Genomic DNA, 144,179 nt, shown 5'->3' with positions numbered 1-144,179 from the left:
CTGCTACTGCTAGCCGTGAGCTCACGCCTGTAATGCCAGCACTTTGGGAGGCTGAGGGGGCGCACATTGCTTGTGCCCAGGAGTTCGAGACTGCCCTGGACAACATAGCAAGACCCTGTCTCTACAAAAAAAAAATACAAAAATTAGCTGGGCATGGTGGCATATGCCTGTAGTCCCATCTACTCAGGAAGCTGAGGTGGGAGGATAGTTTGAGCCCAGGAAGTCAAGGCTGCAGCAAGCCATGATCATGCCACTGAGCTCCAGCCTGGGCAACAGAGTGAGGCCCTGTCTCAAAGAAGGAAAAAAAAAAAAAAACCATGCTACTAAACACAAATTCCAATCCGTTGTTCTTATACTGTAAAGTATAATATACACAAAAAGAGAATATATAATATACATACATAGCTAAAATAATATTAAAAACACCTGTCCCTCCTGTTTGACTTAGGAAATGGAACCTCACCAATAACTTTAAACCCCATATGTGTTCCTACAATATTGCATTCTTCCCTAACTCAAAGGAACCATTATGCTGAATTTCATTTTAATCAAATTTTTTTGCTCTTCTTTGTAATTTTACCACACATGTATATATTTGTAAACAATACATTGTTCAGTTTTACCAGCTTTTGAACTTTACATAAATGGTGCCATACTATATTTATTCTGTGACTTGCATTGTTTTTACTAATGTTAGGCTTTTAAGGCTTATCCACATTGAAATGTGTATGAAAATCTACTTTTTTCATTGATATAGGGAATTGCATTATATGAAAATCCTGTAATTTATTTACCCATTCTTTTTTGGGTGGATTTCTGGTTGATTCTCAGATTGGGTGTTGTGAACAATGACAGGTTGGCTGACTTCATATGTGTCTCCTGCTAAAGCTGCACCATGGATCCTGTAGCTTAGATACTTAAAGGCAGACTTGCTGGGCATATATTTTACTCATGCTCAACTTTAGTAGATAATGCAAAATAATTCCCATCATAGGCTTTGCCAGTTTACACTCCACCAGCTCTATGAGAATTCCCCAAGCTTTGTAGTTTCACCAGTACCTGATATTATTGAGTAGTTTAATTTCTGCTGGTATAGAGGATGTAAAATAATATGTTATTGTTTGAAATAATGCACACAAAGGTTGCACATTATTTCAAATATTTATAAGCCATCCTGTGTAGTAAAATGCTTAATCATTTGTCCATTTTTTTAAAGTGGATTGCTAGTCATTTTCTTGTAATTCTTACATATTCGAAATACTAAGCTTTTCTTGAATATATGAGTTGAAAATATCTTCTCCCTTTTACTTATCTTTTCTGGTGTATTTCACGAAATACAACTTCTGTGGTCAATTTTATTTTATTTTTTATGGATGGCGTTTTTGTCTTTTACAGAAAAAAAATGATACAGGAGAATATCTTTGTGACCCACTAGTAGATAATAATTTGTTAAAGTTTTAAAGCTTTGGATTTCACATTTAAATTCTGCATCTATTAGAATTTATTTTGTGACATGTTTTGAAGTTGTTTTTAATCTTTTATTACTACCACATTAAAAGATGATGTTTAGAACCACTCTTTGAGAAGTTTATCCTTCTTCAATGCCCTGTCCTGGCTCTACATTGCTAAAAATCATGCATGTAAGTAAGCATTTAGAAGAGTTCTTGGTACATGTGGAGAACACTGTAAGAGACATTTATCCATTCATTTAATCCTTGTATCATTTTTTTGAGGTAGGTGTTGTTATTGTTCTCATTTTACAGATGCAGAAACCGAGGCACAGCAAGGTTAAGTAATTTTGCCAAGGTTACACACCTAGAACGCAGTGATCCTGGCTGGAGAATAGACACTCTTAACCTTTATACCCTCTTAATGTGCACTACCCAGTACAGTGGCTGCTAGCCACATGTGGTCATTGAGCCCTTGAAATGTGACCAGCATGACAGAGGGGCTGGAATGAAATGTGCTATCAGTGTAAAATATATACTAGATTTCAAAAAGTTTGTCCTACAATAATGTAAAATCTCTCATTAATAATTCTATATAAATAGCATAATATTCTTCTTATAGTAAGTTAAATAAAACATATCATTAAAATTTAAGTTCATCTGCTTTTTAAAGTTTTGTTAATGTGATTACTAAAAAGTTTCAAATTACATATGTGGCTTATATCACATTTCTAGAAGGTCAGTTCTTCTTTATACTACTGCTCTCAGATTTTAATGTCAGTGGGGCTTATTTTGGGGCTTAATAAATTTATTTAAGTAATTAAGATAGTATATTGTTGACACTATCTTATTGACAACAATATGTTGCAATAAGAATTATTTCCAACCTAGAATTATAGACCTAACTGACATGTCCAGATAAACAAAGGTTTCAAATTTTACCCTCTATTTATTCTTTCTTAAGATGTTACTGGCCGGGCACAGTGGCTCATGCCTGTAATCCCAGCACTTTGGGAGGCCGAGGCAGGTGGATCACCTGAGGTCAGGAGTTCGAGACCAGCCTGGCCAACCTGGTGAAACCCCGTCTCTACTAAAAATACAAAAATTAGCTGGGCAGTGGTGGTGGTCACCTGTAATCCCAGCTATCTGGGAGGCTGAGGCAGGTGAATCACTTGGACCCAGGAGGCGGAGGTTGCAGTGAGCTGAGATTGCACCACTGCACTCCAGCCGGGGCGACAGAGCGAGACTCTGCCTCAAAAAAAAAAAAAAAAAAAAAAAAAAAAAAAAAAAAAAAAAAGCTGTTGCTGAATACATGATCACAAAAATTAGGGAGTCAACTGATAAATCTATATCTAAGAAATGTGGGACCCAATACAAGACAGTGGTGAAGGGAAACAGAGGAAGACGGGAGAAGGAAGTCCCAGAGAAAGAACTCTACAGCAGGCCTTGCTGAGCCTGGGGCAGGACCCAGGACTCCAGAATAAAAATGGAATTGGCAGATTATCAGATGCATTTGCTCACATGGAAGATAGTATTAAGAGATGTTTTAGAGAGTGGAAAAAATAATAAATATCTAAAAACTCAAGACGCAGAAAAAAAGACATGAGAAATGGCTATATACTCTAGAACGCAAAAAGGTATACAAGAAAGGAGCCACAATCACAGTCCACTACTTGGATCACTGATGAACAATATTCATGTAGTTATAATAATGTAACACTGCTCATAATTTAATAAAAAATAATTATAATTAAAGTGGTGGAATGGGGAGGGATGGTGCATATAAAAGAGCTAAGATCTCACCCAACATAACAGGCATTTAAAAATGAATGCCTAAAATTGATACATTGATGGTATTTACAGCAACAGAGAGACATTGCTAAGAATTAAACTTGCTTGCCTTTGGTAAGTGGGATGATACTGAGCTGGGGCAAGATAGGGGACGGTCATTTTATTATATATCATGTTGTGCTATTTGCCTTCATAAACTATATCTGTGTTGCTTTCATAGAAATAAATATTAATTTTTAAAAAGCAAGGATATAGACTGGAACATCAATAGTGCTCAAAAAATCTAAGCTGTCGTTCGTGACCAGCCTGACCAACATGGAGAAACCCCGTCTCTACTAAAAATACAAAATTAGCCAGGTGTGGTGGCGCATGCCTATCATCCCAGCTACTTGGGAGGCTGAGGCAGGAGAATCGCTTGAACCCTGGAGGCAGAGGTTGCAGTGAGCTGAGATTGTGCCGTTGCACTCCAGCCTGGGTGACAAGAGCGAGACTCCATCTCAAAAAAAAAAACACAAAAAACAAAATCTAAGCTGTCTACTCATACTCATCTTAAAATGTTGCCCTACATCTGAAACATGTTAATTACCCTAACTTTGAATCCTCCAAAATGCAAAGCCTAAAACAAGAACTTGCATGCAAGTGGTTTATTTTGAGGAAGTGACCCCAGAGTACAGAAGAGAAGAACCTGGGAGGATAAAACTGGAAAAGAAGAAAAGCTAATCCAAGGATGGGTTTCTGTTTAGGTTTAGGTTTCTGTGGGCAACTACAGCTAAGCCCTCCTGAAGATCCCCTGGAGAACTATGTGCTTCAGGATTGCCTGAAACCACAAAAGATGAGTATTTATCCCCTAGCTCTGGTCCTTCACTGGTCAAGATTGCCCCAGAAAATGTTACCTTCTGAGCACTTTAGACTGTCTTAGCAGGCTCACCCCAGGATTCCCATACCACAGGACGGAAGCTTGCGGCAGAAGGCGGGAGATAAGTGAGGTACTGGGGGGAATCATGGTCAGGCCACATCTGCACACAGCTGTTCGCTGAAGCAATGGCCAAAGCAGAAACATAGGCTAAGAGGATGTGAGCTGGAGAATAAAAGCTGACCAACACACGTCTATTCCAAGCCACTGCTTGTTTGTCCCCCAGATTGGTACCATAGTCCCACTCTCTGCTATACTCCCCAAACCTACAAAAGCCCTTCATGAATATAAATGCTTTTACATTCTACCATGGCCCATTAAACCCTGTCCTTAGATGTCCACCCATCTCTAACACCATCTGGATCTGGGCTGTACTGAAGATATTAGGACCCACATCTGCCTTTGCTTTCTGGTCCAGCATCCACCGGAGGATGGGATGAGAATTACACAACAAAACGTTTATGCTGGGAACATGGAGGAGGTAATGGTGACCTAGACGGGAGCACACTAATCTGCAGGTTAATCTAATCTAATCCAATCCAATCTAATCTGTTCTAATTTAATCCAATCATCTTTGGCACTGCTTCATCCATCCTGATGTGTATATACAAACAGGCTTCTCTCTGCGTCATCATTTTCACCAGTCATCCCCGAAAAAGTGTTTGGAGGGAGGAGACTTACTACCATCTGTTGCTCTGAATTTCCTAGACTGTCCCTGTCCCTGGAACCACATATAGTAGATTTGGCCACACAGGGTGACTGATAGGAATCAAAGCTCTTGCACAGCAAAAAGGTTCTCAGGGATGCATGGATGGGAAGACTATGGTAGCCTTCCTCTCTCTGTTTTGCAGCATGAGTGCACAGAAGGTGCCTGAGAGAATTACATCATCAATCTCTTTCCTCCCACAGGTAAAATGATAATCAGATTATAAACTTTTCAAAGATAGGAATTACTAATATCACCTTAGGGATGAAGGATCTGAATGAATGTCTAATCTAGGGTTTCCCAAAGTGTAGTGTTTGGACCAGCAGCATGAGCTTCATGTGGAAATCTTCAGAAGTACAGAATCCTAGGCCCACCCAGATTTACTGAACCAGAAATTCTGGGGGTAGAACCCAGTAATCTGAGTTTTAACAAGCCTTCCAAGTGATTATATTACATATTAAAATTTGAGAACCACTAATCTAAAGCTATTCTGCTCTTTCAGATGAGAAACCCAAAGGCAGAAAAGAGGAGCAACACAGTCAAGGCTACACAGCTGGGAAATAGTGAGTTCCATAAGTACAGCACAGTTTTGTGAGTCCCAGGTCAGTGTTTACTTCCACATCTGCCACGATGGCAGCTGTGCCTAGAACAACCAGCTTTTATGTAATTAGTTGGGCCAATTCCTTAGTGAAGGATATTAACGAACCAAGGTCATGAATTTGATCCCCATTGGAAACTGTTTTCATTTTCCATCCCATCTCACAAAGGCATTCCCTCCTGCAAAGGCATTCCCTTGGTCAACAGGAAAAATAGATGTGAAATTATGGAAGGCTTAGTAAAAATTCCATTGCTTCTACTGGGAAGTAATACAAAGCATACCCCAGGTGTTGGTTCTGTGACACCATCTTTGTATAAGAAGAGCCACATGGTGCATGTCCCGAAAGTAGAACAATGTAAGCCAGGGGTAACCCAGTATAACCCGAGTAAGCCAAGAGAACATCACACCAGTGACCCAGTTCTGGTGTCTTCAGCCAGAAATGTTTTATCCTTTGCCAGCCTACTTCTGATTCATGCTTTAAGCCAGAGGTTCCTAAACTTTTGAGGTTTCATGGATCAGTAACATTTCTAACAATTTTAGAGGACTGATGCATGATTTCCCCCTCTTAGATCTTATCAAATGAAGATACGGATACAAAGACAGCAACTTTTACCATTATTGTCCTTACCACCTCATATCACCATCATTTTATATAAGACACCAATGTTTGGGAATCACTTTTCCTCTATGCACAACTGCCTTCTGCACAGTCTGGCTTAGGCCACCCCTCATGGGCTCCTACAGCATCTTGTGTATATTTCAATAATTGCAATTTTATATTCATTTATAGTTTCTCACACTCTGTTTTTCACAAGTATGTTTTTCACACTCTGATCTAAGTTCTAAGAGCAAGAATTGAGACTAATGGAATATTTTATTTTGTTTCTTCAGCATCTATCTGGCATACGAGAGCTAGGCAATAAGTAATTGTGGAAAGAGGGAGGAAAGGAAGGAAGGAAGGAAGGGAGGGAGGGAGGGAGGGAAAATGGAAAGGAGGGAGGAAGGGAGGGAGGGGTGGAAAAAGAAACTGGATTTTGCCACAGACAAGATACGCCTAATATCCAGATATTTCTGGCTTTCTTAGAAGGGAAAGGGACCCTTAGAGTCAACAACCTGAGCCAAACAACCTCAACCAGCTAAGGAAGCCGCACCTGGAACCAAGTCAACTGCGCACTGTCAACCTCCATCAGATATCAAGCATGGCTTTTCTCTGGCTGCTCACTCTCTAGAGATGAACTTATGTCAGAACCGTGGCTTCCAGGAGGAAAACAGGGGCAGCAGAAGGCTGGGGGAAGAGAAGTTGCTAAAGAAGATCTCACAGGAGGTGGTCTGAAGAAAGTTATAATTCATTAGAGCTACCAGTCAGGACAGGCAATGGTTTAGACATTGAGCCCAGAGGGCTGTGGGTTGAAGGGATTCCTCATTTGTACTGCATATGAAAGGTCACGTCGGCACTACACAGTTAGGAGTGTGTCTCTGGAACAGAAAATTCTGGAGAATTTAAGAAGCAGTTATGGTTTCTTTGTTCCTGGCTTGAACAAGCTGTTGGTTGGCACCATGACGCAATGGGGTTTGATATTTCAGAAAGGGCCAAAGACAGGACAAAACCACCTCTGTGCCAGGAATGAAGATGGGAGGAAGGGTAGGCAGGCCACGTGATAAAAACCAGAAGGCGAGGCTGTTTTTAGGTTAACATAATCACAGCCAATATGGCAGGAAGGTGTGCCCCCCACCCATCCTTCAATGACGGGACCAGTGACACCATCTCCTCTTACCCCACCCACTTCCTTCCCTCAGTGCCCAGGAAATGGCATCATGGAAGACAGACCAATGCCCTCATGTCTGCATCCCTGGGACTTTCCTAAAGGGAGAAAGAATTCCTGTTTAGGGAATTCTAAAAAATCTTTGTGTTGGATGTCTTCCCCAGGCCCAACTTCCAAGCTGGAGCACACAGTGAATGAATGTTAGAACTTGCTGGAAATTGGGGAATGGATTAAATGACCCCTACAAGACCTCATCAGCAGAAGAACTCAGAAAAGAGAATAAACAGAGACAAAGGAGGCCACAGAAACAAGAGGCACTGAGTAGCAGAAGCCAGGAGTCGAGGGTTGGGTCTGATCTGAAAGTTCATGCAGAGACATTTGAAAGAAGTGGAAAGTGATTATCTGATCCAAGTGATTAACTTACTTATTCATTAAGCAAATATTTATGGAAGTCTTCCTACCTGCCAGGAATCATGCTGAGCCCCTGCCCTCAAGGAGTTTGCCATCTACTGGGGGAGAGAAACAAGTACATAGACACCTGCAATTCTATCTAATGTTTATGTAGGATCTGCCAATGCCAGGCATGCTTTCTAAGCATAATATGGTTTGGCTCTGTGTCCCCACCCAAATCTCATCTCAAACTGTAATCCCCAAGTGTAGAGGGAGGGACCTGGTGGGAGGTGATTGGATCATAGGAGTGGTTTCCCCCATTCTATTCTCATGATAGTGAATGAGTTCTCACATGATTTGATGGTTTTATAAGTGGCCGTTTCCCCCTGCTCACCTTTCTGTCACCTGCCGCCATGTAAGACGTACCTGCTTCCCCTTCTGCCATGATTGTAAGTTTCCTGAGGCTTCCCCAACCATGCAGAACTGTGAGTCAATTAAACCTCTCTTCTTTAAAAAGTACCCAGTCTCGGGCAGTCCTTTATTGCTGTGTGTGAACAGATTAATACAAAGCACTATATATTTAATCCTCCAAACAACCTAGGAGGTAGATCCTATCATTAGTATCACATTTTACAAATGATGCAAATAAAGCACCAGGTGGTTAAGTGACATGCCGTATATTATCCAGGTATAAGTGGCAGAGCTGGGGTGAAAAGCCTGTGCTCTTAACATATTGTGCTAAGAGGCAGTATTGACCTTGAAAACAGAGGACAAGTTCACAGGAGAAAGGAAAAGCAAGGACAGGGTGGTAAGATGACAGAGGAGGAGGCTCAGAAACCCTTTCCTCATATCAAACAAAGCTCTGAAGGATAGTGGACAAAGCATGAAAGAAAACTATTAAGGCTTGAGCTGACTAAGGGAGAGAGAAAAAGAATCAAGAAATTTAAACTAAGAAGTATAGAAATGGATTAGGAGTTAGGATTTGGCACTTCAAAATCAGGAAGATGCAAAAATTCAGCTTGAACAGATGTATTAATCCGTTCTCATGCTGCTATAAGGTCATACCCAAGACTGGGCAATTTATAAAATAAAGAGGTTTAATTGACTCACAGTTCTGCGGGGCTGGGGTGGCCTCAGGAAACTTACAATCATGGTGGAAGGAGAAGCAAACACATCCTTCTTTACAAGGTGGCAGGAAGAGAAGAATGAGCAAAAGGGGAAAAAGCCCTTGTAAAACCGTAAGATCTCATGACAACTCACTCACTATCACGAGAACAGCATGAAGGTAACTGCCCCCATGATTCAATTACCTTCCACAACACAGGGAGATTATGGGAACTACAATTCAGGATGAGATTTGCATGGGGACACAGCCAAACCATATTACCAGACAAAATGTACTGGCCTTGTCTTTCTCTCCAAAAGGTCTCTCCCTACCAACACCTACATCTCTGCCTTTCAATTTCTGCCTTAAAAAGAAAGGGCTGCTTGCCACATGACTCTTCAGACCCTACCTCAAGCCCAGCCTTGTTTAGGACCCAAACTAAGGGGAGGCTGTAAAATAAATTAAAATAAAGGAGGAGATGGTCAAAAGAAATTGGGCATTGGGGCTACAAAAAAAGTCTTATTTAGGTCAAGCCTTGAAAATTTAGGCTACTAGGAACAGAAAAAGCAAAGAAAGAAAAAATGAATTAGACATTTCTTTAGGTTGGTACTTCTCAATAGAATTAACTGAAATAATCAAAATGTTCTGGGCTATCCAATACAATATCTACTAGTCACATGTGGCTACTAAAATTCAATTTTTTAAAATTAAAGAACGTTTCAAATTATTTCCTCAGCAAGCTACATTTCAAGTTCTGAGTACCACAAGGGGCTAGTGGCTACTGTATTGGACATCACCATTCTAGATTACAAAATTTTGTTGAGGTATAGTATAATTGAAATACATAGAAGGAAATATTTTTTTTGAGACAAGTTCTTGTTCTGTTGCCCAGGCTGGAGGGCAGTAGCACAATCATAGCTCACTGCAGTCTTGAAATGCAATCCTCCTACCTCACCCTCCCAAGTGACTGGAACTACAGGCATGCCCCCCACACCCAGATAATTTTCATATTTTTTGTAGAGGGCAATCTCACTATGTTGCCCAGGCTGGTCTTGAACCCCTGGATTCAAGCATTCCTCTTGCCTCAGCCTCCCAAAGGGTTGGGATTATAGATGTGACTCACCCTGCCCAGTCTTAAAAGGAAAATTTGAGAGATCCAAATTTGGGATGTAGTTTACTAGTTACACGATACATAGGCTTCTTTTAGGAGACAAAAAATTTTTTTCTAATGAAACAAATAAGACATGGAGGAAATGAGAACATTACTTGGCTAATTAGTCCCTTGATAAGTGTGTACATTAGATATTCCTTGTCTGATAGGGAAACTCTGCACCATGAGTTAGAAGACCTGACTTCTAGTTTCTCCTCCTCACCTGGTATTTACTTGTTGGGGGAGCTCACTCAAATGATTTCTTCTTTCTGATCTTCCCTCTCTTCTCTAATGAAGATTTGATCTTGATGGTAGATGGCATATACACAGCAAACATACCACCACTTCCATGCCTGTTCCCATCACAGACATGAGTATTCAAATACAACACTCCTCCCCTCTGAGCTGAGTTCACCCACAGCTCCTTCACATTTAGTACACAAAGTAGTCATCAACAATTGAAAAGAACTGTCATAGGAAACAAAATGTCTTTGCTACCTCAGTTTGAGCTAATCACTAAATTAACTTGTGATTGTTTGATAAATTAGATGACAAAAAAAAATCTAAAGAATGAACTAACACTGGAAAGAACATTACCTGGACAATCATCTTGATGAGCACTGGCCACATCTATCCAACAACGTTTTACAGGCATTAGGTTGTTTGTTGTATTGTTTAAAACACTTTGACGGAATTTAATCCAAGACGGCTACCCTACTGTCATGGTTAGTTTTTAATGTATCAGCTTGGGTAAGTTTTGGTGCCCAGTGTTTGTTCAAACACTATTCTAGATGTTACTAGAGAAGTATTTTTAGATGTAATATTTAAATCAGTAGACTTTTGAAGTAAATTACCCTTCATGTGTGGGTAGATCTCATGTAATCAGTTAAAGGTCTTAAGAGGAAAGAGGAAAGAATTCTACCCTTATACTGCATTTGAACTCAAGGCTGCAGCATCAACTCTTCCCTGAGTCTCTAGTCTCTTGGCCTTCCTTGCAGATTTTGGACTTGCCAGCCATCACAACTGCATGAACCTATTTTTAAAAATAAACTTCTCTCTCTCTCTCTCTCTCTCTCTCCATATGCACATATAAACACACAGACACATCCTGTTGGTTCTGTTTCTTTGGAGAACCCTGACTAATACACCTGTCAAGAACACAACACAATACATATTCTACAATCCCATGAGGGCACGAACTGCACGACCAATACTATTTTTTAAAAGTGCAATTTTTTTGACATAAATGTTAACGTGTTTGTCAGTGGAGGGCTTTGGGGAAGCCCTAAGCCCTCTTCTCAACCTTGCCTTCACCTAGAAACTTCAGGTTTCATAATCTAAGAAACCCAGTTACCAGTGTCCTTTTCTGACCCTGTGTGCAAGGGAGAGAGAGGGCAGAAGAAATCCACCCCCTCGAAAACCCAGGAGCAGCCAATGCACATGTGCCCACTGCTCTTGTGTTGACTTGGTCTTTGTGACTAATTTTCCAAGGAGATAATTATCCGGTTAATTGCTCTGGTGCAAACAAGGCTCTTACACTGAAGCAGGAAAACGGTGTCAATGTGGGCACAAACAGGGAGGGGCAACTTCCAGAGATTGGCTCATCTCATTCCTTCCTTTCTTCAACCAGTCAACAAACACATCTTCAGGAATTTGCCAATGTATAAGAAAGAAACAGGAATGTTTTTCACCAAGAGATGAGTTTTATTTGGCCAGCATGCCCTTTTTAAAACTTGGGAAATTTCTACTTAAAATCCAGATTCTAGCTTCTCTTTGCAAAAAAGAGCACCAAACCATTCTGCCTGCGTTTTTGTGTGGTATAGTGTAGTAACGAGCTGGAGATAAGGAGATGAAGCAGGGCTTAAATTCTGCCGATCTCCACTGTTCCCTATGATCTCACAGCAGGCACTTCCATCATCTACTGTGTATCTAGGTATCTGAGGTGGAACCCCTTCAGCTATGCTGCCCTGGAGCTTCTGGAAGGCAGACCTTGCTTATTCACCTGGGGATTCCCTGCAGGGCTCTGCACAGTGACCAGCACACACAAAACTCTCAAGGGAATCTCCTACATGAGTGAAGCGCAGGATTCAGCTAGATCACAGGACCTAGCTGAGGTCACAACCTGACTTCTCTAGTGGCAGGCAGTGCCAGTATCTGCCAGAAAGAAGGGAGTGGAGGCTGCTCCACAGAGATAAATAATACAGTCTGGGAGTGAGAGAAGGGTGGGTGTGTCGGGGCCAAGAATGCTGTCTGGGCAATTTCAGACAACAGCTTGGGCGCCTGGAGACAGGGCAGGGTGGATGTGTCGTTGTGTCCTAGGACATGTTGAAAGTCACACAGGCTTAGCAGAAAATGCCTAATGCACCATCAGCCCCCAGGGACTACTCTGCTGGCTGGTGGAAGGAAGGGAGATGGATCTAACTATTTATATTACAGCCAGCTCAGAAGAGACGTACAGTGTACACTTGATGGAAGCGAAACAGATATTAGATATTAGACATCTCTCACCCTCACCTTTGGTTACTTTTGGGTTTCCTGCTACCTCCCTTGTTCTTGGAGGAAAATTTCTTAAGTGGGTTTCTAGAAGAGGTTTCAGAAGAGTCACATAACATGATGTGCCCCTCCCTCAAATGGGCCTCTTCTCCTATCTGTCTTCATTGTGTCTCTGACCCCTGGCTGTCTCCCCATCTCTGCCCATCCATAGCCTTCCCTATCCTCCAGACCCATCTCAAATCCTGCCTGCCCCTGGAGCCCTCCTCCATACCCTCAGCCGAAAGCAGACCTTCTTTTCATGCTACCATCCTCACAGAAGGCCACGGTGTTTCAAACCATGGAATGTCCTTCTAAGAGTGTGTTTGGACACAGCCATGTGACCCCAGTTGAGCTCAGGCAAGCAGATGCATCCATTCTCAGAGCCAAAGAGGACGTAGGACACATCAGTTCCACACTCTACTTTCATACATGAGCCACCTGAGGCCAAAAGTGGAGAAATGACCAAGGCCACAGAGCCGACCGGTGGTAGAGGCAGAATTGGAATCTGGTCTTGGGAGTTTGGGTGATATGTGGTGTGCTTGTTAAAGCTCAGCTCTGGAGTCAGGCGGGCCATTCACAAATCCTGTCCCAGCACCAACTAGCTGAGCAACTTTGGGCAAACAATTTAGTCTCCCTGCGTCTCCCCTTCCTCTTCTTTCCTGTAGAATGTGGATGATAACAGTATCTCCGTTCAAGGGTTTTGTTGTTGTTGTTGTTGTTGATTAAAAGAAAGAATCTATTTATGGAGTTCTTTACCTGTGCCAGAAAACCGAGCTCTCTGTAAAAAGAACTGAGTAGGCTGGGCACAGTGGCTCACAGCTGTAATCCCAGCACTTTGGGAGGCTGAGGTGGGAAGATCACTTGAGTTCAGGAGTTCAAGACCAGCCTGGTCAACATGGTGAACGCTTGTCTCTACTAAAAATACAAAAATTAGCCAGCCATGTTGGCACAACCTGTAATCCCAGTTACTTGGGATGCTGAGACATGAGAATCACTTGAACCTGGGAGGTGGAGGTTGCAGTGAGCCAAGATCGCACCACTGTACTCCAAAAAAAAAAAACAAAGAAAGAAAGAAAAGAGAAAGAGAGAGAGAGAAAGAAAGAAGAGGAAGAAGAGGAAGAAAAGAAAGGAAGGAAGGAACTGAGTAAAGAGTTTTGTAAAATGTTATTTCAATTAACGGGTTACTACTATTCCCCAAGTTCCCCTAATGTTTTAGAATTGCCCAGTATGGCACCCACCAGCCACGTGTGGCTATTTAAATTTAAATGACTCAGAATTAAATGAACAATTGAGTTCTTCAGTGGCACTAACCCCATTATAAGTATCCAGTAGCTGCCTGCAGCTAGTGGCTTCTTATTGGACAATGCAGATACAGGACATTTTCCACCACTGCAGAGCCTCCTGTTGGATAGTACAGGTTTAGAATCTAGGAGTCCGGAGGAGTCCTGAAAAAGTAGAAGCAGCTTATCTTTGGGCTCCTTTAAACAAACCCTTTTCTTTTCCTTCTCTTCAGCGCTGCCTCTGGCTTCTTGATTTGGATTGAAAACATGTACATTCCTGGAGGAAAGGCCTGGAGACTGTGCTGGCTGCACCTGCTCCTGTGGGATGGGGCTCTAGGAAGGAGGACAGACAGAGCAGGAGAGGCTTGAGTCTCAGTAAGAGGGTCTGGGACCACCCTTAATGCTGTCATCACCCTGGCCAGTCTCCTAGAGAAGCAAGGCTTCTAAAGAGGAGAGAAGATAAACAACCTAGCACATTCAACCAATCTGCCCAGACAGCATCCTGGCGTTTTCAGCAGCAGGAAAGGAATGGGCGAGGACCCAGGAATTGCCACACTCCCTTCCAAATAGTAAGGGGGATGGAGAGTGCAGGGGGAAGAACCATCTGTGACCTGGAAAGTAGCCCTGGGGCACTGGAGTTTTCACCTTGGCCTTCTCTAGGCAGAAATTGATCCACTGGCAGACCTTGGCCTCTGCTCCAAGCTAACAGTATTGTTTTCAACACAGCAAGGGCAATGGGTGTTAAGCTGAGGTTTTCACTAAGTGCAGAAAGGGACTCCTTAAACCCGTGGCTCTCTGGCTAGGGATACGTTGTGCCAAGAAACAGACCCCTTTGGCCCTCCTATTAACACTGTGGCTACCTTAAGGGTCCTACCTCTAACTTGGGCCCCTCCCTTTCCTAGGGATAGCCAGAAGGACTTTCTTTTTCAAACTCTGCAATGGCTAAAACAAAATAAAGAAAAGGGAGTGGCAGAGAGAATATGGGGAGCGAAAGGGGGAAGGGAGCCAGGAAGACGAAGGAAAGAAGAAAGGGAAGCAGGCTGGATGATGAAGGGACAGGGGGAGGAGAGGGAGAGCAGGGAACTTTGGGAACAGAACGTCCCAAATTGCAGAGAGTAACATGGCTGGCTGACACGCCCCTCCCAGCCCAGCCTCACACCATCTGCTGGGCTGACTAGCCCCTGGTGGCAGCTGGTCAGTGGGACCCAGCATGGACTTACCGAGAAAGCTGGGGGAAGAGGTCGAGGGGGTAGCTTTCCTTCCTCCCTGTGCTCTTGGAATGTTCATCCCATCCCTTCCTGCCAGAACTTGAGGTTCTGAGATGCAGTGGTCTCCCAGACCAGACAGAACAGGCGCCGGGAGGACTGGTGCTCTGCTCAGCCAGCCCCTCGCACCATCAGAGCTGCTTCAACACACTCTCTAGAAATCCCAACACAGCGTCAAGCAAGCAGGGAAGGGGGATGCTGACAGAGAGGGGAGCAGTTGGACAGAGAATTGGAGAAATGTGCTCTGGGGTCCCAGCTCTTTCGTAGCCTATTGAGAATGAAAAGATGACCTTGGAACCCATGTATCTGAGCCTACCCAACCTCTTTCATGCTGCCTGTGTTTACTGGTGGTTTTTCCAAAACAAAACGCAGTGGCTTCTCTGGTCACCTTGCCAATGCCTCACAGCCTTCTTGGCTGCTGAGATCTTTCTGTGCCTCAGCAGACAGTCAGGTTATGTACAGGAAGGCTGCTTCTCCAACCTTTCTCAGCTCTCTCGACCTCTCGCAGAATTCAGTTTTGTTCTTTTACAAATTTAATTAAAAAAAAAAAAAAAGGCTGAGACCCAGAAAAGGAAGATGACCAGGTGAGGAACACAAAGTTCGGGGTACCAGGCCAGGGAACCTGGGAGTCTGCATTCCAGTCTGGCACTTCCTCCTCCATGCCACCCATTCCCCACTAAATGAGAAACAAATGAAGTTAACAAGTCCCACACTCTACCGTGTAACCCAACAGGGTCTCAGACCTCCACCGTCTCTTCTTAGATGCCTTTATCTTTTCTGTTACAGCTAGACATTTCCTCTTTATCTCTAAATGACCCAAAGCGGGTCTTGCCGGCTGATTGGTGTAATCATTTGAGATCCCTGCCTCCCAGGGCTATTGAGAAGCTAAGGATAGATTAGGGGGTGAAGGTTTCACAGACTATCCGTCATGGCCCCTGGGAGGTACAGTCCTATGAGTACAAGGTCCAGGGACTGCCAGTGGCTCCCATTCATTCACCACCCCCAGCAGAGACCTGCTGATGAAAATCATTACGCAGGGCCCTCGAAGTTTCCTGGAAATGGCTGAGGCCGCAGGCCTGCTTAATGGGAAGACACCATTTCCAATTTCCAAACAAATGAATTCACAGCTCAATTGCACTGCCTGGATGGTTCCAAATTCCTCCTGCTGAGCCTGATTTCCCTCCTACTTTTTTTTTTTTAATTATTAAAAATACAGGCCATCTGCCATCCACGTAGGAGGAAGGAGACGGCTGGAGGGCCAAAAACAGATCCTACATGATGCCAGGCCCATAATGCTCACCTCTGCCAAGCAGCCTCAACTATCCAATCCCAGAAAATGCCTGGAAGAGTCAGACTATTTCTTCCCAAAGGGGCTTTCTGTGTTTTTCTCAGAAGGAAATGAGTTTAGAAGGGCAAATGCAAAGTGCACGCAGCTAGGAGGAGGGGTCAGGATGTGGGATTAGGAGAGATGGGAGGCCTAGACAGGAATCCCACATCAGCTTTTTCTTATGAAAGTCTGGACTTTGCATGGCTTCTTGACCCTGCTGACTCAGAGAAGAAAACTCAGATCTCTGATTTCCACATTAAGGTGCTTAGTGCTGCCACACACACCCACTGGATCTCAAACAAAACTGTTGGACTTTACAACAACCACCCAGGTTTGCAGTAACAAAGCTACAATGTAACTCAGAATTCTTTTTGCTTAATTTGCATATGAGTCCTAGGACACCATGGGAAATGAATAGGTATGCCCAGTCACCCTGACTTTAATAGTTAGCTGAAGAAAAGGATTTTTTGTTAGCTCAGAAACCTACAAATTCACAAAAAGAACATTTGGTTTCCTACAGAAAGTCAGTTAACTCAGTATTGTTGATGATAGACTTGAGAGCCCCCAGCTAACAGCAGTAAACCTCAGGGCTCTTGAGTGTTACAGGGACAATTACTAGTTTTAGCAGTTTATTCCAGCCCCATGGCATCAGGACCCAGGCTGCTTGAGTCTGAATACTGGTTCTTCATTTTGCAGCAGTATGAGCCCAGGCAAGTTGCTTAACCTCTTTGTGTCTGAGTTTCTTCTTTTATAAAATGGGCACAAATGTGGTACTTAAACATAGGGCTGCTGAAAATATTTAGCAAGTTAGTACATGTAACTTTAGAATAAGGCCTAGTACATAAGTAGCGGCTATCATATTTGCTGTTGAGCTTAGTTAGATACCACTTCTGGGGGTGGGTCCCTGTTCTTTGTTACATCCATGTGGTCCGTGGTCCCTGACATTCTGTCCCGTGTCTCTAAACCAGAACACCTGTCTCATGTTCCAGAATATGGCATCCTATTTCTGGAGGCCCAGCTCAAGACAAGAACTGCAACACCAGGAGCTAAATGGCCATAACATCTAGCAGTAGGTGGAACAGTTGAGGCTCATATCCTGCAGCCTCTCATAGAGAAGAAAAGACCCCCAAATTCACATCTGCCATGTGAAAAAGTCACTTGACTGGAAAGGATCTCTCATTGATTAAAACTGCCACAATTGAGCAGGAAGGTCTAGTTCTCCTCCCTTGAATCTGGACTGGCCTTAAAGACTTACTTGGCCAATAGAATGTGGCTAAGTGACACTCCAGGGCTTTGGAGACCAGGTCCTTAGAAGCCATGCAGCTTCTTCCTGCGTCACCTGAAACACTCTTAGAGCCGTGAGCCACCATATAAGAAATCTGACTAACCTGCTGCAGACACCACACGGCAAGGCCTGAGACTACATGGAGAGGAAGAGGGGCCCAGGTGAGCCCAGACATCCAGCCAGTCCCACCAAGGCACCAGACTTGTGAGTGGAGCTATCTTGGACCTGCCAAACCAACCCATCTGCCAGCTGTGTGCCAATGAGTGACTCTAGTTGCCACCATGAAGAGTGAAAGAACCATCCAGCTGAGCCCTGCTCAATTCCCAACCATGAAATCATAATACATAAGAAATATGATAAAATATAACAAAATACTTGTTGTAAACCATTAAGTTTTGGGATAGTTGGTCATACAGCAATGGACAATAGTATCTGCACTAGATGTAATTAGAACTAAGAGCAGCACAATAGTATCTGTACTAGATGTAATTAGAACTAAGAGCAGCAAAGTCAGATGAGACTAAAACATCTCATGAGTTAGTTCAGAGGACTTTTTTTTTTTTTAATCTGCTCTGAACCTTTTTCTTTGGGACTCATCTTCATTCTCTGATAACATTGCCCAGCATTATGACTTGTGGCAGAAATGGCTAGCCATTTAACAAACCTGTGTCCTTTCCTGCCAAGCTCACAGTTAGACTGCATTCCCAGACAGCATTACAATCTGTTCGTGTGACTGAGTTCTGGCCAATGGAAATGTTAGACCTAGTCCCTGAAAGAACTCCATGCATGATGGTCCAGTTTCTCTTCCCCTATTAGGGGGCTGGATACTGATGCTTTTGGTGACCTTGGAAGCCACTTGTTAAAGATGGCAGGACCTCCCTCACCCTGTGTTCTTAAGAAGGTTCTCCCAATATGACTGTGTAAATAACTAAAAGGTAAACTTTGCTAGTCCCTTGTGGCTAGTGACTCTGCCCTTGGCAATCAGAAAATCCCCTCTCCCTGGCCACTGAGATTGTGCCTGTGATGGATATGAGACCCAGGCTGGACTGACAGAGCCACTTCCTGAAATGTGCTATGTACTGTCTTTCTCTAGAACCCATGGGGGCATCTTGCTTCCACAAAGAAAGGGAGAGGGAGTTTCAATGACGCCAATGAACTCCTGGGTCCAGCTATACCTGAAGCTAGACCACTCCTTAGAATCCCCAGTAGCATGAGTCATCAGATCTCCTCTGGGCAAAAAGTTATTGCCAGTGTATTTATATTCTTCCCATAGAAAGGGATCTAACCAACACTAGAGGATTATTTTGGATTTAAGAAGAGTCCTTGGAGACCAGTACATCCTAAGTTCATCATCGATGGTGAATGAGGCACTCAGAGCACCCTATCACACAAGGTCCTGCTGGTAAGTCAGTGGGTGCTTGTATTTTACATTAAGGCCATTTTACTGTATTCCTTACACACCAGCTAGGCAGGTAGCTCTGATCTAGGAAATGAATCCAGGATTAGAGACAAGAATCAGCTCTGCCCCTGGGTAAAACAGCATATTTGCCCCAAAATGGTGTCCTTTTAAGAATTTTGAATAATTTTGGAAGTATCTCAATTCCAAAGCATGGTCATATGTAAAAACTTAGGGATGGTGTCTGGGAGGTGGAAGGAGGCAGATAGAAACACATGGTGGGGCAAAGAGGAGGCATCAAGGACTAGACTGAAGGTATAAATAATAGTTTAACATTCCACGTTCAAGGGAAATGCCTGAGCATTGATCTGCCACACACTCATCCTTTGCATTTGCTTTTATTCACATCTTTTTATCACCTATACTTTGCATATATTCCCATAGTAGTGGTTTGAATTGTGTCCCCCGAAAATACATGTTCAACTCCTAACCCCCAATACTTATAAACGTGATTTTATTTAGAAATAGGGTTTTTGCAAATGGCCATCAATGATAGACTGGATAAAGAAAATATGGTACATACACGCTATGGAATACTATGCAGCCATAAAAAGGAATGAGATCATGTCCTTTGCAGGGACATGGATGGAGCTGGAAGCCATTATCCTCAGCAAACTAGCACAGGAACAGAAAACCAAACACCACGTGTTCTCACTTACAAGTGGGACCTGAACAATGAGAACACATGGACACAGGGAGGGGAACAACACACACTGGGGCCTGTCAGGGGTTGTGGGGGGAGGGAAAGCATGAGGATAAATAGCTGATGCATGCAGGGCTTAATACCTAGGTGATGGGTTGATAGGTGCAGCAAACCAACATGGCACATGTTTACCTACGTAACAAACCTGCACGTCCTCCACACATATCCCAGAACTTAAAATAAAATAAAAGTTAATAAATAAATAAAAGAAATAGGGTTTTTTGCAGATGTAATCTAGTTAAAATAAAGTCATTCTGGATTAGGGTAGGCCCTAAATCCAATGACTGGTTTAAAAAAAAGAGAAGAAAATTGGAATACAGAGACAGAGAGGAGACACAAGGAAGTAGTCCATGTGACGACAAAGGCAGAGATTGGAGTGATGCAGCTTCAAACCAAGGGATGTCAAAGATGCTCAAAAAGCCATTGAAAGCCAGGAAGAAGCAAGTAAGGACTCTTCCCTAGAACCCTCACAGGTAGTGTGGTCCTGCCGACACTTTGGATTTCAGATTTTTGGCCTCCAGAACTGTGAGAGAATATATTCATGTTGTTTGTTGTCTTAAACAACTAATTTTGTGATAACTTGTTATGGCAGCCCAGGAAACTAATACATCCATGTTTCTCATATATGCATGATATGGTTTGGCTCTGTGTCCCCACCCAAATCTCACCTTGAATTGTAATAATCCCCATGTGTCAAGGGTGGGACCAGGTAGAAGTTTTTGAATCACGGGGGCAGTTTCCCCCATGCTGTTCTCTTGATAATGAGTGAGTCTCACGAGATCTGATGGTTTTAGAAGCTTCTGGCATTTCCCCTGCTGGCTCCCATTTTGTCTCCTGCTGCCCTGTGAAGTGGTGTCTTCCACCATATAAGTTTCCTGAGGCCTCCCTGGCCATGTGGAACTGTGAGTAAATTAAACCTCTTTTCCTTTATAAATTACCCAGTCTCGGCAGTTCTTTATAGCGACATGAGAACAGACTAATACAATGCATAAATGCAAACAGAAAAGAGGCACATGAAGCAGTCAGTTCATTCATGAGCTAAAAGAAAACAAGTCCACCCAACTGGCTAAATGCAGCATATTCCAAAACAAGTGCTTGGAAGAAAGGATATGTTCTTATTTCTTGTTCTGTGTCTCTCTGCCTGTGCCCATATGCAGACAGATTCAGAATTACTCTCTAAGGATGATATTAAGTTTAGGCTGTGCCAACCTACTATAGCCCTGTGCCCAGCAGTGGAATGAGCCAAGCCTGGGAAGACCGCTCCCCCAAATTTTACCACTAAGGAGAGTGGAGTGGTTAAGGGTACAAGTGTGAGAACCAGACTTCTCTACTGTGTGACCTTGAGCAAGTTCTGTAAGTTCTCTGAGCCTCACTTTCCTTGCCTGTGAAATGGGCATAATTGCAAGGGCTACCTCCTGAGGTTATGGCAAAGAGTAAATGATCCAATACCTATAAGGCACATAACACAGGACTGGCATACAGAAAGGCCTCAAGGGTTGGCTGTGATTAGCAATTTCAATGGAGACAGACCCTGGCAGATCAGTACAATGGAAAATCTTAGGCAAAATAGCCTTGTCTGGGCCCTCATTCCCCATCTCTCTTTTTCAGTTTCCTTTTCTTTCTCTGTCCTGTTTCTCTCTCATACATTTACATTTTCATGGGTTCTCCCTGCCCCCTCTCAGTCTCTAATTGCACATCTATCTCTTCCTCTTGTCCTTGTCCCCAAATGTTCTACCTGCTTGTCTGTCGGCCTCTCCCACCCTCACACATGGCTTCATGAGGACCTCCTCTGCATCACATCATCTCCCATGACCACCTGCTCCATCAGTACATGACATTATTTATTAGGGATCTGGCTGACTTCATTTAAGGGACAAAACTCCCAGCCCCTCACCCTCCTCCTGCTTCTTCATTTTGAGGTGGAGACATCTGGAAACCGGTTTAATAAGGTGGCTGACAGGCAGCTGGTTCCTGAACTTCTCAGGGAGGCTCCAGGGAGCCATTCCGCAGAGGAAGCCGGAAGCCAATCCGGTGATGGACTGCCGGTCTCAGGGAGAATCAGGTCAGATGCTCCAGGCAGAGAGAGGGCTACCTCCCACCTGCACTCACAGGAGGGGTCCACATCTGTAAAGAGGAAGGGACAAAGGGGTGGAGGCAGTTACAGAGGAAAATGTTCTGTCCCTCCTGCAGTGCCCCCCACTAGCTGTGTAACCTTGGGCAAGACACTAGACCTAGAGGAGTCTCCTCCATTCACACATGGATTTGACCAGATGAGTCTCAGATCCCTTCCTGCCTTAACATTCTAGAATCCTGGGGTGCGGCAAAGCCACCTGGTCAGAAATAAGACGGGAAGAAAGAGCAGTAAAAGGCCAGCCACAGTTTATTGAACTTGACAGAGACACTAGGCTGGGTGTGCTGTGGGACATCAAGATAAATAAAGGAATTTTGCAGGTTAAAAGTAGAGATGAAACATGGATCCCAATAATTCTCAGTGTTCCACATCAGAGCGCCCAAGAGTAGGAGCTTTTCCCAATGCTTTAGTCAGTTCATAACCAGGTGGGAGAGAAAAAACTTTCATGCACAGAAAAAACAGACTAGCAAGGGCTGAGTGTAATTCATGTGACCGAGTACTGACTGGTATTGGTCAGGCACAGCCCCTATAGAAATTGAGGACAGGCAGTTACCCAGAGAGCAGAGAGGAGTCAGGGAAAGCTTTCTGAAGGAGGTAGGACTTCAGCTGAACCTTGAAATATTTGTACTCATGGAAAGGAGAGAATAGGGGTTACCTGGGCCCAGTGAACAATGGAAATGCAAGGCCCCTTGTTCAAAAATGCCAGGACAGTGACAGCAGAGCATTAAACCAAATGCAAGCCCTTTTGAGCATCAGAGAGATCACACTGCCATGAACCAGGCCCTAACACTGGGGTACCTGTCAGGGTGCTGGAAGCATGCTGCTTTTTCATCTGGATGATGGTTTCATGAGCACATGCCTATGTAAATATCCTCCAAGCTGTACGGTTAAGATTAGTGCACTTTATGCACTTCTACTGTATGTATGCTTTGCCTCAAGGAAAAAGGCTAACACATACAAAAATTAAAAGCAGGACAAGAAACCAAAGGCTGCTCTCACACACGGCCTGGTTAGCCTGTCCCCCTTCCTCCAACTCTGCACACTGCCCAGAGTCTTTAGCGGCATTTATCACTCATAAGCTCCTTTGAAAGGAGCTGTGGTTTGGGGATTGCCACTGTCACATCATACTGCTACCCTTGGTACTCACATTGTTTTCTCCCCACCCCAACCACCATGCTCCCGGCTGAGAGTTTGTTTAAGCTGCTGCTTCTGCAGGGATTTTGCCTTCTCCTGCTGTCTGGGAGGCAGCCACCATCCTCTGTCTCAAGTTAACTAGGGGGGCATGCTGGTATGAATAGTGTCCCCACCAAAATTCATGTCCATTCAGAACATCAGAATGTGACCGTATTTGGAAACAGGGTCTTTGTAGATGTCATTAATGAAATGAGGTCACACTACAGTAGGGAGGGCCTGAAATCCAAACTGATGTTTATTCACTTGAGACGGTGTGGCTCTGCTGAAGTCTTCCCATCCTCCCCTAACCAGGTCTGTATTAGGTCCTCTTAAAATCAACAGAGATGGAGCAATGACCTAAATATAAAAGCTGAAACAAAAGCTGTCAGAAGAAAACATAAGGGTAAATCTTCATGACCTTGAATTTGACAGGGGATTCTTAGATTTAACGCCAAAAGTACAAGCAATGAAAAAAAATATATAAATTGGACTTCAGAAAAATAAAAATTTCGGTGCAACAAAAGATGTTACCCACACAACGGGGGAGGTTTCATTGTTTAGCAGGTGACAGCCCAATGGCCACAGCCAGGGAGGATTTAGGAGGGAATTTTATTACTTGCAACAAGTAAGGAGAACATAGCAGGTAGCTCTCGAAGCAGTGTCCCCCTTAGCTGGGATTTGAGTCAGGTTTTATAAGGATAGGGTAAGGTGGAAGGATCTGATTGGATCTTGGAATGAAGTGATGCCGGGAAGCAGGATCTGACTAGATCCTGCTATGTATGGTTTCCGTTTCTTAATTCTATTCCCATTCCTTGGTCCAAGCACTTAGATTCCCTTTGTGGTTGCACACTTGGTTCATCTGGGCATGCTCAGGTTACATGACCTTCAACCTGGGGGGTCCATGGCAACTGAGAAACAATTCACAACTTTGCTACGTAAAAGTTAAACCACATTCATCTGATGCAATTACAAGGGCATTAGCAAGAAAGTAAAAAGACTACCTATAGAATGGGAAAAAATATTTGCAAATTATATATCTGATAAGGCTCTAACATCCAGAATATTCAAAGAATTCTTCCAACAGAGCAATAAAAAGATACACAACCCAATTAAAGTATTTAAATGGATATTTCTCCAAAAAAGATATACAAATAAGCAAAAAGCTAATGAAGAGATGTTTTGAGATTTTTTTGTTTGTTTGTCTGTTTTTAGAGCCAGAGTCTTGCTGTGTCACCAGACTGGAGTGCAGTGGCACAATCATGGCTCAATACAGCCTCAAACTCAAGGGCTCAAGCAATCCTATGCCTTGGCCTCCCAAGGATTATAGGCATGAGCCACTATGCCCAGCCAATGAAGAGAGGTTTAACATAACTGGTCATTAACGGGATGGAAATCAAAACTGCAATGAGATAACACTTCAAATCCACGGGGATATCTATTAACATATTAAAAGACAAAAACAACATCAAAAAACAAAAAATAACAAGTGTTGGTAATGATGTGGAGAAATATGAGCTAGGCAGGTGAACCCCAAAACTGGGGCTTAGCCTGAGAAGTTTCTTGACTTCACTTAGGAAAGAATTCAAGAGTGAGACGGTGGCAGAAGAAAACAGCTTTATTGAGGAGGCAGTGTGACAACTCCATGACTGCTCCTGCAGAGCAAGCTACCCCACGGGCAATGTGCTGAAAGTAGCAGCTCAGGGGCAGTTCTGCAGTCATATTTAATTACCCACTTCTAATTATATGCAAACTAAGGGGCAGGTTATTCAGATATTTTTAGAAAAGGAGTGGTAACCTCCAGGCCATTGCCATGGAAAGGGGCAGTAATTTCCAAGTGTTGCCATGGAAATGCTAAACTGTCATGGTGCTGGTGCCTCTTCCCTGTTTCAGTCAGTCTTCAGTCCAGTCCAGAGTCAAATCCTACCTCCTACCTCATTGGGAATGTAAAATGGTGCAGCCACTACGGAAAACAGTTCGGCAGTTCCTCAAAAAGTTAAACATTGAGTACTTTGTGACCCAGCAATTCCACTCCTAGGTATGTACTCAAAAGAATTGAAAATAGATACTCAAACAAGTATTTGTTCATGCATGTTTATATCAGCCCTATTCGCAACAGCCAAAAGGTAGAAACAACCCAAATATTCATCAACAGATAAATGGATAAATGAAATGTAGTATATCCACACAATGGAACATTATTCAGTCACAAAAAAGAACAAAGTATTGATTCATTCTACAACTTAGATGAACCTTTAAAACAAGTTAAATGAAAGAAGCCAGACACAAAAAGTCACATATTATATGATTCTTTTTATATAAAATATTCAGAGAAGCCAAATCACTAGAGACGAAGCAGATTACATTGCCAGTAGGGGGAAGAAGGGACTAGGGAGGGATTACTTAATGGATATGTAATATTCTCCTGGGGTTATTAAAAAAAAAAAAAGATTGAAACTCAAGAGAAGTGGTGCTTGTACAACATTGTGAATGCACTAAGTGGCACTGAATTGCATACTTTTTGTTTTAATTTTTCTGTAGAGAGAGTGTCTCACTATTTGCCCAGGCTAGTCTCTAACTCCTGACCTCAAGTTACCCTCCTGCCTCAGCCTCCCAAAATGCTCAGATTACAGGCATGAACCAATGCACCTAGCCTGAATTGTATTCTTTTAAATGTTTGATTTTATATGATGTGAGTTTCACCTCAATAAAAATAATGAGTAAATAAATAAATAAATAAATAAATACATGATTTTTGTAAAAAAGGTAATAGAGAAAGAATAGTGAATTGATTCAGACTCCTAGGAAACACTGATATTGCTATCTCGTGGAACGCTGTAGCATATCATCACAGGTGTACATGTTAGCAGCATGGCTCTGGTGCCGATGACCTGGGTTGGTAACCTAACTCTGCCTCTTGCTAGCTGAATAATCTTGGGCAACTGACTTAGCTCCTGTGCCTCAGTTGTCTCATCTGCAAATGGAAATAATACTATTATTATAAGATGACTGTGAGAACTGAATCAACTAATACATGCGAGCAGGCCTGGTTTGCGTTAAGTGCCCAGTAGACCTGAGCCATTCTCATTTCTAAAAGTTTAGGAATCTCAGTCTAACTTTGTCACCTTCTGCCACACCTACCTCCTCAGTGGCCTGCCATGTTTATGTTTAAGCTCAGGGTATATTTATGAGGTAGGTAAGTGGGGCCACATCCAACCTGGGGGTATTTAAACCCCATAGAAGGATTGCTTACCAAGCAAGAGCATTTTATGACAACCACTAGTTCTAGGTACAGAGTTGGCAGTGAAAAGAATATAGGACAAAGGAATAGCAAGGGGAGAAAAAGCAGAACAAGCTCTCGGGAATATCTAAGTGAGCCTCCCACCCTGTTTGGTAACATTAAATTAAAGGTTTTCTCCCTTCCACCTCCCTCACCCTCACAGCTGTGGCCACAGATGTTACAAGAAACATTAGAACTAACCAACATTAGGAATTTGCATATGGTTTCTATATAGCTATTTAGTTAATACTTTTATTTAAATGGACTTCCTTTTTTCCTTCAATAAAGTTATTTATAGGAAATTTTGTTATTACTCTAAGTAACAATGTGCCAGCCAAATTCAGACATCCACCTGTTTTTTCAAAGAAAGTTTTATTGTAACACAGCAACGCCCATTCGTTTTGTATTGTCAATGGCTGCCTTTGTGCTACAACCACAGAGCTAAGCAGTTGCAACCAAGCCCTTGAGACTTGCAAAGCCAAAAGTATTTACTAAGTGGCTCTCTGAAGAAGAAAGTTTGTCCCTTCTCTAAGTGAAAACCAGTGCCACTTACCTTAACTAGAAAGAAAAAGTGAAAATATTCAGTAAACAAAATATTTCAAATATTTTAAAAATTAAAAATATTTAAAATATTGAATTCTTAGATTCTCTTATTTCCACTCAAAAAATATTTGTCCATCCTATTCATTCTGTCATTCTCTATCTGGTACTTACTTAAGACACGCTGCAAGGTCCTGGGATGAGGAGATGAACAAAGTAGAGAGACCCCTGCTTTCACAGGATTCATGTTCCAGTGGGAAGAGACAGAGACTGAAAACCTAAGTATCCAAGGTTACCTTTAATTTTTGTTGCAACAGAAAATCACCAACAACACAGCGCATAGTGGGGTGACTGTGTGTTGAGGAGAGGATCATTTTGATTGGCAGTCTAGGAAGACTTGCCTGAGAAGGTGAACTGGGCACAAACTCTAGCATTCCTAAAAGAGAACATAAAGTGCAAAGGCCCTGAGGCCTGAGGCTAGTAGGGGCTTGATAGATTTCTTTTTCTAGGCAACTGGATGCCATAGCAGCCATCACTGATGTCGTCCCCCACACACTCTGGTGGCTATGGATTTGACTTGGTCAGAATGGGTTTTTGGAGGGCCGCACATCGGCTTTACTGGTTTTGGGGAAGGACTGGACTTACAGCAAGATTCTGAACCACCCCTAGGGAGAACTGTGAAGTAAGCGTTCTCTGAAAGCAGATGCTGAGATGAACTTTGGATGCATGATGTTTATTAGGGATCACTACTTGTGGGAGGGGATAGAATGAGGATTCGGGGAGGGAAAGATTAAATGCGATGCAGCCTGACAAGGTCTTGGCCAAGCTGGTGGGAAGCTCTGAAGTGAATATTGCTGGTCATCCCATCCTGGGTCAAGCAGAAATGGCCAGGCCTGTGTACTCCATCTTGCCCAGTCACTGGAGGTGGGCTGCCCTGAGAAGGGTGTGACCTTGAGCAAGTTTGTTCTCTGAAGCTGAGGTCAACCCCAAGGGACCTGACAGCTGGAAACCATCTGCTGACCACACCCCCATAGCTGGGCAAGAAGTCCTGCCCTGAACGGGGGTCTGGGCAGCACGCCTGCCGGTCGTCCACATAGAGGAAAGGCCCTGCTGTTGTGCCCTGAACACCTCTCCCATTCTTCCCCAGAACCTCATAGCCAGCTGCCCAGAAGGGTTTGAAAATGACCTGAAAAGTGAAGCCTCGCTAAGGCGTCAGCTGGAACAACTTACTGCGCAAGTTTTTTCTCTCAGGACTCAAAGACGGGAAGCCATCAGGACCTAATAAATAAACAAATTTATTCATTCATGCATCTAATAAGAAATGATGAGTCATATTACTATGCATCGCAGTGAAAAACTCAGGGGGGATCTGACACTCTGCTAGATTGGGGGTTATGACCATTTTACAGTGCTCCTTGCAGAGCATGAAATAGACGCCCACTTCCTGAAGTGACTTACGGTTCAGCCTATGGTACTACCCAGGACTGTTCAGTCCCCAGCACAGTGAGCCACCAGAGAAAGGGGGAGAGAGCTGTAATTTAGTTACTCACCGAAAACCACTGGACCAGGTCAGCTCAGAAGACACCCTGGAAATTCCCCTGAGGACCCCAGGAATGCCTGGAAGTGAGACAGCGAGTAAGTGTGGCCAGGGCTCCTCCTCAGAACGGGCTCCTCTGGGGGATGGCCCAGCAGTGGAAACCTCTGTTCACAGAAAACCATTTGGGAACCCTCAATTTAAGCCAGTCATCTTGGTGAAAATACATGATGTTTTGTGTAACCAGTGCCTGTTTAGACTCCAGTCTCTGATATGTCCCCCAGGCAAGCAGAGGCCCATGGAAGGGAGGTACCATGCGGAAGGACACACAGCCAGCTCCTGCAGGCCAGGAGGACAGCCCCAGTCCTGGCCCCTTCAGTCCTGTTTTCTTTATCGCTGTCCACTTGGTGTCACACCCTTCCCATGGCTGGTCCTCCCAGCTGCTTGGCTCCCCCATGGACTCGGTGCTGGGTGCCAGCTCCCCTCCACCCTGAGCCCAGCTGGCCTTCTGCACACTGGCAATGCCATGTCTCCCACAATCTGCAGCAGGCTGTTGCCATCTTAGCATCACCTAGCAATGCCTTCATCCACATGCTTCCCTGTACACATCAAAACAGGGGGAGCTTCTCCACACCCACCACTGCCCTGGAAAGCCCTGAGGGGGACAAGCATGGCAGCACACAGCATCCAGAGAGAGCAGCTGTGCAAGCGCAGTGTCTGCTAGAAAGGGAGATGCTGCCCAGAGGGATGAGTTTACATAGGAAGTTGAGAGTGGCCCTCAACATCCCTAGAACCTCTCTACTGGCCTCGAGGAAAGGTGCCGATGGCTCTCACTGCCTCTGTGCCCAGAGGGGCCTCCAAGCCATGTTGGGGGCTCCACGTTGGAACATGGTCTCCTGCTCCCACCCACTTTGAGAACTCTGGCTTTATTCTCCAGAAAGCTTCAGAAGCTGCTGTTTGAGGAGCCTGAGCCCCAAACTGAGTCCTTTGGAAAATACAAAGTGAATTTACAAAGGTAAACACAGGGAGCTAAGCGCCCCCTTAGTAGGATTCAGCAAGAGGAAGATCTAGAGTTTGGTGAAAGAGGGTCAAGAGTCAAACAATCTAGGTGAGTGTCTTTTCACCAGGACTTCCTCCTCAGAACCCCTTGGCCGTGTGTTTAAGGTCTAGGTTCATCAGGCCCACTGAAGGGGAGCACATTAGGAGGTCTGAAGAGGAGCACATTAGGAGGTCTGAAGATGAGCACATTAGGAGGTCTGAAGGGGAGCTCATTAGGAGGTCTGGAGAGACCACACTTGACTCCACTTCTTGGGTTGCTCTGAGCATCGTGAGCCATGAGAACCACTGACCAGATAGAGCCTGGTCTTGTGTCCACCATAGGACTGGCAAGCTTCTGGGGACCTTGGTTTTCTATATAAATGGATTGCAGAATTTCTTTTACTTTGGGAGGGGTTTTTTTTTTTTTTTTTTGAGACGGAGTCTTGCTCTGTCGCCCAGCCTGGAGTGCAGTGGCATGATCTGGGCTCACTGCAAGCTCCGCCTCTCGGGTTCACGCCATTCTCCTGCCTCAGCCTCCCCAGTAGCTGGGACTACAGGCGCCTGCCGCCACGCCCAGCTAATTTTTTTTTTTTTTTTTTGTATTTTTAGTAGAGACAGGGTTTCACCATGTTAGCCAGGATGGTCTCAAATCTCCTGACCTCGTGATCCGCCAGCCTCAGCCTCCCAAAGTGCTGGGATTACAGGTGTGAGCCATTGTGCCCGGCCTACTTTTGGAGATTTTACAGTTTACAACACACTTCATGTATATGGTCTTGTTTGGTTCTCACAGCACCCTAGGATGTGGAAAGGGACTGTCACTGTCAGGAAAGGCAGGCCAAGCCAAGGAAAGGGGGTGGGGCAGCAAGTGGGGTAGGAGAGGCAGTCAGAGGATGTGGGCACTTGACTGGCTGAAGGGGACTCCCAAGAGCATGTACCCCCCACCCAACCCCACAACCAAATCATTCCAGCAAGAGGAAGAAAGAGTGAGAAGATCTTAAGAGGGGTGGAACTGCACCCAGCAAGAGGGGAGGGGAAAGTCACATTAAGGCACTGGAAGCCAATAGGACTGAGTGGGGTGCATGCAAGGAGAGGAGGGTGCTTGGAGGTTGGTGGAGGGGGAAAGAGCTGGGAGAGAAGACGCCCAGTATTGGAGGGTGTCAGGACCAGGCCTGGTGGCCTTGGGAGAGCCCTAAGAAGAGCTGTTCTCTGCAGAGGCCTGGAAGGGAGTGGCTGCCCCAGGATGGGTGTGAAGATGTCACAGTTCCTGAAGGAGACATCTGTCAGTCTGCATCTGTTTCCAGCCAAGCAGAGCAGGAAAGGCTTTGGGATGGCTGTGAGCCCAGGATCCGAGATGGGAAGTGATGACGGCATGAATCACCGGGGAAGGAGAGAGAGAAGAAGATGACCAAGGCATGATCCTTTCTTCTTCCACTCCACCCCTGCTCATCTCCATTCCTGTACCTCTCTCTACTCTGTCCCAGTGGCTCAGAGCCAAGGGTGGCTCCTCCCCTTACCTGGCAGGATCCTCCTGAAGGCTGACTGCCAGTCCACCCCCGAACTTAATCATCTTCGAGGACAGTGGCAAAACTGCCTTTGACCTTATTTTTTTTTTTAAGGCTAAGGAACATGATGTGAAATTAAGAAATAAAGAATGGATTAACATGAATGCCTTAAAGCACGATTTCAATATTGCATGGTAGAGAAACTTTGTATGTAGAAAACAAGGAGGCCCCTCAGAGGCCATCAAATCTGGACAGGATCCTCTTAAAAGCTATAATCTTTCAGTCTCCCAGCTTCCACCTGGCTGTCCCATCTTCCCCCTCGTCTGTCTTCTCTGGGCATGAAGAATACCTAATTCCTGGCCTTAGCATGATAACGCTCACCCCGTCTTAGGAAGGAGGGTCACAGTTTCATTGCACTCGTCCATCTTGCTCTCTTCCCCTCTCCCAGGACTTTCAGAGCAACAGCCTGGCTCTGAAGCTGACCAGTGATTCCAGGAAGTGTGGAAAGAAAAATAAAAAGACCCCAAACCAAGGTTTTAAATGACTGTGCCAGGCCAGAAATGCCAAAAGCCAGGACAGGTAGGAGAGCTCAGCCCCCTGTGCAGTTTGCAGTGGGCCCTGGGGACCTGTGGGCATTGCCACTCTTAGGCCAGACACTCTGAGCCACAGCTTGGCAAGCGATGCAAACACATATTTATACCTTCAACTCTCTAGTCCCCACAAACAAGCGCATTTGGGGGTACCTAATTTATTTTGCTCCCCTCTTTCCTTCTGCATCCAAGACTTGATTGAGAAGTGAATCAGTCTCAAAAAGCAGAAAGAAGGGGAGTGGGAGCACATCCAGACCCTTGCAGGAGATGATGTCTGTGCCAGCCCCTCTTCCCTTCTTCCTCCCTGAAGGTCACCCACAGCCACTCCAACAGCTTCCTACCTCAGCCACCATCATCTCTCTGCCCTGGGGCTTTCTCTGGCCTCAGGAATATGATCTACTTACACATGGGGCAGGTTGAGAGCACAGAGGTCAGCGTCTCAGAAGCAACCCATGAGGAATGGGAGTTGGTAAATAAACACCCAGTTTCCTCCTAGAGGGAGTGCCTCTCCAAATATCCCCATCCAGACTGAGCCCAGGTGCCCGCACAAACAACCCACTCATTAACACATCTGCTTCCCACATCCCACTTTCCCTATTTTTTTTAAGATGGAATATCGCTCTGTCACGCAGGCTGGAGTGCAGTGGTGCGATCTCAGCTCACTGCAACCTCCACTTCCCAGGTTCAGGCAATTCTCCCATCCCAGCCTCCTGAGTAGCTGAGAGTACAGGCGCACGCCACCATGCCCAACTAATTTTTATACTTTTAGTAGAGACAGGGTTTCACCATATTGGCCAGGCTGGTCTCGAACTCCTGACCTCAGGTGATCTACCCATCTCGGCCTCCCAGAGTGCTGGGATTACAGGCATGAGCCACCACATCAGGCCCAACATTCCCTATTTTCTACCATGCTTCCTGGAATCACCTCATGAATAAATCACTGCACCGAAATTCTCTCTTCAAGGTACACTCTGAGGGAACCCAAAATGAATTTAGGATGGGGCTTAAGGAATCTAATATGGGGATCATCCACACTCCTGCATGGAGTGTGTCCCTATACGCCACTATTGGGTCTGCCTGGGTGACAGTCAACCATCTGAGAACCGCAGGCAAGAAGAAAGAAGAAACTGGGCCCCTCACTCCACAGACACTGCCCAGCTCTGAAACTGTTCACTGGAAGCTGGGTCGGGCTGCAGAACTCCCAGGTCCACAGGCAAGTCCTTTCATCTACTTCAAGCCACTTTAACCTGGCATGGAAGGCAGTGGGATTTTGTGTGAGGCAAGTGAGACATACTCTGAAAAGTTGAGGTGACCCCAAGGCATGATTTCTGCTCAGAAGTGCCCGTCCTGGTGAGTTCCAAATTGTCTGTCCCAGCCCCTGCAAAGATGCAGGCGCAATCTCCAGGAAACCCTGGCAACCCGGAAAACACAAATCAGTGAGTACAGATCAAGAGAATTTCATATGGCTTGGAAAGAAAGAAAACATCTTAAACTACTTTCCGAAGAGCCCCAGAGCTGAAGCCAGCATGTAGCCGCCAGCACGGGTCCCTCCCGCACACAGCACGTGGCCCCTCTCCTGAGCACTTGGGCCGACAACTCCCGGGCCTCTCTTCCCTGTGTCATTCATTTCTCTCAGCAGTTGACCTTTCATCTCTCAGCCCACCCCTGCCACTTGGCCACTAAACCACAGGAGAGGAGGAATTCCAGGGAGAAGCTGAGAGCAGTCTGGGTGGCCAGAAAGGGAGCAGCCCCATCAGTGAGCCCAGGAGGGGAGGCAAGATCCTAACTCCTGAGCCCAGAGCCAAGGAGGTGGGCAGGGCTGGCGGTAGGGGTGACTCCCCTTGATTCCAAAACCCTTGTGTATTTTCAGGGAAATTGTATCCATATGTTTCTGATTCATTAACACTTAACTCATCAACATGTTACGTGATGAGAGTTATTTGAAGTCCAACACGCCTGTTTAATGAGACTAAAGAGCTTTATTACTCTTTTATTTTTTGAGAAAGGATGGGATTTTTATTTTCCTCTTTTCTCTCCAGAAAAGCAAGCAGTCATATCCTGTACAGTGATTCAGGCCTACGAAACTGACATCTTTGGAAAGACTACAAGACAAAAAGGCAAAAGTCCATGTATTGGACTTAGATCTGCCTTGACCGAGGTGATCTTCTCTTGACCACTTATCTTCTTGAGCTTCTGCACACATCCAAACTCCTCAAGTGACATAGAAAGATGCTTACAGCCAAAGGATTCGCATGGCATCAAAGTTCCTGAAGTCCCTAACTTATCTGTTTATCGTTGTCACCTCCTCATCATCTATGCCTTGCCCAGACTTTAGTTACATAAATTCTGTTCTTAATGAAAACCTTCAAGATGAAGTCTGAGGAAGTATGAGTGTGGCAGGGGCCAAAAGCAATTCTTTAATGGCTGTGAAGGTTTAGTCTCCAGAATCAGCTGAACCTCAGACAGAATAAGGTTGCTTGGACAAAAACAGGGAACCATTGGATGAAAAGAGAAGCAGGAAGAACTGAGCATCCAGGACATGAGGTACCAGATTATTAACTAAGGAAACTGTAGAATCTTCCTTTCTGTACATCCCAAATTAAAGGGTGATCAGACTCACCTTCTTCTCATTGCATCTTTGACCTACTAAGTTGCTAATTAGCCACCCTTCCCAGAGGCAGAAGAATGGGTAAGATGACCTTCGGGGACCCTTGCTCCCCCAGGGCTTTTACCATTCTCTCCATCGGCCCAGCTTAACTCAGCAGAGCCCACTAAGAACAGAGGGCCATTATGTCATTCTTCTCTTAAGACCACGGACTCCTAGGGATGAAAAGGTCAGATGCCTCCAGTGCCCTCTGGGGCAGCCCATAGTTGCTGGTGCTTTGTCATGCTGGGTGAGGACAAAGCCAGAAAAGTAACCATGGGCTCTCCCAGCTGGTGAATCTAGCCTCCAGTCATCCTCTCTCATTCAGCCAGGGCAGAGACTTGGCTGCATGGATTATTCTGGCTCGTGAGCACAGAGTTGAGGTACCATGCATGAAGATGGCAGTTTAGATGCTGGAATGATTTCACACACTGAGAATGGGGGTGGGAAAGAGAAACCATCTGTGTGCAAGTGAGTGTTGATGTCCATAGAATCCCAGATGCAGAGAATGTTGCTTACTGAATACCTCAGTCCAGTTATGCCCACTGCAGAGATGACATCTAGTCCTACATGGCTTTTTCCTCCGATACCAAGGCTACAACTTATGGATGGAATAATTCCTGTGTCAATCAACACACCTTTATTAAATACCTGGGACAGAGGGAGAGAGAGAGAGAGAGTGAGAGGAGGCACCAAAGACAGAAGCCTCAGTCTTTTTACAACCTAACCTTAGAAGTGATATTCTATTGCTTCTGCTGTATTCTCTCCACTAGAAGCAAGTCTAGTGTAAGTAAGACTGACTTACTCTAAGTCCAGCTCATGCTCAACGTGAAGGGGTTCCACAAGGGTGTGACTACCTGGAGGCAGGGATCACTGGGGGCCATCTCGGAGGCTGCCTTCCACATACAACCAGGGTGGAAGTCAGAAGATGTGCATTCAACCTGGCTCAGTCTTTGCCACTTTCTGGGCATAAGCCTCATGCCTCTGGGATTTCCATTCTATCAGCAAAGCAAATGAGTTAAGATTTTTTTTCTGTTGGTAAGAGCCATGACATAGTGCCCTTGGAGAGTAGGTGGCAGACCCCTCAGGTGGCTAAATGCCTTGAAAAGTCAACCATCCCTGCCTTTTTTACAGAAAACCTTCTTCCTGGGCCATACACATGAGCCTCTTATTGTCATAGCCCTCCCGGGGAGGACACCTCTTTCCTATTGGGAATGCTTCCTGGCATCTAAGCTTCCATTTGTTCCACCGAAGCTTTGCCCATTTTTTTTTTTTTTTTTTTTTGAGATGGAGTCTTGCTCCATCACACAGGCTGGAGTGAAGTGGCACAATCTCAGCTCACTGCAACCTCTGCCTCCTAGGTACAAGTGATTCTTCTGCCTGAGCCTCCTGAGTAGCTGGAACTGCAGGTGTGCGCCACCATACCCGGCTAATTTTGTATTTTTAGTAGAGATGGGGTTTCACTATGTTGGCCAGGATTGTCTCGAACTCCTGACCTCGTGATCCACCCACCTCCGCCTCCCAAAGTGCTGGGATTACAGGCGTGAGCCACCGCACCCAGCCACCTTGCCCCTTCTCATCCGTGCCTGTTCTCGTTGGTGCCAGAGACACTTTTGCAGGTTTATCTCTCTAATAAACTTTACATAATTTAAACATGGAGCACCTGGCCCCCTGGGTGTCTGGATGACAGATGACTTCCCACCAATAAGCCAGATCACCAGTGCAGGCACTAATTCAGACAGGAGGAGATTGTGTTCAGCTGCCCTTTTCCACATGGCTCATTCTGGTATTGACTTGTTCTATGGCCCTTTCTTGACCAGGCACCATCAAGTCAGAAAAACACTGAAGAGACAGAGAAAACTACATGAATTAAGGAAAGAAAGGAAGAAGAAGAGGTTATCTGAAATTGAACTTACCAAGACTTAGCACTTGACTGGGAATCTCATTGTCTCTTCCCACAAGATATTTGTGAAGGTCATTATCTTTGTGGTCAGGAGGAAGAGACTTGAGCTTTGTGTGCACAGCCAGTTTGTCAAGATCAGGCCCATATCTGTTTTCACATTAAGCTGTGAACCATTCTTAAACTTTGTTTCACAGTACCTTAGAGTAGTTTTGAGTAAAGCAAATCCTTTCTTTAACCTAGGATTAAATCCTATCAGACTTCAATGAACAAGAGCCACCAGAATTGACTTTCTTTATCCTAGCCCATGGAGAGTTACCTTCCCAATGTCTTGTGTGTACCACTGGTTCTCTTCAGGGAGCCAGACTGTATTAAAACTGTGGATATCATCAGGAAAATATCACAGGTGAACCTCTAGGTCCCAAAGAGTGCTGGGACTCAGGACCCCATCCAGAGAGTGGATGAATTCTAGCCCTAGCCCTCCTCACCCAGGACCATGTGCTGGAGAAGAATGTGGTTCAGGCCATTGGAGGTAGGCCCGAGTGCTGCACAGGTAGGCTATCAGCCTCACCCTCCACTTCTCTCCTGGCCTCCCTCTCAGAGCCTCCCAGGACTGGGAGGAGAAGGTGCCCCTCCAGGTGCTGATGCTGAGTTCTTTCTGGAGCATGTACAGCCTGACTAAAAAGGACCAGCTGTGTGAAATGGGAGGCAAAGCTCATAAATGACCTATGAATTTTACTCACTGCCATAAACACATCAGAATCATAAGAACTTGATAGTCCTTCACAACCTCCCCAGATGTCTCCCCCTCTGCATTGAGAAGAGAGCCTGAGAACCATGACCAGGGCCAATTTTGCCTGAGGCTCAGGCACATGCACCTCCTTCTAAGGGGATCTCCTGATGCCCATTAGTGACTCACTGATGAGAGCAGCAGCCCCAGAGTGACTGCAGAATTCTTCCTCCTCCTTCTACATTGACCCAATGCCCAAACCCTGCCTGCCTGCTGAAGTGCACAGAATGGGTTTATGCATCATCCCTGAAGCCGTGGCCCCTTTCAGTGATCAAAGGACTGTAAGTACCAAAAGTCCAATGTGTTCACTACGATCACAAAGCACTCACCACTGTGGGCACTGTATTCTGCCTGTGATAAGAATCATCGCATTTAATCCTCAAAATAGCCCTATAAGGATGTTTGCAAATGAGCATGAGGGAGGTTAAGAAAGAACGTTACCAAAGGTCACACGGCTAGAATGGTTGAGCTAGGATTTGGACCTAGGCAACCTGACTTAACTGCCACTCCATGAGGCCCCATGATATTTCACAGCTCTCAATAAATGTAGCTGGAGGTAGCTTTTGTCTGTTTGGAAAGACAAAACCATGATTTACACATCATATGTTTTTAAGAACAAGCTCTCCCTAGGGAGATTGTGTTTTCCCAAGATCAGGCATCTAATTGGTCTGAGGGCCTAGGAGACGGGGGCCTCTTTGTCACCCCTCTTTTTGGGTAGCACTGCTAGAGAACAGCCTTATACTGAGAAGTCAGCAATCCTCCCCCACAGCCCATGCCCTACCTTCTGGGAGCCCCAGGTTTTACACACTAGGCAGGGTAACATGAAGGACAAAGGGTAAGGACTAGGAAATGGGAGTCTGGCCTCCCCATGTGTCCTTGGGCTCTCCTCAGACCTGGTGCTTAGAGATTGTGATTTGGGAACCAGAAGGAAGGGCAGGGACAGGCATCTGTCATCTTGGCTGTAAAGCTACTATCTCTCATATTAGGCGTCTGGTACGCACAACCTCTAAGGCGCTATCCAGATGTGCCCGATCACCTCACTGCAGAAGCTACATAACCACCACCAACATAGCAAGGGGCAGAATGATCCCTGAAATTAATTTGTGGATGCAGACTTTTGAGTTGTCAGGGGCCTTAGGAATCACCCACTATAGCTCTGCCATTTTACAGATGAGGCAAATGAATTCTAGACAATAGCTTTTGAATTCCTTTGTTAGGATAAATCCAGTCATGAGTAACTGAGTTCACACGTGTTCACTAGAGCTCCCACCACCTGCATCCAGGAACTCATCAGAACTTCTGTGAAGCTTTGAGCCGGCAGTCACAGGAGTAACTCTTTGGCCCAGGAATATGTATGTTCAAAGAAGCAGCATTCTAGAAAATGAGACAATCCTAAATTATGAGACCATATGATTTATTTTCCAAACTGGCATGCTTTTCAGAGGGTTAGAGTAGGGCAAATCAAAAGAAACGGGGACATACAGTCCCAAAACCATAAGAAATCTTAGAGTCCTTCTTGGTGGAGAAGGAAGCATTGTATAAGCATTGACTTAGGATGTAGAGGCCTGAGCTGGCTTATTCGTCAATAGACTCTTCCTGGACCCCAGAGCACCAATGAGACAGCTAAGGGCCTGCACACTCACAGCCTAGATTTTGGTGGTTCAGCTCCTGTTACAATTAGATGTGTCTTTCACAAGCCATTGCCCCTCTCTGGGCCTCATTTTCATCTTCAGAAAATAAAAGCATTGAACCACATCACCTCTCAGGCCCCTCCCTTCAAGCTGTAGCGTCTGGGAATCTATAGGAACCCTGGCTGAGAGAGGGGGTCCCAGCACAGCAGCCTCCCACTTTGTCAGCCCAATGCACTAACAGCAGAACACATGGCCTGGCCCCTCAGGCTCCCCAGGCCCTGCCCTCACCCAGTCTGCCCCAGCTCCCCCCTACAACCTGTTGTTGCTCTTCCTGTTTGATAGATGGGAACATCCCTATGCTGGGGGACCCTGGGAAGGAACTGCAACACATGTGCACGGGCATTCACAAGCACACATAAGAACTGGGATAAACATTAAAAGCCACAACATTCAAACAAGTGCAGAGGCCATGCCAAGAATCCTCTGGCACTGCCTCTGTGGAGCACCTGGTCATGTTTAACCCAAGCTGCAAATATGATTTCCAAGTGGGGACTCCCAGCAGGGATGGTGGGAGGCAGACTGGACGTCCTCAGCATGAGCCAGGCTAGTCTGAGTCACCCCATTTTCTCCTAAGGGACAGGTTCCACCCCTGCCAAGCAACATCTGACAAAGAGGGAGAGTGCAATCCCTCCAGGTCTTCACCATGTCCTCACTTTGGATGTGCTCTTTTACCTAAGCTCTGCCACCACCTCCCTGGGAGCCAGCAGATGGGGAAACAGAAGGGAGATGGCTGGTAGGGCCCACTGGCTTCCCTCGGAGCACCTCAGCCTAATAGAAGTTGTCATGTGTCAGCTCAGGACATGAGCAGAGCCCTCCCGGGCAGCAGCTGCTCCAGCAGCTTACAGCCAAAATGGTGCTGATGTGAGGGAGGCCCAGCTCCGAGGCCGGACAGAGGAAGGAGCACAGGACCCGTGGCACAAAAACAACCAAACAACAGGTGAAGGGGAAACGGACTGTGCATACAAAGTTGACCTCCTGCCTTTAGCTGGCTTGGACCTCAGTGTTAAGGATGCCACCTTTCAGATGTGGTGAGCAACAGAAAAGCAGGAAGGGCCAGATAATTTGGAACAAACTGCTAAGCTTTGTTCAACTTTTCCCAAAAATCCCAGATCTTCGAGTTACAGATCCAGAGGGATCATGGTATCTGATGCTCTCATTCTGCAGATGAGCACCCACACTTATGTAGGTTCCAAGGACCCATCCCATGTGGTTCAGCTAGCAGAGCCTGAGTCATCCAGCCCAGCATTTTGCTTTGTACTATGTTCTCATCCCTACTCCTTACCAATAAGATAATATAAACATCATAATGGGGTCAACTATGGATTTATTCATTTACTCTCTATTCAAAGTGTCATAATTCTTTGGTTTTGAATCTTTACAGATCTCAAAATATCACATTTTTGCAAGTAACAGTACTAAATTTTGTAAAGTGGGCTATTCCAAAACAATTTTTTAATAGCTAAAGAAAGTTTAGAAGTCCGTTTAAAAACTTAAATTTTAAGGAAACTATAGCATTTTATCAAATGCTGAATTTTCTTTATAACTAGCCAAGACATACTAATTGTTTCTGACCCTCCAGTTCCCCTTAATGAAGCATTTGAATTTAGAGAACATGGGTCTATTTGTGTTTTACATATTCCTCATTCAAGATGTCTTGTGTTCCAGTGAGCTCTTCTGTTGAGAATAATCAGAAAAGGTGGTAAGTCTTTGCAAGAAATAGGTAAAAGAGGTAAAATTGTTAAGAAAAAGTTGAAAGTTTTGCAAAGAAGTCATGAAAGAGAGAAGAGCACCAGTAATCACTATTATAGGAGGAAGGGAATTGATGGGTGCAGGGGTACTGGCTAAGACTTCCAGAGGGCTAAGCCTTTGAAATCACATGTGTTGAGAAGGAGGCTTGAGAAAGGCCCATGCAGTTCTCCAAGCAAGTTCAATAAAAGTTAACCGAAGCATTCAAACATTCCAACTTACCAGAGCCCACTGTGTTTCCACAGACTGCCTTAGCATCCCAGTTGTAAAATCACATTGGCCATTGTGTGGCGAGCAGATGCAGAAAACATGCCTTTTAACTCACTCATTATAGGAAGCAAAGCAAAATGACCATCTAGCCTGTCATTAAAACAGCAGGAGAGTGAAAGCTTGAAAAGTTCTAGCAAACGGGGAAATAAATGGAAATTAAATGGATAATAGTGGATATACTGTACCAAGAAGATGTGTATCATGTCTTTTAAAAAGGCAGAGCACTAAGGGTGCCATATTTTTAGTGAATATATTTATTCCTTATCTAGTCCCATATGAATTTTCATGTTCCCTCAGAATCCCCCTTTTTTTGGAATTTTTAAGTTTGTTAATAGTAAACTGGTAAATTTTCTTACTCTGTATGTTTTTTTTTTGTTTTGTTTTGTTTTTTTTTAAGAAAACTTGCCTTCCTCTTAAGGGAAACACACACACATATACACACACACACAATTAGGAAAAATCAGGAGTATGACTGATGAGTAACACACCTGAATAATTAGGGAATGACAAAGCCTTCATGTGGGGGTTCACATATGCCCACAGTGCAAAGGGAGATGTCTGGGTGACATGGTGACCAGGCAGCTGGTCTAAGGGCTGGTAATTGTTTTAACTAGCTCTCTGGTTTGAAAGACAGCACACTGGAGATACAGACCTGAAATTGATTCTCCTTTCTACACCTCCTTAGCTTTGGAACTTTGGATAAGCTATTTACATTCTGTGAGCTTTCATTCCTTCACTTATAAAGCTAAGAAAATAATGCCTACTTCACAGCACTGTGGTGAGGATTACATGAAGTGATGTTTATAGAAAGCAGCTTGTGTGCTATAAATTGCTTTGCGATTTATAATTGCAATGGCTAAAACTCCAAATCTATGTCAGTTTGGAATCTGAAAAGTGATTTAAAAAAAAAAAAAACTTTCTATTAGAAAACAAGAGGACGTGTGCAGCGGCTCATGCCTATAATCCCAATACTTTGTGAGGACAAGGTGAGAGGATAGCTTGAGGCCAGGAATTTGAGACCAGCCTGGGTAACACAGTAAGACCCTGTCTCTACAAAAAAAAAAAAATTAACTAGTTGGATGTAGTGGCATGTACCTGTAGTCCCGGGTACTCAGGAGGCTCAGGCGGGAGAGTAGCTTGGGCCCAGGAGTTAGAGGCTATGGCAATCTATGATCACGCCACTGTGCTCCTGCCTGGGTGTCAGAGGGAGACTCTTTCTCAAAACAAAATAAAAGAACACAAGAGAATTCAAATTGGACATCAGAAAGCCCAATCTACCCCCCATGAGGCCTGCTGAAAACTAGAAACAAGTTGATAGAAGTTAATCAAGACTCCTTCTGAGGAGTTTTCTTTGCACGAGGTTGTTCCACTTCTAAGGAGGATAAAGAATGCTATTTCTTCCTTTTTTTTTTTTTTTGCTTTGTTCTTTGCATTTTAAAAATTTGTATAAATTCAAGGGGTCCAAGGGCCATTCTGTTACATGGATATATTGCATAGTGGTGAAGCCTGAGGTTTTAGTGTACTCAGTGCCTGAATAATGTGCGTTGTACCCATGAAGCAATTTCACATCCCTAAGCCCCCCACCTTCCCACCCTTTTGAGTTTCCAAAGTCTGTCATTCTGTACTCTATGTCCACGTGTACACATTATTTAGCTTCCACTTATAAGTGGGAACATGCAGTATTTGACTTCCTGTTTCTGTGTTGTTCCACTTAAGATAGTGGCCTCCAGTTCCATCCACATTGCTGCAAAAGACATGTTTTTATTCTTTTTTATGGCTGAATAGTATTCCACTGTCTCTATATACCACATTTTCTTGATCCATTCATCAGCTGATGGACACTTAGGTTCCTTCTATTTGGAAAGAAGGTTGACAAAGTGGAAACTTTTCAATTAAGGGCATCTTCAGAAACACCACTGGTCTTATTTATTATCTACTTCAATACCTATGGTGATCTTAATGATCATTACAGTAATAGCTTTCAGCTATTGAGAACTTACTGCATTGAACATACCAACAGCAAGCTTATATGTACTTAGCTGTATTCCTCACAATCCCCATCCCACCCATGCAAGGCAAGAGTTATGTTTTTCTGTTTACAGATGAGAAAACTGTTCAGCCATCTTAAATAATTCATCAGTGGTGACACAGCTAGTAGTAGAGCTAGGAATTTGGCCTCGATGTATTTAAGTCCAAAGTTTTCTTTTTCTAATTATGCCAAACACCTGTATTGGTTTTCCATTTGCTCCATAAACAATTACAACAAACTATGCAGCTTAAGAAAACACATATTTATTATCTCATGGCTTCTGTGGGTCAGGATTCTGGGCGCAGCTTATCTGGGTACTCTGCTCAAGGTCTCACCAGACTGCAGGAAAGATATTGGCCAGGCTGCATTCTCATCTGAGGCTTGACTAGAGGATTTTATCAACTCAGCAAGGAGAATCTCTTACCTTAGCTGGGGCCTAGTCTCTCTTTGAAGAGCTTTTACCTGATTAAGTAATACCCACATAGGATAATTTCCCTTTAGATTAACTTAAAATTAACTGACTTCAGGACCTTCCTTATATCTGCTATGATTATATTGGCTAGAAGAAACTTTCATGTCCCACCTACGCTCACGGGAGGGAATTATGCAGTATGTGACCACCAGGGGACAGGAATCATGAGGGCAACCTGAGAATTCTGCCTGCCACATTGTCTCCCTTAAGTTGTGGTTGCAGGAGATGCAATCACAAAGAACACAAACCTGAAGTAGAAAGGGAATTGCCAGTTCTGTTCTGCCTTGACAGTTTCCTGTGGAATTGTGGTTAGTCCAATGCTAAAATGCTAGTTTGTCCTTAATGTCAGCAGCAATAAAATAGTCTAGAATTTGGTCTGGAAGAACAGAGGCTGTCAACCCTGGCTGCTATTAGAATCACCTGGGGGAGGTTTTGAAACATAAGCATGCTCCCGCAGAGATCCTGATTTAGTTGGTGTGGGGTGGTGCCTGAGCATCTTTTGTTGCTTTTGCTTTTAACTTCCTGAGTCCCTAATGTGCAGTCAAATTGAGAATATCTGGAGCAGTGATGGCCAAGGTGGGATGTGTTTATTCCAAGAGTATGTACAAGACAGTCTCCTGGGATGTGAGAATGAAATCTTCACATTTCTAGAAAAAATGTATTTTTAGGTTTAAAAATAAAAGAGAAAAATAGACTTCTACTTTCTAGTCTGACACATAAAGAGCTTGAAAGTCATCACTCCCATCCTCACAACAAGAGCAAAGCAGAACAAACTGAATATCAACAACTTGTTTTAGATTCCCCAAGGAATTGAGTCACAGGGAAAACCACTGCTCCAGCTCTGAAGAGACAGGTGCATACATAAAGTCATGGCTTACTGGAAGCAGAAGCCCAGAAGGAGAAGTCAAAGCTGTCAGCTGCAGCCAATATCAATAAGAATGCTTTAAATTATAATCAATGATTTGCTGGAGGCTCTGTGTAGATTTGCTTGAGAGTTAACATCTCTGAGGGGGCCCAGTCTTAGAAAGGGCCCCATGCTTTTCCTGAGTTTTACCTCACACCACCAGGTTGTCATTGTAAAGGTGAGACAAAAATATCCCCCGGGAGACAGTGAGATGGGGCAGTAACCATTATGAAATATATTAATAGGCAGAACTTTCTATTCTCCTTAACAAGGCTTACCCTCACCCTCAAGGGAAACAGTGTTACTTAAGCCTAACCAACTGGGGCTTTACCAAAGTCTGACCAACCAGAGGAAAACAATATATATCTGACTTTGACTCATGAAAAGACTGAGACCCACCAGAGTGCTATAGACTGTTTCCCTTCCTCCCACATTTTACCATATCAATAATGCATGTTATAATAACAGAGTATTGCAGTTCAAAGAAATGTATGTTTCAAACCCTACTTAAGGGATTTCTAGGAAAACCTAAAGACAACAGGAAAGACAAAAATAAGAATACTAGAGAAAATTTTGGCCTTTGACACCCAGGAAAGAATCAGTGAACTTGAACAAATGTCAATAAAAACTTTTAAAATTGAAATGCAGGGGAAAAAAAAGAACAAAAAAATACAATAATATATTCAGGAACTGTGGGACAATTATAAAAGATATATACACAATGAGAATACCAGTAAAGAAAAAAGAAAAAAAGGAAGAAATGAAATATTTCAAGTAATAATGGCTGAGAATTTTTCAAAATTAATGACAGACAGCAAGCCACAGACCCGGGAAGCTCCCCCACCAAAAAAAAAACACTAAGCAGAATAAATACAAAAAAATATATATAATAGGCATATCATATGTGAACTGCAAAAAATCAAAGACAAAGAGAAAATCTTGAAAGAAGCCAGAGGGGGCAATACAATCTTAACCTACAGGGGAACAGAATAGGAATTAGATTGGACTTCTCTTCAGAAGCTATGCAAGCAAGAAAGTAATGGAGTGAAATATTTAAAGTGTTGAAATAAGAAACCACTGTAAAACCAAAGAAAATGACTGAAGCTAATCTCAGTCAATTTAGAGATTTATATTGTCAAGGTTGAGGATGTGCCTGGGAAAAAAGAACACAAAATCACATGAACATCTGTGATCTGTGCTTTGTCCAAAGAGGGTTTGGGGACTTCAATATTTCTAGTAGAAAGAATGAGCAGTAGGGGGGAAAGGAAAGGGAAAAACAGGGAGGGTAGATAGAAGAGGCAAGTGGTTGCATTCTTTTGAGGCTTTGATCAGTGTTCACTGAATTTACATTTTACATGTGAAAAGAGGGGGTTGATGTGGTTTGGGTGTTTGCTCTCTCCAAATCTTATGTTGTAATGTGGTCCCCCACTACTGGAGGTGGAGCCTAGTGGGAGGGGTTTGGGTCATGGGGGCAGATCCTTCGTGGCTTACTGCTGTCCTTGTGATAGTGAGCTCTCTCAAGATTTGGTTGTTTAACAGTGTGTGACATCTTGCCCCTCACTCTCTCCTTGCTCCCACCTTTGCCATGTAATGTTCCTGTTCCCACTTTGCCTTCTGCCATGAGTAAAGCTCCTTGAGGCCTTCCCAGGAGCCTAGCAGATGCCAGTGCCATGCTTTCTATATAGCCTGCAGAACCATGAGCAAATTAAACAGCTTTTCTTTATAAATTACCTAGTCTCAAGTATTGCTTTATAGCATTGTTCTTGAAGTTAGGCTGCAAGAACTGCCTAACACATAAAATTGGTCGTGAGAGTGGGACATTGGTATAAAGATACCTGAAAATGTGGAAGCAACTATGGAACTCGGTAACAGAGGCTTAACAAGTTCAGAGGACTCAGAAGAAGACAGGAAGATGAGGGAACGTTTGGAAACTCTTAGGGACTGGTTAGATGGTGGTGACCAAATTTCTGATACTGATATGAACAGTGAAATCCAGGTTGCTGAGGTCTCAGATGGAAATGAGGAACTTATTGGGAACTGGAGCAAAGGTCACCCATGTTATGTCTTAGCAAAGAACATGGCTGTACTGTGTTCATGTCCTAGGGATCTGTGGAAGTTTGAACTTAAGAGTAATGACTTAAGGTATCTGATGGAAGAAATTGCTCAACAGCAAAGCACTCAAGATACGGCCTGGCTGCTTCTAACAGCCTATCTCAGATGCAGGAGCAAAGAAATGACTTAAAATTGGAAGTTATATTTAAACAGAAAGCAGAGTGTAAAAGTTTGAAAAATTGATCAGGACAAATATCCATACCATATTCTGCTCTTAGCCCCACAATCTCATGTCCTTCTTACATTTCAAAATACAATCATCCCTTCTCAATAGTCCCCCAAAGTCTTAACTCATTCAGCATTAAGTCAAAAGTCCCAAGTCCTAAGTCCAAAGTCTCATCAGGAAATGAGTTTCTTAAATCTATGTGCCCATAAAATCAATACAAGCTTTCAAGATACAATGAGGGTACTGACACTGGGTAAACATTCCCATTTTGAAAGGGAGAAACTGACCAAAAGAAAGGGGCTACAGGTCCCATGCTATTCTGAAACCTAGCAGGGCAGTAATTTTTTTTTTTTTTTTTTTTTGAGATGGAGTCTCACTCTGTTGCCAGGCTGGAGTGCAGTGGCATGATCTCGGCTATCTGCATCCTCCACCTCCTGGGTTCAGGTTCAAGGTATTTTCCTGCCTCAGCCTCCAGAGCAGCTGGGACTACAGGTGTGTGCCACCACACCCAGCTAATTTTTATATTTTTAGTAGAGATGGGGTTTCACCTTGTTGGCCAGCACAGTCTCGATCCCTTGACCTCATGATCCACCTGTCTTGGCCTCCCAAAGTGCTGGGATTACAGGCATGAGCCACCACGCCTGGCCCATTAAATCTTAGAGCTCCAAAATAATCTCTTTTGATTCCATGTCCCACATCCAGGGCACACTACTGCAAGAAATGGGCTCCCAAAGCCTTGGCAGCTCTGCCTCTGTCTTTGTAGGGCACAGTCCCTGTAGATGCCTCATGGGTTGGAGTTGAAAAAGTTGTGCTTTTTCCATGTGCATGATGTGAGCTGCTTGGTAGATCTATCATTCTGGGGTCTGGAGGACAGTGGCCCCTCCCCCTAGCTCCATGAGGAAGTGTGTGGGCTGTGTGTGGAGCCTCCAACCCCATATTTACTCTCAGAACTGTCCTAGTAGAGGTTCTCTGTGAGGGCTACAGCAGGCTTCTGCCTGGACACCCAGGCTTTTCCATACATCCTCTCAAATTTAGGTTGAGGCTGCCAAGCCTCCTTTACCCTTGTACCCTGCAAGCCTGCAAATTTAACATCACGTGGAAGCCACAAAGGCTTATGGCTTGCAACCTCTGAAGCAGTGGCTGGAGGTATACCTGAAGCCCTTTTAGCTGAGGCTGGAGCTGGAGCATCCTGGATGCAGCGAGCAGTATTCTAAGGCTGTAAACGGCAGCAGGGCTCTGGGCCTGGCCTACAAAACCATTCTTTCCTCATAGGCCTGTAGGTCTGTGATGGGAGGGTCAGACTGGAAGACTTCTAAAATGCCTTCACGGTCTTTTCTCCATTGCCTTGGCTACCAGCATCTGGCTTTCTTTCAATCATGCAAATCTCTCTAACAAGTGGCTGCTTTGCAGCCTGCTTGAATTTCTCTCCTGATAACGCTTTTTTGTGTCTGCCACATGGCCAGGCTGCTCTAGCTTCAGCCTCAGCTAAAAGGGCTCCAGGTACACCTCTAGCCACTGCTTCAGAGGTTGTAAGCCATACGCCTTTGTGCCTTCCATGTGGTATTAAATTTGCAAGTTCGCAGGGTGTAAGAGTAAAGGAGGCTTGGCAGCCTCATCCTATATTTCAGAGGATGTATGGAAAAGCCTGGGTGTCCAGGCAGAAGCCTGCTGCAACCCTCACAGAGAACCTCTACTAGGGCAGTTCTGAGGGTAAATATGGGGTTGGAGGCTCCACCCAGAGTTCCCACTGGGGCACTTCCTCGTGGAGCTGAGGGAAGGGGCAACTGTTCTCCGGACCCTGGAATGATAGATCCTCCATGCAGCTCACATCATGCATGTGGAAAAAGCACAAGCACTCAACTCCAATCCGTGAGGCAGCTATGGGGACTTTGCCCTACAAAGACACAGAGGCAGAGCTGCCAAGGCTTTGGGAGCTCATTTCTTGCAGCAGTGTGCCCTGGATGTGGGACATGGAATCAAAGCAGATTGTGGAACTTTAAGATTTAATGACTGCCCTGCTAGGTTTAAGACTTGCATGGGGCCTGTAGCCCCTTTCTTTTGGCCAATTTCTCCCCTTTGGAATGGGAATGTTTACCCAGTGTCAGTACCCTCATTGTATCTTAGAAGTAAATGACTTGTTTTGATTTTACGGGCACATAGATTTAAGGAAATCATTTCCTGATGAGACTTTGGACTTAGGACTTGGGACTTTGGACTTTACGCTGGAATGAGTTAAGACTTTGGAGGACTATTGAGATTCTATTTTGAAATGCAAGAAGGACATGAGATTTGTGGGGCTAAGAGCAGAAGATGGTATAGATATTTGTACTGACCAAATCTCATTTTGAAATGTGGTCCCCAAAGTTGGAGGTGGGGCCTAGTGGGAAGGATTTGGGTAGTAATGGCAGATCCTTCATGATTTGATGCTGTCCTCATGATAGTGAGCTCTTGCAAGATCTTGTTGTTTAAAAGTGTGTGGCATCTTGCCCCTCACTGTCTCTCTTGCTCCCACTGCTGCCATGTAACATGCCTGCTCCTGCTTCACCTTCTGCCATGAGTAAAAGCTCCCTGAGCCTTCCCAGAAGCCTAGAAGTTGCCAGCACCATGTTTCCTGTCCAGCCTGCAGACGTGAGCCAGTTAAACCTCTTTTCTTTATAAATTACCCAGTCTCAGGTATTTCTTTATAGCAGTGCAAAAATAGCCTAACAGAGGGTTAGAGGAACAGAAAACTATGCATTCATCTGTCATTCAGTGAATCTGAATTTTCACATCAAAGAATCAAACATAGAGTAGAGGAAGTAATGAAATACACATTTATCTCAGGTGAATGGAGGAATGACTTCTAGTCCTGTCTGTCCTGTACCTGTGAGGATAAGCTGTTGATTTACATTGTCAGGGTGAAATTCAACAGAATTCTGTTTTAGGGTAAAGATCTTCGGCCCCCAAAAAAGTTTTCTTGTGAGCAAATTGTGAGGGGAGCCCCCTGACCCCAGGGGGGTATGTGGCCTTTCTATTTTTGCAGCTATCTATATTTAGGAACAAAATAGGAGGCAGTTTGCACCACTCAGTTCCAAGCTTAACTTTTCCCTAAGGCATAGTGAGTTCGGGGTTCTGAAATTTTATTTTCCATTTATACCACCAACCTAAAATTTTATATTCAGCAAAAATATCCTTCAAAACAAAGGTAAAATAAAGACTGGGCTTTCTTAGACAAATGAAAATTGAGGGAATTTGTCATCAATAGACCTGCAATTAATGTTAAGTTCTTCAGAGAAAAGGAAAATTATATAGGTCAGAAACGTGGATCTACATAAAGAAAGAGTACTAGAGAGGATTAAATGAAGATAAAATAAAATGCTTTATTTTTCTTATCTTAATCTAGCAGATAACAATTTGTTCAAAATAATGTTACCAAAAATGTATTTGATAATTATAGCTTATGGATAAGTGAAATGAGTGACAGCAATGTTGTAAGGGACAAGAGGAAGAATTAAGAATACTTTGTTGTTAAAAGGTATTTGCACCACCCGTAAAATGGTATAGTGTCATTTGATAGTAGGCTTGAATTTGTTGTAAATATACACCACAAACTCTAGGGCAGCCACTTTTTAAAAAGTGTAATTGATACACTAAGGGGAGAAAATGGAATTATATAAAATATTCAATTAAAATAAGAGAAGGCAGAAAAAAAGTAGAAGACAAAAAAGAAACAAAGAATGAGGAAAATGAGTGGAAAATTGTTGTAAATATGATAGATGTTAATACAACTATGTTAATAATCACTTTAAGTGTAAGAGACTGTCAGAACGAATAAAAAAGAAGTCCCAACTATATATTGTCTACAAGAAGCTTTAATGATATGCAATATTAATAGAAAAGCAACTATACAATTCATAAGTACACATATTAGGCTATATACTCAAAATTTTTTTTTAAAGGTGGGAGCAAGCGATCCAAACTGTTTAAAAGCTACTTATCTAGAGTAGAACACTTCTCAAATTTCATTGTGCATAGGAATCACCTGGAGACATTGTTACAATGCAGATTTTGGATCACTGAGCTTAAGATGGAGCTGAAATTCTGCACTTCAAAAGAGAACCCCACGGATTTGGAAGCTGGCCTTCCTCAGACCTCACTTTGAGTGGCAAGGGTGTAGAAGATGTATTTCAAACCCCAATAACTGTCACTGCATCTAAGAAAGAAACCTAAGATCTGTATTACTGACAGTTTTCCCTTCCCTGCAATGATAATGCATTCATATACTACTGGTGAACTTTTTTTTTTTTAATATTTTAGGGCAAACAGAAATAAGACTGTATCTAAACGGTAAGAAAAAAAGAAAAGAAACAAAGAAGGAAGAATAGAGGAAGGGAAGGAGAAAGAAAGAATAAGGAATGAAGAGAGGAGGTGCTATAATACGAATATTTCTTTTTGTCAGAACTCATGTTGAAATTTAATTGCCCCATTGTGACAATTTTGGGAGGTAGGATCTTTAAGAGGTGTTTGGGTCATGAGGTCACCACACTCATGATGGACTAACACTATTATCACAGAAGTGGATTTCTTATCTCAGGAGTGGGCTCACTCCATCTTTTGCTCTCTTTCACTATCTCTCTGCCTTCTCTTTGGCCACCATGTGATGCCTTCTGCCATGCTATGATGCAGCAAAAAAGTCCTAGCAAGGTGCCAGCACCTTGATATTGGACTTCCCAGCCTCCAGAGCTGTGAGCCAATACATTTCTGTTCTTCATAACTTACCCAGTCTCAAGCATTCTGTTACAGCAGCACAAAATGGACTAAGACAGGAAGTAATGAGTTAGAATACAGGAAAACATTACTCTGTCTTTAAGGTCATGAATCAAAGTTATACAGAAAGTAAAACTAATAAAGATTTTAAAAATCAAGATTTTACTTTTATGACTCATTCAGACCATTTTAAGACTTATGATTACACTATAATGAATATTTTGAAATAGGGGTCTAGGGAACAGGCTTTAATTGTTCACTTTCAGCTTTTATGGCTACTGAAGGAAATCTTGTGATGGGACCTCTATGAAGCAGAGGTGGCAGAGAGCCAAGTCCTATCCAGCAGCCTTAATTCTTGGGAGAGTGTTTTGGGAGAAAATCTTGATTGTCTAATAGTAACCAAAAGCCAGAACAAGCAGGTCGGAGTTCAAGAACAGCCTGTAGGGAGGGAAAGGAAGCACTGCAGGCCCAGATGCTTTCCCATCCCTTTGGCAAAAGCAAATTCTGAAGACCCTCAACAGGCGGACTTAAGGGGGATATAAATTATTGTGAGAAGAGAGGATAAAGTTACAGATTTAGAAAGGATTATAGAGGTTACTTGAACTACTTCTACGCTTCTGATATACTCCTCAATATGGCTTCTGCTCTCTCTACCCCCTTTATGTCCTTTCTACCAAAAGTTCTAAGTTCACCTGTGACCTCTTAGTTTCAAAATCTAAAGAACATTTCTCAGTACTTCCAACAGAACATTTGGCAGCATCTGCCACTAGTATAATCAAAACAGTAAATAAATAAATCATACATACATTTAAAAAAAAACAGACAAATACATAGGCTTTGAGGAGGAAGGGACTGGTTCACCAGCTCAGGGTTTCTTCCCACATCCCTGATAACAGGTTAGACTCCTCCTTTGGCTCCTCTTCTAACCAGTTTTTTAGTGTCTGAATGTGTCTCTCTTAAAATGTGGTTCCCAGAGGTAAAATATATTTTTCATATGAGGTTTGACCAAGGGAGAGTACAACAGAAATCTTCCTATTTTTCCTGTTGACTTTTCTAAGAAAGAAGTGCAAGAACTAAAAAGAAGAGTGTCACAGTGGCCACCCTAATGTTGATCTTGTAGACTGCCTCCTTTAAGTTCTTCAGACAAATGGATCTAAGTTTCCTTTCCAAAAGCCAAACCTATCCAATACAGGATGGAAATAAAATAATATGTCTCATTAATAATAATAAAATATATACAATTAATTTATAGTAATTTTTTTTCAACAAGTGGTTCCCTTTTCTGAAAACAAAACACTGGCTATATAGGAAAATAATATGTTATTGTTTGCAAAGAATCTTATAATTTCTTGGCAACTTCTGTTAATAAATTACTGTCCCATTAAAGTAAAAACTAAAACCGTTATAAATTATTCCCTATCTTGTATAGTTGATTCTGAAATCATTAAGTGGCTTGAATATTAATGAAGCTAGCGAATGCAGTTGATGAGACTACAGTAAGCAACTGATTGCTTACGGCATCCATCTCTGTTACCGACTCTGATATTTGGCCTCAAGAAAATCATTTCCCTACTTGTCCTCCTTTCCTCATCTGTAAAATGGGCCTGTTGGATTTCTAAGTTCTATTTTGCCTGGGCTGATCCGCCTGGCCACATTCCATCTTTTCTGCTCAAAACATCCCATGGCTTCTACAATCACCTTTGTCTCTTTAGCCCTACCTCCTGAAATCAAATTCATTCTCCTACGAGATCCTCATCTCTCCTCCATTTGATCTTCTTCTGGGCACCAGTCCCACGGCTTGCACAAACCACCCCTGCAACAATGCACCAATGTGCAAGGAAAAAGAAACTGCATTCACAAACCCTAACAGATTTGTCACATTACAGTGCATCTAAAACACAGATATGTAATTGGGGATGAGATTAGTTTCTGTATTGCTGACTTCCATTGGATTCCTTGGGACAGTAATAAATACAGTCCATGGGAATAGTCCCTGAGGAAAGTCACCTGTCACTAGACCTCTCTTGGGGGCAGGAGACCTGCAGTGTTCACTTGGCTCCACCTCCACTTTACAAATAGACTCAGCCCTATTTCTGGGCTCCTTTTTTCCCCAAGCTTACCTGGGGAGATTCAGCTTATCTCCTCCACCTTTCCAGTGGCCTTGGAGAGTGGCGAAACTGGTTTTTCCTGAGGTTGAGGCACCTTTGACTTTGCTCTTGGTTCTTTCCTTCCTCAGGACCCCCCTTAGAGGTCAGGGTTATCTTGCTTTCCACTTAAACTCTCCATTTTCAGGTTTTTCTACTGAGGAAGGACCTGCAGGTCACAGTATAAAGAGTGGTACGGAAAAGAATGCGGGTTCTCATTCTCTAAGCAGTGGCCCATTGGATGGATGCTGTAGGTTTATCCCCCTCTCTGTCTCCATATCCATAAAGTCCAATCCATGGAGATTACACTTCGATCTGTTTATACCACTCTCTGGAGAGAGGGCTTTTACCACCTCCTTCAACCTCCCATCTCTGCACCCAGTACTGGGAATTAATATGTTTACCTGCTAGAATTTACCCAAGTAGCCCTTTTCTGAGGATAAGCAGCATTTAAAGAGAACTACTTATGGGAGACGGGGGCGGGAAACCAATGGGTTTCTTGTATTTTCAAGCTGATAATGAAAGGAGGAAGCCAGAGAGGAAAGTCATCTGCATATCCAAAATTTTATCCCATTTATTAAAATCTTTGTAGAATTCAGATTAGCATGAAAATCTATTTTCTGAAAAGTTCAAGAATTATATGCTTTGACATAAACCCTTCCTGCATTCGGGAAATGATTGTGTCGTAGCTTTAAGAAGGGCAACCCTATCCTTGTTCTCACACCAAATTGCACTCCACATTCAGAGGCCTAGAGCAGCTAAGCTGGGGCAAGTAAGTGCTGAGGGTGCTGTGCAGCAGGTAACTCCTGGAGTCCTGCCAGGCAGACATGGCAGAGTACAGCCTTGCACACACATGCTCACCCACACTGAGGGTTGCTGTTTGGTGTGACAGCTGTACCCACTGAGCAGCCATTCTCAACATGGGGATGATTTTTCCCTCCCTGGGACATGCCGCAACGTCTGAGACAATTTTTAGTTATCACAACTGGTATGTGCGTGGGGTGGGACATGGCAGGTTGTTATTAGCATCTAGAGGGTAGAAGCCAAGGATGCTACTACACTTTCTACAATGCCCAAAACAGCTCCCATCCCAAGGTATTGTCCAGCCCAAGATGTCAATTGTGCCGAGATTAAGAAACGCTACCTTTAATCAATTTGGGAAAAGAGTCGTTTCTCCTATGTATTTTCAGATCTACCATCTCCCAAGCTCCAATTCTGAATGCATTCATTCATTCTCTCATTCATTTATTCATTCATTCATTCTATATGCATATATTGAACTCCTACTACTGTATACCAAACCCTGTGTAGGTGCTGAATAAAGTGGCAAGAGGAAGTAGCCATGATCCCTGTCCTTAAAGAGAATGCAATCATACAGGGAGAGAGAACAACATTAAGAGTATATACTTGACAGCAGAAAGCGTTCTAAGCACTTTGTTTATTCATTTAATTCTTACAATAGTCCTATGGGATAGGTACTATTATTATTCCTGGGTGGGTCATCAGTGAGATCACTGAGGCAATATTCATTTAATTCTTACAATAGTCCTATGGGAAGGTACTATTATTCCTGGGTCATCAGTGAGATCATTGAGGCAATATGTAGAGAGGTTAAGTAACTTGCACAAGATCACACAGACAACAGGTAGTGGAGGCAGGATTCAGGCATAAGCCACCGGGCTACAGGGCCCATCTATGCTTTTAACCAGCATGCCATGCTGCCCGTCATATAAACAAACACATAGCTGGAATGATAGCAAATTATTTTAAAAGGAGAGGAAAATGAAGCTTTGAATGGCTATTGTAAAGGAAAGTATAATACAGTCAGGAGGCTCTGAAGAGAACTCCTTGAGGAAATGGCACTTGGGCTAAGATCTGAGGAGTTGACAACCAAGACGGAGAAGGGTCTTCCAGGCAGAGGGACAGCATGTGTATTTGTTTTCTGTTGTTGCTGTAACAAATCACCACAAACATAGTGGCTTAAGACAACACACATTTATTCTCTTACAGTTCTATAGTTTAGACACATGATGCTAGTCTCACTGAGCTAAAATCAAGATGTTGGCAGAAGTGCATTGCTTTCTGAAGGCTCTAGGCGGAATCTGTTTCCTTGCCTTTTCCAGCTTCTAGGGGCTGCCTGCATTCTTTGGCTTTCGGCTCCATTCCATCTTCAGAACCAGCAATGTCTGATTGAGTCCATCTCTCATCAAATCATTTCAACCTTTTATTCTGCTCCCTCTGCTACTCTTAAGGGCCCTTGTGATTACACTGGGCCCACCCAGATAATCCAGAATGATCTCTCTATGTTAAGGTCAGTTGATTGACAACCTTAATTCCATCTGCAACCTTATTTCCCCTTTGCCATGCGATGAAACATATTCACAGGTTCTGAGGATTAAGCTGTGGACATCTTTGGGAGGTCATTATTCCGCCTATTACAGACAGCATGTCAAAAGCCTTGTAGAAGAAGAAAAGAGACAAGTATGAGAGGTGGAGGAAGGTCCACGTGGTTGAAACAGCAGAAAGGAAGGGAGAAGTGGACAGGAGGTTAGGTCACAGGGCCAGACATGATGGACCTTGGAAGCTACATTAGAAATGTGGTCTTCTTCCTGAGAGCAAGGGTTAGCTCTGAAGTGTGTTAACCAGGGCATTGGTGTGATTGGATTAGTATTCTGACACCTCTACAGTAGGTGTGTAACAAGGAGAGAGTAGAGAAAGAGGCCAGAGTGGGGCAGGCAGACACGTTGTAGAGGGGAGAGGGTGCAGATGGGAAGTGATGGCAGTCTAGAACGGAATTTAAGATGGAGAGAGACGGGAAGATGAAGATTCAAGAGGTGTTTCAGAGATGAAATCAATATAACTTGGGTTTGGGTGAGTAGGAAATGGAGAATGAGAGAGGGAGAAGTCAGGGAGGCTCCTGGGCTTGGGTAACCAGTGGTGCCACAGAGAATGAGAACAGTTGAGGAGGAGCTCATAGAGGTGGGGGGAAATTGGCTTTGAATGTATTAAATTTGAAATGTCCAAAAGGGAATTCCAGCTAGGCTGGTGGATCTCTGAGTCCAGAGCCCAGAGGAAAGGCCTTATTCATGGTTGCTACAGTGACTGTTGGATAATTCCAGCTCCGTGTCTGGCTATCTCAAAACCAATATATCTCAGCCCAAATCTGTTACCTTCCCGCAAACCAATTTCGACACCTGCATCCTTTTCCCTGTTAAGGCACCATCCTACAAGGTCAGAAGTCTTATCTGACTTATCTTACCAGGCTCCATACAGTGCAGCAATGTGTCTGGACTCTCATAATAAACATAGTAGAATAAATAACTGATTAAACCAATGAATTAATCAATTACCTCTAGGTCTCTTTCTCTGGGTCCCTCTGCCCTACTCCCTGCACCACACTCTCTTATTCTGTTTCTTTTGGGCAAAAAGTCAGGTCTGTTTAGTTTACAAAGATCTGGGGTCAAATTGTGTTTTGACTCTAGCACCTGTAGCCACAGGACCTTTGACCTTAAAACTCCAAAGGGCTCTGTTTCTTTAAGCAGCTCAGCCAGACACTCAGAGAGAAACTTAACAAAACTGACAACGATTGCTGGATTTTATTATTTGTTTGGGTGTCTAAAATCATAGTTATTTCCCATAAGAGATACGTTTCATAAAGCATTGCTATAAATTGATTCATTTAAATATAAAATTGTAGCTTTTTCAATCGCATAAATATATTCCCATGTATATATTATTTTGTGAATTCATGTTCTTTGTCCTTTAAAGTTTCCAGGAACTCTACACTCATTCACCACACAGAACTGCAGTAGAGAAACAACTGCTCACAAAGGAATGGTCCACTGGGTCAGAGCCTCCCTGAGCTTACACCTTAATTAATCAATCACTCAGAAAAGCAGCCATTAAGCTCTCTGTATTCATCACTTTAAAAGAAAAAGAATTACAGACATGGTGCTTTAAAAGCTTGTGGGCTGAGACTATTTTCTGCCTTTTGCTTTTGCACCATTTTTGTTAGACAGTTAAACGAGAAACTGGACAAAAACACAGCAAAATGTTAAAAAGAGTTCTGGGGTTCTCTTTAGATCAAATGTTAGCTCATTCTATCACAACAAAACTCTAGTCAGATAATTTTCCTTTTCTTCATTCACCAAATGAACTTTTTTGAATATCTGTTATTTGCCAGGCAAAGGGAATACAGCAGGGAAGAGTCTGCTCCAGTTCCCTGTGGGACTCACATTCAAGAAGGAGGAGATAGTCAATCAGCAATAGATAAACAAAAAAATACTAAGTCTTCATGTTTGCAGTAGGACTGTGTGAAATGAAGAGGTACTGCAGGCTGTACTTTTAGGAAACGCCTGTCACCATAGTTAATATTTAAGCTAAAATATGAATAATAAGAAAAAAGCGGGGGCATAATACAAAAATTTGGGGGAAGATCCCAAATATTTCTTGACTAAAAACTACATAAAACAGGGACTGAGCCCTGTTTAACATTACACTCACTGGAGTTACCACCACAGAGTGTTAGCGCTGGGTACTCAAAAAGGAGCAGGTATTTACGGTCTTTAAAATATATATAATCACCTCCAGGACCTACCTAACCTCTTGACACTTTGCAAGCCTCCCTAAACCAGTACCGTAATCACTACAAAGCTGTGCTTAGAGGCTTTGAGCCAGCAGATCCAGCCCTTACCCCCATATCTGGGCACAAAGACTTTTTTTTTAGGCTAGAAATTTTCTAACCTTGACTCCTTCTAACATTTTTCATCTCCCATTTATCTTTTACCGGGTTCAAGGCTTTGCCCAGTTTCCAGGTGGGTCCTGCTTTGGCACCTTAGGAGTAACTGCAGAAAAACCCCTCCCTTCACTTCCGAACTACAGTAAATGTTTGAGCTAGAAAAAATGGGAACCACCTTCCCCTCTCCCCACTCCCCAAAAGACTCCTTGTAGCGGACTTAGAGCACAGATTCCCTCAGTCTTCTCTTCTAGGACATCACATCCTCCACCATAGGAAGTTCTTTCTCATGACCAGTTCCTCCAGCTACAACTTTATTCCATGTATGGAGCTGGTTCTTGCTGCTAAAACCAGTGGCCGACTCTTCACAGACTCAACACAGCTGAGGAAAAAATTGGTGAACTTGAAGATGGGTCAATAGAAATTAAACTGAAGTGCAAAGGCAAAAAACGGTAGAAAACATAACAAAGTGAAACAAAAACAGAATACAGCATCCAAGAGCTATGGGATGATAAAAAGCTAATGGCTGGACATGCAGTCATCACATAAACTGGAAGGGTCCTAGGGTTATTAGTTCAACCTGTCCCCACCTAACCCCTAGTTATACAGCATTAACTTCAAAGTCACCCTGAAAGTCAGCTCCCAACCTTAATTTCTCAGTCATCTTCCTTGGCTAGCAAATTCTAATATTCTAATATAGAGATGATCTTAGCAGTGATGAAAATGATGTTCTCATGGCATAGTTTGGGGGTCATTAAAATAGGATTGCCAGATAAAATACAGAACATCCAGTTCAATTTGAATTTCATATTTTTAATCTAAAGCATGTCTTATGCAATATTTGGGACATACTTATACTAAAAAAGTATTCGCTGATTACCTGAAATTCAAATTGAACTGGGCATCCATATTTTCATTTGCTAAATCTGCTAACTCTACATTAAAAGTCACCATGCAATCCACTCAAAAGTCTCTCCTTTTTGACCATCCACATTACCTATTCCTAATAAAACAATGGATTGGTTTATCAGGTCTACCAGGCATTAACCTAAGCCATGGGCACTTGGTGAAGCATGGGGGATAACATGGAGGAGTGGCAGGAGGAAACCTGCCACAGAGGAGAAAAACTCTGAGTCCAGAATCAGAACATCCTGTTCTAGAACCAGCTCTGCCTCTTACAAATTGGGCACCTCACTGAACTTCTGTGTCTCACCTTCCTAGCGCATAAAATGACAATTACAGTCCCACTTAGTCCCCTCTCCCAAGCTCTCAGGTGATCCTCAGCACAGCTCTCCAAGGAAACATAATTTGAAAACCATATAGGAAGACATGCCCATCTGGCAATGGTATTATTGTTCCTTATGGGAAGAAATGAGAAAAAGACTGAGCCGCCAGGTAGAGGGTGCTGGGTAAGGGAAGTCCTCAGATGGCCTTTGCCCATCTATCTTGCCCCTCACTGCCATTAGCAACACCTGCTGTCATCAGACCTGCCCACTTCCACCCTGACAAATTGCATTTCAAACCATTATCAGTCAATAGCATTTATTTTTGGACATTGCCATCATGAGTACCCCAGGCACCACCAGGCTCTGGGATGTCAGTGTGGCTGAGCTTCGCCTGGTCAATTCTCAAAGGAGAAACTGCCAAGGGGATCGTGGGAGGGCACAGTGATATGAGACCCTGTCCTCTGAGCCAACTCCAATGACAGCCGGGGAAGTAAGTCTCCGTCAGGGACACCATTCGCCTGCTGGCTTCTGGCCTCTCTCTGGCGATGATCAGCACCCAGCAAACTGGCTTAGGCATGAGTAATAAGACAGGTTTATTTCACGTGGCTCCTGGCGAGGGAGCAGTGGCCTGGATTCCATACATCAATAAGAGGACAGACAGCAAGCTGGCACTGGCCTGGAATTAGTACTCCCAACCTGGTTCTCCAGGGCTGTTCTGCCACCTCTTGAGACTCCAGACTCTGAATCCAAGGCTCAACTGCCCCATTTTAGATGCCTCATGAGCCTAAATGACCTGCCTGCAAGGCCAGATCCACCTCTCCCCTGCTGTCTCTCCCTTGCCAACATCCACAGCAGTCCCCACGTTCAGGAGAAAGAAGCGTTAGGTATTTCCCATGAATCTGAAAAAGAAAATTTGCATGAGCAGCAGGAAGCTCCCCTGGGCTCAGAGGCTCTTTCGTTATAAGAGGGAATGTGTTGTACTCACAGCTAGAGACGCTTGAACTAGACAAAAGGATTTTGTACACTGCCACTGCGGCATGAGAACACAGATTGGAGGTAGTGGGACGTTACCAAAGGGGGTTACAGACAACCCTACTCTCATGTTTTCTGATCCAGAAACGGGACTGTGGCAGGCCCAGAAAGAAAACTCCAGAGATGGAAAATTGTGATTCTTTGCACTATGAAATAAGCTAGAGCACAACTGAATGTCTGCTTGGAACACACGACATCCACAGAAACATCTTTAAACACAGAAGTTCTTCTCCACACTCATCTTTGGTGATAGGACAACAGTGGGCCTCAAGTTTCTCCAGCCAGTAGCAGGTGAGTTGCACCCAGACCTGTCAATTTCATGCACACTTGACCCAGTGGCTCATGCTGCCCTCCAAACCTCCCTTAACTGCCATGTTGACCCTGGGCACTACAGGTCTAGGAATGTGCACAAGAATTAGACAGCTGCACGCTCTTACACACATGTAGCCCATCAATGTCTTGAAAGTCCAGTCAAGGAGAGGCTAAGAGGGGCTCCTGGGGAAAGTGTAGAAGGTCCTACCGGGAAACTGCCTCTTGGGCTCCTTTCTGAGCAGGAGCACCTATCTGGCCTGAGGCCTGTCCCTCCTGGCTCTCTCTGAAATGGCTTCTCTCTGTCCCTCCAGACCAGATCTGGTTTCAACAAACTTGGAACTCTCCAAGCCCTTTCCTGCTGTGAACTGATTTATTTGGATCCATCTGTCAGAGCGTGACTGAAGAGTGTCCGGCCAGCTAGCAGCCCAGCTGCAGCAGATGTTGTCTCAGAATGCCCTGCGAGGTGAGGCTCATATGGATTTTACCTGCCCGTTCCACTTGTTCTCCTTTTGCCCTCCTGGGAAAGATTTGGAAAGGGGTTGAGAACATCTGCATGACCCATGAGAACCAGGAAAGTTAACAGGGCATCTTGGGGGCCACAGAGCACTAAGGAGGCAGGCATGCTGGTGCAGCAAATGGCGGTGACCCTGGCTCTAGACTGTGATTGTACACATAAAATAAATGTTGCTGATACAAGGGCATGTACAATTTATTAATAAAATAAGCAACACTCTATTGTAAGTTCCGTATGACCAATGGATTCTCACAGAACGCTTTTGTGAATTTTTGCCAAACTCTTGTGTCTATAGTGAGTTTATCATTGCAGTTCAACTATGATTTGACAAACGGCTGTGTTTAGCAACAGCTTGTGAAACTTTAGACAATTTAAAAATTGGGACCCAGTAGGAGCTCTTGGGACCCAGTAGAAGCTGGGTCCCGTATCCCACTGAGGCAGTACCTTGAGTGGACCCACAAGGGTAGGGGCTGTGCTTGTCTGTGTCTGCAGCACTCATCACAGAACAACACAGTCAGCCAGTCGCAGTTCAGCATTCAAGCTGTTCCCTGAATTGGACCTGCTCGCCTTAAATCACCCAAAGAAGAAAGCCAAACAAGCAGGATCTGATAAGTAAGAGCAGGTGTCCACAAGGAGCAGGGCCAGGGACTGATGGTGGCAGGTGGTGGGTAGCCAATAAGACTCCATAGACTGACTGGTTCAGAGTTTGGAGAGAAGCAGCAGGCATGGAATGGGGAGAGCAGGAGCCAGGGAGGGCATTCCTGGTGAGAGGGATGGCACGAGGAAAGGCACGGGACAAACACTGCCTTTCCCAGCATGCAGATCACTCTTAGATACCGTCACTAAACCAATGTTTATCGTCCACTGTGTGCAAAGCACTGTTCTAAGTTAAGCAAAGTCCCTGCTCTCATGGAGATTAAATTCTACCAGGGAGGAGACCCAACATACAGCAAACAAGAACCCTCCATGGTGGAGAATGCTACGAGACAACAGCTTTTATTTCAATATAAGGAAGAACTTGATGTGGAGCCTAATCGCCAGGAATGTTAAACAGGTGCTTCTCAAAGAAAAGTCAAGTATGGCTAAGCAAAGAAAACCAGGTACCTTTCAAACACGGCTTCTCAGGGTCCTGGTGCTCATGGCCGTCAGGAGTCACCAGCAGGAGCTGATGGGCTGTAGTGCTTGTCAAACTTGCTTCATGGATGGAAGAAAACAAAAACATGAGTTGGGCTCCCAGGTGGAGAGCCAGAACGTCTGATATCCTGGGCAGCCAGTGTAGGGATGTTAGAGCAAGTAGTCAGGCAGATACAAGCAGGGATGGGGAGGGGTCCCTCCCACCAGCAATGTCCAGTGACCATCAGGTGATTGTCCGGCAGTTGCTACACTGTCTCTCTAAAATAATAACTGGTCACAGCTGGTGCCAAGAAAAGGCAGTCTCCCAATAGATAGAAAACACCTGAAGCTGGTGATCAGCAGCAGCTTCCTCATAAGATCTCAGGAGTTAGGCGAGTGGGCCTACACATGAGCTCTCAGAGGCAAAATGACCAAGTTTAACTGATCTATGACTCTCCTCTAGGAACACTCGCTTGGTAAGGGAAAAATGCCTCAAATGAGCAAGTACACAACTTCAGTAAACTCACTGCACATACAACCCCTCCTAGGTGCTGGCAGGCCACCGTGTATCCTAATACGTCCGGAATTGGCGGGTTCTTAGTCTCACTGACTTCGAGAATGAAGCCAAGGACCCTCGCGGTGAGTGTTACAATTCTTAAAAGGCAGCGTGTCCGGAGTTTGTTCCTTCTGATGTTCGGACTTTCTTCCTTCTGGTGGGTTTAGTGGCCTTGTTGGCTTCAGGAATGAAGCTACAGATCATCGCAGTGAGTGTTACAGCTCTTAATGCCGCGCGTCTGGAGTTGTTCGTTCCTCCCAATTGGTCTTGATGGCTTACAGGAGTGAAGCTGCAGACCTTCACAGTGAGTTCTTACAGCTCATAAGGGAAGTATGGACCCAAACAGCCAACAGCAACGAGTTACTGCAAAGAGAGAAAGAACAAACCCTCCACGCTGTGGAAGAGAACCCGAGCAGGTTGCCACTACTGGCTGGGCAGCCTGCTTTTATGCTCTTATCTGGCCCCACCCACATCCTGCTGATTGGTCCATTTTACAGAGAGCCGATTGGTCTGTTTTACAGAGAGCTGATTGGTCCGTTTTGACAGGGTGCTGATTGGTGCGTTTACAATCCCTGAGCTAGACACAGTAGTTCTCCACGTCCCCACTAGATTAGCTTGATACAGAGTGCTGATTGGTGTATTTACAAACCTTGAGCTAGACACAGAGTGCTGATTGGTGCATTTACAAACCTTCAGCTAGCTACAGAGTGCAGATTGGTGTATTCACAATCCCTTAGCTAGACATAAAGATTCTCCAAGTCCCCACCATACTCAGGAGCCCAGCTGGCTTCACCCAGTGGATACCGCACTGGGGCTGCAGGTGGAGCTGCCTGCTAGTCCTGCACCATGTACCCGCACTCCTCAGCCCTTGGGCGGTCAATGGGACTGGGCACCCTGGAGCAGGGAGCAGCGGCCCTAGGGGAGGCTCAGGCGCGCAGGAGCCCACGGCGGGGGCGGGGGCGGGGGCGGGGGCGGGGGCGGGGGCGGGGTCGGGGAGGCTTAGGCATTGCCTGCTGTAGGTGCCGATCCCTGCCCGGCAGGGAGGCAGCTAAGGCCCGGCGAGAAATTGAGCACAACAGCTGCTGGCCCAGGTGCTATGCTCTTCACTGCCCAGGGCCCGCGGGGCCAGCCGGCAGCTCCGAGTGCGGGCCCCCCGAGCCCACGCCCACCCGGAACTCGCACTAGCCCGCAAGTACTGCGCGCAGCCCCCGTTCCCGCCTGCGCCTCTCCCTCCACACCTCCCAGCAAGCTGAGGGAGCCGGCTCCGGCCTTGGCCGGTCCAGAAAGGGGCTCCCACAGTGCAGCCGCAGGCTGAAGGGCTCCTCAAGCACGGCCAGAGTGGCTGCCAAGGCCGAGGAGGTGCCAAGGGCTGCGACGGCTGCCAGTAGGCTGTCACCTCTCACTAACAGCCCACCCCAAGGGAAGAATCAGGGGAGAAGAAGTGCAAACTCTGGAACCTTCCAAGGTATAAAACCCCAAGTCAAGGACAGAACAGGGCACTTGGACCTCTCAAGTTGTTTGTCTGGCCCTCTAACAAGTGTACTTTACTTCTTTTCGTTCCTGCTCTAAAACTTTTTAATAAACTTTCACTCCTGCTCTAAAACTTGCCTCAGTCTCTCCCTCTGCCTTATGCCCCTCAGTCGAGTTATTTCCTCTGGAAAGGCAAGAATCGAGTTGCTCCAAACTGGTATGAATTCGCCACTGCTCACAAGAATATTACTTCAACGTCTGGGTTCCTGAGACCTGAAAAGGGGAAATCAGAGGAGGGGGAAGGCTGATCCAGAAATGTAGCTACTCCTGTCAGCCCAGCTGCTGCTTCTCTGCATTGGCCACAACCCCCAAGTCCCAAAGAGAAATTAATCCCCCAGTGGCACTTGCATGGGGTAAGAGCTCCCGCCTGGGTTTCTCTTGTCACAGGGGCCAAGCCCGGTGCTGTGGAGCAATAGCCCAGGCTCCGCAAACAAGCAGGCCCTGGACAACTTGTTTCTGGCCAGCCTCCTGAGAGAGCGGTTGGAGCCTCCAGAGAGCTCACAATGAGACACAGCTCCTGGACTCCAGATGACCTAAGAACTGGCAGATTAATTAGGCTTCTCCAGGGACTTCTAAACTGTCCCACTGGGCCACCAGGGATCCTCCAAGGTGCCTTGGGAGGTACTGAGAGAGGTGACAAGCAGCTGAGGGATAGGGCTTCAGCAACTGCTGGCCTCAGCCACAGAAGGCCCCTCTGCTCTCTACTGAGGCTCTGCCCAGAAAGGTTCATCTGATCCATAAGAAGAAAAACATATTTGCCACACACAGAGGGCTCCAGCCTTTGCCTCTGGCCCCTCCAGACTCCTAAACTAAACTACTCCTAAACTACTCTTCCTAAACTACTAAACTACTAAACTACTCTTCCCTAATAATAGTCCTCTGGCTTCTCCATGAACTTGGCAGTTGCCAGATACTCTTCACACACTCAGGTCTGCCTGCCTCCCAGTTCTGGAGAAGGGAGGCAGATGAAGGAGAAAACTCAGACCCAGCAAGGAGAAGGAACCACAGCTGGTAGCAGAGCAGGGGTGGCCCAGAACAAGCACTGTGCTAGTGGCTACGCAATCTGAACATCCCCTCTGACAGCCCCTGCCATCCCTTGCTCCCAGCCCACAATTCCACCTCACCTCAGAGCTGCTGCCCAAGAGCTCATGAAAACCCCTCTGGGCTTTTTGGCCCTGTGGCTTAGTTCCACACACAGCACACTTTACCAGTTTTTGAGCCAGCCCTGAATGACAGTCATTTTCCCCAGGATTAAAAATCCCTTTAACCCATCCTTCATGCCACACAGGCCGAGCCTGGGAAAAACATCCGGGAGGCACGTCTGGTCCACCAGCCGACCTCCCTCACAGATGGGCCTTCATGGGCATGAGCCCTGGTTCCTGCCACACCACCAGGAATGTGGCTTTGGGTCCCAGCCCCAGCCAAGAAGCTTACTCCACTGAGTAATTCTAGTGCCTGGAGAAAGTCAGCAAATGTCTCTGAGCCCGTTTCTGCTTCTTTGCAACGTGGGGAAAACGCACCCTATTAACTCACTTAACCATCCATTATAACAAGCAAGGCAGTAGCCAAAAGCCAGTCAGAATCCTTAGTGAAGGCAGATCATCTGCAGCAATTCCAAGTGTCTATTCTCTTGCAAGATTGTTGAGAGGTGCAAATGCATATTGTTAAGTTTGGGGGCAGGCTCAGATAGTTTCAGTTCAATTCCTCTTTCTTTCCTTCAGCAGCCACCCAGAAGACAGCCTGATCTTGCCAGAGGCTTTGACCATGGTGATTTTTACAGACGCCCTAGATAGTCACCCCTTATCTGTCTTGGGAATAAAGTTGCTGAGGGTTGATTAGCAAAGGAGGGAAAGTGCAACCGAGGCCTGGCATTTTCTAGACGAGAGATGGCAGTGGCGACAGGGCCTATGGGGTGGGGAAGGGGGTCAGCCGTGTGAGTGGCTCCATTCCTGTTAGTGGCACCACCAGCAGACCTCCCTGGAGCCAGCCAGTCCAGCCAGACTGATTAGGCCAATTCACTGTTTATCTGGGACAAGCAGATAAGGCTGTGGCCCAAGAGGGGTGGCTATGGGATGTGCCCAGCTGGAAGGAGACCCAAGAACACTGTAGCTGATGGAGAGGGAAGAGAAGAACAGAAAGAATTCACTCAGGAGCCTCCTTTGTGGGTTTCAAATGGTCTCCAGTCAAGATGGCACTGAGCCTCCTGACATGCCCCACCTGAGTACCCGAGGCTGGCAGTTCTCCAACTCTAGAGAGCATCAGAATCACCTGGGGGTGATTCTAAAACACAGGTGGCGGGCCCCCACCCCGGGTCCTGCTTTAGCAGGTCAGGAAGGGACTAAGAATTTGTATGTCTAACAAATTTCCTGGTGATGTTGATGCCACTGGTTCGAGCACCACACTTTGAGAACTGCTGCCGTAGGCCCTTGATGAAACCTACCTGTCCAGCCCCTCCCCAGCCTCATCCTTAGGCTATTCCTCAAATCCATCTCCTTCATTACTCCAGAGAACCTACTTCCAAGAAATCCCCTAATGAGGAGTGATGGCCACCTCTCTCCCTACAATCTAGGGGGGTATAGGCACTGAGGTATGGGGACCTCCTGGGCTCCACTTTCCTCATTTTAGGGTGGACTAAGTGATATCTTTTTTTTTCTTTTTTTCTTTTTCTTTTTATTTTGAGATGGAGTCTCACTCTGTCGCTCAGGTTGGAGTTCAGTGGTACGATCTCAACTCACTACAATCTCCACCTCCCAGGTTCAAGCAATTCTCCTGCTTCAGCCTCTCGAGTAGCTGGGATTACAGGTGTGCACCACCACACTCGGCTGACTTTTTGCATTTTTAGTAGAGATAGGGTTTCACCTTGTTGGCCAGGCTGGTCTCAAACTTCTGGCCTCAAATGATCCACCCACCTCAGCCTCCCAAAGTGCTGGGATTACAGGCATGAGCCGCCACACCCGCCCTAAGCAATTTTTCAGCAAGCCCGTTTTCTCCGTGAAGTTCCCTGAATCCATGGAAGGGAAAAGAACACCAGGCTTTACCTGGGAACCTAGCTGGTGCCAGCTCTGTTCTTCCCATTCATCTGGACACTGGATTACACAGATGACTTCATTTTGAACATCCACTTACATCTAAACCCCTAAATACATGTCTGAAGACTTTTTTAGTTGTCAGCTTTCCCTCATTTTCCTCCTGTCTGCTTTCTTCTCTTTGCCTCTTCCCCAGGCTTAAGATTTAAGCAGAATTTTATTTCTGTAGATGTTTGATCCATTTTTTTAATACCTCAGCTGGCCACCTTTCGCCTGGGACACTCTGGTGTCCTCCCAGAATAGAATCTTGTCCACAACCATCTCCCCGACAGGTTTCTAGATGCTGCCCTGGCCAGAATCAGTCACCCAGGCTGCACCGGAAGCCACCTGTTGCCTGATCCCAGCCTTGGCCTAAATCATAGTGGGGAGCCCTGGCTAGAGGCTCAGTGCCTGCCCTCTGAATTGCTAGCAAGATCTCTGGCACCCACACCAAGGCTTTGTAAAACTCCACAAATTTTTCTGAGAAAGAAGTGTCCCTGCAGGCAGAAGGCCTACACTGCATCACTATTTCTGCTGTCAAATGACAGCCTCAGGGTCCCACAAGTGAGAGATGGGCAGACACCTGCCTGGGCTAGAATTCTCGGGGTCTTGGGTCTCCACACAGAAGTTGCTCAGTCAGAACCCCCCTCTGTCCTCCAGGTGTCCTGCCGACACATGTGCTTTCTCCCACTTGATCGTCACCAATAAATCTTGGAGCTGGCCAAAGGCAGGTTCTCCTAACATTGCAGGTGAGAAAAGCTGAGATCCCCAGAGGAAAAATAACATGCCCAGCGTTGCACGGATAAATTCTTGGTGGAGCGGGAAAAGGTCCAGGGTACCCCAGACTTGAAGGGCTCACTTTGCTTTGCCACAATTTGGCCCTGGGTGCTGTTGCCTGACTCAGATCTGACTGCATGTGCCAGGGCCAGCCTGCCCTGGCCAGTCCCTACTCTGTAACCGGACACAGCCATGAAGGACACCAAGGAGGGGGCGAGGGAGCAGAAAAGATATACAAAGGGATTTGAGCGGATTTGGTTACAAAGTTGCACCAGCCATTTCCTGGAATCTAATGGGAGCCAGTTCTGAGAACTTGAAGGGGTGGGTAAGCAGAAGGGGGAGGGAAAAAAAGGCAGATGACTGGCTTGTGGGGTGTGCAGTGGGGAGGAGAAAAGGGCCCTGCTCTTGTGGCCAGCAGCCAGGCAGGCCAGGCTCCTGGAGGCAGGAAGGGGCCTGAGACCTATCTTTCCCCAGCCCTCAAATGATTTCTGCAGCCTAGGGAAAGCCCCCAGGCCTTCCAATAAATCTCCTTCCAAGCCTTCTTCCCAAAGCCCACTCGGCCTGGACAGCCTGGGGGGTTGATGTGCTTCTCCAGGGCTGGTAAGGACAAAACGGAGCAAAGGTTCCTGGTCCACCCCGGATGCCTTTGCCCCGGGAGGCAGGGAACCAAGGCCCTCTGGTGCCGGCCTTGTCTTCCAGGCCTCCTGCCCCTTTCCTCTTGCCTCCTGAACCCTCTCTTCTCTTCCTGCTGTCCCTCTGCTTTTGCCTTCACGTTCTTCTTTCTGTAGAACTTCTCCACCTCCACCTTCCTCTACCCCTTTGGTAGTTACACATTCCGTAATGCCCAGTTGAGGACAGATGCAGAATCTCATCCTGAACCCTTGTCCACGCTGAGCAAGTGGGGTTTGGAGATAAGAGTCACAGTGGGGACTTCACTTCTCACAAGTGATTCAGCAGCCTCCTGCACACCTGCTTTCACTCTCTAAGCCTCATTCCTGCCAGGAGGGCCATGCCTGCTAGGTCCAATCACCAACAGGGGGAAACCAGCAAACCTCCTATTTTTCCAATCAGTCCCCCCATCATCACACACTTTATTTGCCCTCTTCCTTTCCTTTCCCCTTTACCCACAGGACCAAAGGGAAGATGGGGACCGCTCACCTGTTCCTACCTCTATGATAGCTGCCTACATTGGCGTGCAAAACACCAAATCATAAGGCAAGGCAAGGAAGCTTCACCCACTAAACCACAGGCTCCTTGAGGGAAGAACCTGTGCCTTTTGATGTTGTGCAACAAAGCCACTGTGACTTTGTGGCTGAATATATTTACTACTTTTATTTGGAGCTGCACCAATTTTCTTGGCTTTTAAGGCCAATATATTACTTCTATTATTTAAAAGTTGAGAGAGCCATATTGTTAATACTGAGGCATGAATTAGCAGCTCTTGCATACTTGGATACTCCGAAACCAACATATTTTCAATTGGGACCATCCCGGAAAATCTATTATGTAAAGGAGATGATGCATACTATCCCCAGCTGGGTCTGGGAGAGATATGGAGTAGGCATTCAGACAAGGTGTGTCCAATTGCTTAGTTGTTTCACTAAAGAAATCAAGACAGCATGGGTGGAGAGCCAAAGGGGATGGAAAGCCAAATGTCATGACCAGCACTCTGCAGATCACCCACCAACACTCCTCCTACTGTCTGACATCCTATTATCAATTGCAGATTTCGCTAAAAATTAAACCAAGTCAGATGTCTCTTCTCGGAAAAGCCCACAGACAGAGTGCCATCTCAGGATCATCTAAAGCTAGTGTGGGAAAGGCGAGTCCCTTTCTTTAGCAAACAAATCTTTTTGTCTCAACCCTGACTTATTCCTGGGGCCTTCTGGGTGGTGTACACAGTGACTGAATCATATATATAGTATGATTTTTAAGGGCAATATCACGATAAGATGCCCACACAGAAGCAAAAACAAGTTCCTTGGCCTTGTGTATGAGGCTCCCTAAAGCGGTCTGTGCCCCTGGAATTGCCTTGACCATGCTTGTGACTAGTTTTCCAGCCTGAAAAGCCCTGTCTATCTTTCCAGCGTAACCTCCTCTGAGCAACTTTCTGATTTTCCTTAATTTTATTGACATTTCCCTTCCTGGAACTCCCAAAGCACCATGCCTGAATCACCCATCTGGCCCTTGCAGCCTGTCGGTTGGTAAGTTGGCTTTTTATATGTTCACATAGCTGAAACCACCATCTCTGTGCAGATCCCCCAGGAGGTTCTTTGCACACTCCTCCAGTTTTGTTGCCCTTTCTCTTCCCAAGCGACCCCTATGGGTGACTCTTCTTTGGAGGGCTACCTTTGGCCTGCTAGAGCCACTTCACTTGCATATAAGCAGAAAACCTGATATGCCCAGGAACCTATGACCTCATGGGGTAACCCCTGGCTCCCTTGTTCCAGGGCATATATCAGTCAGGATCTAGTCTTAGGCAACAAACCACACCGGTTATTTTAACAGAGAGAATTTAAGATAAAGAATTATTAACAGCATTAGGAACAGAAAAGGCTAAAGGGGATATTATTAAGGTATTGAAGAGGTAGCAATTATAAGGGAGCATTAGAATTATAAAACTTAAAAGCTTGAAGGCAGACACTCACAGAGCTGACCTGCAGCCCTTAGAAAAGGAGCTGCTTCTCTGCTGGTGCTGAAGGGGAGGGCTCACCATGCTGGGACCCAAACCCCTGAGCCAGATGATGGCCGATGGTGTTTCCGGGGGAGAACAATGGACCTAGTTCTACAAGTGTTGACAAAATTGCAAACTGGTATCCCTGGCTGTTACTGGAAGGAACTGCCACTGCCAAGGTGAGGAAGGATTGCTAAGTGATATTGATAGGAGCAGAAAGCATAACGAGGAACAGAAAGCAAACAGAAAGGAACACCGGCCAGGCCAAACTAGAGGCTGCCTTACAGAGATGGGATTAAGTTTATTCACCTACAGAAACACTAGAACCATATTACCGCCACGTATATGAATTTCAGGGACAGCTTGAAATTAACAGAGGGCAAAGCCAAAATTGAAAGAGATCTATTTTGATTCAACTTGCTCATACTCTGATGCCCATACTCAGGAATGGAACTGTTCTCTTTCCTATATGAGTTAGTTTATTCTGGGAAACAGTAAAGAAGATACCTACTTAAGTCACTTAACCAACTAGGACCTTGAAAATGGAAACCACGCACCATCCCAAATAGAGAGGATCTCAGGGACTGGCTATTACAACCTTCCCCTCTCCTCTCACCCACTATCAGACATTAACAGATGAGGAAACGAAATCACAGAGGGACCAAGTGATCAAAGAGTGGCCAGGACTAGCCCTGGAACTAGAGTCATTCTTTTGTTCAACATGTATTTATTGATCATCTATTGTTCTGGCCACGGGTCTAGGTTCTTGGAAAATATCAGTGAATAAAACTCCCAGGAGATTGGGAAACCTGAAATGTAAGCCATACTGCGGCAAAGGGGTTTTGTCTGTATCTCTTCTTCCTAAGGTGCTCCCTCTTTATTACTTTAGGAGGGCTTCATTTTTCACTTATTTTATCTGCAGACCTCATCATGAAACAAAACACTTTCAGCGAGTTGTTGTGCTTAAAAGGAGAAGCTTGGGGAGGCAACGGAACACAGTACAATGGACACTGCATTTTTCCCCCATGCTCCACTGGCCCCCATAGTTCTGGAAACCCTAAGACCATACCAATTTCAAACATCCTGCTCTTCTGACTGTTACAAACTAAGAACCTTGTTTCTGGATGGTTGGGTATATATGTCCATATTCATATTCTTCCTGGAAAGAGACTGGTGCCAGGACTGAGTAGCACAACAGCCCCACCTGGTGCTCTGGAGGAATGGCCTGTCTTAGACACTGGTGGGGATCAACTGGTTTGGAAATTAGTTCACCTAACTCTTCCATGAAAACAACAAACTTTTATTTTATCTTTTTGCTTTAAGTTCTGAGATGCATGTGCAGAACGTGCAGGTTTATCACATGGGTATACATGTGCATAGTGGTTTGCTGCACCTATCAACCTGTCATCTAGGTTTCAAGCCCCACATGCCTTAGGTATTTGTCCTAATGATCTCCCTCCCCTTGGTCCCCACCCCACAACTGACCCCAGTGTGTGATGTGTTCACATTGGAAAACAACAAACTTTTAAGAGATCTTATGGGAAACCTCAGAGATAATGGAGGAGCCAGGGTTTATTTGGGGGGTTGAAAGTTCTTACGTTCTATTTTTCACATTTCCAATGATACCAGGCCCATTTATTGTTGATAATAGATATGAAGGTGCGTTGAGCCTATAAAATAAAAGAAGCAAAGAGACCAAAAAGGAAGACAGATAAGGCATTGGAAAATATAGATGTGGCTGCATTTCACCCTTCATCTGAGCTCGAATCAAGAAGTATGGCTTGTGCTCACTAATCCAGGGGATGAATTGAAATTATGTTTATTCTGGTCTTTGTTTTTCCCTCTTTCTCTTGATCTCCATTTTTTAATCTTTTCCTGTGATTTTCTAGTTTAACTCCTGGGAAACAAAAGGGACAAAGGGAAACTGGGCTCCAATTCTGTCAATCAACTGTCAGAACTTCTACAAGGTGCTTGGTCATGTAAATTAAAATTCCAAGAGTTCTAATATGTATCTGGGTTATCATTTCCCACATAATCTTAGAAATTTGAACATGGAGCACCTGGTAACCCATTTAGTACATGGATACACAGCAAATAAGGGTGTAATGATGGGATGGTAAATTCAGAACTTTTGAAAACTCTATTAAATATCTCAAATTGGAATTATCTTTGAAGAATCTATTTTATGTGTTTTGTATATGCTTATTTCAGCTGATACTATAAAGAAGTACTTTTAGAATCCAGGGAAGACAAGGAATCCAGAATGAATGTCCTTCATACATTTTCTATTCACATAGAATAGTGCTCTAACCTACCCCAAATAAATAGAGGCCTCCACTGTGCTAAAAGTCCTCTGAGCAATAAGAGTTTAAAACCTCTCTTAGTCATCCATGCCAGGTCATTGCCAAAGTTCACCTTTAATGCTCTCTCACACTGCTGATGGGACTACAGGTCAATGAAACCTCTCTGAAAAGCAATTTAGAAAAAACCTAACCCCTTTGACCCTATAAATCCACTTTTATAAGCTGTATCCTAAGAAAATATAAAAAATACAAACAATACTGAATAAAAATGTAAATTTTCATATACATTTTAATAAAAATAGAACTGCAGTAAATATAAGATGTTGGTTCATAGATTATATAAAACAAAATGATAGAATATTATGTAGTCATACACATACATACAACAATGTTAGCATGATGCATTTTTTGTCTCCGTTTTGGCTGAGGCCCTAAAAAAGCAGAGAATAATATATCAGGGACCAAGTATTCCTACCTATCAAAGGTGCTAGGCAGCCCAGGAAGGGGGCAGTTAACATTCCTAGAGGAAACCTTCAACTAGTAGAGGATGGAAATCCACTACACGTCCCAGCCTCCCAGCATCGGGAGAGATAATTCCAAGGTGCATTCCACAGTTTCTTAGACGGTCTCCAGCAGGACTGAACCCCAGTTGCTGACGACAATACTCAGCTCAGTAACATACTCTTTATTTTCTTCCTTTCCTGTCCCACGTGGCCTGTCCCCTCCCTTCTGCTTCCTATAATCTACCTCCCATTACAAAGCCCAGACACAAGTTCTTATCTCAGGCTGTATTGGAAGGTGAGATAAAATTAAGTTGCCCCCAAAACATAATACCAATAATATCAAAAACTCAGCAAGGGAATTATGGATTTTGGATACCAAAAATCAGGAAGGGAATTATGTACAAAGAGCTCATTTCATCCCCCCACCCAAAGCAAGAAAACACAAAATGAAAATGTGGCTCTCTGCTTCAAAGACGGGAGGGGAAATATATTGAGAATATACACAAACTAATAATCCAGTGAGTTATCCTGCTCCAACATTATCATCTCATCACTGCCATTGTTATTGTCATACACCAACAATACAGGTAGAAGTCAGTCAGGGTCCCCGCCCTTCAGGGAATCACAAAACTGGAAAAAGATTCACAGGTCTAGGACCTGTTTAAGGCAATTCCTCTGCCTAACACAATGTTCTTGCTGTCCCAGCTATCAAGAAAGCTTTAGAGAACACAGTGTTATACACACCAAAAAATAATAATGAGTGTCAGGGGCAGGAGATAATGTGTTATGAGTCTTCTGTCCCAATTTGGAGCCCAAGTCACATCCAGACAGACAACTGATTCTCTTCTCTGTGGTTATAATTCCTTTAATTTCCTCATGGATTTCAAACTATTCTTCAGGAAAAAGAAGGGATTCTGAGGCTAGCAACGAGGTAGGCTTGATAATGTGTGGTCCCAGCGATCTGAATAAAGATCCAAAAAGAAGGTTGCCCTGTATACAATTCCAGATGCTTGTCCTTGGATCCCCTGCCTAGAATATCAAACTGTCCTCTTTACTGTTTGATAACTGTGGGCAAGAGAGCAATGGAACCAACAGAGTTGGTAGTGCTAGCTACCAAAAGTTTAGGACAGAGGTTACAAAATCAAATGTCTTCAGAGCTCAGGCAGGTAGTATAAAGTAAGGATTTGTGGAGATAGACAAATTGACGTGTACGTGCCTCTTCCGAAAGATGCTTCTGAGCTCAAGCCAGTTAAAATCCAGTATTGATAGACATTGCACATTTTTAAGAGCAACCAAGAAGTCAAATATCTAGATTTTACATGAAAGCTCTTTTCCATGGTGGCAACTAATCCAAATGTTTTCTGCTCACTCCATATTGGCCTGCATAGGATGTCAAAGAAAACAAATTTGTGGGCTGTTTTGGCTCTTGAGCCACCAGTTTGGACATAAGTTATGAGAGTTATCTTCTGTTATTGGAGAATGTATTGAAAGTGCACAATAAGGGGCAACTATAAAATTTTGAAAAGCAGAAAGACTAGAGAAAAGTGTTAGGTCATGAGCTGTAAGTGAGCAAGAGGGACTGTACTCAAATTCACAAACTTATGCTCTCTAATTTGGGACCAGTTTCAGCACTTGATATGATGAGGTATAAAGGATAATGGTGGCTGTAACATTATGACCCTTACTGCATCATACAAAGCCCTGACCCAATAGCTGCCTCCTCCTGTCACTGACTTAACTGCCTGAGTAGCATCTGGCTTAGGACTAGTGGTTCTGTCCCCTAGCCCTACTTCCCTATGCTCCTTAAAAGACCCTTTTACCAGAAATCTAAAATTACCAGTCCCATCAAGACAAGTATAAAGATAGCTTACTGCAGAAAGGCATCCAGAAAGAGGAAGAAGGCCCTGAGTAGAAGGAACAAGGTACCACAAAGGGTGAATGAACCTCTTAGGAAAAGGAAGCATAATGCTGACACTTAGATGAGACCCAAAGAAGGAGGATTTAACCTCCCAGGGGCTGGAGGAATATGAGGGTAGATAGAACCCTGCCGGCCAGCTCTACCTACCTCTTCCTTTGTGCGACTTTTTTGAAGGTATAATAGCACCACTCTGACTTGGGTCTTAACTCAAGCACATCCTAAGCTGTATGATCTTAAGCAGGTTAATCATTCCACCTGTTTCAATTATGAAATCGGGACCCTGATTACCTCGATGCTACAACTGAGATAAATGAAATAATGATTCCACAATCTCTAGTGCAGGGCCTGACAAACTGCAGTCTGCAGGCCAAATCCAGCAAAGTTAACAAGCCAGAGCCATTCACGTACTATGGCTGCTTTCACTTGCAAAGAAGAAAACATCTGCTATCTGGCCCTATAACTCTGTAGGGGCTCTCTCAAGTGGCCCTATCACCTCGCATAACTCACAAAAGCTGCTGTAAGGTATAAGTTGGGTCATGGTTACTTACCTCATACAAGACTTTCATCAATAAATATTGAACGCCCTAGACAGAAGATTCAAATATTTCACATCCTGAAGTTCTCCACAATTATCAATTTCAAAATTTTCTTCTAAGTTTCAAGTTTGAACATGTGATGGATCTCCTGGCACTGTTAAATTTATTCTGGTTTCCTCCTGGACCATATGTCTTAGACTATATTTACTATATGTACATTTCTTGGAGTACATGGACATGTGAACAGGACCTGGCACATGGGCATTATTCAGTAGTAAAACATTTCCTATGTAAATGTAGCAAATATAGTGAGGGTGTCATGGAGGACTGCACCAGAATGACACAGGGAAGGCTATTGACCTCTTTGCCTTTGCCTTCTCCCTGAGATTATGCCAGTGTATGCACAACATTATTACAGCCTACTACTGCCAGACACACTTATAACCCATTAACTGTAGCCTGTTACTACCAGAGGTGCCTGTAACCCGTTACCACGGCCTACTACCATAATACATGCTTATATCCAATGATATAGCTATATTACTACTGCCTGCTACCACAAGAGCGACTTGTATTATTACTACATACACTACCTCAGGACACTCTGCTCTTGCACCCAGGAACACCTGCCATAACATCTTTAAGCAATAAATTGCCATCTCTCCACACCCCTACACTGAGTAAGACCAAATGTGACCACTGAAGAGCAAAAGCAATCATTAAAGAAACCCAAGAAGCTCATCAACATCTAGGAAATAGGACAAAACCCTGGGGCCCACCTAAGTCAGATGAACAATAAAAAGGCAGTTTCTGCATCTTTCATCTTCCAAAGGAAATAGAGAATTGAGTTTTGAGGCCCCAACCTTACAGATTAGCTTTGGTCTTGCTGGTAAATGGTTTTTAAAGATTGCATTTATGATTCTCAGGGGGAGGCAAGCTGTGAGTAAGAGATGATTTGGTACCTTTACATAAGTTATACAAGGTTCAAGTTTAATCACACAAGGGATTCTATAAAGCTATAAGAATTATTTGATCCCAAATTGCCCAAACACTATATTATATCTAGAGTATACTACCAGGAGAAGCTCGAGGATGTTGTCGTTTAAAGAATTCCAAATGCACATATGCTTTTGTAAGTGTATGTTGTGTATTTGCGCTTCCTCACATTTACAATTCCTGGACTTCATTATGGATGACCTGGGCTTGTTTCTAGGAAAACAAGCATCTTCATTTCTGCTAACAAATGAATGAGAAGTGTGAGCTGATGGTGATCTGGTGGTTCACCTGGCTCAGCCTGCACTGGCCTTGTTTAGATGGTCTATCAAACCAAATAAGCCCTTATCATACCCAGAAAGCATCTCAATTTATCCCAAACAAAAGCCCAACCATAAACATCATAGTAAATCTTTCAAACAGGAAAAAAAGGGTAAACTACATATTTCCTCCTGACTCACATGGTTCTCCCTCTGCTTACAACACCCATCTGATTACATGAAGGGCTAGGGTACTAAGGTCACTCAACGTCACTCTTCAGCTAAACAGTAACACTCAAAAACACCTTTGCCAGAGAAAGAAGAGGAAGTTTATTTAGAGACACTGGCGTGGAGAGGAATAATCAATGATGATTATGGTGGTCTTGGGCCTGCACCAAAAGCCCTTCTTTGTGCTGGCCATGGGAGAACACATGGCACAGAAAAGCCCAGATTCAAGCAGCTTCTTCAACCAAAACATTGACATATTCTGCTGACTAAAGAGACAAATAAGAAAATTAAAGATGTACACTCCAAGAACCCATGTGTTTTTCATATAGGGACCTTCCCAACTCAGTTTCCCAGAGATTCCATCAAATACAGACCTTCAAAGAGTTTGAGAGTCCCACCTCAAAGAGGTAGGTCCAGGGTTTGTGTGATCTCTCTTTACTGCATGGACAAGATTAGAGGGAGGCTCTACAGCACAAAGAAGACAAGCCATGAGCACAGAAAGCCTGGCTCTTCACAGGACTTGTGGGGAAGCAGGGAGAGAGTTGGGTGGTTGTTTTTTATTGGTGGGTGGGTGTCGGTGAGGGAAGGGATTGTTAGAGAAGTACTGGGGCCAGTCTTTAGAAGGTGAGAGGTGATCTTTGCTTTTGACAGAGGCATGACAGTTTGGGAGATTGGCCAAGCATGGGTGACAATTCCTCAGTCCTGAGAGTCCCCTCTGTAATCAGAAAATGTCATCAATACCTTGTCTTCCCATTCCTTTTCAGAGATAATTTCCTTTCTTTTTGCCTCTGTGGGGAATATTTCAGATGACATGCTGAACACCTATACCTGCAGGCCTTCACCATCTTCTGTTCCTCAACTCTGGTCAGCATGAGGTTTTGGTTGAAACAGCAAGATCTGCCTGCTCCTACTGTTGTCCCTCTCTCCTACCCCAGGTCCATTTGTCCAAAGCAGTCCATCCATCATTCCCTTTACATAGTGGCTTATGACACGGGCCCTCCTGGTAAAGGGACATGATGATTGATGGTGCCTTATCACAATGGCTGAAAGTCAACATGAGAGCTTGGTTGAGTGGTTGGGGCAGTACTGAAATGTTGGATAAAATTAAGAAAATGCCTAGTAGGACTCCTTAAATCAGCTGGCTGCCTATCAGCCAGCCCATAGGAACCCCCATGAATTACAGAAACCAAGCAAAATTCTCTATGCCTTTCAAACCCAAGTCTAGCATTTTTTTTTTAAGAATAACCGTTTATTAAAGTAGATATGGAACACTTGTTTGGCCAAATTTTAATACTGCTTTACATGTTTTGTTTGTGAAACAATTCGTATTACATTTATAACCAAAAATTTCAACTGGTAACAGATTTAATATTCACTGTCAAACACACAGTTGATAATCTTGAGGGGAAAATACATGAAAGGCATATATACAATTATAGAAGTTCTTATTGTACATGTAGCATATTTTGATCTCCAAGTCTAGGATTTTTAAAGCCTTTGTCTGCTGACACATTTAGGCATACCTTCCTGGTTTCATTGCCTTACTTCTAGAAAGAGATATTGAGGAAGGATTTGAACAATGTACACTTTTTAAGTGAATTTATTGAAGTATAATTGATAAACAATAAACTGCACATATTTTAAGTGTACAGTTTGATAAGTTTTGACCTAGGTATACACCCATAAACCATTACTACAAATCAAGATAATAAGTACTTTCTACTGTGCTCCCTTTGTAATCTTTCCCCCTGCCCCTCCCCCAAGTTCTACTGTAAGTACCCAAAATGTAGAATTTAAAGCTCTAGTCCAGTTCATTTTTTAAATCTGCTACCCCTGCCCTATCCCCTAGAGCCCCACAGAAATATAGCTTCAACTTCAAGAAGCTTGATATCTGGCCAGAGAAGCCATCTTCTACTGATAGATATAAAATGTGACCAAATGAAGAAGTAACCATAGAGTATAGGGCCTTTGTTTTGAGTCTTGAAGCACATTTGGAAGTTTAATAGGTGAAGATGAAAAAAAATAGTACAAATCACTGAATTTCCTATGAAGACCTGTACTTTTTCTACTTTTTAAATAACCCAGTTTGGTTAGAACAGAGGTTGCCTGAAGGAAATAGTGAAGGACATGGCTAAAAAGCCAGGTTGGGGTTGGGGATGGGGATATGGAAATTGAAATGCTGTAGTCAAAATGTCTACATCTTGTTTCACTGGGCAGCAGTTTGCATGAAAAAAGAGACTCCAGCCACCTCCACAGTGATGTAGTCCAAAGGCTGATGAAGGGCTGCCACCTGGCATTATGGAAACATGGGCCTCATAAAGGGGGAAGAGCCCAACAACACACCTGGGCTTCAGGCCTAAGTAATGAAGCTCTGGGTGGTGCCAACCAGAAGGGTCAGGTTGGCAGGAAGGTCCCAAGAAATGTCGTCTCCTCTCTTCCTTAAAAGCCTGGTTTCAAACACACTTCCTGAACAAGGGCTGTAGTGATTCACCCACTTCAAGAAGGCCAACTTCATGTTGAGGCCATAGTGGGTGGAGGGGTGGAGGTGATCATCCAAGCATCCCCCAGTGTCCCTCTAATATCCCATCTCTTGCAGATGCCCAAGAGGCAGAGAATGCTACAGTTCTCTTGTCATTCTTTTAACATAAGACCTAAGGTTTTAATCCTGGGTAGGGCAACAAAGGCAGAAAAGAAGAGAAAGAAAGAGAAGCAGGTGGAGTTGTATTTAAACTACATATGTGATGCTGAGCTTAATGTATTCTAACTCTTCTCTGATTGTCAGATGCTCTGCAGGAGTCACCTAAGGTAAGGACAGAGAAATGAGATGAGGTTCCTCAAGTGGTCACACAGTGCCTGGCGCTTAGTAGGTCCCCTAAAAGTGCTCTGACTACCTCAAGTGTCGCAGCTTCCAGTTTTGCATGCCTTACTTTCAACCCCATTCTTTCCTGAGTTTTCTTCTGTTCTCTCAGTCTCCTTGCCCTGCTCTCTCCTCTGAAACACCCAATGGCTGATAAATCCCATAACTTTGTCTCTAGAGCATCTTACCTGCCCCTGGAGATTCAACCACACAAAACTCTACCTTGCCAGTGCCCAAAACTACATCCCCAGCCTCCATTGCTCTTCTGAGCTACAGATGCCTCTATCCAATTTGTCTACAGGGCATCCTTGGGGACCTGTCTGGTAGACATTCAACCTATGCAAAACTAAAACCAGTTTTTTTCTGTTCACATCTATTTCCTGCTCCTGCATCTACTCAGCAGTCATTCACTATTCACTTAGGACAGAAGACTAGGATTAAAACTTTACCCCTCCACATAAATCATGTCAGTATTTTATAACTTACCCCTTCTTCAACTCCATTGCTGGCTTGGGTTAAATGGCTTAATATCACTGAAGAACTTACCATATTGCAGGCACTTTCCTGCAATAGATAACAAGTTAGAATTCAAGTCTTTTGTTGATAGCTGTCTTTATGGTGAACATTAAGTCAAAGATATCACCCTCTGAGTAACTGACCGTCTTCCTCTGCATCCCTTCTGTGGCAGCAGTTAGAGCATACGCACTAAAATTAAGTAGATGTGGATCTAAATCCCAGCTCTACTGTTTAGTATTTGCACATCCTTGAGCAATTTCCTGAAGCTCTGAGCCAGTAAGGAGGTGATCTCCAACTAGGTGTTTAGTCTCCTCATTGGTAAGATAACAGGATTGCCATTAAGCCTGAGTCCTCTCTTTAACTTATTGAAGATTTTTAAGGCTGGGAGCAATATAATGATTTGCCCACATTTGGTAAGTTGAGAAACTTGGATCCAGAAAATCAGTCTGACTAAATATTGGAGAAAATCATCTCAGGTCCCCTGCTCAGCCCTTCTCTTGTAGATTGGTTCACTGACCTCACATGGCCTTTGTGATATCCCAGAGAGGGGAAGACCAAGTCACAGTGGCCTAGATTCTCTGCAGCTGGGCTCCTTCTGTCTCAGAGCTGGGAATACAATCTTCAGGCAAATGACTGGAAAGCCCCCTTCAGGCACCTAACATCTCCCAGCAGTAAGTATGAGCACTAAGTGTGTGCATTCAGCCACACTAGGATACAGCAGAGCTGCATGTACCCCAGGACTCAGCCAGTTTCCTACAGGAGCATAGAAGAAAGTACCACTAAAGGAGAGCAAGGAGAAGGAAGAGGAAGAGGGCGGCGATTGGCAAGGCTTGAGGGTAAGAGTAGGAGGAGTGAAGACAGGAGTAGTACCAACTATGGATGGAGGATGTATGTGAGGAGGGGAGAGGGGAGATGGTCATGGAGCCAGTAATGAAGAGACTAAGTCCATTCTCAGGCAAACGGCACAGCCTCAGTATGAAGTAAGTCATTTGCAAGTATTCATGAATCTCCCATTATGAATAGGAGATCTGACCAGCTTTCCTGGACTATAAAGGTAAACCAGATAGGGATTTTTCAATTTAGTTATCTGCTATTTGCCATAAGTAGTGTCTTAAGTGAGGCAGGAGAGACAGAGTGGGCTTCATAGTCACGGGACCTGTGCATCACAAACGGTCTTGTGCCCACTTACCCACACTGATCCCAGATTTATGCTCTTCTGTCACCATCTTGAAATTCTTAATAAATTTTTAGCAAGAGGCTAGCATATTCATTTTGCATTGGACTTCACAAATTATGTAGCTGGTTCTGGGGAGACATAATTTTTTTTATCTGGAGCATGTGGAGTCCTAATAAGCAACAACAAGGAAAGGGCGCAACATGGCGGGAGGGCCGGCCCCAAGTTGGAGGAGAACAGTAAACAATTGTTCTGAGAAATGGCTAAACACAAAAAACCTGTGGGCATAATGACCTCCTTCCCCAGATAGACCCAGCAGCACAACCTCATTCTGCACATAAATCCCATAAAACTCCCCTCTAGCCCCTGCCTCTTTGCAGACAGCCCCTTCTCTGCTGTGCTGCCCATTGCTTTCTTGCAACATACCTTCATACTTTGTCTAATAAATCTGCCTTTCTTTACCTATGATTGTCTTGGTAAATTCCTTTACTGCCCACAACACCAGCCCCAGCTAGTCACGCCCACAAGAAAGCAGATGTCACAGGAAGTAGCAAGTAAGCTAGGCCAAACCAGAGCTAAAGAGGTAACAAAATCATAAGGGAAAATTTGGAAAATGTCACGTTAGCCTTGTGTGCCCATCTGAAGAACTTCCTGAGGCTCTCCTGCTCTAACCAGGGACTTTTAAACCTCAGTTTTGTCTTTCCTCTCTTGCAGCATGAAGAAAGTGCACTTTCACTGTTGCAGTAGTCTTAGAAAACAAATATTTCTGCATGGTGACAACGGTTCTTACTGGAACCCCAGAACATCTCCATGGTATGACCTACCACATTTCCTTCCCACCAAAATAATAATAATAATAATAATAAGGCTACCAAGTATCTGGAATTTCTTGCTCATTAAAATCTGATTACTACCACACTCAAAAGCATCTGGGTCTTTCTTTGGTCTTTACTAAAAACAAAGGCTTTGCTTTGAACATTTCTCCAGGCAAGTCCCATCTGCTCCCCCAGAACAAGAATTTAATGAAGAAGGAAGTGTTACTAAACCTTTGTGCTTTGGACCACAGAACTTTAGAATTAGAAAAAGCAGCAAAAGATCTACTTTTTTCTTTTTATTTAGTATAAATACAACTAAATCTACTTTTTGAGATCCCCAAATATGAGTATTCTGCCCCAAAGAACAATGCGGAAAACTGACAGCGACACTGTCAAGCAAGCCTTCATTGCCAGCTCTGTCTCTCAAGAGTTTCAGGACATGTAGTAAAATTATGTTTTGAATCTGCCTGTTCTTCTCCCTCAATCGCCACTAAGACTAGGAAGTAGAGGCTTGGCAAGCCAAGTCAAAGAGGCAGGGCTGATTGTGATGCTCTCTCTTGGCCCAGCCTTGGTCAGTAGAGTTAGTAAGATCTCCTGTATCCAATGCACTCTACCAGCCTGATGGTCACAATGCTATGAAATCATCAATTATGAAGCCATTGACCTTCACGTGTGGCAACCTCAGCCTGTCTCTGTGGTCCTTTTCCACCCTTCATGACAACTCTTTCCCCCCTTTCAAAGGGTCAGGTGCCCTAAAACTCAGTGAACTGATGGCCCTTGGCAGGTGGGATGATTTTAAGAGGGCCAAGGCCCCTGCACATGGCTCTTAGCACACAAGAGGAGAAAAGAAAAGCAGACCAAATGCACAGAAAATAAAAAGAGGCCAGAAATTATAATTGTGGTGCATCATTGTATAGTGGCATGAAGCCTGGACTGGAGATTAAGAGATCTAGGTTTGAGATCTCACTTTGCCTATGATTTGTGACTTTGTCTGTTACCCTTCATCTCAAGGCCTATTTATTATAAAATTGTTCTCTAGCAATGCTCCAACTCAAAGTTCCTTACTCCCGTTGGTGGATGGATTAAAACATATTATTCTTGACCACATGAGGCCAAATGATTTTAATATGTGTGATATTTTTGTACCATAACACCCTTTTCTAACACCCTGGGATGTAGCCCTACTTTTATCTTAACAGCTGAATGGAACTATATTTCCAGTGTATTCTGGAAAAGGACATCTTTTTTGTTACTATGTTATAGATGGGGATAAAGGAAGGCAGAAAAGTGGCTAGTGGTCAATGTGAAAACTTTATTTAGAACCCTCTAAAGCACACAATTTGAATTTTCTTTATGCACCATTATACCATGTAGTTTTATTGTTAGTGAGACTGGGAAAGACAAAAGGAACAGAAATAGTCAATTTTCAGAAGTCCAAAAATAATTAAAAGCAAACGAAAAGTTTGAGTGCTCTCAGAATGAGAACTTGAAAGTTGTCCAGAGGTCCTCCAAATTCATGCCCTGCCTCTAAGAAGGACTACTTTTTTCCAGTTCTCCCTCTTTAATATTAGGTTCCTTCACTGTGATCATAGCAGGCATGCATGAAAGAAAAGGCTAATAGAGTGGAGACTCAAGGACAGGTTTGTTTTTAAGTTGAGTAGGGAAGGCACTGTGGTGCAGCAGGCAGTCCTTGGCCTGGGGTCGGCAAACTTGTCGCTATCCTGGCTCTTCCACTGCCCAGGTGTGGCCCCCGAGATAAGCCTCTTGGCTCCCAAAGGAGCAGGACAAGGTACACCTTAAGAGCCTCCCATGACCACTGCTCTTGTGATAAATCTCCCACTTTAAGCACCCCAATCTCTCTCCCCCTGAAAAAAACAGAAACTGTTTACTGAAAAACAATTTGAGAATGCAGCAGAAAGAATAGGAGAGAAGCCTGACGGAAAAATGGGAAAGAACACCACCAAATCTTCAGGCAGACTCCAGGCCATCCTCAGAACCAGGATGCTCCCCGTACCTCCAGAACTGGATGAAAAAAGACGAACGGAGTTAAGATCCTTCCTCCCTTTTGCTCTGCAAACCACCCCTTGGCCTTGGTCTCTGGCCTCTTCTTATTCCCTACTGAAGACAGTGAATGTGTTCTGAGTTCAGAGAGCTCTGCCCCTTGGTGAGGCACCTCTCTCAGCCACTTTCCCCTCCTCCAGCCTGTCCCCAAGCCCCTTTGGCCTGTTTGAACAGCAGCAGCAACAACAGTAGAGAAGACAGGGTGTGCATGTGAACAGGGTAAAAGGTCCCCACTTCCCAGCCGAGGTCAACATCTGGAGAGACTTAGATTTCAGAGAGGGACTCAGACTGAGTCATCAACATGTATAAGGACTGTCAGCAACTTTTCCATGTTCCCTCTTCATAAGCCCCAAGTCTCAGCCTGCTGGGAAGATCCAGCCCTATGAAGGCATCCACTGGACTCCCCGGGAAAATTAATGGAGTGAGTTTGAATTGGAGAAGTGACATGGAATCTAACTAGAGATCTGACTTCCAAAACAGTGACACCCTAAGGCTACCCTTCCTAGCCTAGGAAAGGGACCAGTGAGAGCACTGGCCTCCAAGCCCTTTCCTGCACTGTAACCCTAGCTACCAGTCTAGGAGATACAGACACCATCCTGTCCATTTACCTTTCTCCAGGCAAGAACTCACTGAGCCCCAAGAAAAGAAAAGGCTGATAGTGTCTCTTCTCAAAAGGCCAGGAATTTAGTTCTCTCTCTTTCTGTGCCAAAAATGTTCAGAACATAGTCGTTTCCTTTCATTAAGGGAAAAAAAAGCTGAGTCCCACCCACCAGGGAAGCTAAGGTGTAAAGGAAACAGGTTTATGGGGCTGTCCCTGTTAGTCCTATGCTGAGTTATTTGAAGTCACTCATATGTCCTCTCTGTGCAAAGATAGCAGAAAAAAACAAAATGGTGAGACAGGGAGCAGACTGGATTAACAGATGATTCTCAAGGAAGGGCCTCATCCTGGACCTGCTAAAGGTTAGAAGTAGCTCACTAGGCTCTATCTAAATTGCTGCTAGCTTGAGCAACACTGGGGCAGAAATGGAAAGAGAAACAGAGACAGGCAGCAGAGACCAACGCTCAGCCCTGCTCCATCCTCACTCCAGGAGGTCCGATACAGGAGCCAACCCAAACACCCCCCACACCCCACCCTTGAGTGGCCTGTGAATCAATCGCCTTCCCCGTCCCCCACTGGGTTTTCTGCTGCTTAAGTTTCTCAGCATGGGTGTCTGGAACCAGAACTGCTCCTCAACTCTAGGCAAAGGGGACTTTTTTGTTTGTTTCTTCATCAGTTCCCAAGTCTGGCTGCCTTCTTCCCTGTGATCTCAGCTTCTCCTTGGCAGAGCAGGTCTTTTGGGGGTGGGAGGGATTGGGGAGAGAAATAGTATCCAGCCTTCAGGACCATCCAGAAAAATGTCTCTCAAACCAAAGAGGCCAGTTCCTCTGTAAACATTTTAGCCAATGGTTTCAGGCGTGAGAGGTGGACACAGAGCACCAGAGGACCTGTTGTGAGGACAATGTCTTCTCTCTTCCCTGCCTTGAAATGGCCCCACTTGTGCAAAGTCACTGTGATTGTGTTGAACTGTCTGTCCTCATAATATACCAAAGCAGCTAGACTGAACAAATATTTACTGACCACCTAGTGTGGGCCATGCTAGTACCTGCGGAAAATGCAGTAGAAATAAAAGGTACAGTCCCTAACGAGAAGGAGGCTATCGCCAAAGTCAGATCATTTCAGAGATCACCTAGCCCAATCTGCTTATTTTTAGAATAAGGGAGCTAACAACCAGAGAAGTCCAGTCAGGACCAGAACGAAGACACACCACCTCCTGTTGAAACCAGTCTAACACACATGGCTGGCAATGCAGGCATAAAACACGATTTCACACAATTAGGGTTGGTTGTCTAGACTTTAAAGCCAATATTATATGGACAATAAACTTTGAAGAAGTTTCAAAGGACAGTGAAAATTTGGTAAGTTGGGAAGTCTTCCTTAGAGATGTGGGGCAAAATGGGAAGGAACAGGATAGTTAGAAAAATAAAAGAAGGACTTTTTATTCATTGACCAAATGTATTTCACAAATACTTACTGAGCTTCTATTCTGTGGCAGGACTGATGAACTCCCAGGGAATATTCAGTAGTGAGCCCAATTTCTCAATTCCTGCTTTCACAGAGGTCCCTGCTTTCATGGGGGCATGTTTGTAGGAGAAACAACCAGCCTTGAGTGGACGCAGAAGGTCTGGAGTACCATGTCTGGCCTTTATCCCCATGAATGGCACCAGCATCCAGATAACTGCATTATACAGAAACAAAAGCCACACCCTTGACACCATCTGCTTTCACCTTCCAAATTCAATCCATCACCAAGCCTTGGTCTCTTGTCTACTTTAGATCTCAATCAACACCTTTCCTGGCCAGACCTAAACCATCATCAAATCTTTCTCTCTGCTGAACCATTGATGTTGACAGTAGCATCTCCCTTTACACAGCTCCTCCAGTCAATACATCACCCACTTGGCACCCTCTAATCTCACATGCCATCCTCTTAACATTTTTAAAGGCTTCCCAATGTACTTGATCATGGTTTGATCTCTGTCTCTCCCTCCAGCCTCATCCTGTACCATGTAGGGAGTTTCCCTCTGCCCTTCTCCAGCCAAAATGACTCCCTAAGTACTTACTCACTGATTTATGTAGACATCTGATGAATGGCTTTCTCCCCAGTGGGCTGAGAGTTCCATGAGCACAGTATCTACGTGTGTTTATCCTCCACTAATTTTCTACCACCTAAATGTATGGCATATGCTATGTGATCAATATCTGTGACTGAATTTTAAAAAATGATTAGGTTAATTGTTCTGAACCAGAGCCATTTTTTCCCTCACTTCCCCAGCCTCCCAAAGAAACAGGTGGCAATGTTTGGGAATATTTTGGGTTGTCATAGCTGCCAGGCTTCACTAGTGTCCAGTGGGTAATGGCCAGGGATGTTGCCAAACATCCTAGGGTGCACAAAACAGCCCACCGAAAGTTACCCTGCCCATTGTGTCAACAGTGCCAAGACTGAGAAATCCTGACCTAGATGAAAAAGAAGGAATATTTCTATTTTGATCATATTGAATTGGGTTCTGTAGAGTCAAGTCCTTACAGAAATAAATTTATTATCTCCGGATGCTGTGAGAGACTTAAACAGTCATGCATACACACACACTCAACGACTGTTACATTTCCTACAGGCAGGAGAAGCATATTTGAATGGTCTCTTGTACTCATCCGATGCCTGGCACAGGGCTGGGATTCAGTTTCTCAATAACACCTCTCTGGGAAAGCCTCACTTAACATAAAAAGGACCTCAAAACTGAGGGCAGCCCTTGAGCTGCACGAAAAGGACCACCTTATTTCACAAATATGACCAAAGTGCAGCAAAGATGAGTGACAGCACAATAGAGCCCCACCCACCTGCTGAGCCATGCCCCTTCCCTGTCACAATGGCCAAGGCCTTAAATACCCAGACTCCTGGCCCCCAGGCCTTGCAAAGCCCCTCATTTTGGCAGAACTTACCATGTCGACCAGCCGCAAATTAAAAAGTCATGGCATGAGGAGGAGCAAGAGCCGATCTCCTCACAAGGGGGGCAAGAGAGGTGGCAGCAAAAGAAAATACCGTAAGGGCAACCTGAAAAGTAGGAAACGGGGCGATGATGGTGAGTGAGGGATGGGGAGGAGATTGCCAAACTTAGGCACACATTGCTGCCAGGCCCTCCCTCTTGGAGGCAGCCCTCACAGGACCCTGAAATCTCGGCCTGAGATTATTTCCAATAACTAAATGCAGATTTGAGCAATAAGAGTCTTGATGGGAATGTTCTAATTCATGTCTCTGTTGCAAACCTGTCCTTTCCCACAGCCTCTGCCCTGGTACGCTTCACACAGCACCAAGCAGCAACAAGAACAGCAGAACGGTGGCTCCCTCTCCCTCTCCCTCTCCCTCCTCTCCCTCCTCTCCTCCCTCTCCCTCTCCCTCCTCTCCCTCCTCTCCCTCTCCCTCCTCTCCCTCTCCCTCCTCTCCCTCCTCTCCTCCCTCTCCCTCTCCCTCCTCTCCCTCCTCTCCCTCTCCCTCTCCCGTCTCCTGGTGCGCTTCACACAGCACCTCTCCCTCTCCCTCTCCCTCTCCCTCGTCTCCTGGTGCGCTTCACACAGCACCTCTCCCTCTCCCTCTCCCTCTCCCTCGTCTCCTGGTGTGCTTCACACAGCACCTCTCCCTCTCCCTCTCCCTCGTCTCCTGGTGTGCTTCACACAGCACCTCTCCCTCTCCCTCTCCGTCCCCCTCCCCCTCCCCCTCTCCCTCTCCCTCCTCTCCCTCGTCTCCTGGTGCGCTTCACACAGCACCAAGCAGCAACAAGAACAGCAGAAGGAGGGCTCCCTCTCCCTCTCCCTCTCCCTCCCCCTCCCCCTCCCCCCTCCGTCTCCGTCTCCCTCCCCGTCTCCGTCTCCCTCCCCGTCTCCGTCTCCCTCCCCGTCTCCGTCTCCCTCCCCGTCTCCGTCTGCGTCTCCGTCTCCGTCTGCGTCTGCGTCTGCGCCTGCGTCTGCGTCTGCGTCTCCGTCTGCGTCTCTGTCCCCGTCCCCGTCCCCGTCCCCGTCCCCGTCCCCGTCCACGTCCCCGTCCCCGTCCTCGTCCCCGTCTGCCTCTCTGCCCGGCCGCCCATCGTCTAGGATGTGGGGAGCGCCTCTGCCCCGCCGCCCTGTCTGGGAGGTGAGAAACGTCTCTGCCCGGCCGCCCCGTCTGAGAAGTGAGGAGACCCTCTGCCTGGCAGCCGCCCCGTCTGAGAAGTGAGGAGCCCCTCCATCCGGCAGCCACCCCGTTTGGGAGGGAGGTGGGGGTCAGCCCCCGCCAGGCCAGCCGCCCCGTCCGGGAGGGAGGTGGGGGGGTGAGCCCCCCGCCCGGCCAGCAGCCCCGTCCGGGAGGGAGGTGGGGGGGGTGAGCCCCCGCCCGGCCAGCCGCCCCATCCGGGAGGGAGGTGGGGGGGTCAGCCCCCCGCCCGGCGAGCCGCCCCGTCCGGGAGGGAGGTGTGGGGGGTCAGCCCCCGGACCGGCCAGCCGCCCCGTCCGGGAGGGAGGTGGGGGGGTCAGCCCCCCGCCCGGCCAGCCGCCCCGTCCGGGAGGTGAGGGGCGCCTCTGCCCGGCCGCCTCTACTGGGAAGTGAGGAGCCCCTCTGCCCGGCCAGCCGCCCCGTCCGGGAGAGAGGTGGGGGGGGTCAGCCCCCCGCCCGGCCAGCCGCCCCGTCCGGGAGGGAGGTGGGGGGGGTCAGCCCCCCGCCCGGCCAGCCGCCCCGTCCGGGAGGGAGGTGGGGGGGTCAGCCCCCCGCCCGGCCAGCCGCCCCGTCCGGGAGGGAGGTGGGGGGGTCAGCCCCCCGCCCGGCCAGCCGCCCCGTCCGGGAGAGAGGTGGGGGGGTCAGCTCCCCGCCCGGCCAGCCGCCCCTTCCGGGAGGTGAGGGGCGCCTCTGCCCGGCCACCCCTACTGGGAAGTGAGGAGCCCCTCTGCCCGGCCAGCCGCCCCGTCCGGGAGGGAGGCGGGGGGGTCAGCCCCCCGCCCGGCCAGCCACCTCGTCCGGGAGGTGAGGGGCGCCTCTGCCCGGCCGCCGCTACTGGGAAGTGAGGAGCCCCTCTGCCCGGCCAGCCGCCCCGTCCGGGAGGGAGGTGGGGGGGTCAGCCCCCCGCCCGGCCAGCCGCCCCGTCCGGGAGGGAGGTGGGGGGGGTCAGCCCCCCGCCCGGCCAGCCGCCCCGTCCGGGAGGGAGGTGGGGGGGTCAGCCCCCCGCCCGGCCAGCCGCCCCGTCCGGGAGGGAGGTGGGGGGGGTCAGCCCCCCGCCCGGCCAGCCGCCCCTTCTGGGAGGTGAGGGGCGCCTCTGCCCGGCCACCCCTACTGGGAAGTGAGGAGCCCCTCTGCCCGGCCAGCCGCCCCGTCCGGGAAGGAGGCGGGGGGGTCAGCCCCCCGCCCGGCCAGCCACCTCGTCCGGGAGGTGAGGGGCGCCTCTGCCCGGCCGCCGCTACTGGGAAGTGAGGAGCCCCTCTGCCCGGCCAGCCGCCCCGTCCGGGAGGGAGGTGGGGGGGTCAGCCCCCCGCCCGGCCAGCCGCCCCGTCCGGGAGGGAGGTGGGGGGGTCAGCCCCCCGCCCGGCCAGCCGCCCCGTCCGGGAGGGAGGTGGGGGGGGTCAGCCCCCCGCCCGGCCAGCCGCCCCTTCTGGGAGGTGAGGGGCGCCTCTGCCCGGCCACCCCTACTGGGAAGTGAGGAGCCCCTCTGCCCGGCCAGCCGCCCCGTCCGGGAGGGAGGCGGGGGGGTCAGCCCCCCGCCCGGCCAGCCACCTCGTCCGGGAGGTGAGGGGCGCCTCTGCCCGGCCGCTGCTACTGGGAAGTGAGGAGCCCCTCTGCCCGGCCAGCCGCCCCGTCCGGGAGGGAGGTGGGGGGGGTCAGCCCCCCGCCCGGCCAGCCGCCCCGTCCGGGAGGGAGGTGGGGGGGGTCAGCCCCCCGCCCGGCCAGCCGCCCCGTCCGGGAGGGAGGTGGGGGGGTCAGCCCCCCGCCCGGCCAGCCGCCCCGTCCGGGAGGGAGGTGGGGGGGTCAGCCCCCCGCCCGGCCAGCCGCCCCGTCCGGGAGAGAGGTGGGGGGGTCAGCTCCCCGCCCGGCCAGCCGCCCCTTCCGGGAGGTGAGGGGCGCCTCTGCCCGGCCACCCCTACTGGGAAGTGAGGAGCCCCTCTGCCCGGCCAGCCGCCCCGTCCGGGAGGGAGGCGGGGGGGTCAGCCCCCCGCCCGGCCAGCCACCTCGTCCGGGAGGTGAGGGGCGCCTCTGCCCGGCCGCCGCTACTGGGAAGTGAGGAGCCCCTCTGCCCGGCCAGCCGCCCCGTCCGGGAGGGAGGTGGGGGGGTCAGCCCCCCGCCCGGCCAGCCGCCCCGTCCGGGAGGGAGGTGGGGGGGGTCAGCCCCCCGCCCGGCCAGCCGCCCCGTCCGGGAGGGAGGTGGGGGGGTCAGCCCCCCGCCCGGCCAGCCGCCCCGTCCGGGAGGGAGGTGGGGGGGGTCAGCCCCCCGCCCGGCCAGCCGCCCCTTCTGGGAGGTGAGGGGCGCCTCTGCCCGGCCACCCCTACTGGGAAGTGAGGAGCCCCTCTGCCCGGCCAGCCGCCCCGTCCGGGAAGGAGGCGGGGGGGTCAGCCCCCCGCCCGGCCAGCCACCTCGTCCGGGAGGTGAGGGGCGCCTCTGCCCGGCCGCCGCTACTGGGAAGTGAGGAGCCCCTCTGCCCGGCCAGCCGCCCCGTCCGGGAGGGAGGTGGGGGGGTCAGCCCCCCGCCCGGCCAGCCGCCCCGTCCGGGAGGGAGGTGGGGGGGGTCAGCCCCCCGCCCGGCCAGCCGCCCCGTCCGGGAGGGAGGTGGGGGGGTCAGCCCCCCGCCCGGCCAGCCGCCCCGTCCGGGAGGGAGGTGGGGGGGGTCAGCCCCCCGCCCGGCCAGCCGCCCCTTCTGGGAGGTGAGGGGCGCCTCTGCCCGGCCACCCCTACTGGGAAGTGAGGAGCCCCTCTGCCCGGCCAGCCGCCCCGTCCGGGAGGGAGGCGGGGGGGTCAGCCCCCCGCCCGGCCAGCCACCTCGTCCGGGAGGTGAGGGGCGCCTCTGCCCGGCCGCTGCTACTGGGAAGTGAGGAGCCCCTCTGCCCGGCCAGCCGCCCCGTCCGGGAGGGAGGTGGGGGGGTCAGCCCCCCGCCCGGCCAGCCGCCCCGTCCGGGAGGGAGGTGGGGGGGGTCAGCCCCCCGCCCGGCCAGCCGCCCCGTCCGGGAGGGAGGTGGGGGGGTTAGCCCCCCACCCGGCCAGCCACCCCGTCCGGGAGGGAGGTGGGGGGGTCAGCCCCCCGCCCGGCCAGCCGCCCCGTCCGGGAGGGAGGTGGGGGGGGTCAGCCCCCCGCCCGGCCAGCCGCCCCTTCCGGGAGGTGAGGGGCGCCTCTGCCCGGCCACCCCTACTGGGATGTGAGGAGCCCCTCTGCCCGGCCAGCCGCCCCGTCTGGGAGGGAGGCGGGGGGGTCAGCCCCCCGCCCGGCCAGCCACCTCGTCCGGGAGGTGAGGGGCGCCTCTGCCCGGCCGCCGCTACTGGGAAGTGAGGAGCCCCTCTGCCCGGCCAGCCGCCCCGTCCGGGAGGGAGGTGGGGGGGGGGGTCAGCCCCCCGCCCGGCCAGCCGCCCCTTCCGGGAGGTGAGGGGCGCCTCTGCCCGGCCGCCCCTACTGGGAAGTGAGGAGCCCCTCTGCCCGGCCAGCCGCCCCGTCCGGGAGGGAGGCAGGGGGGTCAGCCCCCCGCCCGGCCAGCCACCTCGTCCGGGAGGTGAGGGGCGCCTCTGCCCGGCCGCCGCTACTGGGAAGTGAGGAGCCCCTCTGCCCGGCCAGCCGCCCCGTCTGGGAGGGAGGTGGGGGGGTCAGCCCCCCGCCTGGCCAGCCGCCCCGTCCGGGAGGGAGGTGTGGGGGGTCAGCCCCCCGACCGGCCAGCCGCCCCGTCCGGGAGGGAGGTGGGGGGGTCAGCCCCCAGCCCAGCCAGCCTCCCCGTCCGGGAGGTGAGGGGCGCCTCTGCCCGGCCGCCCCTACTGGGAAGTGAGGAGCCCCTCTGCCCGACCAGCCGCCCCGTCCAGGAGGGAGGTGAGGGGGTCAGCCCCCCGCCCGGCCAGCCGCCCTGTCCGGGAGGGAGGTGGGGGGGTCAGCCCCCCGCCCGGCCAGCCGCCCCTTCCGGGAGGTGAGGGGCGCCTCTGCCCGGCCACCCCTACTGGGAAGTGAGGAGCCCCTCTGCCCGGCCAGCCGCCCCGTCCGGGAGGGAGGCGGGGGGGTCAGCCCCCCGCCCAGCCAGCCACCTCGTCCGGGAGGTGAGGGGCGCCTCTGCCCGGCCGCCGCTACTGGGAAGTGAGGAGCCCCTCTGCCCGGCCAGCCGCCCCGTCTGGGAGGGAGGTGGGGGGGTCAGTCCCCCGCCCGGCCAGCCGCCCCGCCCGGGAGGGAGGTGGGGGGTTCAGCCCCCCGCCCGGCCAGCCGCCCCGTCCGGGAGGGAGGTGGGGGGTTCAGCCCCCCGCCCGGCCAGCCGCCCCGTCCGGGAGGGAGGTGGGGGGGTCAGCCCCCCGCCCGACCAACCACCCCGTCCGGGAGGGAGGTGGGGGGTTCAGCCCCCCGCCCGGCCAGCCGCCCCGTCCGGGAGGGAGGTGGGGGGGTCAGCCCCCCGCCCGGCCAGCCGCCCCGTCCGGGAGGTGAGGGGCGCCTCTGCCCGGCCACCCCTACTGGGAAGTGAGGAGCCCCTCTGCCCGGCCAGCCGCCCCGTCCGGGAGGGAGGTGGGGGGGTCCTATGTCCTATGACCCTGCCAAATCCCCCTTTGCGAGAAACACCCAAGAATGATCAATAAATAAATAAATAAATAAATAAAAAGAATAAAAAAAAGAACAGCAGAAGGGGAACTGCCAAGGAGACCTGATGTTAGAGCAAAGCCAGAGAGGAGCCTATGGAATGTGGATCAAATGCCAGTTGTGACGAAATGAAGAATGTATATGTTGGCTGTTTTTCCCCAACATCTCAATAAAACTTTGAAAGCAGAAATGTTTACTTTGATCTTTTGGTTGGAAGGACTTGAGTTCCTGAGCTAGGTGGGTTTGGGGAAGAATTGGCCAGTATGAAACCATTAAATGTGACTTGGAAAATATCAAAAGTAATTTGTCCTCCAATTCCCTCCCACGGTGGTCCTACTCTGGCCACACACTATTGCCGTATTTGTCTTCATCCCAGTGTGCTGTCTCTCTCCTCAACATGGAAAGGGAGAAGAGATAAAAAAGGGAGAAATGCATTCATTAGCATTAACCAAAGGATTCAAGCTGTTTCTGTTAGAGCTTAAACCAAAGGATGCAAGCTGTTTTTGTCAGAGCTTATAGCATAGAGGTGTTGAAAGCTAAACTAAAGACTTGGCCCGGAGATAGAGATCACCTGAAGGAGCTCTTAGAAGCTCTTAATTCATTGATCATATGGGCAGGATTAGCAGGCTAAGAGATGGGAACACCTTCTGAACAGAGACCAACATGTTCTTTGTAAAGGATCCTATTAGTAACAGTGGAAGTGATGAGAGTTTAGATTTCTTTAGGTTATTTTGGTAGCTATGTTGGGCTTGAGGTGGGCAAGACTGAAGAATGGGATATTGCCTCGTAGCATGCCATAAGCCTTAGTCCAGTGTGCCTAGAAGTAGGAATTGTCTCAATCTGAGTATTGATCATTTGACAGAGAACTGACTTTAGGGATAGAGCTGGTTCTGCTCATTTAGGAAATTCCTAAGCCCTCACTTTACCTTGTCCCTGAGTTGTAACACAATTTATGATGTCTCTGGTCAAGGATATGACATTCACCCACTCAGAGGTGGATAGTATTTTTCTTGTGTTTCCTGTTGCCTCAGAGGTAGCTCCAGGGTAGAAATGAGACTCATATTTAAACTCAAGAACCAACCACCCACGTGGTTTCTGGGGAAGTAACCAGGAAAGGGTATAAGCAGGAAGGAATGAGGGGGCATGAGGTTAGACACGAAGTTTCCAGCAGTCAGGGGTGTGAGACATGGGAAGAGGACACTATTAAGTCTGAGCCTCATGCAAATGTGTGGGTACCAGGATGTTGGTCCTATTAAGGGGTGGCAAGGGGTGTTCCTGTGGGTCAGAATCTAGAAATGCAATAAAAAAGCATGTTCATTTTTCAGATAAGTTATTTCACTTGTTGGGGTAAAATATTTCAAGTCCTCACTCTTCCATAACCCTAAGAATGAGCATGCTGATTCAGAGCTGTTTTCAAGTTCATGTGAAAAACATCTCTCCTTACCATCAGGCACACAGATACTTCAAAGTTTTCCATTGTCAGTTTCCCTTTTTGTCAAATGGAGGATAGGGATAGGGAAAATGCTTCATAACCCTCATCCTCCATGGTTGTGTCTATTTTACCTCCTAAATGTGACTTTTGTTTGTCTTTGCCTCTCTAACCAAACTCAAGTTAGTCTCAAATAATCCTATATGTGTCCGTAGTGTCACTGAACGAAGCTCTAACTTCTTAGAAGTTTGCACACATATCTGATCTGGATTCCCTCCTTCAAATCTCTGAAAGAACTCATCAGCCATGGCTCTCACCCTGCTCTCATGCCTCCTGGGACTTCCTCTGCCTCTGTATAAAATATAAACACACTTTGCAACACATGAAATCTATAAAATAAATCCAAAAAGTAAAAATTGTTTAATTATTTTAATGTGCTTTTGCTGCTCTTGCTGTAAATTCTTTTAAACTTAGCCTCATAGGTTGGGTTCTCAGGGAGTGGAGATGGAGTTTGAATGCAAGATGTTTATTAGAGGTCAGTACTTGAAGAGGGAGCTGAACAAACCATCAGGCAGTATAGCCAGGCCTTTATACCATTTATACCCCACCTGGCTGGGCTGCGCCAGTAAGACATGGCATTTCCCTGCTGAGGCAGACTCAGAAGGGAGCATCAGCTGGAGGTTCCTTGGTGGACCACACACCCACAATCTGAGCAGCTCACCTCGGTGTCTATTACAATTGCTCTCTGGATGATCTGTATCTTTTCTCAGCCTCTGGTCCCCATCTTCCCCTTAAGCCTCTTCACAGCTTGCTGCCTTGCCACTTCCTGCTGTGACTGTGTGTCATGAGTCTTCAAATGCTCTTGTGCACAGCTCACTTCTTGTGGATTGCCAATTTGCACAAAGATGACCTCTCCCATAGGACAAAGTCAACAGTCAGGAACAAACTAGAATACCGTGATGCTGAGTGTGCAACATTTACTTCCCTCAGGAAACTTGTTATGATTAGGGAGCCACAGATCCCTGCAGATGGTCCAAATGAAGACTTTGTCAAAGGGATTATTTACAGAGGACAGACACCTAGAGCCTACCAATGAGGTCTTCAGACCCTTAGGACTGAGAAGGCAAAAGGGCAAAATAGCACAACAGGAGCCCATTGACAGCCAAAACTGTGTGTGGGAAGGAATGGTTGTGAATGGACCTCCTGGTAAAATCTGTACTAGGAGGATCGCAGCTGTTGTCAGGCTCAGACACAGGGAGGAAACGTTCCATCATTTATCTAATCTCCTGCTGCTGCTCTCATTGGCGAAATTCAGAAGTCAACAGACAAGAGACCCCAGGTGACACAGAGCATAAGGGCCAGCCCCCTGGGGCATCAAAGAGCAGAGAATGTTGGATAAAATCTCCAAAATCCAACAGTGATATCTGACACAACTTTGCAGACAAAATTCTTCTTTCCTGGACTCCTTAGAAGTTTGTCACTTTATCAACCTGCTTATCTCCTCCCTTATGCTGTCATGGACCAAAGTCCCTTCAGAAGCAAATTGTAGAGAGATAGAGTGAGGAGAGAGTTACACAGGGCTCCTGAACCCTCACCTTAAAAAGCTTGTTTTCATGTTATTTGCTTGACAGTATTATCCCCAAACCAATACAACGCAATGTTCTAATGCAGTGCTATATCTTCACAATACTCTAAACACTGAAACAATCTAATTAATCATCAGGACAGGCATGTGGTGAACAGCCCAAGACTAGCCACGGCAGACAGATCCTCGCCTGGTGACTTCAGCCTCTGCCTTCTTAGACAGGTTGTGAAGGAATGGTAGCCGCCCGGAAAACTCTACTTTGCACTGGGAACATTTTCCAGACCCACATATTGGAAGTTTTTCAACACTGGCATTGATGTAGTCTCTGTACCCCAGGAATATTCATTCTGTCCCTCTGTTTACAGTTCCTATAGGCCCAGCACCTACAAGGCACGCGTAGGGGTCTTTGACCATGGGGACTCTCTTTCAGAAAACCCAAAGGCCTCACCCCCTGTGTGCTTTTTCTCCATCTCCCTAACCAAGGAGGACTTTGTTTCCCTCCCCAGTTTTCTCCAGAACGCTATGTCCTAAAGTCATCACTTGTTTAGACTTTTGGAAAAGTGAAAAATCAAAAAAAAAAAAAAAAAAAATGAAGGATCTTGGCCACAAGCCCTTTTGGGTCACCTTGACCTTCATGTGAGCTGACTTGGATATGGGGCCTCTGCTCCACTGGCATCAGAGCCCGATGGGAGTGGCGAAGCCCAGGGGACCCACGTGTGGGTGGAGAAAACCCCAAGGAGCTATGGAGAACACAGCCAACTCCCACCTTTCACCCAGCCTCCTCCAGATGACCCTTGGGTGGGACCTGCATCTGTGCAGCTGCAGGCAAACAGGAAGTTCTGGAGAAACGCTCAGGGCTATGTTTAGGAGGTGAAGGCCCAGAAATGGCAGCAGGGAGGAGACTTTGTGCTCTGGGGGTAGCTGGTGCAAGCCAGACATGGCCTGGGGCTTGGCTGTTGGGGTCACCCAAATGTTCTGTCCTTTGAAACAAGAGAACAGCAGCAGCCTGAAAACTCTCTCACTTTCTGGCTTTGCAATCTGAGCACTCGCTTCCAGGCCTATGCTGGGAGAAGAACCCAAACAGGGAAGGGTCTTAATCCCTGACCTCTAGGAGCAATGGGCCTTGGTTCCAGGTTGATCTGCCTCACTGGGCTGTACATGAGGAAGCTGGCTATTTCAACAAAGCCTGCCTCTCCTCATGGCTGGCCTCACCAAGCCTCTCTCCATTCTCTCCCCAATCCCTCCCACGGCACTCCAAACATGAGCTTTCTCCTGCAGCTGAGCCCTCCAGCCATTCCTTAGCTCAGTGTTCCAGAAGTAGTTAGCATCATGGTACAAAAGGGTTGAGAATCAAAACCCAGGGACCCGACTCCTTCTGAGCCAACTCCTCTTGCTTTGTGACCTCAATTGACCTATTAGTCCTGCCTCATTTTAAGCTTTGCACACCTCCTCTCCTGCAACTGGGGCCATTTCATCTCTTTCAATGGCCCGGCATCATCATCGCTGTATGCAGGCCTGACATCAGGCAGAAGGGAGTGAGGCAGCATGACATAGGATGAAGCAGAAAGGCACTGGGGTGAGTGGGCCAGCGTCTGAATGCCCACTCTCTAGCTGTGTGATCTTAGGTGAATTTTATAACCTCCATTAACTTCATCTTCCTTATCTGTAGGATGCCAGTCATAAAATCTACCTCTCAGGTGGCTTGTAAGAATCTAAAATGCTGTAAATTATAGGCCCTGAGTACATTGCATAACCCCTCATTTCTCTGTCTGGACTGGTCTTTTAGGGATCATTGTGCCTGTATGATCTTGACTCATGACTGCTTCCCAGACCTTAGTCTCAGGATGCCACACCGGAAGAGGTGGACCCCACATTTGAAGACAGATGTCCCTGGCGGTGCCTGCCTGCTCTGCAAAGAGCTAGTCCCAGGCTCCCATTGTGACCTAGCACCTCAACCTCTCCTGACCCTTTCGCCTAGGCCAGATCCTGAGATCGGAGAGTACATACATCTCCCTGGGGCTTGCTTTCCTCTCCCATAAAATTTAGGAGTTGGGGATGATCTTATCCCTCTACCTAGACTGTAGACTCCTGGGAGCGGGAGGCAAGGCACTCACAAGCAAGGGCATCAGAGTAACATCAAGACACAAACAGCCATGGAATCTTGGGAACAGATCAATGAGTCCACCTCTTAAAATATTGTAAAAAATAAAATCTGAGTACGAATGTTGGTGAAAAGGACCAAGGATGGATCAATAAACTCACCAATTAGCACCATACTTATTTTTTTCCATTAGCACTGGCAAGTATCTTTAAAATTAATTAGGTATGAAGTCCCTGGGTCTAACACACAGGAGGTTTTTACTAAAAAGATGTAAAGAGCTTGAATTTCACAATCAGCAGGGATCATCCTCAAAAATGCTTTAGAACAAAAACTTTTCTAAAAGTTGAAGGAAGGATACAGCCTTCAACAGTCCTAGAAACTGGAACTTTATTTGTTGAAGTTCCCTTCAGGAACACAGAGGAGCAACACTACACCAGCTATACAATAATACTTCTGCAACTGTATGTGATAGAATCACCAGGAGATCCTGATAAGATGCACACTCTGATTCTGTAGGTCCAGGGTGGGCCCAAGATTCTGCATTTCTGAGAAGCTCCCAGCTGGGGCTGATGTTGCTGGTCCAAAGACCAGAGTGAGTAGCAAGGACATAAGAATACTCAGTTGGAAGCTCTCTCCAAACTTCTACAACCATTCATTACCCCTATCTGAATCTGAGCTTACTTCCCAGGGATATCAGACAAAAAAATGAAAGAAGAGATAAGAGGGTGCTGTGAAACAGTTAGGCTTCTCCCACCATGGCCACCATTGGACTCTTGAAAGGGGATCTCTGGGTTGTCTGTCTGTTTGTTTGTTTGTTTGTTTGTTTCGAGTCGGAGTATTGCTCTATCACCCAGGCTGGAGTGCAGTGGCGCGATCTTGCCTCACTGTAACCTCCGCCTCCCGGGTTCAAGTAATTCTCATGCCTCAGCCTCCTGAGTAGCTGGGACTACAGGTGCATGCCACCACCCCCAGCTAATGTTTGTGTTTTTAATAGACCCAGGGTTTTGCTATGTTAGCCAGGCTGGTCTCAAACTCCTGACTCAGGTGATCCACCCACCTTGGCCTCACAAAGTGCTGGGATTACAGGCGTGAGCCACCACATCCAGTCGGGATCTCTGTTTTGACCACGTAACCCTTTCTTTTTTTTTCTTTTATGTGCTCCCCTATGCTGCAGATCATGTGCAGATCATGAGCCATATCACCTCCAACCTGCTGCCCGAAATGTGCATTTGTTTGCATTTGGTTGAGATCAGCAGAAACAGATTCCAGGTCACTTAGAAGTGGGGTGGGGTGGGGAGAGGATGAAATCTATTAGTAGAATGTGGAAGAGCTTAGGGAATAGGAGGAAAAGCTGAACAACTGGGCCTCACGATGGAAACCAGGCAGGCATCAGATGGGGCCTCAAGGGCACCCTGCTTTGATTGAAATGACTGATTGTTTCTCATTCTTACATCACTTAACGCTAAAAATTCAGAGTCCCAGGAGAGAGAAAATGATGACCACACTTGTGTTGCTGTGGGGACAACAAGGGCTGGTCCTAAAAGGAAAATTGAGAGACTAATACCAAAGATGGTTATATGCATGCTGATCAGCCAGACACAATGATATCCTCTACAGATGTAAGAAACTACTTCCCTGCAATGCAAAGAATTCCAAGGTACCAGCAGCATAGCATAAAAACAGCACACAACAGCCACTTTCTTGAACCCCTAAATCTGTGAACACACTTATGCAGTTTTTTTCTGTAAAATGGCTATCTCAGCACAAATAATTTATTTAGAATACATAACATATATTTTACTTTTCACCACCAGAACCAGAAGGTAGCTTCATTCTCAACTCCATTACTTTCCCTGCCTAGAAAGTTTTACCACATTAGGAGAGGTATTAGAAAATGGGGTAGGAAGGAGGGAGTCATAGCACACTGCACTGCAGGTCTACATGCTGGAAGGACGGCCAGGCTCATTTGCTAGTGAGCATGTTTTATATTCATGCCACAGCAAAAGGAAATGTGCCTGGGAGTCATAGACTCTCTGAAAGAGTCCAGGATAAAGGCGGTGATGTCCTTGAAAGCCAAGAGTACAATGACATAAAGGTGTGGTGGTTGGAGGGGACCCTGGCCTCAGGGCACTCCATCTGCCCCTGCCTAATAGACCCCTCTTCCTCTCCTTTTACTCCGAACAGCCAGGAAGCAAGACATGCTCTGGCTGATTCAGCAGACAGAAGCTCCTTGGGGTTGCGGCCTGTGGCTCTCCAGCCTGGGATCCACTGGGCTCATGCAGCTACCAAGCACTGGAAAGAGGGCGCGTTTGAATGTCGACGTGCTCCTATGATCACAGACACACCAGCCACCAAAGACATCATGCGAGAAAAAGAGTGTAAAATATCTCATTCATAATTTTTTACATTGATTACATGTTAAAATAATATTTAACTGTATTAAGTTAAACCAAATAATGAAAATTAATATTTACATGTTTCTTCTTTGCTTTTTAAAATGTGGCTGCTAGAAAAAATGAAATTACAAATATGACTTGCATTATATCTATTTCCATATTTGGATAGAGTTGGCCTAGGCTGCCCTGGGTGTTAACTCCTCATTCCTCATACTTTCTGCACTTCGCACTTAGAGCAATGCCTACTAGCCAGGCCCTGTGCTACACAGAGCCCATTATCTCCCCCGCACCTTTCTTCTCTCTCTGTCTCCTTCTGTCTTAGTTTAACCCTATAGGTCTAGAGGTGTCGAGGTGATTGCTGAGGCACTGTTGTGATGTTCTTGTTGCTCTCATGCTCATCCTTGTTGCCTTTGATGGACCTATATGATCACCTTATCTGGAAGTCTGGAGGCAAAATTGTTCACCACTGTATATCTGTATCTTTTCTACACAGACAACACTTAGCTCCTTATGAATGGGCTCCAAGTTGATTGGTTTATAAGCATATAAAGTGAAAACAGAAAATGTATTCTTTTTGATATATGAGGAAGTTTTCTATGTCACACACGGAGGAAAGGATAACTTGACATCTAATTTTCACCATGATCTACTCACACCTCTGCCTGCTAACTCTCTCTCTCACACACACACACAAACACACACACACAGGCAAAAAGTAGAGAAGAAAATATCAAGGGAGTGGCACTCAGCTTTAAATTCTGTGTTATTTCCCATATATTTATTTGAAAATACTAGAATTTCATTAATTGCACGTTTAAGAAGAATAATGACAGCAATACTCGTAAAACACCTACACCAGATACTCTCCTCAGAGTGTTACATGTATTAACTTCTTTCACTCTCATCACAGTCCCATGAAGTAGATATTATGATGATCTCTATTTTAGAGATGAGAAATGTTTCCAAGGTCACAGGGCTAGTGAGCAGCAGAGTTGGGGTAGAGCCAGTCTGTCTTTTGCCTGTGTGCTTAACAACTAAGCTATGCATCTGTGTTTTACAGGCAGAAAAAATGAAGCCTGGAGATTGGGAAAGATGCACTCAACATGGCTCAGTTAGTGACAGAGGCAAAACTAGAAATCTGTTCTTCTGTACTCTATTGCCCTCCCTCCACCCCCACAAATGCTGCTCCCCCACCTCCCCCGTCTCGCTACCCGCAAAACCAGACTACGACATTGTCTGAAGTGAACGGGAGTTTTGATTGCAGACCTAGGATGCTTAGGCGTAGAAGACAAGGAAGAGAAGACAGACGATGTTTCTCATATCTCTTGATCTGATAGAGACAGGGCCAGTTGATTCAAACCCTAAGTAACAAACTATAACAGAAAAACCCAACAGCCTGATTCAAACCCTAAGTAACAAACCATATCAGAAAAACTCAGGCTTTCCCAACAGCCTGTTCTAGACTCAAATCTTACAACAATAACTTAGCAGTTACATAGCCTTGAACAAGTTATCTAGCTTCTCCAATTGCTGTCATTTGCTCTGTAAAATTGAGTTAAGAACACCTTCTAGGATCAACATGCAGATTTACATGGGATCCACATACAAAACAATTCACATCATACCCAGTATATCCTGGGTACTTGATAAACATCAGTTCCTCCCCAGACCACCCTGACCCTTCTCAAGGTTAGCTGGAACCAAACGGGGACCCCTGAAATCTCTGCAAATGGGTCTATCATGGAGGACAGTAAGTGTGTAGGTCTACAGAGTTGCCCCAGGAGCAGAGATGGAGCAACCTACACACCGGTCACTGCATAGCAAGTCGGGCAAGGGTTACCACCGAGAAATCCACCCCACAGCCTCACTCTGTGTTGCTAGAAAGAAAGAGAAGGATTGTGAGCTTTTGCTTGAGTCACAGAAGCCTTTTGTGTCTCCCCGGAGAGGGGAGGGTGGGACCTCAGGCTAACGGAACAGTAGTGGGCGGGGTGATCTGGCAGCCTTGATTTCATCGAAGAAAGGCTGGCTTGATGCCCAGCCTGACGCGTTGCAAGGCCAAGGCTGGAGGTGCCCTGTGAGGTGGAGACAGGTGTGGGGAAAAAGCAATGACTTGGAAAAAGGAGCTGCCTCATTCTTATTTCTTTTAGATTGCATTTTAACTAAGTAAATTCCATTTTTAACACTTTTTGTGCTTAAAAGGAGCCCATTTTCCATGCCCCAGTTTCCTCTACAAAAACATAGGAACTCAAAACATTGTGGAGCTCAGAGGACATTCCCAGGCCCATCTTTTCTATCTCCCAGTACACACCACAGACGGCTCTCGCCCCTACTGAGCAGATGGAAAACAAATGGGTGAGACCCCCAAGACTCCCAGAGACGAGAAAGCACCTTCTCTTTCTAGGCCAACTTGACCTACCATGGTTTTGGTTGGAAGGGAACTAGGCCAAAGACCAAAAGGAGGCTCCCTTCTGGAAAGAGGCCTCTTCTGTTTCTCACTATCACCTTTCTCTTTGAAATTCCTCCCAAATGTTAAAACCCAGCTCCAAGGATCTTTTCCTAACTAACCCAGGCAAAAATGAATAGGCTTTATCACCTCTCAATTCCTGGCTCACTGTGCATGCCCTTCTAGAGGTCCTCACTTTCTAAGAATGCAATGATATTATAGCTGCTAGGGTCTCTGTTCCTAATGGAGCATAATTTCCCTGAAGACAGAACCATTATCAGCTCTGTCTCATCCACATGGCTCACAACAGGGCTTCTCAGGCTGGGATAGTATCCTCCCTACTAACTCAGGATTTATTGAATGTCTACCCTATACCCAGACTGTATTTATAGTTTCCCACATTCATCCAGGATGACAGCCACTGTTCTGTAAATGTCTGTGGAGTAAAAGCCCCTTACACCGTAGACTGGTGCTTGTGTAGAATGAGTGGTCCAGGTACCAATTTCACCCTTCAAGTTATATGCCTCTAAGGTGAGCAGGGCATCAAGATCCACACGAAAGAGACAGGTTTTACCATGACTGTGCTGAGAATCTGAAAGATGAAAAATATTGTCCTGGGTCCCTCAGAGTACACACCAGGAGTTCCCAATTTTGTCCATTCCACAACGCCTCAATTCTAAATGTAATTATTTGGCCAAATAGGGTAGAAGAGGGCTCCATTAACCCAAACTGCTACTCCAGGCCTGGACATCCCATGAGGACAGGTAGCGTGACATTTTGTACTCTACTGTCTCTAGCCTCTGGTAAAGTGCCTGGAACACGATAGTTGCTCAACAAATATGTGTTGAATAGATGGACAGATAGAGGTGATGCTGCTGACAAGCGACCACATACATCTTAGGAGGAGGATAAGAATGAAGAACATCACAGTTAGAAGGGACTGTGAAGTATTGCAAGACCAGCCTCTTATGTTTAGATTAGGAAATGAGGGCCAAGGTCACATGATGGAGTAGAAAGAGCACTGAACCAGAGTTTGGGAGACCTGGAAGCCTCAACTCTGACAAAAAAAACAAAACAAAAAAACAAAACAAAACAAAAAACAACTCAGAAAAAAGAATAGTCAGCAGGGGTGCTGCTGGGGAAGCAGTCCTTGCCATATTACCACCACCACCCCTCCACTGACCAGGTCACGTGCTCTTAACACATGTATGTTTATGCTCTCCAAAATCACATTTCACATTCTCAATTCTGTTCCTATGTATTCTCTAATTCTAAGCTCCATGAAGCTTGGGGCGGGGGTCATGGTTTTGGTTTGTTCTTTTCTCACTGGCCATGGTATCCCTACCATCCACCACCACAACTGAATTACATATTAAATATTTGTTAAACACAAGAAGTTATTAATGATACATTCCTTCTCAATTGCATGCTAAATTTTCCATGCAGTCTAGAGTGGCTCTCATTGCAAATGTAGCCACCCTCGTAACTGTAAAGTTGCATTTGAGAAAGCTGATGAGAACAGAAGCGGGTTGAATTCGGCCCTAGAGAGCTGGTAAAAAAACAGAAAAATGTATGGCTATTGGAGCAAAATCGATTCTGCCTTCAAGATGGATGGGGTGTCTTTCAAAACTCAGACTAACGCTAATCTGAGCTGGACTTGAGAGACTTGCTCCAGGGTGGTAGGTCTGGGGAAGATGGGAATGCAGAAGACTCTGTTAGTGGAACTGAGAGAATAAGCAACCAGCAGCAGTAGCCAAGTGGCAGCTGGGAGAAAAGTTTGGACCTCAATTTGAGAAGGTTCGTACCTACAACACTGTTGGCAAGAACTGGGTATCCTCCAAACTCAGGACCAAGAGAGGCAGAAGAGTTAGCCAAAGACTGATGCATACGCCTGTCATTTTTTATTCTGTTCTGTGTTAAGCTGACCCAGTTGTGTGCCTATAAACCATCCTTCCATATATAAACTGTGTATTAAGATATTGAGCTCCATTTCATGAAGCTGGTTTATCATCCAGAAAGACTTTAGATTTAGAACATGAGTGACAAGGTAGATCATGGTTCTAATGTCTGGTCTGAGCAAGAAAAACGTGGCAAACTAAATGAGGCGGCCAACAAGTCCCATAAACTGTGAGAGAGGAACCCTGGGGCTATGTCTGGGGTGTCCAGGAAGAAATTTCAGCTCTAAGATTTTTGAAACCTTGGTGTGTAGAAGTTGAAATAAAAAAAAAATTAAAAAAAAAAGTTCAAGAGCAGATCTATTAAAAATACAAACGAGGCTGGGTGTGGTGGCTCACGCCTGTAATCCTAACACTTTGGGAGGCCAAGGTGGGTGGGTCACTTGAGGTCAGGAATTCAAAATCAGCCTGGCCAACAGGATGAAACCCTGTATCTTCTAAAAATACAAAAAAAATTAGCCAGGTGTGGTGATGGGTGCCTGTAATCCCAGCTACTCCAGAGGCTGAGGCATGAGAATCACTTGAACCCAAGAAGTGGAGGTTGCGGTGAGCAGAGATCGTGCCACTGCCCTCCAGCCTGGATGACAGAGTGAGACTCTGTCTCAAAAAAAAAAAAAACAAAAAAAGCAAACAAGCAAAACATCGGGCTCAGAAATTTCACCTCTAGGCATCTGCTATGGTTTGAACATTTGTGGCTCCTCCAAAATTCACGTTGGAACTCAATCCCCAATGCAACAGTATTAAGAGGCAAGGCTTTCAGGAGGTGATTAGGCCACTAGGAATCCACCCTTATGGATAGAATTAGTGCCTTATAAAAGGGCTGGAGGGAACTAGATAGGTCCCTTTTTGCCCTTCTACCTTCTCCCATATGATGACTCAGTGTTCATCTCATCCAGAGGACACAGCATTCAAGACACCATTTTGGAAGCAGAGACCGGATCTACTAGACACCAAATCTTCTGGGGCCTTGATCTTGGACTTCACAGTCTCCAGAACTGTGAGAAATAAATTTCTGTTATTTATATATTGCCCAATGTCAGATTTTTTTATAGTAATATTTGTTCTAAGCCCAATGTTTTGCTTGTTTGCTTTTGTTTTGTTTTGTTTATTTATTTATTTATTTTTTGAGACAGAGTATCACTTTGTCATCCAGACTGGAAGGCAGTGGCACAATCTCAGCTCACTGCAACCTCCACCACCTGGGTTCAAGTGATTCTCGTGCCTCACCCCCTCGAGTAGATGGGATTACAGGCGCCCGTCACCACACCTGGCTAAGACAGCATGTATTCTAGAGAAATTGTTACATCTCTGCACAAAAAGTGTTCCATAATAGTCATGGCAGGATTTAATGTTAACAAGACTCTTAACATAGTTATTTAACTAATAAAAATATGCCTGCTGCAAAGTCTAATATGGACTTCTCCACTGAAGTACACCCTAAGGGACCAGTCAAATCAATTAAATTACATCTGTACCATGATACATCCTATAGCAGTTCAAAAGTAGATATGTGTATGTGTGTGTGTACGCATACACACACACATATACATATGCTCTGATATGGATAGACTTCTAAGTCATATTACTAGGTAAGCAAAAAAAGAAGCAAAACAATACATATAGTATGATCTTGCTTAAATATAAGAGGATAAAACTTTTTATGTTTAAAAATAAAGTGAATGAGTGTGTGTCTATGTGGTGTGTATATCTATATGTGTATGTGTGTACATATATTTACAAACACACATACACACACACAATTTTGTACTTTTTTTATGTTTGCACCAAGCTGTTGACAGTGATCATTTCTGGGGGGGGAAGAGTGAAATTAAGTGGTGAACAAAGAAGACTTTTGATCTGTCTGTATTGTTTGAGTTTTATTACACATTACTTCTATAATTAACTTTTTTAATTTCTTCAAGCTGCAAGCAATTTTTATCTGGCAATAAATGGGAACACCACCAGTCTTTTAGCATAGAGAGTCTCTTTGTTCTGCGGAAATTTCCCAAATGAGGCTTTTGATGATATAAAAGGACTTTCTTCCGTGCTCAAGATGTGGTTTCCAGAAGAAAAGGTTATTTTGGGGGATTAATATTCCCTGTGTTAACATGTCCCTGAGTTGGAGCAGGACAGACTGGACTAGGAGGTTTATAAGGACATGTGCCCTAGCTGAGAAAGGAACGAAGACCCAGAGGGATGGCAGGTCACTTATGTCTCACTCAACAGCAGCATGCTGGGAGTTGGGGCCCTTGCGGTTAGAAGTTTGAGGATGAGAGGCTTGAAATATTTTCATTCTATCTTTCATGCAACTCTGGCTGCAAGCTGTGCTCTTTCTGTGCCCAGATGACCAAGTAAAGCCCCAAGTCACAAGACACCCTCTCTCTCTCTGCCCTGTGTGGAAACACTCCTGCAGACCAAGCATTGGTGGTTATTGTGAATGGCATTGTTTCCATTGTATTTTTCAGTAGGCCATTACTGATATGCAATAAAGCACTAAGCCTTTTTAAATATTTATTTTGTATCTGGCTACCTTAATAATCTCTTATTAGTTCTCCTGCATTTTCAGCTCATTCTCTCCATTTTTTTTTCAGTATGCCATCTGTTATGGTTGAATTGTGTTCTCTAAAAGGTATATGTTGGAGCTGTAACCCCCAGTACTTCAGAATGTGACTGTATTTAGAGTTAGGACCCTGAAAGAGGGGATTAAATTCAAACGAGGCTGTTAGAGTTGGCCTTAATCCAATCTGACTGATGCTGTTATAAGAAGAGGAAATTTGGGCACATGGGGACAATCATATGCAGAGGCAACAAGAGGTGGACATCTGCAAGCCAACAAGAAAAATCTCAGAACAAACTCAACCTGCTGTCTCCTTGATCTTGGACTTCCAGCCTCCAGAACTGTAAGAAAACCAGTTGTTGCTTAAGCCACCCATTATGTGGTATTTTGTTATGACAGCCCTAGCAAACCAGTACACCATCATACAATCAGAAAATACTCAGAATTTTGGCTGCTCTTCCCCATAGTTCTGCCACTTATTTCTGTTTCCTGCCTTATCCTATTGGCTACCATATCCATTCTTTTCAAGTTTAGGATGCAGTGCAAGAGGGGAAGTCCTCGTCTGACATCCCAGTAGGCCTGTTTTTATTAACTAAGTCACTCAATATGAAAGAGCTAACTTTAAAAGGCATTAATGTTATTCAATTAATCCTAAAAAGTTGACACTGTCATCCTGGTGAGTAGATCAGCGGATTGAGGTTTCATGAGGGTAAGTGACTTGTTTTGGTTGAAATTCAGACTCCAGCTTTCTCTAGTTTCTAAATTGAATTCCTTGCTTACTCTATCTTATCACCAAACAATTGACCAGCAATGAAAAAAAGAAATTTTAAGTATTTATTAATCAATGTGATGATTGCTTCTTTCAAGGGCTTAAATTGTCCTTGCTGCCACTAATTCTTGCTTCCCCTTCCTTGTGGGAAGAGTGTTTTCTCCAAAGGAAAGATGGGGCCGAATAGCTGTAGAACAAAACACACACTTCTTAGGGCTGCCTTCCCAGCCCTCTCTGCTATATGGCTCAGAGAGGCAGCAAATATTAGCAGGAAGTATTTGGTATGGTGGCAGCTTCTAAGAAGATGGCTCCTGCCTCTACTGTTCAGGAGTGTGGGCTATAGAGAGTGGCTTACTTCAGTGAATGAGATACAGCAAAAGTGATGATATGTCATTTCCAAGGTAAGGTTAGAAAAAGACTGGCTTCAATCTTGCTCACTCTCTTTTGCACCCTGACTTATCACACTGATGGAAGCCAGCTGCCACAATGTGAGGGGCCACATGGAGAGTGATGCATGGCAGGGGACTTAGAGAGGCCTCTGGCCAACAGCCAGTGGAGAACAGAAAACCCATTCCAACAGCCTGCAAGGAACAGCATTCTGACAACAAGTGAGCTGGTTGAGTGGACTTTGAAGCAGACCCTCTCCCAATTAGGCCTTCAAATGAGCACACAGCCCCTCCTAACACCTTGAGTGCAGCATCCTGAGAGTTTGTGAGGACCCAGCTAAGACACACTCATTTTTCTATCCCATAGAAACTGTGAAATAATATGTGTTTATAGTTTTAAAACCACTAATTTTGGGGTTAATTGCTTGCACCGCAATAGACAATGAATAAGTTCAGTCTGGAAGTGAAAAGACCTGGATTCCAGTCTCACCTCCACCAATAGTTTACGATGAACCCTTAGGCTAGTACTTTTCTCTCTCTGAGAATCTGACAGCCCCTCTCCTGTGAAATGAGGAATGTGAGAGATAGCTCTAAAAATCTCTTCCAGCTTTCAAACTTTATAAGCCTCTTGACACAACATCCTAAATCTTTTCCTATGTCCCCTCCTACTCTTTTTCTCCTCTTTCATGTGCCCCCTCCCTTCCAGGCCCTCTGGCCTCTACTTGGGCTCTGTCATCCCTGCTGTTTTCAATCCTGCAGTGAAAAAGAGAAGATCTTCCTGGGGGAAGAGGCCCAGCCCCCGTGGCCCAGCCCAGGACTTTAATGGAACTTCAGAAGCTAAAGACAAAAGGAAGGGATGCCACTCTACTCTGTGAATTTCTCAGCAACTCAGACATTCACAGGCTGCTGCTAACCGCACACCTCAGCCCTCAGCCCTCAGCCCTCAGTCTCCTCTTCAACTTTTAGGAGACTCATGTCACATGTCCTTCCATGTTCCCCCAAAGGAAGCTCCAAGAGGCTCTCAAAGCCTGTCACCTGACTTCGGACAACACCTGGGCCTCAAGTCAGCCCAGCATAGTAAGTTCAGCAAATGGCATCTCCGGAGACCGGCGCCTTCCACGGAGAATGCTGACCTGGTGCTTTCTCCAGAACATCTGGTCTGGTTCCAGGGGAAGCAATTCACAGGCCTGAGGAGGAGGCAAACCGGCCATCTGGAGGGTGGGGCCTGGTTTGGGAGCAAGCGCTCTGGAGTTCAACTCTCTGTAATGCCACCGGATTGCCTGGTTGACAAGGAACAGGTTCCCAGCGTTCAGCCTCAGTTTATATTTCTATAAAATAGAGAGAAATCCCTGAAAGATTTCTACCTCTCCAAACACATCTGCACCCACACTTTACAAACCTCTCCTCACAGACTTCTCTTCAACACCCCCAATCCTTCCTTAGAGGGCCCCCAACCTCCAAGAGACAGTACTAGGGGAGAGCGCCTGTTTCCTTAAAGACAGAAAGCATGGCAAAGTAAAGTCACTAGTGAAATTTAAATACAGAATCTCTCCCTCTATTGCCTTCTGGTTCTGTTCTCTTGAGAACAACCATCCGTGCAGCCCAGCGTAATAATGAGCAGGTCCTGGCAGCTGTGATAATGGCCCTTGTGTTCTCTAGAAGGGGAAAATGAGGTACAGAAAAAGAATTAACTTTTTTAATACATTTTAATTATTTTTTTACTACACCTGCATCTGCAAAAGGAACCTAAAAGGCTGGGTGATTCGTTCAAGTTCAGAAGAGTGCGTGCCAGAGAGGCAATGCACCTACCTGCTGTCTCTTTCGACGGCGTGTAGAAAAGAAAAAACATCTGACTCAAATAGCTTAAACTTTAAAAGGGGCTTATTAGCTCACCTAATTTTAAAAGATGAAAGGTATGCTGGCTTCAATAGTTTCACTTAGAATTTTTTCTCTTCCTTTATCTCTGTTCTAACTTCAACTTCATCTTAACACTGGTTCCCCTACTGTTCTTCAGATAGCTGCCAGCAGCCCCTAAGGTCACGAGCTTCCTCGTTCACATGGAGAAGGAATGTAGGAGCTTATTTGCTCCAGCATTCACAAGGAAAGTCATGAAGTTCACTGGGACATGACTAGCTGAAGCCACCCAGAGGTCATCATTATTGGAGACTGGATATGCTATCTGACTGAGCTCCCCACTGAGCCAACAGCAAAAGCAGCTTCCCTGAACCACTTGAATTCCCAAATAAAATTGGAGGCCTCTGGGGAAAAGAAAGGCAAAATGGATACTGGTAAGATAACCAACAAGAATCTGCTATAGATACAAAGAGGTTTTTCAAGTTCAGAGCCGCAGGGTTTTAAAGTGAATAATAGCCATACTACCCAACCTTCTTGGACCTCTGGATGATGACAGAATGTCATGTCCCACCCAGACAAGTGTGCCCATGCACACACGTAGACATTTATCCTCTTTGGAACCCAATTCCTGATCTGGAAAATGAAATGTTAGAGTAGATCATCTCTAAGTGGTGGTCCACTTCTAAGATTCCATGACTATATATGAAGCAGATGTGTCCCTGGGCTCTCTGAATCCACATACAGACCTATGCTGATTAGTTCTTACTACAGACCTATCTCTGCTCTTCTTGGGCCCAGGGGTGCTCCTAGAACCTATCTCTATGAACTCCGTATGAGGGCACTCTTGCCAACTGGCTCTGGTTCAGTTTGGCCAATAGAAGACATCAGCTTGAGATTAGGAGTTGGGAGGAAAGACATTTGGGGTGTCTTTCTTGCTCCATTCCTACTTTGGGCCTCATTTCAATAGTGTCTGTTCCTCTAAAGCCAGGCAGCACCTCCTCTACTATTCCAGCTCTCACTGGGATTCTTGTAACACTGATCCCTCCCCTTCCCCTCTAAGGCCAAAGTGTGTCCATGGTGTTCCACTGTTGCTAGTCTCTAGGTGCCTTGGCATTTCTTATTGGTTTCTTTAAACCTGTCCACACCATTGAAAGTAGTGCTTTGTTGTTTCTTTCATTCTTTTTTTTTTTAATTTGAACCATTTGAGTTGAATTCTGGAACCTGACTGATACACATTTTATCAGTCAGTGAAACATTCTTGCATTCCTCTTCAAACATGCTTCCGGGCAAAAACAAACAAACAAAAAAATAAATAAATACTGAGGATTCCTTATTCTCACACATAGGCACACACACATGGACATGGAAATAAATGGGTACTACACTAGGGATACAAATAGATTTTAATTTCTATGACAATACTGCCAAATTGGTAGCACCTGTCAGGAAGACTGAGTTGAGAAGGATTCTGTCTGTGGAGTAGGCTGAATAGTGGCCCTAAAAATGATATGCCCACATCCTAAAGCCCAGAACCTCCGAATGTGACCTTATTTGAAAATAGGGTATTTGCAGATAATTAAGGATCAAGATGATAGCTCCCAGGATTTAGGGTGTACCCTAAACCCAATGACTGATCATTGAGAGAAAGGCCGACAGAGATTTGAGACACAGAGAGAAGTTCGTGTGAAGATGAAGCACAGATTGGAGTGATTCATCTACCAGTCAAAGGCTCCCAGCAGCCCCAGAAGCTAGGAGAGAGGCATGGAAGAGAGTTGCCCTCAGAATCTTCCCGAAGGAACCAATCCTGCAAACATCTTGATTTCAAACCACTGGCCACTGGCCTTCAGAACTAAGAGAATAAATTTCTGTTGTTTTAAACCAGCAAGTCTGTGATAATTTGCCCAGCATCCCTGGGAAACTAATCCAGTCTGCACCTTAACTCAGCTGAACAGAGTCCCATGCAGAGTCCGGGGCAGGACTCTACCGTCACTAGGCTATCCAGTTTGGACAGCTGGGAGAGCCACTGGCCTGTATGAGCATCTGTGCTCCGATGGGCTTCCTTATGAAAATGTGTGTATGTGGGCATTCTAGACTCCGGGAAACCAGTGAAATGCAGCACATACGGCACTCTAGAGAATACTAAAAGATGACCCGAAAGAATATGCAGACAGTTACAGTTAGAGTCTCAGGTTTCCTTGTGAGTATATGCATGTGCACACACACCCACAGCCTGAAGGCAGAGATGATGTCTGTTTCACTTAGTGTTCTTTTTCTCAACCTGTCCTTGTGCCATATGGTGCTTTGCACACACAAGGCATGGGATCACAGTTTGATGAATGAAGGAAGGAGAGAAGAAAATGAATTCATTAGTTAGTGAATTCCCAGGATATGGACTGGAGCCAAAAGAAGCAGGTTGCTCTTGGATACACCAGTAAAGCCCTTTGCTGATCTATCCTTCCAAATAGGCGCAAAATGCTAAATTAAGAATCATAAATCTGTGGGAAAGTCAGAATATGAATCAAATTGATTTACCTGTGCTAAGAATTAGTTCAAACCTGTGCAGGCTCTTGCCTACAACCCTCAGACACACTCTTTTCCAGCACACTTGGGTATATAAGAAGGACTAAGTGACCCTGCTAGGTTAAACGTCTCAGTTTGATGACCAATTAAGGCAGCATGGCCAGAAGTCAGGGATGCAGACTCTGAAGCAAGCCTTCCTGGACTCACATCCCAGCTCTGCCACTGACTATTGGTGTGACCAAGGGAAGATGAGGTAACCTCTCTTTACCTCAGTTCCTGCATCTGTAAAATGGGGATAATCGTTGTACAACTTCATGGAGTTACTGTGAGGATTACATGACTTACTATTTATAGACTCCTTAAAACACTGGCTAATATAAAGAGCACCACAAATATGTTTACAGTTGTTATTCTTCCTTTTTGCATTCAGGTATAGCTTGACCAATGGACAAATTAGAGCTCTCAGCCAAGCGTGCTGGCTCACGCCTGTAATCCCAGCACTTTGGGAGGCAGAGGCAGGAGGATCACTTCAGCCCAAGAGTTCAAGGCCAGACATAATGAGACCCTTATCTGTACAAAAATACAAAAAAATAAAAATTAGCCAGGCATAGTGGTGCATGCCTATAGTCCTAGCTACTTGGGAGGCTGAGGTGAGAGGATCCTTGAGCTTGGGAAGTTGAGGTTGCATTGAGCCAAGACCCTGCCACTGCACTCCAGCCTGTGACTGAGAGACCCTGTCTCCAACAACAACCAAAAAAGAAAAGAAAAGAAAAGAAAAAAGCACGAAAAACCAAACAAACAAACAAACTGAACAACAACAAAAACAACACATCTGAGCTCACAAAACTTAACTCTGGACCTCAGAATATTCTAGCATCAGATGAAGGACTGAAGGATGGTATAGACAATGACTCATGCCAGGGAGCCCATGGTAGCCCATCAGCGAAGTGCGAGAAGTTAGTGGGACAGGCTAAGTCACAGATGAGAAGGCAGTAGAGGCAGGAAAAATGCCCTCCATTCTCCAATATGGACAGAAGTATTGCAGGAAGCTGGAAGCCTTGTATAAAATGCATTCTTTGCTTTGCATGGTCCTCAACCCTCTTTTCTTCTTTTCTGAGCTGAGAACACTGTCATTTTATGAAAAGAATAACAAAGATGCATATATGCCTATAAATGGAAGATGAAGTGGTGACTGAGGGCTTCCTCCTGCCAAGGAAAACAAGTGCAAGGCAGCTGGAGAGAGAGGAGCCACGGAAGTCTGCAGAACCAGAAGCGCTCCATCTCCCTGGGACCCGGCTCTGGCCTGTGCAGGCTTGGCCGTCTGGGAATGGCAGCTCCATGGTCCTGCGGGAGAGACCTGCCAGGAACCTTGGGGCCACAAATCAGGAGTTGCTGGGAGCTGAATGCTGCAATTTGCCATGGGAAAAGAAAGAGACAATTGGAGGCTGGTGGCCCAGAGAAACCGCTGCTGAATTTGAGAGACATCGACTGAAAGATTGCTGTGTGTGAGGCATGGAGCCATGGAGCAGAATAAGCAAGGCTGGCATGCTTTCTGTCCTTGAAGAGCTAGAGTCAATGGGGAGGAGACCTGTGAAAGTGAGAGTAAGACACATACAGATGTGACTGCACCTTCCGAAGCATCAGCTCTGCTTTGAATCAGGAAGAACTAGGTTTCTGAGCCGCAGGGGGCTCGCTCAGTTTAAGGAAGTGACATTGGAGAAGTTGTGAAGGAAGGACAGGATTTGGACAAGGGGAGACGGGGCCACAGGAGGGCAAGTGACTGATGTGACCCGGTATGGAGGCAGGGAGAAAATGGCACCTTTTGGTGGGGGGATGAGGAGGAGCAAGGGATCCAATTTGACAGGTTGGGCAAAAATGTGACAAAAAATGTGTAAGTGCACAACTTGGTAGAGTGCTCTTGAAACCAGGCTGGGCAATCTGTGCCTGGTTCTGGAAGCAATGGAAACTCACTGAAGGTGTGGGAGGCTAGAGAGCATGTGACCAGCACTGGAGCCCAGGCTCTAGGATAACTTATGGGCAGCAAGTGAAGATGGACTGGAACAGAAAGAAAGAAGACTCCTTATGGCTGTCAGCCCTTGGAAAGAAGGAAACCTAAGGCTTTTGTGTGACTTAAAAAACAAAAAAAAATCTAGCCAGTTATGGTGACTCACACCTGTAATCCCAGCACTTTTGGAGGCCAAGGGAGGCTGATTGCTTGAGACCAGGAGTTTGAGATGAGCCTGGGCAACACAGGAAGACCCCATCTCTACAAAAACTAGAAAAATTAGCCACGTGTGGTGGCGTGCACTGGTAGTCCCAGCTACTCGGGAGGCTGAGGTGAGAGGATCACCTGAACCCAGGGAGGTCGAGGCTGCCATGAGCCATGATTGTGCCACTGCACTCCAGCCTGGGTGACAGAGAGAGACCCCATTTCCAAGTAATAATAATAATAAATAAATAATCAAAATTCCCTACCACAATTTACCTATGAGGACACCACTCTGCCCATCCTTCCTGCCTCATCTTGTGCCACCTTCCTGTGCTCCAGCAGCACTGGCTGGCTTTCTGGTCCTCTGACACACCAAGCCTTTTTGATCTCAAAGCCTTAGCTTGTCTCCAAGATGGTCACCATCCATTCCCTCCTTGACGACACCAGCCATTTTCCCTTTGAGAAGTAGAGTCTAATTCTCCATGTCCTACAGTCTGGACTGTGACTTCCTTGATCAACAGGATACTGCAGAAGTGACACTAGCCCAGCCTGGGTCTAGTCTTTAAAAAGACAAGTGGTTTCCTCTTCCTTGCTCACTCTGGACAAAGCCAGGCTCCACAGAAGAAATTCAACCATCCCGAGCCCTCCATGCCATTAGAAAGCCCAAGCTAGCCATGTGGAGAAGCTACATGGAGAGAGAGCATTGATAGCAACCTCCACCTATTCCAGCCAGCCTAACCCAAAGGCCAGGCAAGGGAGTGAAGGGACTATCTTGAATATCCATTCAGCCAAGTCCAGCCTTCTGATGACTCCAGCCCCAGCAGCTGTCTGACTACCACTGCATGAGAGACTCTGGTGGGAATTGACACCCAGCAGAGGCCAATCAATCCACAGGTCTGTGGGAAATAAAAATAATACCTTTTTGTTCTAAGCCACTAAATTTTGGGGTAGTTTTGTCTTCTCTCTAGAATATTCTGTCTCCCTCACCCATAAGCTGACATCCCCCATGGCTGGTCATTGTCAAACTTCAGGCCCCAGCCCACTTTAGGGCCTTCCTTTCCCACCCTACCTACATACCCCGGGTCCCCACCACCCTGAATGTCATTGTGTTACTCATACTCCTTGCACCCTTCCTGATGTGTCTCATAAATGACTTATTCTGTTAGTGACTGCTACCTCTCTCCCTTCACTAAACATGGGCCCTCTGAGGTTAGAAGCCATGAATACTTGAACCACTATTTCATTACCATACCTAGCAGACGGTATGTGTTCAATAAATATTTGTCAAATGGGTGAATCAGTCATAATCTCTCTACATAGCACAGAGCCACCAACAGGATGATGATAAATTTCCAGAGCCCCAGTGGTCTAACAAGCAAATAAGTGAGTAATTACATTTAGCTGTGACATTAGTCTTGCTCCAAGGGGTTCATAAGCTACTTTAAAAGTCTTTAAAGTATGTTCCTTCTGTATCCCCCAAAGCAGCTCATCTAAGAAGGGCTGCATAGAAGCTGTTCATTGCATAGTCACTGATTTATTGATAGAAAATTAAATCAAAAAGCAAGTCTGGTCAACAGAGCAAGATCCCATCTCTACAAAAAATTAAAAATAAATTAGCTGGCATGGTGGCATGTGCCTGTAGTCTCAGCCACTCAGGATGTTGAGGCAGAGGATGGCTTAAGCCCAGGAGGTCAAGGCTACAGTGAGCGGTGATTGTGCCACTCCACTCCAGCCTAGGCAACAGAGTGAGACCGTGTCTCAAAAAAAAACAAAAAAAAGGAATAAAATTGATCAAAAAAACCCAATGATTTAATGGATGGGTTATAATAGTAGAGTCAATTCTAGGAGGTCTGACACCAAAGGGATCCCCCTAAGGCTGAAAGAGATCATTTGAAAGACAATCAAGAGAGACTGAGGTTGTTTTCTTCTCTTTTACCAACTCTCCTCAATGCAGAGAAATGTACAGAGTATGTCCATCTCCATCTCCATGGTAACAGGAGGCAGGCATGATTATTATTCTTCACATAATTATAAAGAGCCTCCATGTGGTTATTCAATTATCAGATGAAGAAACTGAGGTTCATGGGGGAACCTCAGGGAATTCTAGGAAATTCTAGGAGCCGGCCACAAGGCTACTTACTATTTCTTATTTCCAGTGGCCCAGGGGTTAGTGAGGAGGAATCCAATCAGAAGTCTGATTGGAATTTAAGGAATTCAAGGATGATGTCAGGCAGTCAAACACTGTGGATCGCCAGCCCTAATCAAATCACAGATGGGATTTATAACTCCCTTGCCCATCAGTGGTCCAAGTCGCGTTGTGTGTATCAACACCTCCCTTACCATGACAGCTAGTTTTGGTCCACACTAGGTGTGTCCATTTTTATGTTGAAGGGTGTCAAAATTATTACAAAGCTCCATTCTTTCTTACCAGACCAGTCTTATGCTGCTTTCTTCTCCCATTTCTCCAGTACCCCTCACCTCTTTCTATGTCAGCCAATCTTTCCTGGTTTGTTTCTTTTGGCCCTCTCCTAATGGTCTCTGAATTTCTGCCTCTTTCCTGTATCCTGATGGTACTGCAGCATACTACCGAGATGGCCTGGGGTATCTTCGCAGTCATCTTTGACCACAGGCCACAAGGGAGCCATAGAGGAGAGAGAAGGCTCTTCTATGAGAAGTGGCTGGTACAGGTGAGGAGATCCGTGTTACAGGTGATTGGGAGTCAGAAGACCAAAGTCCTTCTCCCAGTTTTGCTGCCTCCAGCCATGTGACTTTTATTCAAATGCTTAACCTTGTGAACCTCAGTTTCTCCATCTGAAAAATGAATAACCACATGGAGGCTCTTCATAATTACGTGAATAATAATAACCATGCCTGCCTCCTGTTACCATGGAGATGGACATAGACATACTGTGTACATTTTAAATGCTAAATCTATGTATGGAAATACACTTTCAGCTGTCTGGTCTCACCTAGCTTGAAAGGTCCTGTGTTCCTGTCTTGGCTCTGCCCTTAATGATGTCACCTTAAATAAGTCACTGTCCCACTTTGAGCCTCAGAATCTTCAACCACAAAATAAGAGAGTGGAGTGACCTTGGAGGCATGAAATAGGACCAATATTCTGGGTCTATTTCACCCACTTTTTTATCCCCACCATTGTGTTTGGTGTGTGGTAGGCACTCAACAAATGTTTGCTGAATGAATGCATGTGTAACGTGATATTTATGAATAAGCCCTAAAAATACATGTTAAGAGTGGCTTAAGGAAGTCTGGCTATGAGCAAGGTGCCACATAGAGGAGGCTTCCAATGAAACCCAGCTGGCCAAGGGCACATCCCCCTCTCCCTCTACATCTCCACACTGTCTGTCCACATTCCCTGAGAACCTGGCCTGGGTTGCCACCCCTACATGAGCTCTGGACAGATGCTGAGCATCTCTAAGCCAGATCACAGTGGAAGCGGCAGAAGTAGAAGAAGAGAGATGAGATGGATATGGAAAAGATGGGAGACCCTAGGAAAAGAAGGCAGGATGCTTCAAACTTTAGACTCTGACAGCAGAAAAAACCTTTGCAATCAGGTGATCAGGTAATGAAATTTCTCATTGTCTACACAAGGAACTTGGAGGACAACAAGATCACCTGGTTCATTGGTGATTAGGCAAGTTTGAATTTTAAAGGAGAACAAAAGTGTTGCTCCGTAGGATGTCCTAACTACTTCATGTGATTTCCACCTCACCAGACTTTCCAGAACCTGGAAGTAGGAAACATACCACCTCCCTCATCTTTCTGTCCTCTTTCCTCCAGGCTCCATTCCCCACCCCACCCTCAGCCCCACATCTCCATAGCACACAACAAAGGGACCAAATGTGGAGCAGATGCCCTGTAAATCATGAGGCCCATGGGCTGGGAGCAATTTCCCACTCACTGGAGAGCCCCTCTTCTATCTCAATGCAGCCACATCTGTTTCCCTACATCACAGAGGGACCTGTTGGTCTCAAAGGAGGAATTCACAGGGCTTCTCTATCACCTGCCTGGGAATGGGTGGGAGCTGGAGGAGGACTGCCATTGCCAGAGACCACATGAGCACTGACCTCTGGCCCTGGCAGCAGCAGTAGCTGCTGTTGCAATGGGTCTCTGCCATGCCCCAGTCCTGGGGGAACATCTGCAGATCAGTGGTTGTCTTGGAATAGGCCATGGGAAAGTCAAGAGAAGCCACGGCTCTTGAAAACCATCCCGGAATCCCACTGGAACACTGTGCCAGAATACACTGAGCCCTAAAGGTCTTGGGTTTTATGCTATTTTACTCATTTTTATTTTTTGGCTGCAGTTTTAGTCAGAAATTCAGAACACTAAAGTTATCCCAGGGCATTGGTTCCAAGCATGTCACATAGCTCTCCTGCAGCTGATAACTACGGGACCTGTGTTCAGGATCCACAGCAAATGATGCAAATCAGCCTAGCCACCAAGAACAACCAGTCTCTAAAAGAGACCAAAGTCCAAGGAAGCAAAGACTGAGACCAAAACCCAAATCTTGTCTCCACTCCTTAAATCTTCCTGCCATGGCCAGGGGAACGTAAGTTACTTGAGGGCAGGCACTTGCCTCATTCATTTCTGAATTCCCAGTACCTGGAGCAGCCCCTAACACACAGTAGGTCCTCAGTAAGCATTTGACTAAAGAAATGGATAGGCCGGGCACGGTGGCTCACGCCTGTAATCCCAGCAGTTTGGGAGGCCGAGGGAGGTGGATCACCTGAGGTCAGGGGTTCAAGACCAGCCTGGCCAACATGGTGAAACCCTGTCTCTACAAAAAAAAAAAAAAAAAAAAAAAGTAGCTGGGCATGATGCTGGGTGCCTGTAATCCCAGCTACTAGGGAGGCTAAGGTGGGAGAATCACTTGAACCTGGGAAGAAGAGGTTGCACTGAACCAAGATCACACCACTCATGGCACTCCAGCCTGGATGATAGAGCAAGACCCCATCTCAAAAAAAAAAGTAGATAAACTACCAGGCCATACAAAAGAATCTCTAGGCAGAGTGACCTCATCCCACAGCACCGCTCGTCTTAGAATGTGATAGGAGAGGTGATAGGAAGGCAAAGGTTAGCAAACCGGCCCACAGAATTCTGTTTTTGTACAGTCCGTGAGCTAAGAATCCTTTTCACATTTTTAATGGCTGGAAAAAATGCAAAGAAAAATAATATTTTATGACACATGAAATACATGAAATTCTAATTTTGGTATCTATAAATAAAGGTTTATTGGAACACAACCACTCCCATTCACTTATTGGTATTTTCTGTGGCTGCTTTTGAAGAACAGCAACAGAGCTGACTAGTTACAAAAGAGACTGCATCACCCACAAAGCTGAATGTATTTGTTATCTAGCCATTTACAGTAAAAGTTTTCCAACCCCTGGCCTAAAGAATCTCCCCAGTTAGGTACATGTGGTCTAGATCCCCAGCGTTAACTGTTTGGAGTTAAGCATTGTTCTCTCAGCTCTTCTTTTTTTTATTTTTATTTATTTTTATTTTATTGCAAATTGACAATTTGTAATTGTATCTATTTATGGGCACAAAGTAGTGTTATGATTTATTAATACAATGTGGAGTCATTAAATCAAGCTAATTAACATATCCATCACCTCATGACTCTTTCTTTTAAATAGAAGCCTTTCTAGAGTGGTTTAAATTACTCTTAGCAGTATAAATTGTTTGACAATTTCTCTCCCTGAAAAAAGGGACGTGATCAAGGAAAAGGAGAAACAAGGGAAGACATATTTTTAAAAGGGTAAAGGACACAAAAAGGGGAACTTCCCCCAAGCAAAACTGGGTGCACTTTATAATGTTCCTAATGGCCGGCACTATACCAGGGCTTTGGGAAAGGACACAAAACAGGAAACTTCTCTGAGTTCACAGAAGGACCCCTTACCTTGCCCTGAAACAGCCACAGCCCTGCCCAGGCTGGCTCCTCCAATCTGGCCTCCTTCAGTACCTCATCCGTCCTGAGCAGTGTGAGCGATGCTGTCTTTGGACGTCTCACCTGCACCATCCACAGGGCACCACATACAGCTCTCCTGAGCAGTGGAAATCATGGTATTGTTTATTTAGATCCAGACATAGCAAATGACATCCATCCCTTCCTCCCCGCAGAAAACACTCATCACAGCAATCCAGTCAGCAAACAAAATGACCACCACTTGCCATTTCTGATTCCATGCTTGCCTCGAGACAGAGAACTCCTTGCAAGTACAAATTCTGCCTTAGTGATTTTTATTTCCCTGCACCTAACACAACATCTAACTTGTGGTACATATAATATTCAACTAAAACTAGTCCTCTCCTCTTTTTCCTTTTCTTGCCCTGTCATGCAGCTAGGAGATGCATGGAATCCAATGCTCTTTCCACTGAAGTGGAAAGTAGGCTGCTAACAACCTCCCCAGAATCCTTGTAAGTAACTCCTCCCCAGGGGAGAACACACATCTACAACTTGAGCCTGGAATTCAGGTCAGCTTGGTATCAACACTCATCCAGGGTCTCCCCATGGCCAGTATGGCTTTTGTCCCCCTTAGATATGCCGGAGGAGGAGTCATCTAAGTTTGTTTTTCCTCTCTAGTCTTCTGATCGGCTAGGAGGATCCGAGGTTCCAACTGAGTTCTCTTGCTTCACCTTGAGCAAGAGGAGAAAAAACAGTCACTTGTACACCTAACCACAAACCCCTGACCCTCTTCAAGGCAGAGGAAAGTAACTTTCCAAACTCTTCTTGAAGAAAAAGAAAAGAACCTCTCCCCTTTCAACAGGTATTTCTGGCTGCTGGGGAGGGTGTTATTAATACAAGAATCTAAACACAATAGCCTGTCTCCTGGCAGCTGCCATTCCCATGGCAACCTCTGACTTTCACGGACTGCTTTGGATACTAAGGGCCTCGGAGACAGACTTCTAAAACAACCAAATTTTTCAAAAGTGAATTCTCAGGGAACTTATTCCTCTGTCAGAACAGACCCCTCCTAAACTTCCATTTAAAGAGAAAACCTAAAATCTGCTGTTTTAAAAGAAATAATAGAAACCCCCATTAAGTGCTGTTATCACACCAACCCTCAAAGCTATGGAAATGGACAATATAGAATTTAAATTTCACAGGTGAAAAAAAAGTGCACTAAGTGTGAGTTGAGGATGGGAGATGGAGATCTGGTGGACTACCAGCAAATGGAGATAGCCATGAAGAGGCATATTTGGGAAGGTAGTTCACAAACCTGAACCAGAAGAGACCCACCTGGAGAACATGTTCAAATACCGATTCCCAGGCCCTGACCCCAGAGATTCTGATTCTGTAGGTCTGGAATGAAACCTGGATCACTTTTGAAAGCTCTTCCAGTGATTCTGATGAACATTCAAATTTGGAAACCACCAATCTGAAGCCTATTCCTTGCCCCTTGCCCACCATGGTCCAAGGGTCTCCTGGCTCTTAGCTCCCTCAATTCCTGCCAGCCCTCAATTCTAGAACCAGAGTAAAAGAAACTCATTTTCTTTAAAATAAAAGGAAGAAGTCACAGCCCTGAAGTGCACATGTGCTCTGTTAGGCGCTGTACCCAGGGAACCTTGGAGCTGGAAGCCGACTCCAGCCCTGAGCTGTGGGAAGATTATGTCATGCTCTTGACTTGCTGCCTGGTTTCCACTGGGGTTGCTGCCTGGTATATTTTAGGTGCTGGGTCTGCAGGCTAGTACTCTGACCTTCCTTGGCTCTCCCCCAGAGAGCAGCCACCAGGCTCCTGCTGTATCAAGAGCTACAAGGTACAATTTCCATGGCATCCAGGTAACAGGAACCAACTGGCAGCAATAGCTGGGACCTGCATTAGACCTGGGGAGGCAGCCTGCTGGAGAAGACAGGTTCGTGGATGTGAGCCTTTGCATGTGGTATTAGCACGGCTATTCACAGCTGTGGGATTTGGGGCTAGCCACTGTCCTTCCATGGGCCTCAGTTTCTCAGCTATGAAACTAGGGGCTCAACAAGGGGTTCAGCATAGAATAGTGGAAGGAATGTGGATTCTGGGGCCAGAAGACTGAGGCTCAAATCCTAGCTTCATCACTGACTTGCTTGGTGATGTTGGGCAAGTGCCTCAACCTCGTCGTGCATCAGTTCTGTCATCTACAAAATGAGTGTAATGGTACCTCTCCCAAAAGGCTGATGTGTCAAGTAAAGATGATGTGTGCCAAGTGCTTGGCTTACACACCACTGGAGATCCAAGACACCCACACACACACACTCACTTCTTAACCGGGAACCTGATGAAGTGGGTGCCAAATCTGGATAGAGATGGTCTGGAGGGGGTTTAGAAGACGGAGAAGTTTCTCTGTGCATAGCAGGTAGGAAGAAAGGGAAACATGAATTTCTGAAGGAAACGAAGTTTGAGTTAGGATTTTAACAAATTGAGAAAATATGAATAAGCAACTACAGGACAAAAAACTGAAGAATAGAAGAAAAAAAAAATCTGGAATCTGGATTGGGAAATTTGGATTCTAATCCCAGCCCTTTCACTGTCCAGCTTTGTGGTCTGCTGATACGTTGCCTCTGTTGCAGGAAAAAAAACAGGTTCTTTTCACACTACTCGGAAAATTTAGGCTCACGGACACATTGTAGGGTGAGATGCGAGGAAGGGTTTATTGGGTGAAAAGGGAAAAAGGAAAGAGGAACTCTCAGCAAAGCGAGAGAGAGTCCTGCTAGCAGGCCCGCACCTTGCAGACTGAATCCCAGGCCACTACATAGGAACTGAAGAGGCCAGACTCCTCCTCCCTGCTCCACCTGCTTCCTTGGTGCGCATTATTCAGACAGAACCAATCAGGAAAGGGTGGACTTCATCCAGGACCAGCAGTCCAGTTTTTCAGCCTTCAGGATTGTTTTAGCTTTTAGGTGGGTTTTTGCCAGGGACCCTTGTCTGTCTCCTGTCTCTATCACCTCTTTATCTATGGAATGGGGCTGTGGCAAAAATTAACAAGATGACTTAGGAGAAAGCACCTTGTATAGTGCCTGGAACACAGTAGATGTTTAGTGGATGGATGGACGGATCTATGGACAGACAGACGATGGATTCCAGATGGAGAAAGTGGGATGGGCAAAGGAATAGAAAGAGGAATGCCCAAGGCATCTTTATAGGTCAGTGGGTATATCTGCACAGTTCAGCAATTTCTGAAGAGTTTTCTTGGAACTCTAGCCCCTAAGATACTCCTAAGGGGAAAAAAAACCATATTCCCTGGTCAATTAAACTTAGGAATGACAGTTTGATATATCACTCTCCTGATGATTTGCAATAAATGTCAACGTATAAATGATTCTGCAAAGTTCTTTCTAGTTTTATTTATACCCAGTAGTCCACAATCCAGTTCACTTCTAAACCAGTTTTTCACATTAAATTTGTTAATTTCACACGGAACTTGGCAGAGGTCTTCCTGAAGTAAACTAAGGAGGTGGCGGCAGAGACCCTCGGAAGAATTACTTGGGGTTATCTTTGTGCTCCTGCTGCACGCAGCTTTAGGAGCTGCCTGTGCAGCACTGTGTAGAAGCACCCTGGACAAGACAGGCAAGCATATTGAAAACAGGGTCCTGTGCTTCTATGCAGCCGCCGCTGCTGAGCCATATGACCTTGGGCAAGTTCCTCAACTTTCCTTTGCCTCCATTTCCTCACCTATAAAGTCACAGTACTTACCTCACAAGGTGACTGCAAGAATCAAATGAGCTAAGGTACCTAGGGAGGTTAGCATGCTGCCTGGCACTTAGCAATCTGTCAGTAAAAATGGTGCCGGTATGATTAGGTCACCATCTGAATATTCTCAACCAGTCATTCTCTAATATCCAGCAGGACTTGGACGCTGAGCCCTGAGGGTAGTAATCATACCAATTTCTGCCTCCCTCTTCCTTGTGGGGGTCAGCCTAGAGCCACACACCAAGAGGAGGTGAGTCAGGCCATTGCAAAGGAGGCAATGATGGTGATGTCTGCTTCGTGCTTTCTCTGAACACAGAGCAAAAGAAGGGCCCTCTTTCAGAAAAGCAACAAGTCTCGCAGGCTGGCAGCTGGCTACCAGGAGATGGAGAATCTGCTTAGTCATTTCTTAACAGCAAGAACAAGTGACTTAGAGAAGAAGCCAGCTATACCCCCTGGGAGGTCAGCCAAGTACCGCCTAAAAAGAGAAAAGCAGAGAAGCACAGAACCCCAAGTGCCTGGATCTGATCAGAGCCATGGGGCAGAGACAACTGGCTCGCAGTGTCAGAGAACCATGCCCTGCACAAATGTCTCCACTCCAGGCTGGAGGGGGATGGGCCAGCTTCACCTCTGGCCAGAAAACCAAGTCCCCAGCTCTCCTCCATTTGTGGAAGAATGTTTGCTGCTCTGCAGAGGCCCTATGGTCAGTTTCTCCTCCTTGATTCATTCACTCATTTAGTTAACATTTATTGAATGCTTACAAGACATCACAAGGGATACAATTGTACACAAGACAGGAAAAGTTTCTGCACTGATGGAGTTCACATCTTAGTGGAGAGAGACAGAAAATACACAAATAAAGAAATAAAATAATGTCAGGGAGTGATAAGTGCCTTAAGGAGAAATAAGTCAGGGTGAGGGTGAGAGAGAGAGATCAATAGATTAGGAGCTAGAGAAGGATGGAGAACTAGAGGTCAATGGATTAGGAGCTGGAGAAGGAAGCCTCCTGAAAGAAGGGACCTCTGAATTGAGATGGGAATGGAGCAAAGGAAGGAACCGGAAGAAGATCTGGAAGGAAAGTGCCCCAAACACAGCAAGTGCAATGGCTGTGAGACCAAACTGAGCCCCACATGCTGAAAAGCAGCCAAACTGGCTACAGCCAAAGTGGGGGTGGTCAGGAGAAGCAGGAGAGAGCTACAGGTGAGGTCAAGAACCTGAGCAGGCCAAGACAAGGATTTTGATTTTATTCCAAATGCAATGAGAAGCCATTGGGAGATTTTGAATGAAGGAAAGGATAAAGAGCTCACCCTGACGACTGAGTGAGGAACAGATGGTGAGTGGTGAGAGTGGGCTCAAGGAGAGCCCTTGTGAGGCAGGTGCACAGCACAGGTGCGAGGTGATGGCAGGAAGGAGGTGAGATTTGAAGGCGGAGTGACAGGACATGCTGGTCGATGGGTTGCAGGCTGTGTGCGGCACTGAGGATAAAGGGGGACCCCCGGAGTAGCCGCCCTTTTCCTGAAGTGTGGAAGGCTGTGCCGCAGGAGGAACCTTCTGGGAAAGGAAAACAACCTAAGGCTTTGGATGCACATGAGAGGCTGGAGATGCCTTTTGGACATCCATGTTGAAATGCCAGCCTGGCAATTGACTGTGTCTTAAAGCCTTTTGGATCCTTGAATCCAGACAGGATTGAGCGCACAATCAGAAGTATAACATTTGAGAATGAGACCCTAGCAAGATTATTTAGTTCAATCCTTTTGTTTCACAAAGGGGAAACTGAAGCCCCAAGAGGGGAAGAGACTCAGTCAAGGTCAAACAGCAATCTGCGTGTAGTGCCAGAACCACAGTCCACGTCTCCTGTGCTGACCCCCACAAGCTACCTTTCCAGTTGGAGTTTTCTTTCCACTCTTGTCAAAATTGTTTCCCACTGATTTCTTGAAGTTATTTGCACATTCTCTAAAAATTTTCCTTGTTTCACTATGGGGAAAGTTGTTTCTTTTTTCCTTACCCAATTTAATTTTCTCCATCTGCAATTTAAACTCATTCTCTATTTTAATCATTGTTTTGTTTTTTACAAAATGTGCATGATGTTGCTATACCTGACTTTTAAAACAATTCTGTTAGGTAGTTAGAGTATGCATTTTGGTTACCATTGACAGATGAGGAAACTGTAAGCATAATGGTCAGATATATTATATTCAGTCCCATAGCTAGTTTGAGACAACCAAACTAGAATCTAGTGCATCTTGAGTCTTTGCTCATGGCTCTTCCTTGTGGGCCAGAAAATATTTTTAAGCCCAGGCCCTGCCATCCTTCAGCAGCTGAGGACTTCTAGCTCTTCAGAAAGAGGAAGATAATTAACATTACCTCAATCTTACTCTTCTTCAATTCACATAATTCTTTCTCCTTTAAACTCTCCTCTCTATGGCACAGATTGATTCCTATTGGCTAAATCCATTTCCTCATTTTCCTGGGCACGGAGCTGAACTACCTTTCTCCCAGGCTCTCCTGTATTTAGGTGTTTCTATGTGAGTGATTTCTCACCAGTGGAATTTGACCGGAATTAATGCACACCCTTCCTAGTCAGTCCTTAAAAATCTCTCAGGCTCAATTGCCTATGCTTTTTCCTCTTCCACCAGCTCGATGTAAATGAGCATGGCTCCCTTGGAGCCAAGTACCTAAGATGTCAGAACCTCAAACAGGAAAGATCCTGCTTCCCTGTATCACCACTTGGAGGAAAATGGCCTGCTCATTAGGGAAACACATTTTAGACCTTTTGTGAACAAGAAGTAAATTTCTACCATGCATGGGACATTGTATGTTTTGAGATTTGTTTGCTACAGCAGCTAGTATATCGACCTGGGTTAGAGACAACTGATTCCGGCTTAGGAAGACACTCAAGAATATCTACATTCCAACACTTAGACTTAGCATAGAACCAGTGGTTGAAGTAGAAGGAAGAAGCTCAGAGACCATAAACCATGACCTTCCTTATTTAAAAAAGAGAAGAAAATGAGATCCATAAATGGACACATCTGGCATGCCTAAGGTCATGGCAGCTAAAAGGTCTCTACAGGACTCCGGGGTTCCTTGCCCAGTGCTCTTTCTAGACCACGTTGCCACTCTACTAACAGATGGGGGGTACAGTGTCCAAGACAGGCTAGAGAACAGGACTCAGATGAAGCTCATTATGTCTTCCATGACTGTAACCTGAGTCTCATTTGTAGAGGTTTACATCCATCTCTTCATGCTCTGAGCTCAGGGAGGAGTAGCTTGTCACCTTCCTTCCTATAATAACCTTCCTGACACTTAAGGATGAATATTAAATTACTTCTCAGTCCTGGCTTCTCTAGCACAGCTGTATTCTCACAAGTATATCTCAGTATTATGAGAAGTAAAAGGCAAATGTGATCATAACAGCCCCAAACCTTCATCATGGTGGTTGAAATGTAGGTCCGCACTGAACTGGCCCCCGGCCCAGTTGTCTCTTCTATCGCTCAAAGATGTCTGCAGTTTTTGCTCATAGGACTGTACTCTGATGGAAGAAAAAGGGGATGGTTTGGGTTGAGCCAATGTTTTTTATAGACACACTGACCAGTCTCACACTTTCTGAGGTCCCTTGAGCACCAAGCTGGAGACTACAGCTTTAGCCCTGTCTCAGGTAGGGGATGTGCAAATATATGCTTTTCAAAGACCATTCCAGGGGTCTAGGGGTCTTTCCTTTCTTTCTTTTTTTTTTTTTTTTTTTTTTTGAGACAGGGTCTAGCTCTGTCACCCAGGCTGGAGTGCAGTGGTGTGACCACAGCTTACTGCAGTCTCACTCTCCTGGGCTCAAGTGATCTTCCCACCTCAGCCTCCTTAGTAGCTGGGAATACAGGTGCATGCCACCATGCCCTGCTAATTTTTATATTTCTTTTATTAGAGACTGGGTTTCACTATATTGTTCAGGCCGGTCTCAAACTCCTGGGCTCAAACAATCTGCTCACCTTAGCCTCCTAAAGTGCTGAAATTACAGGAGTGAGCTACCATGCCTGGCCTATTCCAGGGTTCTTGAACCCTTCTGCTCCACACCCTTATCGATAAAAGTACTTTGATCACTTATCCCCAATATATATAAGTAATGTCTTTAAATATTTAAGTGATATGCCTGTGCTATATATGAGTCAGTTATGTAGCATTCACAAAAATGAAATTTTTTAAAGGATGGGATTAAAAAACAAATGGGATTAGAAGTGTCAACAATTTTTTCCCTGGCCCTGCTGGACCATTCTACTCCCCTCTTCAGAAAACATTTGGTCCAGGCTGGGCACGGTGGCTCATGCCTGTAATTCTAGCACTTTGGGAGGCCAAGGCAGGCCAATGACCTAAGGTCAGTAGTTCAAGACCAACCTGGCCAACATGGTGAAACCCTATGTCTACTAGTAATACAAAAAAATTCAAAAATTAGCTGGGCATGGTGGCAGGTGCCTGAATCCTGGCACTTTGGGAGGCTGAGGTGAGTGGATCACTTGAGGTCAGGAGTTTAAGACCAGCCTAGCCAACCTGATGAAACCCCATCTCTACTAAAAATACAAAAATTAGCCAAGCATGGTGGTGGGCACCTATAATCCCAGCTACTCGGGAGGCTGAGGCAGGAGAATCACTTGAACCCAGGAGGCAGAGGTGGCAGTGAGCCAAGATTGCACCACTGCATTCCAGCCTGGGCAACAGAGCAAGACTCTATCTCAAACAAACAACAAAAAATTTAGTCCATCAGAACTTTTGGACGCCACAAACTGACAACCTACAGGTCAAATGTGGCCCACAGATGTGTTTTGTTGGACCTGAACAATGTTTTCTAAACTTTCTGTTAGTTCCCAATACTTAAAAATTGGAAAAGTTCACATGAAAATCTAGAGATTTTTATCAATTTCATTCACTACTTTATCCCCAGTGTCTGATACATAGTAGGCACCCAATAAATATTTGTTCAATTGAATTTCTAGCTTCTCTCCAAAAAAAAAAAATTCAAGCTGGCATTTCTTCCTGGCAGTAATCGCCTGGAGCTGAGTAGTGATTACTCCCTTTAGCAGGGTGTTGGCCTACCAGTCCTGAACCACAGTCCCCACCACTCCCTGTTGTCCTATATCCAAACAGCTTCATACTGGTGATTTGCCCAGCCCCCATCAGCATCTGAACAATTGTTTCCATCTCAGGGTTTTCTGGCTGTGTGATGGCCTCAGTCACCCTCCATGAGTTAAACAAAAACAATATTCCACCTAGAGTCCAAAGACACAGGTTTGAGCCTGATTCTGCCAATTGCCGTCCTTGGGAAATTTGCTTTCTGAGCCAATTCTCCTAATCTGGAAAATGGGGATGGCAATACCTTCTTCACAGGTTGTTTGACAATCAAAATGAACAAGACAATATCTGTGGGCTGCTTTATAAATTGTAAAGTATTATGGAAATGTGAACACTTTTCATTGTTGCAGTTGCATTCATCCCTTAAAAGTATCCACTGTGATGATAGTGATGGAGATTCCTAATGCCAAGCTCTTGAGCTCACTACACTTCCCTACATCAGCCATGTCTCTCTCTATATACACCCGTTTCCCAGCCCTCCCCTCTCATCTACCACATTGGATTTCAGGGTTGAATGGGAAGACAAATGAAGGAACAGGCTGAAGAGTAAAGAAGAAGCCACAACACTCAAGGTTGGGTTCCATTTTTTCTACTAATATTGACTCCTTTATTTCACTCTTTCTCATTTCTAAGTCACTACACCCTTGTGACTTAATTCACTGTCACTGTACCCAGTGTCTCCACTCTGCGTCCTGAGAGCCAGTCACTGCCTCCTCCCTATGTCCTTGAATCCAGGCCCCTCATGGACTCCTAATCTGGGTATTCACCCCCTGGAAATATGCCAAAGAGAGCTTTCGTCTTCCACCTTTTTATCAGCAGGGAGACTATTTTTGTCACATATAAGCCTAACTTAACAGCAACACCCTCACCTCTCTCTCTCTTTCTGTATATATATATATATATATATATATATATATATATATATCCTCCCTTCTGACGCTCCCATAAATGTTTTGCCAGCTATAGGTTGGACCATATGAAATTACCAGTGTTTAACAATTTCTGATGTTTAAAAAATGGCAACTTTTTGTGGTTCAACTTGATACATTTACTCCAGTGGCCCAGCCTTGGGTTTTCTGTGATCTCCACCTCTTCCCATGTTAGGCCACAGCCAGTTGTCTTGTCCATTTTTTGTGATGATTGCATGGTAGCCCTGAGAAAAATGCTTCAGCATTTCAAATATGGCAGGGGGTTTCCTCCCTCCTAGACCTGAGCTACAGTTGCCAGCCAACTCTGTGAACTAGAAACCCTAGTAAAAAGTTACATTCAGGATGAAACAGATTCTTGTCTCTTCAGTTTCTTTCCTGCTCCTTATGGGAAAAAATTATAAAATATGCATGGCTGGTCTGTGGCTTGGGAAGTGGAAGCCTTTTTAAGGAAGGGGGACCTCCCCTCAGAATCACCCATGTCTCACCACCTTGGAAGTTTCATGTTTTTCCTCCATGTGTTCTTTCAGCCCTTTGTGAAAGAAGTTCCCAAATCCCCTGCTTCTTGTTTATTTTGCTCTGTTGATCAGCAGGAACTAACCCTACTACCTGCCTCTTACCGGAAGCCCTCTCTCAACTTCCCTCTTAAGCCCAATGGGGAAAAACGGACATTCTGAGGCTGTTGGAAGAATTCCCCCAACTGCCCACTGATAACTGAAATTCTGTATGGTAGCGTGTCTCAGTCCATTGAGGCTGCTATAACAAAATGTCTTAGTCTGGGTGGCTTACAAACAGAAATTGATTTCTTTATAGTTCTAGAGTCTGGGAAACCCAAGGTCATGGCACCTGCAGGTTTGGTGTCTAGTGAGGGCCTCTTTCTGGCTCATATATAGCCCCTTCTCATGTATCTTCACAGGGTGGAAGGGGCTAGCTAGCTCTCTGTGGCCTCTTTTATAAAGGCACTAATATTCATGAGAGCTCCAGACCCATGACCTAATCACCTCCCAAAGGCCCCACCTTCTAATACCATCACTTTGAGGATTAGGATTTCAACATAGAAACTGGGGGGACACAAACATTGAAACCATAGCATGGCATAAATCCTGTAGCAGTAAACATTACTCCCTTCTTGTGGGGAGTCCTCTTTGAAAAGGCAAATCCCCCACATATTAACAGTTTACAAAATGATTCCTGGGAATCCTAGTGTTCTAAGACATATTCTTGGTTGTTCATAAAAAATGGGTTTTTAGGTCCAATAAGTTTGAAAATTGCTTCATGCCATAGCCCCTCAAGTGAGTGCATAATACACAGCATCAAACTAAAGACTCAGAGAGACCCTGCAGTGAGGAACCATTTAACTTTGTTTAATCTAGTCTTTCCTTAATTTATTTATCAAAATAATGATTTTTTTCATGGAATTTTTTTTATCACTTCTTGATCCTTTATGCCTCACAGAACACACTTTGTGAAACCCTGAGCTACCCCATGAGGGAGAACAGATGAGTCTAACACTTCCTCTTCCCCTTGGGTATGTGGAGAGAGCAGAGAGAGTGAGGACACCACACCTCTTATCCATCATCCTGCCCACCCCACACCCCCACTCCTGGAAAGGAACGCCACTCACACAGGCTTGCATATGGCTCTCCTCCTCCGCCCAGGACACACACAGTATCTGCAAAGAGCAAGACATTCCCAAGTGTCTGTTCAGCCTATCATCCGTCATCAGTCTGGGCCCTGGGAAGCCCTGTGTGAGTCTGCAAATCTCAGTTAAGACAGGGAGATCCAAGAGGACCCCACCCAAAAAGAAGAAATTAGAAGGCCAAATATGATACGTTCTCTTTAGTTCCGTTGCCCAATTTCGATTAGACACACCCTTGTCTCCAAATTCATGCAACCTAGTCCCACCCAGGTGGGAGCCCCTGGAGCACCCTGTAGAAACCACAGACTTGGAGGTGATGCTTCTTGGCTTGGTCAAATTCCTTATGATTCATCTGGATCCCACACTTTCACATTTCAATTCTTTCTACTTTTTATTATTCTGTGTCATCTATGGAACTATCTCCCCACCTTGAATGTAAAATCCAAGAGGTTTGAGGTACTTCCTGTTTTTCTCCTTACACATCTAGTTTTCAGTGATAGGTATGGAGGAAGTACTTAATAAACGATACAAATCTGTGTTTAACAGAATCTCTTCTGTTCTTACCCATTCCAGGAAAGAAGGGAGGTAAGATAGAAAATCTCTCTTAACCCACCTCCTCTAACTGCCTCACAGATTCAACCAGTACCATCAATTTCCACTAAGAAACACGCCCGAGAAGCTCCTGGCACACTCCTTGCTCACAGCACTGGGCCACTGACTCTCTCATGCCCTATGCACTTCTGTTCTCACTAATCGAGTTATTTGCTTATCAAAGGTCATGTGTTCCCCAATTTGTTCATGCCAGTTGTATGTGTTACTGTAGTTATGTATTTTAAATGAAGTTACCGGGACAGACACTCATGTTCCACTACACTAGATATTCTCCATTCACCCTCCAGGTCCATTCTCCCCTGCCCCCTTCCTCCCTCCTGCTCTGTGTCCCAGGAGGCTGACCTAGATGGACTGCACTAGTCAGGCTTCCTTGCCCTCTGGCTTCTGGTTGGATTCAGCCACTGGAAGGTACCAGTGGGAGATAGAAAGTAGGAGATAGAGGGGTTGAGCTATTTCTTCCCCTGACTCCCTCCTTGCAGGTCTTCAGCTTGCTGGTGACTGAGTCCTCTGCCAAAAATCCTAACCCCAACCAGGCAGCTGTCTCTTGTGCTACCTGATGATGTTAGGTCTAGCAAGGATAGCAGCTAGTCACTGTTGCTAGTTGCTAATCACTAAGTGCTTTGCTACCCCCTGTTGTTTTCCCTCAACTCCATCCACACTTTATAGTTCCTTTGTTAAACTCTTGTCAACATTCCTTTTGAGTGTACCATCTCTTTCCTGCCCCCTTTACCTTGACTGGTCCACACACCCATAACTATTCTTCTCTCTTATTTTCTAAAAGAGCCCCAGTTTATTCTGATACCAGGATCCCAAGTGCTTCAGGTAGCATATCTCTCCTGCCAAAGGGTGAAAAAAACAAGTAAGACTTAAAGAGATTAAGTAACTGACCTAAAATCACACAGCTCCAAAGTGGCAAAAGCTGGGGATGGTATCAAACCACCTTAGCCTGGGTTGCTCTGAGAAATCAGAGCATCAGACGTCTTGTGGGTGGGTGGTTTATTCAGGAAAGTGATGTCATGGAGCAGGTGTGAGGGACAAGGGAATTGAAACAGTAATGAAGGGGGAACCAATATTAGAATATATTATCAAATTGGTCATTGTTAAGAGAACTGCATGCTGCTTGCACCTGCATCCACCTGAAAAATCTTATGAATTGTATCTTTTTGTCCATCTGAAGCAAGAAAAGAGAGGTGCATTTATCCATCAGCTCCCATGCCCCATTGGCCAAGCGTTGCCCCCCTCTGGAGTATTAACTGCTGCGCACTTCCAGGTGGCATATGGGGGAGAGCCTAGTGGTTTCCCACAGGTATTCCATACTGTGCCATCAGAAAAACCCAGAACAGATCACAGGAGGCACTCTATACCAGTGTGAGGTGAGGCAATTGTAGGTTACATCTTTGTAAAGTGGGTCAAAACCTCTGTGGAAGTGGTCAGTGCAGCAGAGGCTGGAAGGGGTGAGCCCAAGAAGGTATAAAATGATGCCTGAAAAATGACTGATATAGTCTACCTCTTTTACTACTCAGATCCACTCACACCCTTCATCCTACAAGCCCCATCTACACAGAGTCCCCTAGAGTGGTGACTGGCCACAATCTCCACAAAGACTTAATGCAAGAGAATTAGTGGAACCAGCTGGAGTCCCTACATCTGCATCTGTCCAGAAGCCATAATTAATATTCATCATCTCCTTCCTCCACCACGCTTTCTGGGTTCTCCTCCTCTCAGTCAGCACTTTGGTTTGTCTGGGTTGCTTTCCAGGTGGGGCATCACAGGCTCTTTGTTGCCTTGACCTTTTTAGTGTGGTGAAATTGCTTATTCACCAATATCACTGGGCAAGGATGCCCAATGCACCCCATGAGCTCCAATAGACTCCTCTCTGCCACCATGGAAGCCACCATGGTTCCTCATATCAGTCTAGGTCAATTACCCCCACCCTCTACCCCAAGTAGTATAACTCCTTTCTTTGCCTGCTAGTCCATTGGCACGTGGGGCCTAAAATGACCTAGTAGTAAGGAAATGGTAGTGGATCCAAAGTACAACAACTTGTCACTCATCTCAGAGGTATGTTTCGGTGTGCTCTAAAGCAGTGGACCCCTGAAAACCCATTTGAAGTAGTAGATCTTTGGATCTTTGTGGAGCTTATCTCCCACTTTCTGGCATGCATGTGTCTTAATAGGGCCACTTCCGCCTACCAGATCCAATTAGCGTGATTTCCTCACTATTGTGAGCAGAGAGTAGGAGAGATTGTTCTGAGGATTAAACCCTCATCACAGAGAAAGCATTTACTATCTTTGGCCTTTCTTCCTTCTCTCACGTCATTCATTTCTTCTGTTCTCCCTAGTGCAGATGCTTCCTTAAAGGTTATAGGGTCCTCATTTCAAGTGTCTGGTGTCATGAATTAGGTCCATGCCTCCCTTCTCAGGAGACTTATCTTTGTGATCTACAGGACCATGGTCTTCTGCAAGCATGAACCAAATCCTAAACCTTGTTAAGAACTCTTCAGACTTAAGAAGTTCCAGACACAAAAATCTGTGAAATTGAACTAAATTATTTGAGTTGGGTTGATCCAAGGAGACTCAAAGCAATTCCCTAGAAGCAATGCTGCCTTTGTCCAAAATCCCTGTCTCTGGTGTCAAAATTGAAGAACAAGTGTTTCCACTAAGAGTTTTCATTGGGTCCCTTTTCCCAAAGAGCTGTCTTTCTTGGATGGTCTGTACATGTCTAGAATTCCCTTGAATGATCTGTGCACATCAGAACCCACAAGAGCAACACCAAGTGGAGAGAGCCATAAGCCTGAAGGCAGAGACTTGCCACAGAGACATATGGAAATATTTTGCACCATATCACAGCTGACCTTTATCCATTCCTCTCCCTGTATTATTTTATCCTGACATTTACCATGCACCTGCTGTGTGTTAAGCACTGTGCTTTTCTATAGATTCGTTCACTTTATGAGAAGCAGAAATTTCAGATTATCCATGGGCTAGAAGGGTTGGAAGATGGTCTTAGGAAAGTCTCTGGCCTGTCCCAGATCTGTTAAATGTATGGGTGTGCTACATAATCTCTCAGGGTTCTTCCAGCCCAAATTTGCTAAAATTCTATGCAGCTCTGAGATCTAGTTTCTCCTTCTAACAGAAGCCCCAGTGGAGCTTCCAAGCCTCTCTTAACCTTGAGTTTCCCCCCAGAAAGCCAAGCTTGAGACAAGGGCTTGAGTACAGCTTTTTTGAAGCGACTCCAGGAAATAGGAGTGGGGAAAGAGCAGGAAAGAAGGAAGAAAGGAAAGAAGGGAGGGAAGCAGAGAGAGAGCATGAGGAAGACAGGAAGGGAGGAGAGCTTGAGGGAGGGAAGAAGAGAAGGAGGATGGAGGGAGGGAAGGAGTCTAACATAAGAATGCATTATGAACTAGTCACCACTGTAGGAAATTGAGCTCAATCCCACTGGTATCCTCTACAGAGCCATATGGAATGCACCTTACAATTGTCCACTGGAAGGATGAAAAGAGAAATGTTTGTCCGCCTACTTCCCTTCTCCATTGATGAGGGGTTGTACCATGGTTGTTAAATCCCTCCCAGTTTGCAATTATGCCAGTGTCCAGAATTTCCACACAGTAATATCAGAGAAGCGCCAGGGCAAAACAAGAGATACAAGACACAGCTTAGACACTGACTGTCAGGGGCTCCAAGCTGGTTATCACAGCAATGATGTAAAAAGTGGGCCATTAGGGTTTGTAAGATTTACCAAACATACAGTATACTCTGTTAAATTTGAATTTCAGGTAAACAATAAATACGTATAAGAATGCCCTCATGCAATATTTGAGACATACTTATACTAAAGTTTTTCACTGTGCATCTGAAATTCGAATTTGACTAGGCATCTCGTATTTTATCTGGCAACCCATGTGCAATGTACAGGTGGGTACAGGATGAATGCAATACAAAGCCCCAGCCCGTATCTACCATCTCCTTTAAGGACTTTATCTATCTACCTTGAGGATCTTTAAATTTCCCATTTCACCAAGCCTTGAGTATGGAACTGGCTTGATCATGAGTGATGAGCTGTGATTCCTTTGTACAAGGACAGGAGAGGTAACAGAAGAAAATGCAGCAGGGTGAGGTGAAATGGGACACAGAGTTTCCCATTCTTTGAGGACTCAAAGCCCAGGGAGGGACTCTTGTGCTTGATACTGCCAAGACCCCATGCTGAGCAAACCCAGGCTAGTCCTGGACTTGCCCTTCATGCCCCTTGCTAGCTGAGGATAGTATATAACAATGTCAAGATATGAAGCCCCTACAGGGAATGAAGAAACAGAAATGCTCATTAGCACTACAAATGAGGATGCCGATATTTAAAAACAGTGGGTTTTGCCTACAAATTCTTCTGTTGTTTTCAGGAAGACTTCTCATCTCAAAATATACCAAATGTAATTGTTTTAAGAGCATTTAGAGCTGGGAGATGTTTCCTATTTTGAGTTTAAAAATTGAAAAAAAAATAAGATGCTTAAAAATTACATTGCTTCCATTTTTCCATATACTGCCTATACTTCCTTTAGCTTCAAAATTTCCAGAACTTTCACATCTGTCCCTTGGTGAGGACTCCTCAGTCCCTGTGCCACCAGAAGCCTGCCTTTCCCCTGCCCAGTTCCCTCATCTAGACAGAATGACAGCTCCATTTGAGTCTCCTGTGAGGATAAGACTAAACTATATTGAAGCTGCATTTTCTTTCTTTCTTTTTTTTTTTTTTTTGAGATGGAGTTTCCCTCTTGTTGCCCAGGCTGGAGTGTAATGGCGTGATCTTGTCTTACTGCAACCTTCACCTCCTGGGTTCAAGTGATTCTCCTGCCTCAGACTCCCGAGTAGCTGGGATTACAGGTGCACGCCACCACCCCCAGCTAATTTTTGTACTTTTAGTAGAGACGGGGTTTCACCATGTTGGCCAGGCTGGTCTTGAACTCCTGACCTCAGGTGATTCACCTGCCTCAGGCTCCCAAAGTACTGGGATTACAGGCATGAGCCACCGCACCTGGCCTGAAGCTTCATTTTCTGTGTTGGAACCTTGAATCTGCTTCCCCTGCAAGGCCTCTGGAAAAAAAGGCTGAAGTTGTTCAAACACCTTCGCCTAGGATCAGTCTCTTCAGGACTGGTCTGATTCCAGAGCCTGGTTCCTACTAAGTCTCAGTTCCCCAAAGTGAGATGGAAAGGACAACAGTGTTCCCTCCTCCAGCCTCCTTATTCCATGGGTGACAATACTCAATCCTGAAGGTGGAAGGTGACTGGCCCAAAGTCCACAGCTGGATTTTGCCATTTGATGGAGCCAAGAGAGGAGTCCAATATTCCTTCTGTTACCCCAGCCACAGTCTCACCCCACTCCCCCATTCTTCTGTCTGATTGTGGGGACAAGTGGAGCCCCATATGTAGGGACCAGTGTTCAAAGAAAACTACAGTGAACATTTCACCGTAATGACTCAGAAGACAGATGAGAGCCCCAGACAGTAACCATGAACAGCTTGTAGAGGAAACTAGATGAAGACCCTGTTTCTGTCACTTAATCATCATGTAACTCTAGCAAGTCATGTAGTCTTCCAGAACCCCAGCTCATCTGAAAAGTGGGCAGGTGACCTCTGCTCAACTCTGAGTAATTGTGAGGAACAAAGGACTTCTCAGACATGATGGTGCAGAGAGGTGTACCTGTAAGTTATTGTGATAGAAGGGTATTCTGAAAAAATATGCCAATTATGGAAGCTTTTAGACTATATTCTGTATGAATGACCTCATACCACATGCTATGGATTGAACCGTATTCCCCCAAAAGACACTGAAGTCCTAACCCCCAGTACCTGTGAAGGTGGCATAATTTAGAAATAAAGCCTCTGCAGATAATAAAGTTAAGTTGAGGCTATTAGAGTGGATCCTAACCCAATATGATCCATGTTAAAAAGGAGACATTTGGACACAGAGACACACATAGAGGGAAGACAGTGTGAAGACACGGGGAGAATTCTATCTACAAGCCAAAGCATGGCTGAGGATACATGAAGCTAAGAGAGAGGCAGACAGCGGAATCCGTCTCAGCACTTGGAAGGAACCAACTCTGCTGACACCTTGATCTTGGACTTCCAGCCTCCAGAACTAGGAGGAAATAAATTTCTGTTGTTTAAGACAACCAGTTGGTGGTACTTTATTATAGTAGCTCCAGGAAACAATTACATTGTACAAAGATAGTTACTGGTTCTATGTTTTTCATTACAACAACCACACTCCTGTACTGGCCCTGTTTCCCATCTAAGCAGCTCCTTGTTGCCCAGAGCTGTGCTGTCCCATACAGTAACTGCTAGTCACATGTGGCTATTAAAACTTAAATATCGATTTCAGTGAAAATTCAGCTCCTCAGCCACACGAGCCACATTTTAGGTGCTCAGTAGCCACATGCGGCTGTTGGCTACCATATTGGACAGTGCAGATATAGGCATGTCCATCACCACAGACAGTTTCATTGGGCAGTGCTGCTGGAAGATGGTAGCAACTCACATGAGCCACAAGGTAATTCACAGTTGGGTCCCAGCCACACTTGTTCAGCCTCATTGACTGCCACACCCAGACCATGTGTTCTTCCTGGGCTGGTGCCTCCACCTGTCCCTGCCTTTTTTTTTTTTTTTTTTTTTTTTTGAGACAGAGTCTCGCTCTGTCACCCAGGCTGGGGTGCAGTGGCATGATCTCGGCTCACTGCAACCTCCACCTTCCGGGCTCAAGCAATTCTCCTGCCTCAGCCTCCTGAGTAGCTGGGATTACAGGCGTGCGCCACCACACCTGGCTAATTTTTGTATTTTTAGATAGAGACGAGATTTCACCATGTTGGTCAGGCTGGTCTCGAACTCCTGACCTTGTGATCCACCCGCATGACTTTTTTTTTTTTGTGGTGTCCTTTGGCAAGAATGCCCTCCCTACCCTGTACCCCTCCCTACCCACTGTTCCTGTCTGCCGAGAAAGCCCTGCTCACTATTCAGACCCAGTGTCAAAAGTACCATGCAGTGCTCCATGACCCTTCCAGGAAGAACCAATCCTCTGGTTCCACAATTGCTGCCTCATTACATCTGTGCCATGATGTGTGTTTCGCATGAGGCTATTAAGCCCTTGAGGGCAGGGACTTTTATATATATATATTTGAGACAGGGGCACTCTCTGTCACCCAGGCTCTGGAATGCAGTGGTGTGGTCTTGGCTCAGTGCAGCCTCAAACTCCTCAGGCTCAAGCAATCCTCCCACCCCAGCCTCCCAAGTACCTGGGACTATAAAGGGGCACACCACCATGCCTGGCTAATTGTTGTATTTTTTGTGCAAAAATTAGTCGGGAGTTTCACCACATTGCCTAAGATGGTCTCAAACTCCTAGGCTCAAGTGATCTGCCCGCCTCGACCTCCCAAAGTGCTGGGATTACAAGCGTGAGTCACTGCGCCCTGCCTATATTTTATCTTTAATTGACAAGTCATCACTGTGTATAGGTATGGGGTGCAATGTAGTGTTTTGATATACATACATATTATGGAATGATTAAATCAAGCTAATTAACATATCCATCAGTTTACATACTTATTTTTTTGTGTGTGGTGATAGTGGACATTTAAAATCTACTCTCGGCCAGGTGCGGTGGTTCACATCTGTAATCCCAGCACTTTGGGAGGCCGAGGCGGGTGGATCACGAGGTCAGGAGATCGAGACCATCCTGGCTAACACAGTGAAACCCCATCTCTACTAAAAAACATACCAAAAAAAAAAAAAAATAGCCAGGTGTGGTGGCAGGCACCTGTAGTCCCAGCTACTCGGGAGGCTGAGGCAGGAGAATGGCATGAACCCGGGAGGCAGAGCTTGCAGTGAGCCGAGATCATGCCACTGCACTCCAGCCTGGGAGACAGAGCGACATTCCATCAAAAAAAAAAAAATCTACTCTTTCAGCAATTTTGAAATATATACTACATTATTAACTATAGTCATCATGCTGTGTAATGGGTCCCCAAAATGTATTTCTCTAACTGAAACTTTGCACCCTCTGAACAACACCATTTCCCCCCACCCCCCACCCCACCCTCACCCTCGCTCCCTCTCCCCAGCCTCTGGTAACCACTATTCTACTCTCTACTTCTATGAGCTGGACTTTTTTAGATTCCACACAGAAGTGAGATCTTGGGGTATTTGTTGTTCTGTGCCTGGTTTATTTCACTTAGCATCATGTCCTACAGGTTCACCTATGTTGTCACAACCGACAGGATTTCCCTCTTTTGTAAGACTGAATACTATTCCGTTGTGCATAACACCACATTTTATTTTTGTACCCCTGGGGCTGAGCCCAGTGCTTGGCAGAGAGGAGACACCTGATCGATGTCTAGTTCATTTCCGTTCGGGTTTAGGACGGGCTCCAGCTGCCTTGCTTCCCCATCACAGTGGTTCTCAGCTCTGGCTCAGCCTCAGTTGTTCTCCCCAGAGGGCAGGACTTCCCCACAGGCCCCTAGTTCCTTCTAGAGTCAGCGAAGATGTGGGGAGAGCCCAGATCGGAGGCAGGAGCTCAGACCTTGGTGGCTCTGGGGAAGCCGTCAGCTGAACAGAGCATACCCTGAACCCTTCTCCACATCGCAAGAGATGCCCAAGCAGGGAGGTGGCGCCCAGGGGCCGTCTCCGCACACACACTGGCCGTTCTCTTCCAGTGGAATATTCTGGCTGACCGCTCTGGCGTCCAGCACTGGCAGCTCTCCTGGCCTCCCACGAGGGCATTCTCCTCAGGGCACTGACCCACGTGCCTGCCCTGGCGAGCCCCAGGGTGACAGAGCCTCCCGTGGCTGAGAGTCCCCTGCCTGTTCCCCGAGCTCCCTTCCAAACTAGCCCACCCCGCTGCGTTCCTCGCCGCCCCTCCGGCCACGTCTCCCGCTCCTGGGCTCCATGTTGGGTTACCGGCCCCACTATCCTTCCAGCTTCCCTGCAGAAAGCTCCCTGCCTGTCTGGGCCTCCCGCCCGTCTCCCCCACAGCCACCTCCGGCCGTAGAGAGCCCTGCCCACTGGACTCCGGCGGTGGCCTGAACTTCCCGCCATGATTTACTGAAACCCCATCACCTCTCGGGCTGCCCACACCAGAGCGTCGCCCCTCTACTCTTTAACCTTTTCCATCCACCCCATCATCTTCCTAAAATTCAAATCATTCTTCTGCTCTAGGCTTCAGCTCCTCCCAAAGTTCACGGGACAAAACAAAAGCCAAACTCCTTCTGCAAGCATTGAGGTGGCTCCCAGATCTGACCCCTACTGACCCGGGCTGCCTCCCTTTTCAGGGCCATGCCACACGCTGTCCCACTCGTCTGCCTTTTGTCCACCTCCCGAGCCCCCCATGTCACCACCCCACACACTGTCTTCAGGTTCAGCTCACACACACACCCTCTGTGTGACGGGGGCACAGGGAGCTGCCTGCCATACTCAGCTAGACGGCCTGGCTCATACATGACACCCAGGCATACAAGCCGAGGAACCTCCTTGCGCCTCAGTTTCTTCGTCTGCAACACGGGGTCATACGATGCCTGCTGGTCGTTGAGTAGATTGATTGAGATGCGTTACATGCACACAGTGCCGTCCCTGGCACATAGCTGTTCATTTCTGTCACTGGTATTGCTGCGTGGTCTCCCGGGAAGATTTCGCCAAAACTGCCTCCTCCCTTTTCACCACATTTTGCCTGAACTCTACATTGGGGCTTTACAGCAGGCTTGGTTTTGCCCATGGCTGCCTCGCTCCAGAGACACTGGGGTGGAGTCTGGTTTGCCTGGCACCTCCCCAAAACAAGCACAGATGAGGC

At 46.0% G+C, this 144,179-nt stretch overlaps 1 protein-coding gene and 4 long non-coding RNA genes across 14 annotated transcripts; 3 read left to right on the top strand and 2 right to left on the bottom strand.

Annotated features, from left to right (window-relative positions):
* Window positions 1-54,609: 54,609 nt before the first annotated feature.
* On the bottom strand, window positions 54,610-132,814 carry LOC109025810 (uncharacterized). Of its 4 annotated transcripts, XR_008677475.2 has the most exons (5): window positions 132,596-132,814; window positions 129,486-129,592; window positions 122,298-122,442; window positions 62,035-62,962; window positions 54,610-55,568 (listed from the first exon to the last, which is right to left on the bottom strand). It is a non-coding gene; the product is annotated as an uncharacterized lncRNA (long non-coding RNA). The 4 variants fall into 4 exon arrangements; XR_008677472.1 differs by lacking the exon at window positions 54,610-55,568 and having other exon boundaries at window positions 61,898-62,962; window positions 132,593-132,814; XR_002004798.2 differs by lacking the exon at window positions 54,610-55,568 and having other exon boundaries at window positions 61,898-62,962.
* LOC101146351 (uncharacterized) lies at window positions 77,465-81,039 on the bottom strand. 4 transcript variants are annotated; one of them, XR_010129704.1, is made up of 5 exons: window positions 80,903-81,039; window positions 80,730-80,807; window positions 79,730-80,186; window positions 78,128-78,429; window positions 77,465-77,652 (listed from the first exon to the last, which is right to left on the bottom strand). It is a non-coding gene; the product is annotated as an uncharacterized lncRNA (long non-coding RNA). The 4 variants fall into 4 exon arrangements; XR_002004797.3 differs by lacking the exon at window positions 79,730-80,186; XR_010129703.1 differs by lacking the exon at window positions 79,730-80,186 and having other exon boundaries at window positions 80,790-80,933.
* On the top strand, window positions 81,482-82,851 carry LOC101146011 (uncharacterized). The gene is made up of 2 exons (XR_174062.5): window positions 81,482-81,595; window positions 82,648-82,851. It is a non-coding gene; the product is annotated as an uncharacterized lncRNA (long non-coding RNA).
* TNP1 (transition protein 1) lies at window positions 88,303-89,728 on the top strand. Of its 4 annotated transcripts, XM_063695194.1 has the most exons (4): window positions 88,303-88,487; window positions 88,688-88,858; window positions 88,898-88,983; window positions 89,037-89,727. In XM_063695194.1, exons 1-4 carry the CDS (start codon window positions 88,349-88,351, stop codon window positions 89,535-89,537), a joined length of 897 nt encoding a protein of 298 aa, XP_063551264.1. In that variant the 5' UTR covers window positions 88,303-88,348; the 3' UTR covers window positions 89,538-89,727. The 4 variants fall into 4 exon arrangements, with proteins under 4 accessions (XP_063551264.1, XP_063551262.1, XP_063551263.1 ...); XM_063695192.1 differs by having other exon boundaries at window positions 88,688-88,983; window positions 89,037-89,728; XM_063695193.1 differs by having other exon boundaries at window positions 88,304-88,487; window positions 88,898-89,718.
* Window positions 98,626-99,458, top strand: LOC129531957 (uncharacterized). Its single transcript, XR_008677480.1, has 2 exons — window positions 98,626-98,812; window positions 98,974-99,458. It is a non-coding gene; the product is annotated as an uncharacterized lncRNA (long non-coding RNA).
* Window positions 132,815-144,179: the final 11,365 nt, after the last annotated feature.

This window comes from Gorilla gorilla, chromosome 11 (genome assembly GCF_029281585.2).
Source record: "Gorilla gorilla gorilla isolate KB3781 chromosome 11, NHGRI_mGorGor1-v2.1_pri, whole genome shotgun sequence".
In the NCBI taxonomy this organism is placed as follows: domain Eukaryota; kingdom Metazoa; phylum Chordata; class Mammalia; order Primates; family Hominidae; genus Gorilla; species Gorilla gorilla.
This window is presented reverse-complemented; position numbering and strand designations above follow the sequence as displayed.

Excerpts from the sequence above, each read along its gene's own strand:
- TNP1 (XM_063695191.1), top strand. The coding sequence starts at position 88,349 with ATGTCGACCAGCCGCAAATTAAAAAGTCATGGCATGAGGAGGAGCAAG. Across the intron at positions 88,488-88,687 it reads TAGGAAACGGGGCGATGATG|CCTCTGCCCTGGTACGCTTC; the intron begins GTGAGTGAGGGA and ends CCTTTCCCACAG.